The 144179-nt window shown below is 44.8% G+C and overlaps 1 protein-coding gene across 1 annotated transcript; it reads right to left on the bottom strand.

The window, feature by feature from the left end:
- Positions 1-48352: 48352 nt before the first annotated feature.
- On the bottom strand, positions 48353-130160 carry gpr139 (G protein-coupled receptor 139). Its single transcript, XM_070901749.1, has 2 exons — positions 130034-130160; positions 48353-49952 (listed from the first exon to the last, which is right to left on the bottom strand). Exons 1-2 carry the CDS (start codon positions 130158-130160, stop codon positions 49018-49020), a joined length of 1062 nt encoding a protein of 353 aa, XP_070757850.1. The 3' UTR covers positions 48353-49017.
- Positions 130161-144179: the final 14019 nt, after the last annotated feature.

The following is a 144179-nucleotide window of genomic DNA, read 5'->3' as shown; positions in this document are numbered from 1 at the left end:
AGAGATAATCGAATTACCCAATCAAGCACAATGGAAATCATGGTCAGAAAAACTGGACAATCCTAAAACAATGCAAAACCAGTGATAGCACATTCTCACACCCTAATCGAGTTACTGCTGAGAAAGGAGACATTTGAAAATCAATGGACAGAACAGTTTAAACAGAGCCCAAGAGATTTGATGGGAGATAACGGAGCCTTTTTTTGGGGATATATCTATCCCCCAGTTTTACAAGGAAAGACTAGCAGAACACAGACTCGAACAAGGACACTGACGGGAACACAGACACAGACACAAGCAGCCTGCTTCCTCGACAGTGAAGAAATGGAATAGTGAAGGAAACTACCAGAACTCATCAAGAACTGACCGAGCACGAGGCCCAAGAAACAGAAGGTTGTCAGCAACTGAATTGACAACCACTCTACAATCTACTTCTGAATGACCCAACGGGGGAGAAATTACCAAAAGGGACTAACTAAAACTATTCCTAACCAAAGAAAGTGGGTACTTACCCCATACATCCAAAACGCAACTTAGCGCATCAACGGACGCACCCCAACCGAAGACTACGCAGTCCGAAGTCCTCTCCTCCATCGGGGTGCGGCTCGCCTAGAAGGCCAAGTGCAGCGAACCCCGAAACCATGATTCACCGGCAACTGTCGAAAGGGATTGGTGAGCATAGCCCCTGAACCCCCAGAGCTATAACTTAGTTCGTTCGGGGAATTGGAAGGGGGGAGGCTGGGATAACTTGTGTAAATGTATCTGCATTCTCCTCTTTACCCCATTTAGAGTTTAAGCTGTATTCTTTTCCCCACAGGCTGTAATTTGACATTTTATTCAATGTGTTGTACCCTTCAGTGTGTATTGGTCTGTGTGTGTTATTAAAGGTGTGCCTTTTACTTCTTTTTAAACACAATAAAGCCATACCTGCTTCCTACCTTGAAACCGATTGTCTGTCCAAGTCTGTCACAGTCCCTTCATAATTCCAGTGTCTAGAACCAAGTGTGTGGGAGCGATTCGGAACCGCTCATATAAGGTCAGAAGGGAAAGCTGACCCCCTGCAAACCACCCCTTATAATTCAGCCTATGCATGCTGCTTCAAAGGGTATGTTTGCAACAGCTGTGGAACAATGGGGCACCTCCAACGAGCTTGCAGATGAGCTACAAGCTCTGCAAAATCTGCTAACCACCACGTGGCAGAGGAAGAGCGGTCCATGGTGGATCAAAGCAATTGGAGCCTCAGAGAGAGGAGGCAGATGCTGAAGTACATGGGGTGCACACATTTTCGATGACATGTCCACCTATAATGCTAAAAGTAAAATTGAATGGCTTACCCGTAGCCAAGGAACTGAACACTGGCGCTAGCCAATCCATCATGAGTAAAACGATGTTTGAGAGACTGTGGTGCAAAAAGGCACTCAGACCAGCCCTGAGCCCCATCCACATGAAACTGAGAACATACACCAAAGAGCTCATCACTGTCTTGGGCAGCACCATGGTCAAGGTCACCTACGAGGGCACAGTGCACGAACTGCCACTCTGGATTGTCCCGGGCGATGGCCCCACACTGCTTGGAGGGAGTTGGCTGGGCAAAAACCGCTGGAACTGGGAGGACATCTGAGCGCTATCACATGTTGATGAGGCCTCATGTACCAGGTTCTTAACAAAATTCTTTCTCTTTTTGAGCCAGGCATTGGAAACTTTTCCGGGGCGAAAGTGCGGATCCATTCATCACAAGGCGTGAGCGACACCTCACATGATGAGGGAGAGAGTGGAAATCGAGCTGGACAGGCCGCAACATGAGGGCATCATCTCCCCAGTGGAATTCAGCGAGTGGGCCAGCCCGATTGTTCCAGTACTCAAAAGTGGTGGCACGGTCAGGATTTTCGGCGATTATAAAGTAACTATTAATCGTTTCTCGCTACAGGACCAATACCCGCTACCTAAGGCAGGCGACCTATTTGCGACGCTGGCAGGAGGTAAGACGTTCACCAAACTCGACTTGACTTTGTCCTACATGATGCAAGAGCTGGAGGAGTCTTCGAAGGGCCTCACCTGCATCAACATGCACAAGGGACTGTTCATCTACAACAGATGCCCGTTTGGAATTCGGTCGGCTGCAGCGATCTTCCAGAGAAACATGGAGAGCCTACTCAAGTCAGTACCACGCACGGTGGTTTTTCAGGACGACATATATTGGTCACGGGTCGGGACACCGTCGAGCACCTACAAAACCTGGACGAGGTCCTCCAGCGACTGGATCACGTAGGGCTGCAGCTGAAGAGGTTGAAATGCGTCTTCATGGCAACAGAAGTGGAGTTTTTGGGGCGAAAGATCGTGGCGGACGGCATTCGGCCCACAGATGCCAAGACAGAGGCTATCAGGAATGCACCCAGGCCACAGAATGTCACGAAGCTGTGGTCGTTCCTGGGACTCCTCAACTATTTTGGTAACTTCCTACTGGGGTAAGTCCCCTCTTAGAGCCCCGACTTGAGTTATTGTGTAAAGGTGAGAACTGGGTATGGGGAAAAAAACCAAGTAATTGCTTTTGAGAAAGCCAGAAACATTTTATGCTCCAACATGCTGCTTGTATTGTATAACCCACGTAAAAGACTTGTGCTAGCATGTGATGCGTCGTCGTACGGAGTCGGGTGTGTATTACAACAAGCTAGCATTGCAGGGAAGTTGCAAGCTGTCGCCTATGCCTCCACGAGCTTGTCTAAGGCCGAGAGGGCCGACAGCATGATTGAGAAAGAGGCATTAGCGCGTGTGTTTGGGGTAAAGAAAATGCATCAGTACCTGTTTGGCCTCAAATTTGAGCTGGAAACCGATCACAAGCCCCTCATATCCCTGTTCGCTAAAAACAAGGGGATAAATACTAATGCCTCAGCCCGCATACAAAGGTGGGCGCTCGTGCTATCAGCGTATAACTATACCATCCGCCACAGGCCAGGCACCGAGAACTGTGCGGATGCTCTCAGTCGGCTACCATTGCCGACCACGGGGGTGGAAATGGCGCAGCCTGCAAACTTGTTGATGGTGGCGCAGCCCGCAGACTTGTTGATGGTCATGGAAGCGTTTGAAAATGATAAATCACCTGTCACGGCCCACCAGATTAGAACTTGGACTAGCCAAGATCCTCTGCTGTCTCTAGTAAAAAACTGTGTATTGCATGGGAGCTGGGCCAGCATCCCCGTTGAAATGCAAGAGCCAATCAAGCCGTTCCAGCGGTGAAAGGACGAGCTATCCATTCAGGCAGACTGCCTGTTGTGGGGTAACCGCGTAGTGCTACCCAAAAAGGGCAGGGAGACGTTCATCTTGGATCGCCACAGCACACACCCGGGTATAGTAATGATGAAAGCGATAGCCAGATCTCACGTGTGGTGGCCCGGTATCGACTCTGACTTCGAGTCCTGTGTACGGCAATGCAGCGTGTGTGCTCAGTTGAGCAACACACCCAGAGAGGCACCACTAAGTTTGTGGTCCTGGCCCTCCAGACCATGGTCAAGGATCCATGACGACTATGCGGGCCCGTTTCTCGGTAAAATATTCCTGGTGGTGGTGGATGCTTTTTCAAAATGGATTGAATGTGAAATAATGTCGGGAAGCACCGCCACCACCACCATTGAAAGCCTGAGGGCCATGTTTGCCACCCATGGCCCGCCTGACATACTGGTCAGTGACAACGGGCCATGTTTCACCAGTGCCGAATTTAAAGAATTCATGACCCGCAATGGGATCAAACATGTCACCTTGGCCCCGTTTAAACCAGCCTCCAATGGGCAGGCAGAGCGGGCAGTACAAACAATCAAACAGAGCCTAAAATGAGTCACAGAAGGCTCACTTCAAACCCAGCTGTCCCAAGTACTGCTCAGCTACCGCACGAGACCCCACTTGCTCACAAGGGTGCCCCCGGCTGAGCTACTCATGAAAAGGACACTTAAAACCAGACTCTCGCTGGTTCACCCCAACCTGCAAGATCAGGTAGAGAGCAGGCGGCAGCAACAAAATGTAAATGATGGTCGCGCCACTGTGTCACGGGAAGTTGATCTGAATGACCCTGTTTATGTGCTAAACTATGGACATGGTCCCAAATGGATCGCGGGCACGGTGATAGCTAAAGAAAGGAGTAGGGTGTTTTTAGTCAAACTAGACAATGGACAAATTTGCAGAAAGCACCTGGACCAAACGAGGCTGCAGTTCACAGACTGCCCTGAACAACCCACAGCAGACACCACCTTTTTCGAGCCCACAACACACACTCAAAGGATCAATGACACCACCCCGGACCAGGAAATTGAGCCCATCACGCCCAACAGCCCAGCAAGGCCAGGCTCACCCAGCAGCCCTGCAGGGCCAACAACACGCCAGCCCAGCGAGGGCACAGCGAATGCACCAGAACAGACATTTGTACCGAGGCGGTCCACCAGGGAAAGAAATGCCCCCGACCGCCTCACCTTGTAAATAGTTTTCACTTTGACTTTGGGGGGAGTAATATTGTGTATCTGTAAAGCATGCACTCCCATGTTCCGCCACCAGGGAGCGCATCCCCTGCAGTCCCAAGGGATCCCAGCATCCCTTGGGAGCACTGTATATAAGCTGGCCCCTAAGTCCTGGTTCCTCATTCTGGAGTGTCTTAATAAAGACTGAGGTCACTGTTACTTTAACCTCCTTGTGTGCCGTCTCATCTGTGTTAAGAACACAATCGTTGTGAGGGACACTGGAAGCTTCCCTGACTTCCCACATAGCACAGGAGGAGCATGACACGGGTCTGGGCTCTCTTGCCATGACTTAACCCTTAAATTAACTTAATTGGTAACAATGCCAAAGATTTCTTACTGATAAGAAAAGAAAAAGAAAAAGATTAAATACTCACGAATCCACCAGCCAATCATTTACCCGTTTGGCTGGGACGTCGCACTTCGATTTTTTTTTTTGCTTCTTTGTTTACTTTCTGCCCCTGCACCAGTTGGCTTCTCCCACCTTCTGGGCCCCTTTTGTGGGCCTCGCTGATCCCGACCTGCTCCGCTGCGACCTCCGCTGCTTCTCCCGCCTTCTGGGCCCCTTTTATGGGCCCCTACGATGACATAGTCGAGCAGGTGCCAATGTTTGGAGTGAGGATATTGCCATGATGCCTTGTATTTGTCCCTCTAAAAGAACAGGGTGTTGGTGATGAGGAGTTCCTTTTCTAGACATTTTGTCAGGAGTAGGGTACCACTGGAGTTGGCTTTCCCTACCTCCCCTCTGCCAATCACGCCTCCCCAGAGGGCTGTGTCTTTGCGGGCCCTGGCATTAAAGTCACCTAGGAGGATCAATTTGTTGCCCGTGGGGACGCGGGACAGGGATGTCTCGGGATTAGAATAAAAACCCTCTTTAGCCTCTTCTGTTGCATCGAGTGTTGGGGCAAACGCACTGATGACTGTGGCACATTGGTTCCGGGATAGGGTAAGGCGAAGAGTCATGAGGCGTTTGTTAACCCCACAGGGGGAATCTTTGAGGCGGTCGACCGGTTCATTTTTGACGGCGAAGCCGACTCTATGAAGGCGATGTTCTTCCTCTGGTTTTCCTTGCCAGAAAAAGATATAACCTCCACCATGTTCCTTGAGCTGGCCTTATCCTGCACGCCAGGTCTCGCTTAGGGCGGCGATGTCACTGTCAAAACGTCTAAGTTCCTGGGCAACTATGGTGGTGCGGCATTCCGGCCTATTGCTGTTGGAATTGTCCACGAGGGTCCTGACGTTCCAGGTTCCGAACTTCATATTAGCGAAGTGGAAGATGCCTGTGCATGAGTTCTTTTAACTTGGGGTGGCCGCTGCACACTAGCAACCACACGGGCTTAGCTGAGCAAGGTCTTGGTCCAGTGGCAAGGGGGTCCAAGGTAACTGGAGACCAGGCACTGCTGTATCAGCCTAATTGCCTACGGCGAGATGTTGGCCGCAGGCTCGGCGCCGAGTAGCGCCATTGATGGTAGATGGCCCGAGGCTTGGTTGGGGGCAGGCATTGGGAAGGTCAGCTGCCCGCTGGGGTTCCCAGCGATGTTTTGGGAATTTCCTTCCAAGGTTAAAACATTTCTCCAGAGGTTTCCAAGTTGTTTTAAAAGTTTAAGAGTTTAAAAGTATTTCCAAATTATTTTTTTTTAAAGTTACGCAGGTTGATTAAAGGTTTAATAAATAGATTAAGAGTTGATTAAAAGTTGTAGAAAAAAAGTTCTCCAAGTTGATTAAAAATTGAAAGTTTTCCTGTTATACATTTTGTCCGTTATACACCCGCCTGTTATACTCCCCACCCGTTAAACACACCACCCGTTATACACCTTGTCCGTTATACACCTGCCCTTTATATACCCTGCCAGGTTTCCTTATTCACTGAAGGGAGAGCAACGTTTAGATGGGGGAACGGAAGAAACGTGTGTTAAAATGATTGATTTTATGTAACATTGTACTTTGATTAGTTCCGTTGTTTAGGGCTAATATTGCAGTAATAATGTGCTAATAATGTTTGAGTAACGTAATAATAATACTTTTTGAATGTTAGTGTGTGAACAGCAATTGTTTTAAATGTCCATCACACGGAGGCTGGTATTTCCCTGATCCTGTCATTGGCTTTCGGGTTAACCTCCATTTTGGAATGAGCATTTGAAAATATAGGGGTTTCATAATAAACTGTCAAACATTAAAATCTTACTATATTATTCTAATCTAAAGCAGAGTTCCCCCTGTGACAAGCACACATAACTTGTGGAACCAAAGGCACATCTGATACAGAATTCAATAGAGCAACATAGAGCCTGCAGCACAGAAACAGGCCATTCACCTAACTAGTCTATGCCGACATTTATGCTCCATTTGAGCCTCCTCTCATCCATCTTCATATAACCCTATCAGCTTATCCTTCTATTCCTTTCTCCCTCATGTGCTTATCTAGCTTCACCTTAAATGCACCTATGCAATTCACCTCAACTACTCCTTGTGGGGGCGAGTTCCCCATTCTTACCACACTCTGGGTAAAGAAGTTTCTCTTGAATTACCTATTTATTGGTGACAATCTTACATTTTTGGCCCCTAGTTTTAGTCTCACCCACAAGTGGGAACATCTTCTCTGCATCCACCTTAACAAACCCTTTCATAATTTTAAAGACCTTTATTAGGTCATCCCTCAATCTTCTCTATTTTAGAGAAAAAGCCCCGCCCTGTTCAGCCTTTCCTGATAAGTAGATCCTCTGGACCCTTATCTGCCCAGTTGTGGTCAGCGCCTTCAATATATCTGTAATGTAAGAAGAATCTTGCTGATTATTACACCAAAATCTGACCTTCCTTCTCCCACGCACACCTAGTTTTCCAAAAATACACCAACAGCTTCTTGAAGGACTGCAAGAAGTCAGTCCTCATTCCATCTCCAGAATGTTGATCCACAGGTCAATCACCTTCTGGGAAACAGAAAACATCCATACATCCAATTTCACTGCCTGTTTTCTCAATTTGAATGGTGGACCCCTAGTTCTACCTTGTCCTCAAGCAATCTATCCACTTGTATTGTATCGATACTCTTAATAATTTTAAAGTATTGAATCAGCCTCAGCATTTCCAGTGAATCCAAACCCAAGGCATGGGGCTAGATTTTCGGGTTTGCCGTTTTCGGGCGAAAATAGAGGCGGGGCGAGAAAGTTACCGCCCGAGTAACGTTTGCACTTTGTGGAGAAATTTTTGCTATCTGGGCCCTCAGCACAAAGGGAGGTCTTGTACGACTTTGGCGGCACAAAAACGGGAACCTCGCCAACTAAAGTGTAGGGCCGGGAGTGCTCCGTGAGAGACCTTGGGAGAGGAAACCCCCTCCCCCCAAAAAATCACAAAAAGATTGCCTACATCACCACAACACAAATCACTACAAAAAAAATAAAGGAATAAATTTGGGAACTTACCTTTTTTGCAGTTTATCCACCTCACCACTGCCGGAAGGGCTGGACCGCTCTCTTTTCCCTGGCGGGGTGCGCTTCGGGGCGTACGGGTCGGTTGTGAGTCGATACTACTTGTTATGTTCATACTCTGTTTGTTACAGGACACTAGGCAGGCATTAGGACCCTGCGGGAGCTATTCAAACACTGCTGTAAACATTCTGGTTCATGCTGGTTTTGGGACACCATTTTGAGGACTGCTATAAAGGACACAGTTAGTTACACTTCTCCTGTTTCAATTAGTCTGTTATTTACGTACACAACATAATTTGGCAAGGAGGATGAATCAAATTAAACTCCCTAACCCCCACCCTGCCTTTCCTCTCCACACCCTGGGACCCTCTAATTCTGTGGCCAAGATGGATAAACAGCTTTTCTATGTACACCACAGCGAGTGGGTTAGACGGTGACAACGTAACACCAGTTCGCCGCCATGCAATACTGACCCACTGCCTCGGCACTGAAGGCTAACACATCTTTGGCCAAATCAAAGACGCGGAATCCTACGACAAAGCGGTAAGTGCCCCAGAGAAATATTTTGGGCCAAAGAAATGTATCGTGATGGAGAGATACAAATTTCATCAAAGGGGGCAAGGGAACGGTGAACCAATCAAACAGTACATCGTTTCATTAACTGAACTGGCCGCTACACGTAACTTTGGAACGCTCACAGAGGAAATGATCAGGGATCAAATTATTGAGAAAACATTGATCCCCCGCATTCGGGAACCCTTGCTAATGGAGGATGACAAATTGACTTTGGATAAAGCAACTAATTTGGCTATCCAAATCGAATCAGCGCTTTCCGATTCAGAAGCGATCCCCTGCTCCCGCTGTGCAGCAGACTTCAGCTACAGCCCATGTGCAAGGCATTGGTCCAAAGCGGAAATCACAGCAGAGACCCTGGGCTAGTAATAAGCCAGCCACTATGGATCATGGGCCTAACTTCCACTGCTTTAACTGTGGGGACAAATCACACTCAGTAAAGAGTCCTAACTGCCCTGCACGTGGGAAGAAATGCTCTGCATGTGGTAAAATGGACCATTTTGTTAGTGTCTGTCGCTCATCACAGCATATTCGACATGTGGACAACTCCGATAGTGATGAACCCAGTATGGTTGACTTCATTAGTGAAATTTCACACATCGGTTCAGGCAAATTCAATGACTGTGATGTAAACATTGACGGCACGCCCTGCTGCCTCCTCATTGACCTTGGAGCCAAAGTCTCTATATTGAGCGAGGCTGTGTACAAAACCCACTTCACGCACTGTCAACTGCAGCCTGCAGCTTGCACTCTACGTGCCTACTCCAACTCCAAAATTGAGGTACTTGGGGTCATATCTGTCCCAAGTATATACTACAAGGACATAACATTGCAGAACTTTTCCTTTTATGTCGCGAAGGGACGAAGTCTCATGGGGGTTGACCTTTTTGACAAGCTTGGGTTCAAAGTTTATGACCCAACTGGCACACCTGTGTACACAGTGGACTTTGACAAGCAGTATCCCTCAATCTTCACAGGTTTTGGAGTGACAGCAAAATTCTGCCATCGTCCCCGCATTGACCCTTCCGTCAAACTGGGTACACAGAGACTTCACCGTCTCCCAAGTATCCACAAAATTAATGCGACTTGAATCTCAGGGAATCATTGAGAGCATCGACTCCTCACCCTGGATCTGGAACTTAGTCATTGCTCGGCGTAAAAATGGGGAGATCCGCCTATGCATCGACCTGAAAGAGGTCAACAAGGCCATCATCCCCGACAAGTACCCTTTTCCTACCATTGATGAACTGTCTTCAGAATTCCATGGCTCAATGGTCTTGATGAAACTCGACATGTGCTGCAGTTACCTGCAAATACCCCTAGCAGAGGACAGCAAACCGCTCACGGCATTCATGACGCATGATAGTCTGTATCAATATCGACGCATGCCCGACGGACTATCTTCTGCACCAAGTGCATTTCAGAAGATTGCCACTACTATGCTAGCAGGCATAGAGTCCTCAATCTGCTTGCTGATATCGTCATCCATGGACAGACAATGGAAGAACATGACCAGCAACTTCACGCAGTTATGGCTAGAATTGCTACACATAATATTATACTTAATGCTGATAAGTGTACATTCGCTGCTGGAGAAATAAACTTTCTGGGCTACAGAGTCACAGCACAAGGATGTTTGACAACATTGACTTGATCCACGAACGCAGGAGATTATCAATGTCAAAGAACTTTCATCATTCCTCGGCACTTGCAACTTGTATCTGAAGTTCGTCCTGCACTACGTGCACATTGCCGAACCACTTCACAAGATGCTGCGCAAGGACGTCCCTTGGGACTGGACCGGTTCCCAGGCTCAGGCTTTCACCACGCAAAAGGAGAACCTCACATCCTCTCCTATACTCGCGCACTTTGATCTGAATTATACTACGTACGTCACCACGGATGCATCAGGCACCGCCATGGGTGCTGTGCTCTTGCAATGGATTGACAGCCTGGAACGCCCAGTCGCCTTCGCCTCTCGCACACTCTCGTCTGCAGAACGTAAATACTCTACAGGGGAACGTGAAGCATTCGCTTGCATCTACGCATGTGAATGCTGGCACATCTACGTTTATGGCAGAAAATTTACCCTCCGTACGGATCACTAAGCGTTAACTACACTACTCACTACAACTGGATCTGGGCACAGACCTCTACGAATCAGCCGATGGTCAGATCACCTTCATCAGTATAACTTTGATGTACAGTACATCGCTGGCAGTCGCAACCACGTAGCTGACATGCTCAGCCACTCGACACCTGCTTCAGACTCTGGTGCTGACTTATTTACAAATGACAACACATATGTCATGTCGATCATCATTCAGTCCATCAGAAATCGTGACTCCTGTGACAAACTCAAAACTGAATCATAGAGTGATGCTACGTTCCAGTATGTATGCCACTTCCTCCAGACTGAGAGGCCCAAGCAAATTCCGGAAGAGCTGAAAACCTTGCACAGACTTCGTGATGAATTTTCCGTTTGGAACGATGACTGCCTAGCAGTAATTCCCAAGTCTGTTCAACGGTGCGTTCTCTCATTGGCACATGATGGACACTCTGGCATTGTCCGCATGAAGCAGAGATGTTGCGATTCAGTATGGTGGCCTGGGATTGACACTCGCATCGAGGAGTTTGTCTCACAATGTGAAGCATGCAGTCTGAGCGAAAAGGCCACAAACATTCGACCAGCGCCAATGAAGCCCATTCCATGGCCACAAACACCATGGCAACATCTTCAGTTGGATATCTTCAGTCCAGTTGAAGCAGCCCCACAGCACCAGCGGTTCCTTGTTGTAGTACATGACCTGCATTCCAAATGGCCAGAAATCGCTACAACAAATTCAGTGACCTCATCAACAATCGTCACTATTCTGGAGCATATATTTATGAAGTGAGGCCTCCCAGAGGTCATAATCACTGACAATGGACCACAGTTTGTATCCGACCAGTTCGCGGATTTCCTCACTCTTCATGCTATTGAGCATCGGCTTACTGCTCAGTACAATCCTCAAAGCAATGGAGGTGTTGAGCGATTTAACTGTGTCATCAAAGAGGGTTTGAAAGCCAACCTCACAGCGGGCCAAACACTCGACGAAGCGGTTCAAACCATTCTCCGCACATACCGTTAAACAAAGCACTCGCAAACGGGAAGATACCCGCTGAGCTCATGCTTGCACGGAATCGTCGCTGGCTACTGGACATTCCCAAACCCCCAGCAAAAGCTAGCTTGAAGATAACCATACTTGCATCCCAGATTTCAGAACGCCAACAAAAAGTGAAGTCGTACACTGACACAAAACGACGGCTCAAAAGCTCCAACTGAAGAATGGAGGTTGGGTCAGAGTTAAGCGCCCAAACCATAGTCGTAAGCTCGCATCTTCGCTTTCGCCTCCAAAACAGATCGGGTGAAAGTTCAACCCTCACACCTACGACCTCAATGATGGAACTTGATGGACCGCTTGTAGACTGATCCCAACTCACAGGCCAACAGATCAGCAGGATGGAACAGAGGCACCGTTCTGTTTCCCAACCAAAAACCTCGATCAAACACCGCAAGCTCTACGCCGGACTCAGCATATCAGAACATGGCCTGGCTATCTCAAGGACTTTGTCTGTTCATAGACTGTGTTTTCAGAAGTGGCGAAATATGTTGTGTTCATATTCTATTTGTTTGTTACAGGACACTAGACAGGCATGAGGACCCTGAGGGAGCTATTCACAATTGCTGTAAACATTCTGGTTCATGCTGGTTTTAGGGCACCATTTTTGGGAGCTGCTGTAAAGGACACAGTTAGTTACACTTCTCCTGTTTCAGTTAGTCTGTTATTTACGTACAGAACACTACTGCCGGTGTCGCAACCAGAGATGTTGCACACACACCACTGCTCTGCCTTGCGGTCCTTCTAAGCGCCGTCGCTAAACCCAACCGGAGGATCGCGACTGGACACAAAAGACCTCACCGCTCCATTTCTCGTCATGGAGGGTCGAAACCCGGAGAGCAAAGGACCTGAAAATCCAGCCCATGGAACCTCTCTCCATAGTTCAGTGCATATTGTCATCCTCTGCCGCTGTGTCCTGTGAGGCTTGTGTGTCTGGTACTAAGCCTGGGGGTGGAAGGAAATGCTGTCTGCATGCTGGTCAGCACCATGCCCCTCGTGGCACTGGACTGCCTCAGTAATGGGTGCCGCTTTGATCGGGGTTGGGGGGGGAGGGGTGTGTGGGAGGGGCCACCTCGGCATCATCTGCAGATCAGTCATACTTGCTGCATAGATGACAACTGCCCATGCAACAACCACGTTCCCACATTCTGCCCAAGGTTTCCCACCATTTGCCCATGTTGTCCAGCTTCTTCCTAAGGTTGTCCAGTTCCTGCCCCACCTTCTGCCTGAGGAGTTTAATCTGCCGCCTCATGGACCCGAGTAATTGCAGGTGCCTGCGATGCTCCTCAATCACCTCCCTTCACATTTCTGCTCCCCTGACATCCTCCCTGTCGTCCTCCCGCTGCACCTGACATCGACCGTGCCCACCTCCCAATGGTCCGTCACCTGCTGATAGGTCAGACCCAGAGGCGAGGGGAGGCGTGTGTGTCTCGTGCAGATCCGGCAGGGCCAGGAGTGGGAGATGGTCATCGGCTCCTGGGCAGGGTGAGTTGAATTTTGTCGCAGTCCAGCAGCCCCTTCACATCACCACCCTCAAGGTGCAGTCGGAAGTGACATTCCAATGCCTACCCTTCCCCCCTTCCCCAGCGCATGCAGCCCCCTCCTCCTACTGCTGATCCCCTCATTCCCCCTCCTCCCGCTGAGTCGCAGCCTCCGTGCTCGCTCCAGCCTCCGCCTGCTCAGGTGGACCTGATGGACGGAAGAAGAAAATGTTACAATGGTGCAGCGTGCTCACTTGCCACATCACGTAAGTGTTATCTTCACATTCAACGCACAACACGGAAAAAGGTAAGTCGCCCCAAGTCAGTGCTGCATGAACATCCTCCGACTCTAATTTCCTTTCACACTCTGCAGCCATGAAAGAGATTTTAAGTCAGCAGCCCATGGAGTAAATGCATTTCACAAACCTCTCACCCTTGGGTGGCTTCGGGCCAAGAGACGAAGCAAGAGAATGTGACATTGACCTTGCCTGAATGCAATGGCTGCTCAGGCCCTGTCCTCATGGCCCACCCGGGGGGCGGGTAAGCTCCCTCAGGAAGGGAGTAGGCCCAACTATCATTGTTCACCCCTGCGTATTATGAGCCATCTTGCGCTAAACAGACAAAAAATATGAAAAAGGAAGAGCATCACGTTAGGTGCTGACTGCTGGTAGGGACTTCCTTTCAGGCATTCTGAGATAAAACGGTGTGAAATTCATTACATTGGGAAGGCTGTCTCCCATGGCAACTGAGTTTTAATCCACTTAACTTTGGATTCTACCTTCCTCAAACAACTTGTAAAAAAACTCACTGGCTTGGAGTTCCTGCTAGGTTGCCCTGGTCAATTTGCCCCAAATCGACCAAGCTAGCGCAAAAGACCAAGGAATTTCAAGCGCAAATTGCGTCCAGCACAAATCGAGTTTCCGCAATCTTTTGCACCAGTTTATAAAGCATCGTGCTAGAAGCAGGCCCCGCCCACAAAACTGGCCACGCCCTCAGATCGATTAATCACCATGGCGAGCTTCTGCTAATTGTGTCCGCTTTGAGGAGGCTCTTAAAATCAAGCTTTTCTTTAGGTGCAAGGGCACTAATAGGCACCTTTTAAAAGCTTTTAAATATTGGCCCGGATTTTACGGGGCCTATAACGGCATGTGCCGTCATGAGAGCTGTGAATGGCCCCACAAGTTCCGATGCGCATGCGTGAAAACCCGCAGCTTGCCATCTGCTTGGACAGATCCACTGCATCTGTTGGAAACCAACCACAGCCGGCACAGAGTTGAGCTATTTACCCAACTACTGCCGAGCAGTTCCATACGAACCAATCTCATGGTCTACAGGGCTGTAGTAATACCCGCCCTCCTGTATGGCTCAGAGACATGGACCATGTACAGTAGACACCTCATGTCGCTGGAGAAATACCACCAACGATGTCTCCGCAAGATCCTACAAATCCCCTGGGAGTACAGACACACCAACGTCATTGTTCTCGACCAGGCCAACATCCCCAGCATTGAAGCACTGACCACACTTGATCAGCTCCACTGGGCATGGCCACATTGTTCTTCACCCAGAGAGTGGTGAACCTGTGGAATTCTCTACCACAGAAAGTAGTTGAGGCCAATTCACTAAATATATTCAAAAGGGAGTTAGATGAAGTCCTTACTACTCGGGGGATCAAGGGTTATGGCGAGAAAGCAGGAAGGGGGTACTGAAGTTTCATGTTCAGCCATGAACTCATTGAATGGCGGTGCAGGCTAGAAGGGCTGAATGGCCTGCTCCTGCACCTATTTTCTATGTTTCTATGTTTCTATGTTTCTATGTTTCTATGTTTCGCATGCCAGATACGAGATTCCCAAAGCAAGCGCTCTACTCGGAACTCCTTCACAGTAAACGAGCCAAAGGTGGGCAGAGGAAACGTTACAAGGACACTCTCAAAGCCTCCCTGATAGTGCAACATTTCCACTGACACCTGGGAGTCCCTGGCCAAAGACCGTCCTAAGTGGAGGAAGTGCATCTGGTAGGGCGCTGAGCACCTCGAGTCTCATCGCCAAGAGCATGCAGAAAGCAATCGCAGGCAGTGGAAAGAGCATGCGGCAAACCAGTCCCACCGACTCTTTCCCTCAACGACTATCTGTCCCACCTGTGACAGGGACTGTGGTTCTTGTATTGGATTGTACAGCCACCAAAGGACTCATTTTAAGAGTGGAAGCAAGTTTTCCTCGATTCCAAGGGACTGCCTATGATGATGATGGTGACGAACCTGCTACGATAGATAAAAGCAGGCATTCAGCCGGCATATTGTATGAGGAACCAGGAAGCTGACCCGGAGGTCCCCGGATGAACTGGGAAATGGGATTGTAAAAGCTGTGGAAGTGAAGACAGTTTTTGGGACTTTTATTAATATTTGTTAAATACTTTAGTGCTTTTACATCTCATAAAATTGGGGTGCTCTGAGGGTTATGGCCATTTTATAGAGGGACTTTTGCTGTGGACAAGGTAAGCATTCCATTCAATTCAATTTAATTTTTTTAAACTTAAAAATAACTGTTTAAAATTGATTTTTTTCACATTTACATAAATTTTTTAATATTTATGCCAGAATTTATGAATGTTTTAAATGTTGTTAACATTTCTATGCCCTTTAAAATTTTCACATCCGTTTGTATGACTTTGTTAAAAATGTAAAAATTCCTAGAAATTCGCCTTGAGCGGTGATATTTATCGGACGTTGCGTATAACGGGCAGCTGATCCGATACCGCCCGCTTTGCGTCACAGCCCGACCTGAATTGCCACCGACTCACGTTATTAATATAACCTTTACAACTCTTTCCATTGTTTACCTGCAAGCACTGCATGTATTTAAAGCAGAAGTTTGTGAGGGAGAAACATGCTGCTTGAGGACTTTGCCCCGATTCATTGTGTGATTTTGGTACAAAGACACAAACACGTCAGCAAACAACAGAGTCAGGAACTATGACCATCGCCTGATCAGGTGCAACTACTACCCAGGGAGACAGTCCAGCAGCTTATGGCTCGCTGACCACTAAACAGGCGGTTTTGAAGTGCCCTAGCACCCCTATCTGCGTCTAACCTCAGAAATTTGGTGGATTATGAGCTTCCACAAGGGAAAACAAAACACTCAAAGACAAGTGGTCCTTGGAACGAAAAAAAACGGGTAAGTCCAATTTATTAACCACGGTAAGTTTCCAACAAGGTCAGACTTCATCAAAACACATATCTGATACACACTTATAAACCATGAAAATCTATGGGAAGAAACAGACACAACGGAAACCTTACACAATTTTATCTTTACAAGACATTTCCAACACCACCCCACCCCCCCTTTTTACCTGACTGACCGAGGCTGACAGTTGGGAAAAGAAACCCCAGGATAATACTTACGATCCCTTTTGACAGTTATTTTTTTAGCCTTAGGATGGTTGGTTTACGGGGTAGCTGGAGTGAATGTTGCCTCTCCCAGTTACTTCGGTCTCCGGTTCTTCAGCTGGTTGGCCTCGGAGCGTTGTTTGGTGTGCGGCTCGGCTTCTTGAGACGATGTTGGGCCTCTCGGTAGTTGGGTTGTATATTCTGCACACAAGTCGAGTCCAGGGCCCGTTCGATGGTAGGTTTCCCAGCCGGTAACAGTCCATCTCCGTTCTCTCTCGGTTTCTTTCTGTCTGTGACTGCTACTGCTCCACGACTCCTTTTCCGACTGCTCCAGCTGCTTCTTTTCCTCTCGGTGGTTCCATAGGTCCTATATTTGTATCCAATTTAGTTTTGGCCTTTTCGCGCCCAAACTCAGTTGGTGGTCAATTGTGTAAGTTTAGGCGGGGAGATAGCTTTGAATATTTAATCAGAGGATGTCACAGGTACAGGTAGGTGTGAGGACAGGGGTATTGTTTCAGTGCACATTGGTGCCTGCTGGTCCATTGTAACAGTCCTGGGAGTCAATTGGTTTGGGCCTTCCCTTTGATGGGCCATCACCGCAGTGATCTCAGGACTATTGTCCACTGTCCATATTAATTAGGTAGATGATGGTCCACATTCATAATTTGATTTAGGGGTGAGTCATATTTTCGAACTGGGCCAGGTAGTCCCCATTGGTTGAAGATTTCCCCACTTCAGGCACGACTCGACCCCTGATTGGCCTGCCAGAATGCACTTTTCCCCCATTGGCCAGTGCCTCTGTCTCGCTTGTGAGCCAGACTCCACAATGTCTGTATCCGCCCACACGTTTCCCAGCCTGTCTGGTCTGAGGATTTTACTTGGCCAAAAATGTTCATTTAAAATGTACAGGACGATATCATGTTAGTTTTCTTGTCCTTAGGGTGTTCCAAAAAATGCGGCCGTGGATTTTTGAACCTTACAATGGTTATTGGGCGACAATGGTTACCCGCTGAAACCATGGCTGATATATATCTGTTTCTCTGTCTGTCTGTGTATATGTGTGCCTCTCTATCGGTCGCTTCCTCCTGTCTGTCTGTCTGTCTCTCTCTCTATCTCTTTCTATCGTTATCCCTCCGCTCCTCCATCATGTGTCTCTTTCTCTCCTTCGTGTCTCCCTCTCACTGTTCCACCTCTCCCTCGCTGTCTCTCTCATGCTGTCTCTCTATTTCTATGTTTATCCCCATCACTGTCTCTCTATCTCTTTCTTCATCTGGCTCTTTCCTTCTGTATCTCTCGCTGTCTTTCACTTTCTGTCTCTCTATGCTCCCTGTGTCTCTCACTCACTCTCTTGGGTTCTCTCTCTGTGTATATCATAAGGCACCATACCGCAGGGCCAATAATGAGGCAGAGGAGAGATACAACCATGCACATGTGTCCACACGGCAAGTGGTCGAGAGGACAATCGGGGTTCTGAAATCATGGTTCCAGTGTCTGGATAGATCAGGGGGGACTTTGCAGTATGCTCCTCTGCAAGAGTCGAGGATTGTGGTGGGCTGTTGCAATTTTGCACCATTTTACCCTGCGGGAAGGACTGACCCTTAACCCTGCAGACAGGATCCCCATTGAATTAGTGGACATGGAGGGTGCCAACAATGAAGCCCCTGTGGCCAGGTCTGATGGGGAGGAGCCAAGTGCTGCCGAGAGCAATGCTGCAAGAGAACAGCTAGTGGCCAACACGGTTACCAGGTGATGATAACGTCGCCTCTTCCCTCCCCCTCCAAAGAACAGACGCAATTTAAAGTGAAACAGTGAACTTTTATTGCAGAAGCAAATAATCTTTGCATGACTTTTGATGTACTTTAAATACAAATAGTTAGCTAGCTATTCTCTACTTTGTAAACATTTGTAATGTTAAATTGGTTGATAAAAAAATGTAAACATTTAAAGTGACTTTTTGGGTTTCTTAATGCAAGAAAGACTTTACATTCAAGATGTAAACTAGCTATTTTCTACTTTTTAAACAGTTGTAAATTGGTTGTTAATAAAAACAGTTAAAAGCTTTAAAATGACTACAGATATATGAAATGAAATGGATAATTATACTATCAGTCACAAATATAAATTTCAGGAAATAAATTAAAGCATTAATAGACACGCCCCCTCGCATCCCCGTGTTCCGATAACTCCCTCAGAGTGACAATTCCACCGCCTGTCATGTCACACTCTCTGGCCTTTTAGCGCCATTTTACTCTCAATTAACAACAGAATTGAAAATGAAACTTCAATTTTTGCTTCAGAGACCAGCTGCCTGCTTTGGAGACCGGCTGCTGCTCATGAATTGAAATTTCAGATATCAACTCTGTGCAGTGTAGATAAGATGTCGACGAGCACAATAGGTATCCCTGACTGGCTCCATTGCCATTGGGGCCGAAATTGCCCTTTTAGTGTTGGCCGCTAGCGACTCCAGCAGGTGCTGACAGGGCGCAAAATAGATTTCACCTGTGCGCGGCGAGAAAATCGTCCGGAGTTGAATTGGCTGGTGGTTTTGTGGAGGAGGCCCCGCTCCCGGCGCGAGCTCCCTGCTAGGCGGCGTGCGGTGCTGATAACGTCATCGTCGTACACATCGCCCCCTTACCGCCCCGGAAGTTAACTTGCCTCGCTCAAGCGATCTCAGCGCCTGGCGATGACCACGACAGCTTGAGCTGTCGAGTTTCAGTCGGAAACCACAAGCACCGGCGCCATTTAAAGGCGTCATCTTGCAATTGTTTTTTTTGTTGGCCATTACCTATTTCTCGTTTGCAACTTTTAGTGAGTGTAGCTGCTGGACCGATTACAACGATTTCTTGCTAGACCATTGTTCTGACTCCTAACTTTCCCCTTCTATTACTCACGGAACTTCCGACGTTGTACCATTCCTGTCCCTTCATGGGGTCTGTGCTGGCTCTCGACCGGCTTCTCCGACTTCACCGTCAGAGTTCATCGAAGACAGTGGCGCCGGCAATTTCAGAGGCAAGGCATCGAGAGAGGGAGAGAGCAAGACTATGACTAAGAGAGGGTGTAGCACAGGGTGAGGCCCATGGAGCGGCCCATGGAGCAGCAAAGGGAGAGGTCCATGGAGCACACCATAGGGAGAGGCACAGGGAGAGGGAAAGGGACAGGCACAGAGAAGCACATCCAGCATCACAGGGAGAAGCCCATGAGGATGTTGCCAGAGAAAGAAGGCACCACAGTGGTGGCAACAGAAGACCTTACTCTCCCAGGGTATTCTGTCAGCAGTTCTCCTACATCAATCTCACTGAGGATCAGTGTGTGTGAAGGCTGCGTTTCAGCAAGGACATGGTCACAGAGCTCTGCCATCTGCTGCAATAGGACTTCAAGTCTCGCACCAGGGTGAGGACGGCTCTCTCAATGGCAGTCAAGGTCAGCATCGCTCTCAATTTCCACGCCTTCCAGGGAGCAACAGGAGACATCTCCAACATCTTCCAGTTTGGCGTCCATTGCTCCATCCGTGGGGTCACAGAAAGCGTCAAAGGTATGAGCTATCTCAAAATCTTACAATGCCCTTACACTCAGCGACTATTTCTTCAAGGGGGAAATGTCACTGTGTGAAGAATATGAATTACACAGCCCTCCTAAATAGAGCATCAGATAAGTCTAAGTAAGATCATCTTCATCTGTAGACTCTAGTGAATGGGAATGTAAGGAAAAGACGCCTTCTGCGAAGCCTCACTATAACAGCCTCCGATCTCCCCTCTTCCTCCTCTTCTTTATAGCATAGGAATAGAGGGGTTCCCATTTGGTAATTTACACCCCAAGTGCAAAACAGTACTTTGAGCAGAGCTGAGTGAAACAAACAGCAATCTCCTGACTGAACCTCCAAAGTGCTAAAGAGATGAATATACAGGCAAAGTAACACCAGCCTTCAGTAATAGTGCACAAAATGGCCTCCTCAATGTAGTAACTGCCTCTGGGATCCCGTCCTGCTCCTCGTACCATGCCTTGTATGGTGATCATAATTATTTGCAGTGGGTATGGGTCAGAGGTTGGAGGAAATGGAATGGAGGGGTTGACCACTCCCTCTTGACTCCATTTACCTCATTAGGCGTCCGACAGGCCTTAAAGGGGATTTGCATTTCTTTGGAAGGATGATTCAGGTACAGATTTTTCATTGTGGAAGCCTCCAAGAATCCGTTTTATTCCATTTACCACCGCAATTCTGCCTAAAAACAGGCGGTAATGTGGAGGAAAATCCAAGCATCTGTCAAGAACACCTCCTTCTGAGCTTCTTTATAGCATACTGGCCTAGAAATTGGATCATGCCTAAAGTAGGACACAATCCAGGTGTAGTGTATGCTGCACGTGCCTAAAAAGGCCAGCAGCAAGACCTCATCAATTTGGGCCACCAGAAGGGGAAGGGTGGGGGGGGGGGGGTGCGGGGGAGAGAGTATCATTTGCTGCTGTCCAGCCTCTCAGTACCCTTCCCACTTTCCACTTGGTCTTTTTCAGAAGCCCTAGAAGAGGGCATTCCAGTGGAGGATAATCACTTGCTACATCTCTCCCAAGCACCCGCACAGAAATTTGCTGGATTGGAGAGCAAGTTAAAGGGGTCTGCATGCGCTGATGCACCCAGAGAGCAGCAGCAGGTACTGGTGGCTGGGAAAGCCCAGGAGACGGGTCGGTGGAGGGCAAAGTTCTCTCTGAGCTCTGCTGAACAGGACAGCAATGATGACTTCGCTGGCCCAGTTATAACCAGAAAGTCGCTTGCTTCACACAAGCAGTTATATCAAGTATTGGAGTTATGCCACTGTGGCTGAAAGTGTGGAACAGTCCCCCTTCCGGTCTGTGCAGTGTCATTTCTCATGGCGGCAGCATTCTGCAGTCTACCTTGGAGAGTGTGGCCATCTCCAGGGACACTGCAGCCGTGCCCTCACAACACGAGTCAATGTTCACTGACTTTGCAGCTTTGGTGGAAGCTCAAATGGCTGCCATGCTGACTCCGGGCTCAAACATGTGCTCTGCCTTGGAGAGACAAACATCCACCTTGGACAGATTGATGGAGCAAATGGTTAGGGGCGTTCAAAGTGTTACTCACCTCCTGCAGTCTGCTCGCCGATAGATCAATGGAATTTCTGATCCCCATCACCATGGAAAAGGCAGGAGTGGCAAATGTTGCCTTCTCTCAGGGTATCAGCACAAGAACATAAGAATTAGGAACAGGAGTAGGCCATCTAGCCCCTCAAGCCTGCTCCACCATTCAACAAGATCATGGCTGATCTGGCCATGAAATCAGCTCCACTTACCCGCCCGCTCCCCATAACCCTTAACTCCCTTATTGGTCAAAAATCTATCTATCTGTGACTTGAATACATTCAATGAGCTAGCCTCAACTGCTTCCTTGGGCAGAGAATTCCACAGATTCACAATCCTCTGGGAGAATAAATTTCTTCTCAACTCGGTTTTAAATTGACTTCCCCATATTTTGAGGCTGTGCCCTCTAGTTCTAGTCTCCCCGACCAGTGGAAACAACCTTTCTGCCTCTATCTTGTCTATCCCTTTCATTATTTTAAATGTTTCTATAAGATCACCCCTCATCCTTCTGAACTCCAACGAGTAAAGACCCAGTCTACTCAATCTATCATCATAAGGTAACCCCCTTATCTCCGGAATCAGCCTAGTGAATCGTCTCTGTACCCACTCCAAAGCTAGTATATCCTTCCTTAAGTAAGGTGACCAAAACTGCACGCAGTACTCCAGGTGCTGCCTCACCAACACCCTATACAGTTGCAGAAGGACCTCCCTGCTTTTGTACTCCACCCCTTTCTCAATGAACCAACATTCCATTCGCCTTCCTGATTACCTGCTGCACCTGCAAACTAACTTTTTGGGATTCATGCACAAGGACCCCCAGGTCCCTCTGCACCGCAGCATGTTGTAATTTCTCCCCATTCAAATAATATTCCCTTTTACTGCTTTTTTTCCCAAGGTGGATGACCTCATACTTTCCGACATTGTATTCCATCTGCCAAACCTTAGCCCATTCGCTTAACCTATCTAAATCTCTTTGCAGCCTCTCTGTGTCCACTACACAACCCGCTTTCCCACTAATCTTTGTGTCATCTGCAAATTTTGTTACACTACACTCTGTCCCCTCTTCCAGGTCATCTATGTATATTGCAAACAGTTGTGGTCCCAGCACTGATCCCTGTGGCACACCACTAACCACCGATTTCCAACCCAAAAAGGACCCATTTATCCCGACTCTCTGCTTTCTGTTAGCCAGCCAATTCTCGATCCATGCTAATACATTTTCTCTGACTCCGCATCCCTTTATCTTCTGCAGTAACCTTTTGTGTGGCACCTTATCGAATGCCTTTTGAAAAGCTAAATACACCACATCTATCGGTACACCTCTATCCACCATGCTCATTATATCCTCAAAGAATTCCAGTAAATTAGTTAAACATGATTTCCCCTTCATGAATCCATGCTGCGTGTGCTTGATTGCACTATTCCTATCTAGATGTCCCGCTATTTCTTCCTTAATGATAGTTTCAAGCATTTTCCCCACTACAGATGTTAAACTAACTGGCCTATAGTTACCTGCCTTTTGTCTGGCCCCTTTTTTTAAACAGAGGCGTTATATTAGCTGCTTTCCAATCCGATGGTACCTCCCTAGAGTCCAGAGAATTTTGGTAGATTATAATGAATGCATCTGCTATAATTTCCACCATCTCTTTTAATACCCTGGGATGCATTTCATCAGGACCAGGGGACTTGTCTACCTTGAGTCCCATTAGCCTGTCCAGCACTATCCCCCTAGTGATAGTGATTGTCTCAAGGTTCTCTCTTCCCACATTCCTGTGACCAGCAATTTCTGGCATGGTTTCTGTGTCCTCCACTGTGAAGACCGAAGCAAAATAATTGTTTGAGGTCTCAGCCATTTTCACATTTCCCATCATTAAATCCCCCTTCTCATCTTCTAAGAGACCAACATTTACTTTAGTTACTCTTTTCCGTTTTATATATCTGTAAAAGCTTTTCCTATCCGTTTTTATGTTTTGCGCAAGTTTACCTTTGTAATCTATCTTTCCTTTCTTTATTGCTTTCTTAGTCATTCTTTGCTGTCGTTTAAAATTTTCCCAATCTTCTATTTTCCCACTAACCTTGGCCACCTTATATGCATTGGTTTTTAATTTGATACTCTCCTTTATTTCCTTGGTTATCCACGGCTGGTTATCCCTTCTCTTACCGCCCTTCTTTTTCACTGGAATATATTTTTGTTGAGCACTATGAAAGAGCTCCTTAAAAGTCCTCCACTGTTCCTCAATTGTGCCACCATTTAGTCTGTGTTTCCAGTCTACTTTAGCCAACTCTGCCCTCATCCCACTGTAGTCCTCTTTGTTTAAGCATAGTACGCTCGTTTGAGACACTACTTCCTCACCCTCAATCTCTATTACAAATTCAACCATACTGTGATCACTCATTCCGAGAGGATCTTTTACTCGGAGATCGTTTATTATTCCTGTCTCATTACACAGGATCAGATCTAAGATAGCTTGCTCCCTTGGTTCTGTAACATACTATTCTAAGACACAATCCCGTATGCATTCTATGAATTCCTCCTCAAGGCTACCCCGTGCGATTTGATTTGACCAATCGATATGTAGGTTAAAATCCCCCATGATTACTGCCATTCCCTTTTCACATGCCTCCATTATTACCTTGATTATTGTCCGCCCCACCGTGAAGTTATTATTTGGGGGCCTATAAACTACGCCCACCAGTGACTTTTTCCCCTTACTATTTCTAATCTCCACCCACAATGATTCAACATTTTGTTCCTTAGAGCCAATATCATCTCTCACAACTGCCCTGATATCATCCTTTATTAACAGAGCTACCCCACCTTCTTTCCCTTCTTGTCTATCTTTCCGAATCATCAGATACCCCTGTATGTTTAATTCCCAGTCTTGGCCACCCTGCAACCATGTTTCTGTAATGGCCACCAAATTATATTTGTAATGATTTGTGCCGTCAACTCATTTACTTTATTACGAATGCTGCGTGCGTTTAGGTAGAGTGTTTTAATACTAGTTTTTAAACCATGATTTTTAGTTTTGACCCCCTCCTGCAGCCCCTTTATATTCAGTGGCCCTTTTTGTGTTTTGCCTTGGGTTTCTCTGCCCTCCACTTTTACTCATCTCCTTTCTGTCTTTTGCTTTTGTCTCCTTTTTGTTTCCCTCTGTCTCCCTGCATTGGTTCCCATCCCCCTGCCATATTAGTTTAACTCCTCCCCGACAGCACTAGCAAACACTCCCCCTCGGACATTGGTTCCAGTCCTGCCCAGGTCTGCTCCCTCACCACCCCCGTAACCGTGGTTCCAGAAAGCCAGCTGGGCCAGACTGCACCAGCAGCAGATGAAGTGCTGCAGGCTACAGCTGGGCCCTCTCCGCTCAAGCTCTGAGTCATCGCTGGCCAGCAGCAACTTAAACATCTTCACATGAACAGTAGCCTTCCATCACCAGGAGCAGCTCGTTAGAGCAGTCGAATTAGAAAATCTTCTTTTAAGAAAATCACGACGGGTTGATCACTTGGATAACAAAATAATTCAGGACAACATTGTGTTTGGATTTCAAATCAACACCTTTCTAACATTTGACACTTTGGTCTACAGTTTCTTCAGATTAGTCTGCAGTGCCAGAATTTCATTGATGTAAATGTTAGTTGAATGTTTTCACTGTTCCTCAATGCAGAATTAGAGGTAGTGAAGGGGTAACAAGGGCTGTTAATGCTGAGGGTTTTTGTCAGATAAGGGGATTGAGGAGGTCACTGAAAGCACTGTTCTATCAACTGCTCCCTGGACTGTCTAACTGCGATGCATTCTGCAACATCTTCTTGTGGTTCCTCCTTGTCTTCATCCTATGTTTTCTCATTTGATGATGACTCTTTTTGTTGCTGTGCCTGCCCTAACTTTCAGTTCGGTTCGCATTTCCAGGTTGTGCAGAATGCAACAAACTACGTTGATGCAGCCCACTTTTTCTGGCCATATTTATAGGGAGCCCCATGAGCGATCACACCTTTAGCTCAAAATACCAATGGTATGCTCTATGATGTTCCTGTTGGAACCATGGCTTTCATTTACCTGTGTTGTTCAGGTGTGGTGGGGTTGTGGAGTAAATTTATTGGCCAGAAGTACAGGGGCGATCCCTTGTCCCCTATCAGTCACCCTCTGACATTCCTGGATGGGCGGTGAAGTGGTGGGATAGATTAGTGTCGCAGAACGAAGGCTTTGTGGCAACTGCACAGACTTACATTATTCTTCTGTGGAGATCACACACCAGTTTCCTAAGGTCACAAAAGGTGCTGCAAATCTTTATTTTTGTTCATTACCAGTTGAAGATTGATGGAGTGAAAGCCCTTCCTGAGTCGCGGCACCATCCCCAACATGCTCACCTGTGCACTCCCCAATACCGACCACCACTCTCTCTTTCCTGGTTGGCCCCCTCTCCCGAGTCTCTTTTAGGGAATTTTCTCGACATGTTTTGTCCTTGTGTACCTTTAATAATAATCATCTAACTCATCTTACCTATACTGGGGCCAATAACAGAAACGATAATGAACCATTAGCAACTATTCCTGAAAGTAATTGATCTATGCAATAGGTGTCAACCTTAGCTCAGAGGTAGCACTCTTCCCTCTGAGTCAGATGGTTGTAGGTTCAAGTTCCACTCCAGGACATAATCTAGGCTGTCACTTCAGTGCAGTACTAAGAAAGTGCTGCACTGTCAGATGTGCTGTCTTCCAGATAAGTCTGTAAGAAATCATGAATTGGAAGAAATTGTGAATTGTGAAAGACATTATGGTTTTGTAAAAGGTCATGGGTTGCCTCGCTTGGCAGCCAGGATAACTTGATGATACAGAACAATTCTAATCCCATGAGACGGGAATGGTGTTCATCTAAAATTTGAGACAAAGAACTCAACATAACTTTGGGCACCTTTAGCACGGACAGTGGAGGGAAGAGCTATTCACGTTTGCCAGCAATCTATCTGATTGGGACCGATACCAGCTGCTTGTCATGGTCATATGTCTACTATGTTGATCCTGATTGCTTGTTGTATTTGATTATATTTGAACTACAACTCCTTAATAAAATGACCAATGACTCCTAAGGCCATTTGGGTAATCTGTGTGTGACTTGTGATCCAAATCTTATAGTGGGATCACAGAGCAGGAGTCATAGGGCCCTTGGTTACTTTGGTTTGTTGACTGTGTGTGATGGGGACTGGATGGGGAACTCTGAGAGAGGGAGTGTGTCAGATAAGTGAAGCCTTAAACAAAATGGTGGGTGCTTATTATCAAGAAAAAGTTACGAATAGTCTAAATGAGCAGGAGACAGAGTTGGAGATAGAGAGGGAAAAATATCTAAGCTGCATGCTAACCCATCTGAGAACTCTGCAAAGGCAGAAAAAAACTGGGAATTAGGGAATAAGTTGCTGAGATGACAGTTTAAAAAATGAAGAAAAAAAAAGAAAATTAGGGTTTAAACTGACACGGAGGTTTTAGCTTCTGTGCCGATAAAAATAAAACACAAGATTTGCTAAGTGAAAGGAACCTTAAAAAATGCTGGAATTTCAGTATGTGTACAAGTGTGTGTTAAAGTGTGGAAGTTTCCCTGACTATGAATGTTTAAGAAGTTACAATATTCCTTTTGTCTAAAATACTGTCCTTAAAAGAAAGTGTTGATTATGCTTATTTTAGCTCCACACACTTTTCTGTCCATAGAGCTGAAAGCCATTTAACCCTTTGTAGTCTTGTCTTGGATTTTGGAAGTTTTAAGAATTTGTGAATATGTTGAGTGTGTTCATTTCAATTCATTAGGATTGTGCACCCAGAATTGGAAAAAAAAAACTTTGAACTACAATTTAAGTTAAGCTGACGTGGAAAAGCTGAAAAAAAAGTTTATTTAACAAAAGTTTCAGTCTAAGATTTAACCTTGGAGTCACGGTTGCTTTAGTACAATTTCCAAAGCAGTTTGATTTGATTTGTTTAAATGTGAAAACTAATTTTTTCTAGTTATATTTAGTATTTTTACAGACATTTGAAAAGGCATCCGAAGAAAGAACAAAGAGAAATATGATGTGATGTACTGGGTTTTTGTAATCTAAAAATGCTGTCTTCCTGATGAGAATGTTTAATTTAAAGTTAATAATGATGGCATAGCAAGACATCCAGCAGTTTTAAGAATTTAAGAACTTATCTGCAGACATCGGCAGACATCAAAGTCACAGCATGGTGACAATATTGGGGTTTTAAAGAATTTTTAAAAATGTTAATAACTTGGACCAAGTGGGAATGTTTGATCTATGTTTTCTATCTTTAATATTGTACTGGACAGTAAAGTTCCTCCAGGGCTCATGAATGAGATATGAATGGTAATTAATAGGATATGTAAAATAGAGAGAGGAAGTGATTGAGAGTGTAAGATACAAACAGGAGAATTACACTACCAAATGGAATTTTCCTAGTTTTCTAGTGAAAGTCAGGAATGTGTAGTTAGAAATAGTAAACTGATAGCTTTCTCTTGGAGACATTTGTGTCCTTGCCTATGAAACTGTTAAGAAAACTGCCTTGATACTCTGGCCACTACCCAAGACATCGGGACTGTTATGTATTATCCATGTACAATAAATGTATAGTTACAATGGTGCACCACAAGGGACACTGTGGTGGGAGCCCCGAAAGTACCTGCGAGACAGAGTATAAAAGGCTGCCCACCACACCTGAGGGGCACTCTGGAGTTACACAATAAAGGACCAAGGTCACAGCAGTTACTACAACACCAGACTGTTTGGAGTCAGTGATTTGAGTGCTACATACATCACAAATTGACGACGAGGACACAGACGAGCTCTTCACGCAACCATGGCTACTTTGGGCACGCTAAAGGATTTCACAGAGGGTAATGACTGGGATGCCTTTATGGAAAGGCTCGAATACTATGTTATAGTAAATGACCTGACAGGGAACACGAACGCACTAATAGAGAAGCGTAAGGCGATATTGCTGTCCAGTTGTGGCGATGGGGTTTACCGTCTCGTCAGGAATTTGCTGGCACCCGTGAGCACCAAGGACAACTCATATGAGCAGCTGATTGAACTCATTCGTAACCAACTGAAACCGAAGGAGAGCATCCTCACGGCCAGGCACAAATTCTACCACGACTGCAGACCCGAGGGCCAGGATGTCACAAAATATGCTGCGGACATCAGGAGACTCGCGGCGCCGTTCGATTTTGGCACACACCTTAACGAGGCATTGCGAGACGCCTTTGTTATGGGGATTGGCCATGAGTGTCTCCTTCACAAGCTGCTATCTACTGAACCTACAATCAGCCTGCAGCAAGTCATCAACATCAGCCGCGCATTTATGACTTCGACGTGCAGCACCAAGCAGATGATCCACAAGGTCCCGAACCCAGCAGGTACTATTCACAGGATAGCGCCCGTCACGGACAAAACTGCAGAACGTGGCTCTGCCCAAGGCAGAGAGCATGGACCTCAGGGTCCTGGAACTCAGAGTCCGCCGAGGGGGCCTAATCAAGCAGCACCATGCTGGCGCTGCGGAGGAAGCCATGGGGCTCACCGGTGCAGGTTTGCGGAGCATACGTGCAATACCTGCCACATGAAAGGCCACCTTCAGCGTATGTGCAAAAGAAACACGACTCACCGTGTGGCTGAGGAGATGGTAGATGATCTGCTATCCAGCGAGGAGCATTGCGGTTTGGCTCAATGGGTATCCCAGCCCCAGGTAGAAGAAGGTGATGTGTTTGGACTGTATATGTGTACTGACGATTCGGCCCCAGTGATTATGGAAGTCAAGATTAACGGAGTCCCAGTGAGTATGGAAGTGGATATGGGGTCGGGTTAGTCACTGATGAGTCAGGAAACTTTTGATAAACTGTGGATCAACCAGCTGCACGACCCAAGCTGGTCCCGGTCACGGCGAAGCTGCGTACCTACACCAAGGAACTGATACCTGTTCTTGGCAGAGCGGATGTGCAGGTATCTCACGGTGGCGAGACACATGGTTTACCTTTGTGGATCATTGCAGGCGATGGGCCGACGCTACTTGGCAGGAGATGGATGAGGAAGGTCCGTGGGAGCTGGGAAGACTTCATTCCTCCACAGACCGCTGTCCCCCGTGTTCACAGGCAGAGCAGGCCTCCACCTTGGGATGGGATGGCAGCGAAGGAAGCGTGTATGGGGTTGGGCAGAGCAGCGGCAGCCGTCAACTCTCCCCTGCAAAGTCTGAGAGTGAGAAAGAGGCGCTGGAACCAGCAGCAGCGCCGACCGAGCTGGAGAAGAGAGAAGGGCTTTGACGGGCTGCTCCAGCAGGCACCGTCAGCCCGCAGGCACCGTCGGCCGTTCGCGGGGCTTGCAGCGGGAGGAGCGGTGAATCGGCAGTTCCGGGAGCAGGACTCGCTCGGCGACGTAGTGAGGGCCGGTGCTCTGAGGAGCGGAGCTCGTCCAGGATCGGCCGCGGCAGTGAGGAGGTTGGCTCTGGAGGACATGTGTATGTGTGGCGGCTCCAGGGCAAAAAGGTCAGCTGCGTGGGATGCTCCGGAGGATGCGGCGGTGCGGGGGCCGGTGCGTTGCGGCTCCCGGGTGCATTCAGAGTGTGGCAGCTCTTGAGAGAGAGGGAGAGAGGGAGAACAGGCAGCAGCACAGCGAGTTCAAGATGGAGGCGAGCCTCGTGGCAGCAGAGTTCTGCAGAGAGAAGCAGGCAGACACCAGCAGAGCACCTACAATGGCGGCATCCAGTAGAAACCTCGTGGGAAAAACAAAATGGCGTCTTAAAAGGGAAATGTACCCGGGAATCTTAAAGGAGCCTTATACCCTTGGCGGTCCCCACAAAGAGACTTTTGTAAGGGCAAGAGTGAGTCAAAATGATTACTGTGATTTGTATGATGACGTGATTTATGACAAGAGTTAATATTTTGATGCTAAAATGATTACTGTGATTAAAGTGATTGAGAAGATTGGTGAAAAGAGTTAATATCACAATGCACAGTTAAAAGGGTTAATGGATCTGTGACTAACATGACTAATGGATTAATGCAATTTCTGATTTTATGTGATTTATGCAATTGTTCAGCGGCTGCAGACAAGCCGCAAAGGCAACTATTTTCTGAGAACAGAGGCAACGCACTAGTTGCCATACCCTGTCTCAAGCTCAGCCCATTACCTCGGGCAAAAAGGGGCTGTGTGCCGCCACCATACCTCACCCAGTGGAGCTGGGATTTAATAACTGTTCAGTGTACCTGCAACCTTTTGATATAACTCTTCAACGCATCTATATGTATCATACAAATGTACCTGCTTTCTACTGGAGATTATATTTGTGTACTTATATTGCCCATGTAAGGACTGAAAATACCACATGCTTGCACCGGATCGCAAGCATAATCTCTACATGGGGGGATAGACGGAAGTGGATGGTCATGGACTCACACTCACAAATCAACCAGGACGAACAAGGCCGAGGTTACCGGCAATTTGCTTTTGGAACTGGGGAGGGGGAGTGAGATGTTATGTATTGTCCATGTACAATAAATGTATAGTTGCAATGGTGCACCACAAGGGGCACTGTGGTGGGAGACCCGAAAATACCTGCGAGACAAAGTATAAAAGGCTGCCCACCACACCTGAGGGGCACTCTGGAGTTACACAATAAAGGACCAAGGTCACAGCAGTTACTCCAACACCAGACTGTGTGGAGTCAGTGATTTGAGTGCTACATACATCACAGGGACCATGCAGTGGGAGATAAGCAAGGATCTCCAGACAACTACAATCTTTTGATAAGATCACCTGAAAGTCGGAGAATGGCTTGTATCAGATGGCATATGTGGCATGATGTTGAGATACCGGTATGAGTGTGCAACTGTGATTTGATTCGTATGCAGCAATTACCATCCGAAAATGCATGGTGAATTGACACTGAAGAACAGGTCGCAGACATGCTCAGTTACTTGACAACAGCAAGACATAACTTGGTTAATGTGGCTTAGGAAAGTGAGACAACTTTTAAAGCATTGACACATACTCCATCGAGAAACTATCTAATTAATGAAACAATCAGGATAGCGTTAAACACACTGGTACCTGTCAGAGGGATTGAAATTGAAGTTGAAATGGAGAGTTACACAGAGTTTGGATTGGAACAATTGAAGGCTAAGGGGAAATTGTATTTGGCAAGAATTATCCACAAGATAGATACGAGTAAAAAAGATCTGGAGAATCTTTTAAGCCCAATGATTGTTGATTAGATGTTAAACTGTAATGTTTGAAATTATTGTAAGACTGATTTTAACTGTAACTGTAATAATTGTGTTTTGTAGGTAACAGAGCGTGGGAAAAGTCAGTATGAATCCAGTATGAGGTGGTTTTGGTGGTGCTGCAACTACCAGACTTTACAGGTCTAACAGGACCTGTCCCAGTTTCTGCTTTACACCACATTTACCCACAATCATTAACCAACACGTTTTACTCAATATCAAAAGTATGCTCAAGTGAAACCGACAGTAAATGAGATACAATTATGTGGCATAATTGGGTACAACATTTGCCTGTTGTCTGAGGGCTTCAGTGAGCCGTGAAGTGACTGAACTCCTCCCTAAAGCATTTTTATATTTTGAAACAAGACAACTCGAGAATAGATATTAAAATTGAGAACATAGGGGATGACTCATACTGGTGGGATATTGGGTTTAATATATCAGCACACCATTAGGTTCATATTATTATTCAAATCCCCTGGGAGGACAGACACGCCAACGTTAGTGTTCTCAATCAGGCCAACAACCCCAGCATCGAAGCACTGACCAGCTCCGTTGAGTGGACCGCATTGTCTGCATGCCGGACACAAGACTCCCAAAGCAAGCGCCTACTTTGAACTCCTACATGGCACGCGAGCCCCAGGTGGGCAGAGGAAATGTTTCAAGGGCACCCGCAAAGCCTCCTTGATAAAGTGCAACATCCCCACCTGGGAGTCTCTGACCAAAGACCGCCCTAAGTGGAGGAAGAGCATCCGGGAGGGCGCTGAGCACCTCGAGTCTCATCACCGAGAATATGCAGAAAGTAAGCGCAGGCAGCGGAAGAAGCTTGTGGCAAACCAGACTCCCCACCCGCCCTTTCCTCCAACGACTGCCTGTCCCACCTGCGACAGAGACAATGGCCCCAAGTTTCGTGCCGCGGCGAAAACGGCGCACCTCTGAGCTGGGCGCCTGTTTTTCGCGCCGAAAACTGCGCCTAAAAAAAAGTCTGATAGTCTCGAGCTCCTTGGAGCTCGATGTCTGCTTGGCGCGGCGCGCTCTTTGCAGCAGGGGGCGGAGCCTAACACTCGCGCCGATTTTCTAAGTAGCAGGGGGAGGGTACAAGTTAAATTAGCCTTCGTGGTGCCGGCAACCCTGCGCGTGCGCGTTGGAGCATGCGCGCACGCGCAGTCTCACACAAACATTGGCACTCGGCCATTTTTAAAAATACTGCAGAAAAAGTGAAGATTTGTTTCTTGGACCCCTGCAAAGGCTTGTAATTTAATTTTTTTTAATATTTCTGTGTGTGAGGGAGTGCTTTTAGCAGCACTGCTGGATAAATCACCTGCTGAAATCAGTGAGTTCAGCTTTTCACTGCTAAACTTGCAGAACCGGTGCTGCATTGGTGCATGCAAATTAAGGACTGTGTGTTTGGAGAAATAAGAGTGCCAATTCAACTTTGCAATAATACGTGGTGTTGACAATGCAGCACCCATTCTGCGTTGATTCATCGGCTGCCGGCCAGCCACTGACGCCGCTGCTATCTCATGGTCGAATGGCCTCACATCAGTCCGCTGATTCTTCGGCTGCCGGCCAGCCACTGACGCCGCTGATATCTCATGGCCGAATGGCCTCAGGTCCGTCCGGTGCTGCTTCTTCGCGGCCAGCCATGAAGAGAATGAAGGCCTGCCTCAAGCACTGCAGCTCAGCTCGAAGCTTGCTGCCGCTGCCATCGAGACACTGACGCCACACCACTGCCTGTCTCCAACATGAAAGGCCTGCCTGAAGCACTTTCACACAGGTAGGAACAAGGTTTATTTAATCTTTTCTTTGCTTATAAATTTTTATTCAGGTTGGATTTATTTGTATAATATTTGTATAAGTATAACTAAGGATTGATTATAGAATTTAATGACTTCCCTTCAAGCCCCTCCCCCCCCACCTCGTTCCCTACGCCTAATTTGTAACCTACGCCTGATTTTCTAAAGTGTAGACAAGGTTTTTTCGAGAGTACAAAAATCTTCACTTACTCCATTCTAAGTTAGTTTGGAGTAAGTTTTCACTCACGAAACTTTGAAATCAGGCGTAAGTGGCTGGACACGCCCCCTTTTGAAAAAAAAATTCTGTTCCAAAGTGAAACTGTTCTAACTGACTGGAACTGGAGCAAACTAAATGTGGAGAATTCCGATTTCTAAGATACTCCGTTCTACACCAGTTGCTCCTAAAAATCAGGAGCAAATCATGTGGAAACTTGGGTCCTATAATTCCCATATTGGACAGTACAGTCACCTGAGAACTCACTTTTGGAATGGAAGCAAGTCTTCCTCGATTTCGAGGGACTGCCTATGATGATGATGATTATTTCACCCAGTCTGGTAGTTCTCCAACTTGTATTGATAGTGTGTTTGATATATGAAACCTGTGTAATAAAACTTTGATGCATCAGCCAATTGTGTACTCATGCCTATGACGAAACAGCACTAACAAATTGAGTGTACCGAAAGAGAAGATCCGAAGCAGCGTAAAGGAGACACTAGGTGGGGTAAAATCAGGAAAGATAGAAGAAACAGAGGATACCCCAGGTGGGGCAGAATGGGAAAAACGGAACTGTAAATTGAATTTGAGTAAGGGGTCGGAGGCTGCTTTTCTCCCTTAAGGAATGGACTGCAAGAAAGGGGTAAATCTTCATTTAAGAGTCTCCCTACTAACTAGCGCCCGAGTTGAAAAAGCCAAGAAGTACATTAGCAGACCACGTGTGGTGGGAAGTAACTTATAATGTCAGTCATCATCCGTGGTTATGAATGGTATCAGCGGGCCGACAACTTAGAAGTAGTTAGATTAGGCAAAGCCGATTGTGGGAAGTCAATAAGGGTATTTCCTTGCCAAGGTGGGCAGTTGTAAGAAATCGTGAATTGGAAGAAATTGTTACATAGGGGATGAAATGGCCCCACGCCCTGATCGGGGGCGATAACCTTCCAGGGCAGGGACCTTTTAGTGCCCGGTGTGTAAGTCCCGACCTGACGCGGAATTGCCCTTACTACGCCTGAAAGGAAGCGGAGTGCAATCTCCCACGTCTGCTTCCTTTAGGGCTGGGCCCCGGAGAGCTACTGGGGCACTGAGGGAAGTGCAACGCAGATGCTATGCGAAACGCTAATGCACTTCAACGCCCCTCCCCTTCGATTAAAGGGAGGCCTCTGCGCTCTCTGCAAGGCCTCTGATGGCCTCCAATAGACCACCAGGGCAGCGTGCGACCGGGCCAGCAGCCCAGCATCCATGACGGACTACTTGATGGTGGCCTGGACCGCACTAGTGCCACCATCGTCAAGCCGACCCGAGAATCGACCAACAAAGAAATCTGCCGGCCAGCTGTGCTGGCGCCCTCCACTTTAATCACCACCCGAGAGCGGATGTCCGCCAGCTTTGCAACCCGCGAAACTGGTGTTGACATCCGCCCGCACCAGCCTTGCGGCCCGCAGGGGTCGGCGCAGGGTGGTGTGGGGGTTGCCGCGCGTGGTGATGAGGTCATCACCAGTTACGCGGTGGTCCGGAGCAATTTCCTGGGAGGTGGTGGCTCTCCCCTGTGCCAGGTGAAAACTGCCTTGCGCACCCCGGATATGCTAACAGGGCTATAAAATGGGTCAATTTTGCCTCCATATTGGTTTTATAAAAGGTCATGGGTCAGATAAGTTGATGACACAGAACAATCCTAATCTCATGAGAAGGTGGAGGGTTTACATCTGAAAGTTGAGACAAAGCAGACGACATACTATTGGGCACCTTGGTTTAGAAAGAGCCCTTCTAGGTTAGATAGTCCTTTCCATAATCTACCCCAGGCCCACCCCTAAAAAGGGAATAAAAGAGATATCTAAAAAGCCTAGAGCACAGAGGGTGGAGGAAAGAGCTGTTTGCGCTTGCCAGCCGTCTGTCTGATTGGGACCGATACCAACTGCTTGTCATGGTCATATGTCTACTATGTCTATCCTGATTGCAAGATTTACAAGTCTGGCACCTCAGCTGGATATAAAAGATCCCTGGTACTATTTGAAGAAGAGCAGGGAAGTTCTCCTAGTGTCCAGGCCAATATTTATCCCTCAGCCAACATAATTCAAACAGATTACCTGGACATTTATCTCTTTGCTGTTTATGGGACTTTGCTGTTTTCAAATTGGCTGCTGTTCTCCCCAAATTGCAACAGTGACTACACTTCAAAAATACTTCATTAGCCATGGAGCACTTTGAAACAATGTGAGGATGTAAAGGTTGCTTTATAAGTGCAAGTTCTTTCTCTTTTTATTTCATTATTTAATAGAAAGAAACTAGAGCGAAATTCTTGTCCAATTTGTTTTCACAATTTCCACACCAATCGTACCTCAAACATTAGCAAAAGCAGTATGAAAATAAAACAAAATAACACGGATGCTGGAAATCAAAAACTAAAGCAGAAAATGTTGGAGACACTCAGCATGTCAGGCAGCATCTGTTGAGAACATAAATTAGTTGATGTTTTGGACATAGATTGTTCCTTAAAACAGCAAAACGTTGATGAACTGGCCATTAATCTCATTACTGTTTGGTGGAATCTTGCTGTGTGCAAATTGGGTGCCTACATACAACAGTGACTACACTTCACAATTGGCCATTAGTTGCTTTGTGATGTCTTGAGGTCATGAAAGGCGCAATACAAATGCAAATTCATTCTTTCTTTCCAACACTTTATTTAAAAAAACAACACGTATATATTCTACACTGTGAAATACAATGCATTAAAATATGTATTTAACAAAAACATTTAGACATATACAACTGTCAAATATATTGTATTCATAACTTAAATCAATTCAGTATTAAATGTTTATACATTTTATTTTAATGCACAAGTCCCATATCTTAAATAGTCAACTAATAAATTTTCATTCAATACATCTTTTGTCGTGTATTTTTTCTTCATAACACCATGTGATACAGTAACTTAATAATTGAATTCAGAGACTAATTTCTATAAAATGCCTGTTTGAAGTATGTAGGAGCAGCAATATTAGGTAATGTTTATGAAGGAAGAAGGTACATTGTAACATAATATTTTTGGATACTTTTTCTATGGTTCTTTCCCTTCCATTTCTATGGCTGATGTTTTATTTACTAATTTACAATGGCAGCACGATAACTAGCAATTTGATATCTATGGTGTTTGTAGCGATGGCAGCGAAGAGGAACATCATCAAGGCCCAGGTCGCTGATTGGAACGTGGGCAGGTACTACAGGAGTGGCGAGGTCGGGGCGAAGGAGCGGCGAGAGATTGTAGAGTGTCGTGACCGGGGCCCAGGAGAGCTGAGGGCCCAGTGGCAGCACGGGCCAGCTCACACTGCGATATGTGTGCGCACTAGGTCCATGCAGCAGAGCAAGTCTCCAGTCGTCCTGGTTAACCCTTGCCACTGGATAAAGGCCTAGCTCTGTCAAGCCCATGTGGTGGCTGGTGTGCAACGGTCACCACACGCTAAAAAAATCTACGCACAGGCATCTCCCTCCCTTTAGGATGTAGTTCGGGACCTGGAATATTAGGTCCTTCATTGAAACATCTATGAACTCAACTTTTTTTGACGTGGAAACGTTTTGTGGGACTGCCTATGATGATATGATGATGACTGGTGTTAATCCAACTCCCTCACACTCGCACTCAGTAAGCCCTCTCCCCCAGCACCCTGTGCCACTGACTGTATCTCTACTGATGTTAATCTAGCTCCCTCACACTGTCACTCAGTAACCTCTCTCCCCCAGCGTCCTGTGTTACAGACTATGGGTTAGACTTTCCACTTTGTTCGCTAGGGCCCAAAAAATGGGTGATATTCCAGCCTTAGCGATGTTATAGCCTTCATGATCGCTGGAACATCGCCCATTTTTTGGATCGTGATTTTCGGCTCGGCGATAGCCCAGCGATGTCACATTGCCCAGCGATAGTCCAGTGATGGCGAAGGCAAAAGCTTCCCGAGCAACGGCCTTTTGCTCATACACAATTTTTTTTTGGGTGGCCATGTTTTCCCGCGTTTCGGGAGGTCAGGGGTCATCCACACATGCGCAGAAGAGGGAGAGAGATCGAGAGAGGAGAGAGAGAGTGAGATAAAGAGAGAAGAGGAAGGCAGAGACAGAGAGGTGAGAGAAAAGACAGAGAGAGAGAAAAAGACAGAGAAATATGTCTGACAGCGATGAAAGTGGGGGAGATGTGGAGATGGGGAGGTAGAGGGTCAAACCCTTTTCCGAGGAGGCCAACGAGGCCCTCGTGGAGGAGGTGCACTCCTGCTGGGCCCAATTGACCAGGGGGGAGCGTGGTGAGAAACCAGCACCACGGGCGTACCGCAGTTTATGGGGCGAGATAGCCGAGGTCGTCTCGTCTGCGTCCCACGAGCCCAGGGGCTCCAACCAGTGCCGCAAAGGCTGGAACAGCCTCGTTGCTTAGGCAAGAGTAAGTACGACTTTGTATTTTAATGATGCACATTCTAAGTATAATAATCATTATAATGGTAATTCTCCTGGATTGAATGTAAACTTTTTATTCTAACTTACATAACATATATCATCCCCGCTAAGAACTGGACAAGGCCATGAACCCGTGCCCGTTTTAAGCCTCTCTGGCTGCTGTCACATACACAGGGACCCAGCATGGACTGGGGGAGAGTTGCCTCTGCTCACTGTCTGGCCTGGGACACTTTTGGACATCAGCTACTGTCATTGAATTGTGGACACAACCCCTATTAGCATAGAACGTTTGAAACTGTTGTGTACAAATGACATAACTTAGTCAAGTAGCTTATGCCATGCTCTATTCACGTTTGCAGAGGAAGATATCTCATAATTGGGCTCAGCAGAGGTGCACCGGGGGAGGCCCTGCTGTAATACAGACCCTCACCGACCTGGAGGAATGTGCTGCAGCACTAGTGGGGGCCCACAGTCGAGCGGTCACCACCCGTGGTGTTGCCGGATCATCCCATGTGTCACGTGAGTAATGTGTCAAGCAGTGTAAGAGCTATGTGACATCATTTCATTTTCATATCATAGACGAATGATGTCATGTTACGCATGCAGCCTCTGTGCGACTCTCTGCCACACTCAGGTCGACAACATAAGAACATAAGAGCAGTCCATCTGGCCATCTGTCCCCTTCTCTGTCCGCACCTCTTAAACCCTCACTCCCTTATCATTCTGTCTATCTGCGACTGATCCAGCCTCCACAGCTCTCTAGCACAGTAAATTCCACATAGATGTACTGCCATAGATACCACCATATGATGCATTAATATGTAACGTTTCTCTGTCACGTTTATGGGATTAGTGCTGCTGCTCCTACGTATGCCAGCGCGGCGCAACAATGCTTTCTGCTCTAATAATCTCAATTGTGTCTTGCAGCTTTACCAGCTCCAGAGGTGCAACAGGAGGACAGACACTCACATGGACCTGACGCACTGCATGTGTCATTCACCACGGGTGGTGAAGAGGAAGAGACCACCGAGCCCGAGGAGCAGGAGGAATACCTGGAGACAGAGGAAGATGCCCCTTGCATCCCCCTGTCTGGGGAACCTACGGCCCCGATGGGGATCCCAACTGAGGAGGTACCAGAACTTAGTGGCATGCAGTTGGTGATGCCAAGGCGCATATTGGTGCTGTTGCAGACCCCACGGAGGCCGGGTCAGCGGCTTGAGCAAAGGCCTACCCTGGACGATCGTGTGGAGCGCCTGGCACGACTGCGCGAGGAGTCTGTCGCGATCCAGTGCGAGCAACTCCAGGTGTTTGTCGGGTTCATGCAGGAATTCTCCCGGGTGTCTGCTAGCCAAGCGAAGACATCGCAGCAGATGATCCTGGAGTTGCGTGAAATCTTGGCCTCCAACCATGTCATGCGGCATGCGTTCTTGGCGGTACACGGCACTGCACCCCGAGCTCCCGTTCCCACAAGAACCACCTCCTGACTCGGAAGGCGATCCCCCTGTTTTGTCTTCCCCGCCAACAGCCCCCCAACAAGCGATTGTCCCAGCATGTCCCCCACCACGGCAGGAAGTCTTGCCATTGCCCACTGCACACCGGCTTCGCAGCAGTATCCGGGGACCAAAACGGATGGGTGAGACAACGGCACGGGGGGTGCAGGATCTGGAGGGAAATGTGGCCGCAGGTAGGGATGGGGGTGCACCCTTTTTAATATTGTTCCTATTCACATTTATTGTTGGTGTTGTCGTTTCAACGTTGGGGTGTGGGAGGGGGGGGGGGTGTTGGGGCGGGGGCCTGGGGGTGGGAGGGTGTTTTGGTGTTTGTAATTGAAAAATTACGTTCAAAAGTTGTCATTTTATTAAAACCATTTTATTTCACTTTTTAATTGTTGTGCAATGTCTTCTAATAATGTAAGTTAAAATAGAACATTAGTGCAACTGTTGTTAAACAATGTCCAGGCCAAACCAAGTAAGTATGAAACATCACTTATTTATATAAATATAAGAAAACGTCTAATTGTGAGTGTATCTATCTTTAAAAGACCCTTAAATAATTCACCAACTATCTAAGCCCCTGTTTAAGAGGCCTTCTATCTTCCTCCGACGTTCAAAATGGCGTCTGTAGTGCCGAGGTCTGTGAGGAAGGCCAGGCAACAGCAACTATTCTCCAGCGATGTTCTCGGCGAGCAATGTGCCGGCGCTGGGCGATGTGTGGGCGATCACCTCAGCGATCACCTCGGCGATGTGAGCCGAAAGTTGTGCCGGGCGATGTGTCCAACTTTCCATTTTTGGGCAATATCAGCCCTCTTGGGCCATATGTGGGCACGAGCCCAGCGATGTGAAGTGGAAAGTCTCGCCACCTCTACTGATGTTAATCCAGCTCCCTCACACTGTCACTCAGTAACCCCTCTCCCCCAGCGCCCTGTGTTACTGACTGTATCTCTACTGATGTTAATCCAGCTCCCTCACACTGTCACTCAGTAACCCCTCTCCCCCAGCGCCCTGTGTTACTGACTGTATCTCTACTGATGTTAATCCAGCTCCCTCACACTGTCACTCAGTAACCCCTCTCCCCCAGCACCCTGTGTTACTGACTGTATCTCTACTGATGTTAATCCAGCTCCCTCACACTGTCACTCAGTAACCCCTCTCCCCCCAGTGCCCTGTGTTACTGACTGTATCTCTACTGATGTTAATCCAGCTCCCTCACACTGTCACTCAGTAACCCCTCTCCCCCAGCGCCCTGTGTTACTGACTGTATCTCTACTGATGTTAATCCAGCTCCCTCACACTGTCACTCAGTAACCCCTCTCCCCCAGCGCCCTGTGTTACTGACTGTATCTCTACTGATGTTAATCCAGCTCCCTCACACTGTCACTCAGTAACCCCTCTCCCCCAGCACCCTGTGTTACTGACTGTATCTCTACTGATGTTAATCCAGCTCCCTCACACTGTCACTCAGTAACCCCTCTCCCCCCAGTGCCCTGTGTTACTGACTGTATCTCTACTGATGTTAATCCAGCTCCCTCACACTGTCACTCAGTAACCCCTCTCCCGCCAGTGCCCTGTGTTACTGACTGTATCTCTACTGATGTTAATCCAGCTCCCTCACACTGTCATTCAGTAACCCCTCTCCCCCAGCGCCCTGTGTTACTGACTGTATCTCTACTGATGTTAATCCAGCTCCCTCACACTGTCACTCAGTAACCCCTCTCCCGCCAGTGCCCTGTGTTACTGACTGTATTTCTACTGATGTTAATCCAGCTCCCTCACACTGTCACTCAGTAACCCCTCTCCCCCCAGTGCCCTGTGTTACTGACTGTATCTCTACTGATGTTAATCCAGCTCGCTCACACTGTCACTCAGTAACCCCTCTCCCCCCAATGCCCTGTGTTACTGACTGTATCTCTACTGATGTTAATCCAGCTCCCTCACACTGTCACTCAGTAACCCCTCTCCCCCCAATGCCCTGTGTTACTGACTGTATCTCTACTGATGTTAATCCAGCTCCCTCACACTGTCACTCAGTAACCCCTCTCCCCCCAGTGCCCTGTGTTACTGACTGTATCTCCACTGATGTTAATCCAACTCCCTCACAGTAACTCAGTAACCCCTATCCCCCCTGATACGTCCTTACTATACAGTATAAGTGCACACGAGGCCCATGCTTGAGAGAAGGTCAGTCTGTGACCTGTCCTTTATTCCTTAGCACTCCAAGTGATGAAGGTGGGTGGAGCTTCCCCTTTTGTACCTGAAGGCCCAGGTTAGGAGTGTCTCCCACCTAGTGGTCATTGTTCTCACAGTGTACAACTTAGGTCAGATTATACATGGGTTACAATGCTGGTTGAATACATGACGTCACCTCCCCCCAAAGTCTTATTGGGATCACAGGTTAAGTCTCTCTGGTGGTTTACACTCTCTTGTAGAGCGCCTGAGTTGGGGCTCCAGTTGTTGGGCGCTGGCTTGAGTGTCTGCTGTTTGCGGTGCCTCAGGCCTATCCAGACTGCCCACAGTGACTGAGCTCTCCTCCCTTTGGTTCCGGTTTCGGTCACCTGTGGTGGAGTGAACTCTACATTGTGTTCTTCCTCTGCTTCTTCTATGGGGTTGCTGAATCTCCTTTTTGTTTGATCCACGTGTTTGCAGCAGATTTGTCCATTGGTAAGTTTAACTACCAGAATCCTATTTCCCTCTTTGGCAACCACAGTGCCTGCGAGCCATTTGGGCCCTGCAGCATAGTTGAGGACAAAAACAGGATCATTTACATCAATACATTGTGCCCTCGCATTCCTGTCATGGTAGTCATATTGTGGCTGGCGCCTGCTCTCGACAATTTCTTTCATGGTGGGGTGTATAAGGGATAACCGGGTTTTGTGCATCCTTTTCATTAGCAGCTCTGCGGGTGGAACCCCTGTGAGCGAGTGTGGTCGGGATCTATAGGCCAACAGGAGGCGTGATAAGCGTCTTTTTAGGGAACCCCCTTGGATTCTGAGCATCCCCTGTTTGATTATCTGCACTGCTCGTTCTGCCTGGCCGTTTGAGGCCGGCTTGAACGGTGCCGTTCTAACATGGTTAATTCCATTGCCTGCCATGAAGTCCTGGAATTCAGTGCTTGTGAAGCACGGGCCATTGTCGCTGACCAAGACGTCTGGTAGACCGTGGGCGCGAACATTGCCCGTAGACTTTCTACCAGAGGATGTGCTTGAATTTAAAATGTCACACTCGATCCATTTGGAGTAGGCGTCTACAACAACCAAAAACATTTTTCCCATGAAAGGACCTGCGTAGTCCACATAGATGCGTGACCAAGGCTTGGCGAGCCATGGCCAGGGGCTAAGGGGGGCTTCCCTGGGCGCATTGCCCAGCTGGGCACACGTGTTGCACCTGCGAACACAAAGTTCCAGATCTGCGTCTATCCCTGGCCACCAAACGTGTGACCTGGCAATTGCCTTCATCATGACAATGCCCGGGTGCTCATTGTGGAGTTCTCTGATGAACACCTCTCTGTCCATCTGGGGCATGACTATGCGGTTTCCCCACAGTAGGCAATCAGCCTGAATCGAGAGTTCATCTCTGCACCTGTGAAATGCTTTAAATTCCTCAGGGCATGCCCTGTACGTGGCTGCCCAATCCCCATTCAGGACACATTTCTTGACTAGAGACAATAGCGGGTCTCTATTTGTCCAGACTTTAATCTGACGGGCTGTCACGGGTGAGCCTTCGCTTCCGAAAGCTTCAACAGCCATGACCATCTCAGCAGCATGCTCGGTAGCCCCCTCAGTGGTGGCTAGTGGGAGCCGGCTGAGTACATCGGCGCAGTTTTCAGTGACCGGTCTGTGCCGAATTGTGTAGTCATAGGCGGCTAACGTGAGTGCCCAACTCTGTATGCGGGCCGATGCATTCGCAATTATGGCCTTGTTGTCAGCCAAAAGGGACATTAGGGGTTTGTGATCTGTCTCCAGCTCAAATTTCCTGCCAAACGGGCACTGGTGCATTTTCTTTACAGTATATACACATGCGAGCGCCTCCTTTTCTACCATCCCGTAGCCCCTTTCTGCCTGGGACAGACTCCTGGAGGCATAAGCTACTGGCTGTAACTGACCCTTGACATTGACATGCTGAAACACGCACCCGACACCATAGGATGACGCATCGCACGTTAACACAAGTTTCTTACATGGGTCGTATAGTGTTAACAGAGTGTTGGAACACAACAAATTGCGTGCTTTATTAAAAGCCCTTTCCTGGCTGTCCCCCCAGACCCATTCGCGACCTTTGCGTAGGAGCACGTGTAGCGGCTCTAGCAGCGTGCTCAATTTGGGAAGAAAGTTACCAAAATAGTTCAGGAGCCGCAGGAACGAACGCAGCTCCGTTGTGTTACGTGGTCTGGGTGCTCTCTGGATCACTTCCGTCTTGGACGCAATAGGGCTGATCCCGTCTGCTGCTACCCTCATCCCCAGGAATTCTACCTCTGGAGCTAGGAAGACGCACTTCGCCTTTTCAGTCGCAGCCCTACCCGGTCCAGTCTGCGTAGTACCTCCTCCAGGTTGTGGAGGTGTTCTTCAGTGTCGTAACCCGTGATGAGTATGTCGTCCTGAAAAACCACCGTCCCTGGAATCGACTTGAGGAGGCTTTCCATATTTCGTTGGAAGATCGCGGCGGCCGAGCAAATCCCGAACGGACATCTGTTGTACTCAAACATCCCCTTGTGTGTCATGATGGTGGTCAGCTTCTTCGACTCACTCGCCAGCTCCTGGGTCATGTAAGCTGAGGTCAGGTACAATTTTGAAAAATGTTTGCCACCGGATAGCGTCGCAAAGAGGTCCTCCGCTCTCGGTAGCGGGTACTGGTCTTGGAGTGATACACGATTGATGGTGGCCTTGTAATCACCACATATCTTGACCGAACCATCCGCCTTGAGCACCGGCACAATCGGGCTCGCCCAGTCACTGAATTCGACTGGCGAGATGATGCCTTCCCTCAGCAGGCGGTCCAATTCGCCTTCTAACTTTTCCCGCATCATGTACGGCACCGCTCTGGCCTTGTGGTGTACTGGCCTGGCATCCGGGTTTATGTGAATCACTACCTTGGCCCCTATGAAAGTGCCGATGCCGGGTTGAAATAGTGAGTTAAATTTGTCCAGGATCTGTGAGCATGATACTCGCTCCACAGAGGAAATTGCATTGACATTGCCCCATTTCCAGTCATGACAGCAAGCCAACTCCTCCCCAGTAGTGCGGGACCGTTACCTGGGACAATCCAGAGTGGCAACCTGTTCTCCGAATCTTTGTGGGTCACGACTACCGTGGCGCTGTCTAGCACCGGAATGATCTGCTTTAACAATGTTGAATCTCTATCCCAACCATTCCTTAACACAGTACCTCTCGTCTGTTCTGCTAGTGGCCATGCTCACGTGGTTTAAATCCCAGTTTCGCATCGCCATTGATAGGTCCTTACTATAGTGTATAAATGCACACGAGGCCCATGCTTGAGAGAAGGTCAGTCTGTGACCTGTCCTTTATTCCTTAGCACTCCAAGTGATGAAAGTGGGTGGAGCTTCCCCTTTTGTACCTGGAGGCCCAGGTTAGGAGTGTCTCCCACCTAGTGGTCATTGTTCTCACAGTGTACAACTTAGGTCAGATTATACATGGGTTACAATGCTGGTTGAATACATGACACCCCCAACACCCTATATCACTGACTATCTCTACTGATGTTTTTAATGTATTTTAATGTATTTAATACATTCGCAGGTTGGGGTCACCACGCTGCCCATGGCCACCGCTTGCTGCTCCAGTGTGAATAAACAGGTGGCCCTGACCTGCGAGGGACCACCAGTGGCAGGTCGGGGCCATAAAAGCAACGGCGAGCGGCAGCTCGGGAGCAGCGTGGCCGTCTGGTGCAGGAGGGTGACGGCAGCGAAGAGGGATGTCATGAAGGCCCAGGTCGCTGATTGGAGCGTGGGCAGGTACTGCAGGAGCGGCGAGAGATTGTAGAGTGACGTGACCGGGGCCCAGGAGAGCCGAGGGCCCAGGGGGCAGCATGGGCCAGCCCACACTGCGATATGTGTGCACTAGATCCGTGCAGCAGAGCAGGTCTCCAGTCATCCTGGTTAACCCTTGCCACTAGATAAAGGCCTAGCTCTGTCAAGCCCTAGTGGTGGCTGGTGTGCAACGGCCACCACACACTCAAAAAATCCACGCACAGGCATCTTCCACCCTTCAGTATGTAGTTCGGGACTTGGAATATTAGGTCCTTCATTGAAATATCTGTGAACTCATCCTTTTTTTGGCATTTCGAGGGACTGGCTATGATGATGATGAATAAAGCCCCAGCTATTGGTACCTTAAGGATGTTGCTATACCTGTCCATCAACGATTAGTAATGCAAATTGCTAATTCTCATAATTTTATGACATATTTTCTTTGATATTCATTTTTTACAATCCATTTTATGATGATTTTGATGTATTATTCATGCAATGTGGGCATTGCTGGTAATGCCAGCATTTATTGCCCATCTCTAATTGCCCTTAACTGAGTGGCTTGCTAGGACATTTCAGAGGGCAGTTAAGAGCCAACCACATTGCTGTGGTCTGGAGTCACATGTAGGCCAGACCGGGTAAGGACGGCAGATTTCCTTCCCTGAAGGACATTAGTGAACCAGATGGGTTTTTCTGACAATCCAATAGTTTCATTGTCATCATTCCTGATATTTGCTTTTTAATTCCAGATTTATTTAATTAACTGAATTAAAATTCCCCCCAGCTGCCGTGGTGGGATTTGAGTTTGCGTCTCCAGATCATTAATCCAGGCTTCTGGATTACTAGTCCAATAACACAGACACTTTGCTGCTGTTCCCTTGTTATACTGTTTTGACAACAACTGGAAAGTATACTGTCTCTCTCTTGTTCACTTTTTCCAATATTGTGATATTATGTAGTATAATACAAGCCATTTTACTTTCCATTCAACACTTCCATAGCATCAAATACGTAAAATGTTAGATCCAAGCATGTTACAGCATTGTATTTACTGTTTAAATGTACAGACTTTAAACAGACTATTTCAGTCATTTAGAAAATAACTCACTATGTGCTTCGACATAGTGATTTGCAATGTAGAGATAAGCAAATGCCAGGTCCTTTTCAAAAATTGAAATATGCATTTGGAAATCATTCCTCATAAATATTGAAAAATCAACAAACAAAGATCTTTCTGTACATAAACAGACATAAAAGATAGATCAGATAGTACATTCGCACAATCCATTTTGAACAACTTTTGGACATCATCTGAAATAAAATAATTATAGAAAAAACCCCACAAACAAAGCACATTTGATTTTGAAATGGATTTAAATTTAGGAAAAGCATTGCTGAAATAAAGGCAACTAAATCTGGTCCAGTATATTCTGTGGAAAGTGTAGGCTTTGGTTGGTTTCTTAACAATAAGAAGTAGCTTATGAGAAGCCCATTCCCAGATAATGTTTTTAATTAAGGCAGTAAAAGCTTTTAAGCTGCTAATATTAGCCTGAAAATTTAACATTGAGTGAATGTATAAAACACATCAGCTAGCATTCTTTTAAATTTATTGTGCAACGTATTATAAGCAAGAATAATAGCGTTCAACAATCACAGCGCATTCACAATACAACCATTATTTACTTTGTTACAAACTTTGTTTATAGTTCTACTTCTGTCAGTTGGATGTTTTGGATAAGGAATACAATGCGGAGCTGTCATCATCTGCAGTACTACAAACCACACCCATTCTGCACAATTTAAAAATACAATTACAGAATGATTATGTAAATGAAATGCAGATAAGCATGTTGTAGCAAAGACTGGAACTACTTTCGAGTTCTTTGGTTGCCTAATTATAAAATGTGCAGTAATATTAATCGTCACAATTTTGTTAACAGCGCACAATTAAAAAACCTGTGTTTCAGCAAATGTCTGAAGTGCTGTTTATAGAATGAACACATCTCAAGACTTCTAAGTGCAATTTGTGTTTGCTGACAAACTGTTTCTTGTTGATTGTTTCTAAAAGTTCAATAAACTCACATAATCTGGATAACCAGTCAGTAACAATCTCTTTGCTTCAGCGTATAAAGTCTGTACAATGATTAGATACATTCGCTGGAATTGAATTGATTTTGTTTCTCTTCGTTAAACAATCAATATGATAAATTGTTGCCCAGGCCCTAAGCTCTGGAACTCCCTGCCTAAACCTCTCCGCCTCTCGAACTCTCTTTCCTCCTTCAAGACATTCCTTAAAACCTACCTCTTTGACTAAGCTTGCCCTAACTTCTCCTTATGTGGCGTGGTGTCAAATTCTTTGCCTCATAATATTCCTGTGAAGCCCCTTTGGGACGTTTCACTTCGTTAAAGGCCCTATATAAATACAAGTTGTTGTTGTACTGCTCTATGAACTGCTGTGGACTGTTACTAATTAGCTTTACCTTTTGCAACAAACATTATAAATGGCTCTATATATGTCTACCATTTTTACAACTATTAACTGTTGGAGCAAATTGCTCTAAATTTGCAGAAAAATTTTTTCTAAAAATTCCAATGAAAACAGACCAGGCAACATAGAATTCACATTTACTCAAATATTTCACCTGAGTACATCCCTAAATGATTGACAAAACATCATAAATTAAATAGGTATATAATACATTTGCAGACAACACTCTCCTATATTTGCGCTGTAGGATCCTACTGAATTGGATACTACAAATCCAAGGGAATCAGTACTGTACTTCCATTCCACAGAATTTGTACCATAAAACCATTAACGATTCTTGAAGAATATTACTGATTAGAGAATACTTGGCATACAATCTTTTGGTATAAGTGATTGTAAATTAAGCACTAAGTCATTTTTTTGCAGTCAGTTATTCTTTTGCACCAGTTTTTGATACCTCTTCCACACATTATTTTTTCGGCCATTATTCAGGCAAAGATCTCACAGTAACTTGCACGTCATTGCTATTTGCTCTTGGGGAAGATGCTATTAATGCCATATGTGCAGAAGTTACTAACACCTCAAAGGTGAGCAAAGCCACCTTAAAATGGTGGAAGAGGCAGAAGTTAACAATAAAATATACAATTATTTGAATATTAAATGATCAGGCATTGTGATCTTCAAATATCAATTTAGCCATCAGAAATGTTTTCCACTTAGGCAATAAGTTTCCAGCTCATGGCGATATCTTCAGAGGTTTGCCATCCTTATCGTATTGATACACAAGCATCTTGATGCAGTGGGAGTTGGCAGGGGAGATCCATGGACTGCTGGTGATTGAGAAGTTGTGGTTTGTATAAAATTGTACTGGTTGTTTCTGGCACTTAATGAAGGCCTTCAGTGTGCCAGCGGCCATTGTGCGGAAACGTTTACTGATAAAGCAATAAAGGAAAAAATTGATGGCTGTGTTCAGCAAAGCGAGCATGTTGGCTATGTCTGACAATATGTGCACTAACCAACCATTGCTTATAGGCGATACGTAGAGGTGGTAGAGAATCATCACCATTCTGGGTGCCCAGAGTATTGCAAATATGGTCGTAATAGTGAGCAAAATAGCTGTTGTCTTCCCCGTGGAGTACCCCCGCATGCGGAAGTTACTTTTCCTTTTAAGTTTATGAATAATAATTGAATTCAGAACAAAGAATATTGAACATGGCACCAAGTATACAGTGAAACAGTGGACCCAGATCAGGATCTGATGCATGGAAGTACTCGTATAGTTTACACTCCAAATGTTGGGCCACCAGTAGTATGGAATGCTGGTCAAGAAACATGTGACATATACACTCACTATGACTTTCCGAGTGCGTGCAGGGTAGGACACTGTATGGTACTTGAGTGGGTGACATACAGCAATGTATCTATCAATGGTTAAAGGAACAGTTATCCAAATAGAAGTGTGATTGGAAGAGAATTCTAGGACTCCAATTATTTTGTCCAGTACTTGAGGCAGCTGTCGGCCCAAGATGAAGTCTTCAAGAAGAAAATCCAGAAAAACAATGAAGAAAAGGACGAGTATGTCTGCAGCAGCTAGTGCCAGGAGATAATTGTAGGAGGACTTCTGTCTCCGAGCCACCAACCGGGAAAGGATGATTACCGTGAGTATGTTGGCTGGGAAAGAAAGAAAAGTTTATTCAGTCATTCATGTACTACAAGGCAATTTGTCATTTTAAACGTTCTGGTGCATTGTGGCTGCTTTATTTACCTAATGAAAAATTAAGTTATTTATCAAATAATTTCAGGCAACACATTTTCCATTTTCCCTTGAGCTATTCCTTCACATAGTTTTTAATAATGTGTTGCTACACCAGAAAATAATGTACACATTGATCTCTTCCTTGAGATAAATAAACTTTGGTGCTTTTGGCATCCTTAAAAGGGCCCTGAAATTGCACAGCCTGCAATTCTGGCAGTGAGGTTAGGATCACAACCAGCTGGATCAGTGGAAGGGCACCTTACTAGAATAGCCCAGGTTGACACATGCACCACATTGAACACACCATAGGTGCTCGCCAGCCCCACGCTGCTGGAAAGCCCAGTGACTGCTCTTATTCTGGGGTGGGGTATGGGAGTTCCTGGTCTCGCCTCCGCCACCCACCCCCCCGAGAAACAATTAGTAAGGGAGTTGATAATTTTAAAACATTTTTCAGAACTTCCCGGGCCTGGACCCTCCCACTGGGGCCCACTTGCATCCTTCTGAAGGTGGGTACACCTCACCTCACTGAGAGTACCAGCCTTCAACCTTCCTTCAGGTGTCTGACAGCCTGGACCGACCCAAGGCAGAGCAGGAACTTCCAGGGCTGGCCAGAACCTGTGCCTTTCTGCCACACTTCCGTCAGGGTTGCATCGGGAATGTTTCGGAAAGGCTAAGCAATTTGAAGCCCGGGCTTGGAATTTCTGCTGGGTTGTGCTGGTTTTTTCGCCGCAATTTGCCCGGAATCGGCGAAACCAGCGCAAAAGCACAACTTAAGTCCAGTGCAACGCGAGTTTCCGAGATCTTTTATGCTGGTTTATAAAATGTTGCGGGCCCCGCCCACAAAACTAGACACACCCCCAGATCGAATTAATCACCATTGGGTTTCCGCTAATTGCATCTGTTTGGGGGGTTTCGGGGAGGCTCTTAAAAGGTAAGTGTTTTTCAGGTGCAAGGGCATTAATAGGCACATTTTAAACAGCTTTTAAATATAATATTTGTAATTTATTAAGAAACTGACTACTGTACACCAATGTGTAGCTTTGAAAAGTAATTTTCAGTTACTTAAAACCAGGTTACTCACAGATGGTGATAGACACAGATTAAAAATGCTTATTTTTTGTTTTTTGTGATGAACCCATTTTCAGCTGTATTAATCCAACTGCACCAAGTTTTCATTCTTAAATATATCAAGAAATTATGTTGGAGTAATTTTTTTTTAAAACCTTCTAAAATGCTGCTCGATTGCACTGGTTCATGGCTGATTTTACGTTCGGCGATATGCAACTGCGTTTTAGCAGAAACTTGAGGAAAATGTTTTTTCTCAAAACTAGCGCCATTGGCAGACGGCCAATAGCTCCCTAAGTGGAACCTCCGCCCTCTTGGAAGGGCTGCTTCACACTGTGATGGCCACCTTGAGCATTGATATGAACTTTAAGCAGGAGCCACAAAAATCTTTCGCTCTCTAAGCTACATTGACAAGACACGAAGAACCTTGTCAAAATCCTCAGAATGTCAGCAGGGAAGTACTTCTGAAAACTGGGAAGCATTAACTGCAACATGGAATTATCGATTAGCTTTTGGCCACTTTTTGAAGTTGTTTGGTCTGACAGGCTGACCTATCAGGACTTGATCACATTTTTAAGCTGCTTGTCCCAAAAAACAATATATTATTTATTACCGATGATTATAGAGGCAGAAATGTGCATCGAGGCATTTACTTCGGGCAACAAACCAAAGGACCTTTTAAAGTAAGTGCCTGTTAGAAATGATGAGTACTTCCATAGGAGAATGGGGTGGGGCGGAGCAGACAACATGTTTGGCTTAAAATAGTCCAAACTATTGTCACGGTCACAATTTTTAACAATTTCATACCCGCTCAAAACTTCAGGGGGAGGGTAACTCTCACCTGAACTGGCCAATATTTATCCCTCAATCAATGTAACAAAAACAGATTATCTGGTCATTATCACATTGCTGTTTGTGGGAGCTTGCTGTGTGCAAATTGGCTGCCACGTTTCCCACATTATAATAGTGACTACACTCCAAAAGTACTTCATTGGCAGTAAAGCGCTTTGAGACGTCCGGTGGTTGCGAAAGGCGCTATATAAATGCAAGTCTTTCTTTCTTTCGGAACTGCCGAGCGGAAAACAATCTAGAATGACCTGGGTGATTTACCTGTCCCCTTTCCACCTGAATCCCAACACTCCTGAACTTATAACCTGTTCTGCTCAGCAGGTGACAAAGGCACCCACCTGAAGCTAGTGGTTTGGTGCGGGTGGGGAGGGTCTTCTTTAAATATGCAGATTCGGGCCCAATGACATCATTGACCCCCGACTCCAATTTTAACTCGGGCCTGATTGGGATTCCTGCCCGACTGAAGCAGACGGAAGAAGATTGGGACATGAACAATAGAACATAAGAACATAAGAATTAGGAGCAGGAGTAGGCCATTTGGCCCCTCGATCCTGCCCCACCATTCAATAAGATCATGGCTGATTTTCTACCTCAACTCCACCTTCCTGCTCTATCCCCATATACCTTGATTCCTTTATATCCAAAAATCCATCGATTTCTGTCTTGTATATACTCAACGACTGAGGTTCCACAGTCTTCTGGGGTAGAGAATTCCGAAGACTCACCACCCTCTGATTGAAGAAATTTCTTCTCATCTCAGTCCTAACTGGCCAAACCATATTTTGAGACTGTGATCCCTGGTTCTAGACTCCCCGGCCAGAGGAAACATGCTCCCAGTATCTACCCTGTCAAGCCCTGTAAGAATTTTGTATGTTTCAATGAGATCACCTTTCATTCTTCTGAAGAGGCCCTATGAGGTAAATTTTCTATTTTCCTGTGTGGGGCCAGAAGGAGTAGGAGTGGACCAATGGCATGATAGGCCAGTAATGAGGCCCAACGATTAAAATTAACGCGGCTTCCTTCTTCCGCCAGGCGAGTCAGAAACAAACTGACTCCTGCGGTTTGCCACTGGCTCCAAGGCCTACCACAGCCAGGCTGCCAGGCAGAGACCCCGTTGTAGGTCGAGGAACTGGCCTGAGACATGCAGGTGACACCTGAACTCAGAAAATGGATTGCCGTCAGGAACTCGTCCTTGCAGTGGGCACAAGTCCCACCCGATGGCGGATCTTCCGCGATCCTACCACGGCACAAAATCCTGGCCGCAGTATCCAAGTGAGCACAATTCCTTTTGTCCTTCTGCTATGGCCCTTCAGTGTATTAAACCAAATACGCTCAATGTGCACATGATCTGCTAGCAATTGCTGGGGCTGTAAACACCACAAGTTGCCAAAAGTATTTAACTGCAAAGTGCCTCAAAATAGTTCCATAAAAGCACCAACTCAGTTGCGGACCAAAATAACTTGCATTACTTGCAGTAAGATATGTCGAATAATGGATGTCTGGCAGGGAACTGAAGGTAGCAATTTGATAGAGTTGTTCTGATGCCCTCATAAACAACTGAGTTGAAGTTCAAGCAGTTTATGAAAGTCAATTCAGTCGCAAGAATGAATGACTGCCCGAGATTGGCTTACAGCGTGCCACTCGATTCCTTTGTAGCTTGTGTTAATCTAGTAACCTCAGAGTGACATAGCTGAGATGATAGTAGCAATGTGGGAATAGTTCCTAGCAGAACATAGCAAAATGTGACACATGCTAATATTTCAAAATGTAACCAGAAGTTCTTAAATAGCTTTCAAGATGCAGTGCTTATCTATATTTTTTACCACTAAACATCTGATGAAAGGTCACCAACCTGAAACGTTAACTCTGTTTCACTCCCCACAGATGCTGCCTGAGTATTTGCAGCATTTTCTGTTTTTATTATTAATATTCACATGTAACTCATAATTTAACATGCCAAAGAAGGTGCAACCAGTTCACTCTACTGCTGCACATGTATGTCCCCGCATCAATATTGCTTCTCCAAGGCTTTCCTTGAGTGAGCTTAGGATGTGTGTCATCTACTTTCTAATTTTGGTACACACCACTACTCCTCGGTGAGGACTGTGTCACTTAACTCTGGTGATTTCCCGGTTTCTGCTGGGCCATAAGACGACCCTGCCACTACTGCCAGCACTTCAGTGTCTGCGCTGGCTGGCTGCTCCTGTCTCCTACCTGTTTGTTCTTTAGTCTGCTGGGAGGGGCAGGGTGGATGCTAGCCTGAGAGGGTATGGCTCTTCCCGTTGTGCTCCATTGCTGGATAACAAGGGACCTGGGTGGGCCCAGACCCCACACACAAAAGCACAAACCCTGCCGTCAAGGTCCTCGCTAGCTGATCCGTTAACCACGAGAGTCCAGTGAGAGCCTCCTTGAATGTTGACGCCCAAGATCTCAATAATGATTGACACAATGTTGATTACCAAAACTCTAGAGGGCTGGATTTTCCGGCGCTTTGCGCTCCGGATTTCGCCATGGAGCGGCATGGAAGGCGACGTTCAGGTCTCCTGCGTCAGGTCACGATCCTCGGGTCGGGTTTCGCAGCGGCAGCAATGCCTCTGGTGGCGACACCATCCGAATTTTGGCTCCTGCTCGACCCGTACGCCTGGAATCGCGCCTCGCAATGGCCGCCTGGGATATTAGCGTGTTCCAACCAAGCTGGCGACGTGTTGAAGGTAAAGTGCTGTACAAGTAAGTGCAAGTGTTTGTTTGTTTTTTATTTATTTATTCGCGATTTGTGTTGTGGTGGCAAGGGTAAAGTTTTGGGAATGTTTCTGTGTTTTTTTTAAAGGTTTCCCCCCCCCCCCCCCAAGGCCTCTCTCGGGGTGCACACGGCCCGGCACTTTAGTCCGCGAGTTTCCCATCCTTGCGCCTTCAAAAGTGTACAACTCCTCCCTTTACCCTGCACATCCTGACGCAGGGCCCGGATGGCAAAAATTCCTTACCAAAGCGCAGACTATTCCCGGCCGGTAACTTTCCCGCCCCGCCTCCATTTTCGCCTCAAAAACAGAAAAGCCTAAAATCCAGCCCTCTGTCAATACTTGGGCTCCGTCCTTGGGAGCTCCCTGATATGGTGTCCTTGGGCTGTCACTTGATCCATGGTGCTCGACAGGTCCTGAATCTCTCTTGCACGCCTACATGAAACTCTTTTTGGAGTTTACCTGCAAAACATAAAAACATTAAACGGTGCCACCCGACCTGGGTGACACTCCAGACATTTTCAAGGCCCCTTTTTTTTTTTTTTTTTTGGTTTTTTTTGGGGGCGCTAAAATCAAATTTTCCAGTGCCCCCTATAAAAGGGAAGGGGGACACTAAAAGCACCGGCAATTAAAACAAATTAAACTTAAAAAAACGTAAAATCAAATTAAAATTTGGTTGCCGGGCGTGATGATGCACTCCAGTCCCTCCGGTGCCCACCTCTCGCGGAAGGCCGCGAGCGTACCGGTGGACACCGCGTGCTCCATCCGCCTACATGAATGCTGGAGCAGCACTGCTGCATTTAAGTAGTTAAAGGAACCATAATGAATTTATCAGAAAGCACACTAGAGTTGTGTGAATGAAAGGAAGCCTAACTCTTTGGCAGCCACCAAATTGGAAGTGTAGCCCCAGAGACGGTATTTTAGCAGGTTTAAGAAGCGAGAGGTGTCGGCTGTGCTTTGAAGGCTATATTGCAGCTGTAGTATATTGTGTGTTGAGTGCTTGGTGCACACAGAGTCCAGGCTTGTTTTGAAGGGGCACCCATTAGTGCTGCCTACCTTGGTACTTTTCCTCTTCCTGGGTGCTATGAATGCTGCACAGAGGAGACAGAATTCACATAATTGGTCACCTCCTACCGTGCTTGCTGTATACTGCTCCAAAATAGACACTTTCTTCAGGGCTATATGTTCCAATAAAACCTCCAGGCGCTCCACCATGAAGGGGCCAGAACTGGAACATTCGAGAAGGGACTGAAATTAAGTTAAAGTAAAATGAGATTTGCTCTCACTGTTATTCTATACTTGCACTTACTGACTGTGAAATAAAGCAGCTGAACAATTTGTATCCAGCTGAAATGCTGTTCTTTGGAAGATTAGAGAAGCGCATATGAAGGCTGGTGTGAAGATCACAAAATCCAGTTCATGTACCAAGGGGGTCACATTGTTACATAACCCAGCTTATGCTATCATACAACTAGATTTTGGGTAGTGACAGTAAAGTCCTGATCGTGAGGGACACTTATGGGAGAGACTGGTGATGTTAACATGAGAGAATATCTAAGGTAGAAGCAACATTTGTAACACAAACTGATTTAAGCTGCAGAGTGAATTGGATCTATGGGATACTCCCTCCTAGATTTTAATAATGTTTTCAAATTCCACTTTAATGGTTACTCATTAAAAAATATATATATTTCTTAAATTCCACAAATATACTTGCAGGAATTTTATTAACAATCAGGTTGTAAAAACATTCACTAAAATACAGGTAATCCTTAATAATTTTTATCTTCCTGTCGAGGAGATCAGTGTGCTGGTTCATGTATTTGATTTTTGAAGACTAGGGTGGTGTCCCACTGGCCTTTCTGCAGATGCACTGGTAGAATTAAGATGCAACTCTTGGCATTGTCAGGATTGACAATGGACAGATTGATCTTTGACCCTGATCGTAGAATCAGCCCTATAATCATGTAGTGCTAGACAAATCACTGCATATTGGTTTTCACAGAAAGACATACAAACTCACAGAATGTGATCTCCAAAGCACTGGTAAAAATCACAGAATCAACTGCTACCTTAAAGACAGACTCCATTCTGCTTTGAATTTTCAGTTCCAATAACATCTGGTGATTCGGCTGTAGCCTAGAGATACTTTAGCTCCAATAGTTACTGGGGCAGGATTTCCAAGCATGGGGGAGCAGCCCTGGTCTAGAAACCCGCTTCCTTGACCGGCTTGGCTCCCTGTCGGATGGAGAATGCTCCAAAAGAGGCCACAGCCCAGGAATAGGTAGGTTTCCTGCATATCAGGGTAGAGATCATGATGGGGATTGGGTACAGAGTGGTTTGGAGGGTCAGGGGTTGATTGCAGGAAGTCAGAGAGAGATTAGGAGCAAAGATGTGGCGGGGTCGGGGTGTTCGGTTATCACTGTTGGGGGGGGATATCGGTAATCGTTGGGAAGATCCGATCACAGGGTTGGAGAGGGGGTCCGATCATGTGGAGGGGGAAACAGGTTTGCTTGGTGGTCTGGGGGGGAAGCACTACTGTTCCTCCTGGCCTGTAAGCAGTGCTGAAAAATCACTTAACTCTTTCATGCGGCAGTCATCGCCTCCTTCGAGCTGCCGGGTTTCCAGAGACCCGGAAACCACGGCCGGCCAGCATTAAAGCTGGTAAAAGGATACGATATGAGATGTAGAGCCTCATTTAAATATTTAAATAAGCGACCCCCTCCTGGGAGTGGGTTGGTTGCCCATCCCACCTCCGTTAATACCGGTAGTGGGCAGGTTCGAGGCGGGTTGGGTTCAGGTTTGAGATTTTTTTTTACATTTTAACATCATATCTGACCCAAACCCACCCATTTGTGTGAGTTAAAATTAACCCCCTTGTGTTGGGAATAAACATTCTGTGCTGCAATTCTAGGCAAGAAGAAATTATAACCTGTGTTTTTTTTATAATAGCTTTGTGATTTGCAGGGATAACAGTTTAGTGACTGGTTAAATCAAATTCCATTCTTATTACATGGCATTCTGGGCCTATTTAATGAATCTGTTTACTTGTCTGTGAAAGCAGTAAATTATCAACCTAAAATATACAAAACAATTGCAAACCCTTACAATTAGACCACTAGTTTGCGGTGACTGAATAAAATGATGTTTTCATTACATGGCATTCTAGAATATTTACCAATCTTTAGGCGATCAAATTCCATGGGGGAAATGTTAATCCTCCCCACCCAGCAAGAACAGGGCAGGCGAGGAGTTAAAATAGCTGTTCAAAGACTTACCGCCCTGTTGGTGCTTGACTACTGTACACATCTATTTTAACTTCTTAATATCTGTGCTTTTCACATATCTAGGGAGTTTGCAAGGTTTCTTTAATTAAGTAACTTCCATTAGAAAACACCAAGAAAAGTGTCATGATTAGGAATTATTGGTTATTAGATCTGGGATTTGTGTTTTAAGCTACAATCTGATTTTGATATGAATTTATGTTCAGCATCGTTACGGCTAAAAATGAGATCTAGCCTCATTTGGGGGCAGTAAAACTGAGGAGGTGTGAGCCTTTGCACCAGGTGCACAAGTCTCACCTCTCGCGAGAAATTGGGGTTACCGCCCCTGAAAGGCACTGGGCCATGTAGCGTTGCCACGTAGGTGGCGCTCTTCCCTGAATTAAAGGCAAGGGTCCATATTGCATACTTTGCCTTAATGAAAGGATCCTACCTGGCCCACCAGGGAGCAGGGGTGCCGTGCGATCAACTCTGGAACTCAAACACAGTGCCAGGCTGACTGATCATGGCACGGACCCCGCGTCCAAAGTAACGGGGCGTACAAGAAAACCGGCCTTTTTTTTACAAACAGCAGCCCACCTGCCCTTTAACTCCCGCTCCACTAGTGGCCAGACGCCCGGTACGTGTCTCCTGAGGGTGCCACTGTCATCGCCCGGCACAACGTCAGGGGGCGATACTCAATTTAGGGTCCAGGGCGTTGTTGGGGCACTGCGCATGGTGATGATATCAGCATCGCCGGCACAGCAGAGTGGGGCACTGTGTTGCTGCCATGCTAGCGGGAGGCGCAAATGACCCGAATTTCTCTCCCTAATTCTCAAGGGTCCAGCATATTTCATGTTACCTTGACAGAGAGAGGCAGAGTGGATTCAGACCTTAATGGGCTCACCTGAGTTCATAATCTAGGCTGACACTCCAGTGCAGTTTGAAGCGAGTGCTGTATTGTCAGAGGTGCAGTCTTTTGGCTGCGACGTTAAACCAAGTTTCTGTCTGCTCTCTCAGGTGGACGTAAAAGATCCCATGACATTATTTTGAAGAAGAGCATGGGTGTCCTTGATGTCCCGGCCAATATTTATCCCTTAACCAACATCACTAAAACTGATTATCTGGTCATTATCACATTGTTGTTTGTGGGACCTTGCTCTGTGCAAATTTGCTGCCGCATTTTCTACGTTACAACAGTGACGACACTTCAGAAGTACTTCATTGGCTGTAAAGCACTTTGGGACATCCTGAGGTCATGAAAGGTGCTATATAAATGCAAATCTTTCATTTGTTCTCATCGAACAGTTGATAATTCAGCTATAAAAACTATTGGGCCAGAATTTGTAGTGGAAGCCCTTGACTGCAAAAATGTCAACGAAAGTACCTGTTTTTCCCAGAGTTTCGGAGACTTCTGGTCCTGGGCCTCTATACGAAGGCCTGCATAGGGGCCCACGTATGTCAGCAGCGTATGCGGTTTGTAAGCGTAACTAGGATCACATGGCCCAGCCCAACCTATCAGAGTAGGGGTATTCCATTCATACTTGTAGTGATTCCATGGAATCACCATAAGCATGAATGGGATTACCCCCGAAAACACACAAACACTTACGGTGAATAATAAAAAAAAAATCACATATTTAAAATTAATCAACATGGATTTTCATTAATTATTTAAAACAAAAATTTAATTTTTTGAAAAATAAATGTACATATTTTGAAAGGTCTATAAATAAACTTAACTTATTTAATAGGATTTTGAAACATAAATGTATTTTGAAAGGTCTATATATAAACTTAACTTATTTAATAGGATTTTAAATGTTTAAATTATTGAAAAAAATGTATTATTCTGTGCTTTAAAAGTCTGCTTTTATCAGTCGTAACCATTTCAAGGGAATTCGCTGGGCAGAATTTGGGCAAATAGCTGAACTCTGCCCGCGGAGGCTCTTTACTTCCGGGTGCGTGTGATCTGTCATGAGGATACTTGACAGATCACAAGTTCTGGCTCTAGGTGCATGCGCTTCGCATACCTAAACCCGGAACTTGTGGGGCCCCTACGAGCGTGCCTTTACATGCCTGTAGGGGCCGCGAACTCAGAGAGAGAAATGACTAAGTTGGTAATATATTTAATCTCCTGCAGTAAAAATTCACACATTAAGATTGGAATACCTTATCCTTTTGAACTCTGTAAGGATTAGTTTCAAGCAGCCCACACCTGAGAATACAACACAGAAGGAGGCATTGAAGCCCATCATGCTTGCACTGGCTCTTTGAAAGATGTATCCAATTTGTCACACTCCCATAATCTTTGCTCATAACCCTGCAACGTTTTCCTTTTTGCAAGGTAACACAGAAACATAGAAAATAGGTGCAGGAGTAGGCCATTCGGCCCTTCGAGCCTGCACCACCATTCAATATGATCATGGCTGATCATTCACCTCAGTACCCCTTTCCTGCTTTCTCTCCATACCCCTTGATCCCTTTAGCCGTAAGGGCCACATCTATCTCTCTTTAGAATATATCTAACGAACTGGCCTCAACAACTCTCTGCGATAGAATTGTGAACCTGTGGAATTCCCTGAGTGAAGAAGTTTCTCATCATCTCGGTCTTAAATGGCCTACCCCTTATCCTTAGACTGTGTCCCCTGCACTACCATTTCAGGCATTGCATTTCAAATCAGAACAACTCTAAAGCAGCTCTAGTGGCCAACCCCTGGTCAAGGAAGGACTCAAACAAGCAAATTTCCTATTGAAAGGAGCCACAAAAAGAAACAAAGATCCACATTTCTGGGGTCTGTTGGGAAGGTCTGTTGCTTTAGACAGCTAAAGCCAAGACCAGTCTACTTAAAAAAGCCAAAAAGGCCATGGGTTGGTTTTTCCGGTCTTCTGCGCTCCGGGTTTCACCCCGGAGTGGCGGCATTGGGGGCGGTAATGGTGGCGGTCAGCCTCCAGTGCCCCGCAGCGATCCTCGGGTTCGGGTTTGTGGCGGCGTGGAGCAGCATCACCTGGAAGAGCTGCGTCGGGTATGCAATGCCCCTGGTTATGACATCGGCGCGAGTTTGAGCTCCTGCCCGACCCGTCCGCCCGGGAGTGCACCCGGATTGACCGCCTGGGAAATCAGGGCAGTCCTACTATCCCATCGGCGAAGAGGTGCGTAATGAACTCCTAAGGTAAGTGCGATTGTTTTTTCTTTTAATTTCTTCAGCAATTTGTGTTGCGGTGGCGTGGGCAATGTTTTGGGAATGTTTTTATGTTTTTTTTAAAGTTCCCCACCCCCCCCCCCCCCCCCCAGACGTCTCTCGGAGCGCTCCCGGCTCTTTAGCTCGGGAGTTTCCCATCCTTGTACAACGGGGGTGTACAAAGCCTCCCTTAGTACTGCGCCCCCTGACATAAGGTCCAGATGCCCAAACTTATATACTAAAGCGCAAACTATTCCCGGCCACGAACTTTCCCGTCCCGCCGCCATTATCCCCCCGAAAGCATAAAAGCCTAAAATCCATCCCCGAGAGTCTTATTCAGTAATAAGGATGACCAAAATAAAACGTTATCTAAACAGCTAACTGGGACAGTATTTTAATTTCTTTATTGTGAGGCGGGACTGAAATTAAGTTGAAGTAAAGTGAGAGTTGCTGTACCTGTCACACTATACTGACTGTGAAATAAAGCAGTTTAACAATTTGTATCCAGCCTAGTTTCACTGCAGTGCTAATCAGTCTGTCCTTTGGAAGATGAGAGAAGTGTATATGAAGGCAGGTGTAAAGATCACAAAATCCAGTTCATATACAAAGAGGGTCACATTGTTAAATAACCCAGGTTACGTATCATACAATTACATTTTGGGTAGTGAAAGTAAAGTCCCGATTGTGAGGGACACTTATGGGAGAGACTGGTGATGTTAACCTGAGAGAATATCTAAGGTAGAACCAAAATTTTGTAACGCAAACTAATTTAAGCTGCAGAATTATTTGGATCCATGGAATACTCCCTCCTAGATTTTAATAATGTTTTCAAATTCTACTTTGATGGTTATTCGTTTTTTAATTAAAAAGTTCTTCAATTCCACAAATCTAATTATAGGAATTTGAGTAATAATCAGGGTGTTAAAAACATTCACCAAAATACAGATCACATTCTGTAATATTTGTCTTCCTGTCTAGGAAATCAGTGTGCTGGCTCATGTATTTGATTTTTGAAGACTAGGGTGGTGTCCCACTGGCCTTTCTACAAATGCACTGGTAGAATTAACCTAAGCCTTTGACACAGTTGACCACTCCATCCTCCTCCAACGCCTCTCCACCAACGTCCAGCTGGGTGGGACTGCACTTGCATGGTTCCATTCTTATTTATCTAATCGTAGTCAGAAAATCTCCTGCAATGGCTTCTCTTCACACTTCCGTATAGTTACTGTAAGGGGGTGGTCCCTATGAGGGGGTCAGGCTCCCTTCTGACAAACTTGAGCGGTTCGAATTGCTCCCACTCCCTTGGGTTCTGTACTCTGGATTTATTTGGGGTGTGTGACAAAAGTGCAAAGGACACTGGTTTGATGCAAAAGAACTTTGTTTTTATTACAGTCAAAGTAATACAGGCTTATTACTCTAGTAAGAAAATACAAGGCCAAACTTACAATCACTCTAATGAAGGACAATACAAGGAAAGGTACAAGGTCAAACTTAAAATCACACTGATAAAGAACAATACACTACACATTCACAGTAAAATTATACCTCCCACCTCCCAATACCTAATTCTAGCTAGGTTGAACTCCAGGGCAGGCAGGGACTATGCTTACCAATCCTTTTGATAGTTAACAATAGATCGCGGTTGTTTTTCCCTTGATACCACGTTGACTGTGGTCGGTCGCTGCTACGATGGTGCTGTTCTTCCTTCCTTCAGTACTTCAGGACTTCGAGGCTGGAGAAGTTAGTTTACAACTGTCATGTTGGTTTCTCTCTGTCGTGATGACATACTCGCAGTATAGCACCTGGTGTAGTATGGCATACCCTCTGTTGAAACAGGGGGCCAGTTATACGATTTCAGTGTTCTAATCTTGGAGCCAAATCTCTTCAAAATCCTTTGTATAATTTTGGCGGGCTTGGTTCTTCTTTGTAATATTTTGGTAGGCTCGTTAAAAGTTGAGATGTTTTGGGTGAGTTGATGTTCGAAAACTGTTTCCTGCTGGAAATATTAGTTTGGTAATTGCAATGTCCTTTTGTGCTTAGTCTTTCGCATACAGGCTGGATTGGGCCTCTTTGTGATGTATATGCTGAAATGGTTGTCCAGACCCATGTTGATGGATAGCTACCTCTGGGTGATTTTGTGATGTTAATGTCTCTTGTGGGGGAAGAATTTTCGAATACTCATCCCTCCAGACAAGTTAACTTAGTCCTCATACCCAGGTAGCTTCACTTAATTAGATTGTCTCCTGCTAGTTCTGTATGTCCGCCCACAGCCTTGAGTTTGTTTTTTAAAATACAAAATTCTATTAAGCACTTTAGAGTTCCAAACTTTTCAGTAGATAGTCCCAAATTAAATTTCCTTTCGAATGAGCCCAAACACAGGGGGGGTTTCTTGTGAATTTTGCATCCCTTCATTACCTCTGGTGCTCCCAAGGATCATAGAATCATAGAAATTTATAGCACGGAAGGAGGCCATTTCGGCCCATCGTGTCGACCAAAAGCTATCCAGCCTACTCCCACTTTCCAGCTCTTGGTCAGTAGCCCTGTGGGTTATGGCACTTTAAGTGCACATCCAAGTATTTTTTAAATGTGGTGAGGCTTTCTGCCTCTACCACCCTTTCAGGCAGTGAGTTCCAGATCCCCACCACCCTCGGGTGAAGAAATTGCCCCTCATATCTCCTCTAAACCTCCCCCCAATTACTTTAAATCCATGCCCCCTGGTTGTTGACCCCTCCGCCCAGGGAAACAGGTCCTTCCTATCAACTCTATCCAGGCCCCTCATAATTTTATACACCTGAATCAGGTCTCCCCTCAGCCTCCTCTGTTCCAAAGAAAACAAATTCAGCCTATCCAATCTTTCCTTATAGCCAAACTTCTCCAGTCCAGGCAACATTCTTGTAAATCTCCATTGCACCCTTTCCAGTGCAATGGTGACCAGAACTGCACACAGTACTCCAGCTGCGGCCTAACCAGTGTTTTATACAGTTCAAGCATAACGAGGTTGCTGTTGGATTCCATGCCTCAACTAATAAGGGCAAGTATTCCATATGCCTTCTTAACCACCTTATCTACCTGGCCTGCTACATTCAGGAATCTGTGGACCTGCACTCCAAGGTCCCTCTGTTCCTCTACACTTTTCAGTGTCGTACCATTTAATGTGTATTCCCTTGCCTTGTTAGACCTTCCCAAATGCATAACCTCACACTTATCCGGATTGAATTCTATTATGAACTGTTCTTGTCACCTGACCAGTACTTTGGTATCATCTTGCAATCCGTAACTTTCTTCTTCATTATCAACCACACAGCCTATTTTAGTGTCATCTGCAAACTTCTTAATCATACCCCCAACATTCAAGTTGAAGTCATTGATATGTACCACAAAAAGCAAGGGACCCAGCACTGAGCCCTGCAGAACCCCACTGGATACAGCCATCCAGTCACAAAAACACCCATCAACCCTTACCCTTTGCTTCCTGCCTGTGAGCCAATTTTGGATCCAACTTGCCACTTTGCCCTGGATCCCATTGGCTTTTACTTTCATGACCAGCCTGTCATATGGGTCCTTATCAAAAGCTTTGCTAAAATCCATATACACTACATCATCCGCTTGCCCTCATCGACCCTCCTGGTTACCTCCTCGAAAAATTCAATCACGTTCTGTCCTTGGCCCCCTCTTATTTCTCATCTATATGCTGCCCCTTGGCGATATCATCTGAAAACACAGTTTCCACATGTACGCTGATGAGAACCAGCTCTACCACTTCTCTCGACCCCTGCTTGGTATCTAAATTATCAGATTGCTTGCCCGACATCCAGTACTGGATGAGCAGAAATTTTCTTCAATTAAATATTGGGAAGGCTGAAGTCATTATCTTTAGTCCCCGCCATAAACTGTTTTTCCCTTCCCACTGACTCCATCCCTCTCCCTAGCATCAATCTGAGGGTGTTCGCAACCTTGGTATCATATTTGACCCTGAAATGAGTTTTCAGCCACACCTCCGTAACATTGCCCGCCTCCGCCCCTGCCTCAGCTATTCTGCTGCTGAAACCCTCATTCATGCCTTTGTTGCCTCTAGACTTGAATGCTCCAACTCACCCCTGGCCGGCCTCCCACATTCTACAAGACTTGAGGTCATCCAAAACTCAGCAGCCTGTGTACTAACTCGCACCAAGTCATGTTTACCCATCACCCATCACCTCTCTGCTTTCTGACCTACATTGGCTCCCGGTTGAACAACGCCTCGATTTCAAAATTCTCATCCTTGTTTACAAGTCACTCCATGGCCATGCCCCTCCCTATCTCTGTAATCTTTTTCAGCCTCACAACCCCACAAGATTTGTGAATTTGCTCCACAAATTCTGGCCTTTTGAACATCCTTCATTATAACTGCTCAACCATCGGTGGCCGTGCCTTCAGCTGCCTGGACCCTAAGCTCTGGAACTCCCTCCCTAAACCTCTCCCCCTCTCTACCTGTCTTTCCTCCTTTAAGATGCTCCTTAATATCTACCTCTTTAAACAAGCTTTTGGTCATCTGCCTTAAGTTCTTCTTTTGTTGCTCGGTGTCAAATTTATCTTGTAACACTGTTGTGAAGCAGCTTGGGAAGTTTTGCTGCGTTAAAAGCGCTATATTAATAAAAGTCATTATTATTATTAAGGTGTAACCATTGACCTCTTTTTGTATTTTTGTTGTCGTGTTTGAGGAGGCGGGAGGCCAGCGGCCTACAAGAGGCCCTTTCAGCGAGCAATCTGGGGAGTTCGAGGAGGCGGGAGTTCGGGAGGCGAGTGGCCGACAAGAGGCCCGTCAGCGAGCAGTCCGGGGAGTTCGAGGAGGCGGGAGTTCGGAGAGGCCCAGCCGGTGCAGCTGCAGCAGGGAGGCAAAAAAGAAGTAGAAAGAAATCGAAAGCTGACGTCACAGCCAAGGGGGTAAGTGATTGGCTGGTGATTAGTAAGTAGTTTTTCTTTTTCTTTTATTTATCAGTAAGTAACATTTAGCAATGTTGTTGCCAAATTAAGTTTATCTAGGGGTTAAGTCATGGCAGAAGAGCTCAGACACATGTTATGCTCCTCCTGTACTATGTGGGAAGTCAGGGACGCTTCCGGTGTCCCTGACGACTACGTGTGTGGGAGGTGCATCTGCCTGCAGCTCCTGACGAACCGCATTGCGGCATTGGAGCTGCGGGTGGATTTCCTCTGGAGCATCCACGATGCTGAGAATGACTTGAATAGCACATTTAATGAGTTGGTCTTACCGCGGGTAAAGGCTACACAGCCAGATAGGGAATGGGTGACCAACAAGAAGAGCAATGCAAGGAAGGTCCCCTGCGGTCATCCCCCTGCAATACTGTTGGGGGGGATGACTCATCAGGGGAGGGCAGCAGCAGCCAAGTTCATGGCACCATGGCTGGCTCTGCTGCACAGGAGGGTAGGAAAAAGAGTAGGAGAGTTATCGTGATAGGGGATTCTATTGTAAGGGGAATAGATAGGCATTTCTGCGGCCGCAACCGAGACTCCAGGATGGTATGTTGCCTCCCTGGTGCAAGGGTCAAGGATGTCTCTGTGCGGGTGCAGGGCATTCTGAAAAGGGAGGGTGAACAGCCAGTTGTCGTGGTGCATATAGGCACCAACGATATAGGTAAAAAACGGGACGAGGTCTTACAAGATGAATTTAGGGAGCTAGGAGCTAAATTAAAAAGTAGGACCTCAAAAGTAGTAATCTCAGGATTGCTACCAGTGCCACGTGCTAGTCAGAGTAGGAATCGCAGGATAGCTCAGATGAATATGTGGCTTGAGGAGTGGTGCAGAAGGGAGGGATTCAAATTCCTGGGACATTGGAACGGTTCTGGGGGTGGTGGGACCAGTACAAACCGGACGGTCTGCACCTGGGCAGGACCGGAACCAATGTCCTAGGTGAGTGTTTGCTAGTGCTGTTGGGGAGTGGTTGAACTAATATGGCAGGGGGATGGGAACCTATGCAGGGAGACAGAGGGAAGTAGAATGGGAGCAGAAGCAAAAGATAGAAAGAAGAAAAGTAAAAGTATAGGGCAGAGAAACCTAAGGCAACAAGCAAAAAGGGCCAAATTACAGCAAAATTCTAAAGGGGCAAAGTGTGTTAGAAAGACAAGCCTGAAGGCTCTGTGCCTCAATGCAAGGAGTATTCGGAATAAGGTGGATGAATTAACTGCGCAGATAGCAGTTAATGGGTATGATGTAATTGGCATCACGGAGACATGGCTCCAGGGTGACCAAGGCTGGGAACTCAACATCCAGGGGTATTCAATATTTAGGAAGGTTAAACAGAAAGGAAAAGAAGGTGGGGTGGCATTGCTGGTTCAAGAGGAAATTAATGCAATAGTAAGAAAGGACATTAGCTTGGATGATGTGGAATCAGTATTGATGGAGCCACGGAGTACCAAAGGGCAGAAAACGCTAGTGGGAGTTGTGTACAGACCACCAAACAGTAGTAGTGAGGTTGGGGACAGCATCAAACAAGAAATTAGGGATGTGTGCAATAAAGGTACAGCAGTTATCATGGGTGACTTTAATATTGATTGGGCTAACCAAACTGGTAGCAATGTGGTGGAGGAAGATTTCCTGGAGTATATTAGGGATGGTTTTGTAGACCAATATGTTAAGGAACCAACTAGAGGGCTGGCCATCCTAGGCTGGGTGATGTGTAATGATAAAGGACTAATTAGCAATCTTGTTGTGTGAGGTCCCTTGGGGAAGAGTGACCATAACATGGCAGAATTCTTTATTAAGATGGAGAGTGACACAGTTAATTCAGAAACTAGGGTCCTGAACTTAAGGAATGGTAACTTCGACGGTATGAGATGTGAATTGGCTAGAATAGACTGGCAAATGATACTAAAAGGGTTGACGGTGTATAGGCAATGGCAAACATTTAAAGATCACATGGATGAACTTCAACAATTGTACATCCCTGACTGGAGTAAAAATAAAACGGGGAAAGTGGCTCAACCGTGGCTAACAAGGGAAATTAAGGATATTGTTAAATCCAAGGAAGGGGCAAATAAATTGGCCAGAAAAAGCAGTAAACCTGAGGACTGGGAGAAATTTTGTAATACGGCAGAGAAGGACAAATGGTTTAATTAGTAAGGGGAAAATAGAGTATGAGAGGAAGCTTGCTGGGAACATAAAAACTGACTGCACAAGCTTCTATAGATATGTGAAGAGAAAAAGATTAGTGAAGACAAACATAGGTCCCTTGCAGTCGGATTCAGGTGAATTTATAATGGGGAACAACGAAATGGCGGACCAGTTAAAAAATACTTTGGTTCTGTTTTCACGAAAGAAGACATAAATAACCTTCTGGAAGTACTAGGGGACCGAGGGTCTAGTGAGAAGGAGGAACTGAAGGATATCCTTATTGGGTGGGAAATTGTGTTGGGGAAATTGATGGGATTGAGGGCCAATAAATCCCCGGGGCCTGATAGTCTGCATCCCAGAGTACTTAAGGAAGTGGCCGTAGAAATAATGGATGCATTGGTGATCATTTTTCAACCGTCTATTGACTCTGGATCAGTTCCGATGGACTGGAGGGTAGCTAATGTAACACCACTTTTTAAAAGGGAGGGAGAGAGAAAGCGGGTAATTATAGACCGGTTAGTCTGACATCAGTAGTGGGGAAAATGTTGGAATCAATTATTAAGGATGAAATAGGAGCGCATTTGAAAAGCAGTGACAGGTTCAGCATGGATTTATGAAGGGGAAATCATGCTTGACAAATCTTCTGGAATTTTTTGAGGATGTAACTAGTAGCGTGGACAAGGGAGAACCAGTGGATTGGTGTGCAAAATCAAAGCACATGGTATTGGGGGTAATATACTGATATGGATAGAGAACTGATTGGCAGACAGAAAGCAGAGAGTCGGGATAAATGGGTCCTTTTCAGAATGACAGGCAGTGACTAGTGGAATGCTGCAGGGCTCAGTGCTCAGACCCCAGCTCTTTACAATATACATCAATGATTTAGATGAAGGAATTGAGTGTAATATCTCCAAGTTTGCAGATGGCACTAAACTGGGTGGCGGTGTGAGCTGTGAGGAGGGCGCTAAGAGGCTGCAGGATGACTTGGACAGGTTAGGTGAGTGGGCAAATGCATGGCAGAGGCAGTATAATGTGGATAAATGTGTGGTTATCCACTTTGGGGGCAAAACGCAAAGACAAAATATTATCTGAATGGCGGTCGATTAGGAAAAGGGGAGATGCAACGAGACCTGGGAGTCATGGTTCATCAGTCATTGAAAGTTGGCATACAGGTACAGCAGGCGGTGAAGAAGGCAAATGGTATGTTGGCCTTCATAGCTAGGGAATTTGAGTATAGGAGCAGAGAGGTCTTACTGCAGTTGTACAGGGCCTTGGTGAGGCCTCACCTGGAATATTGCGTTCAGTTTTGGTCTCCTAATCTGAGGAAGGATGTTCTTGCTATTGAGGGAGTGCAGCGAAGGTTCACCAGACTGATTCCCGGGATGGCTGGACTGACGTATGAGGAGAGACTGGATCAACTGGACCTTTATACATTGGAGTTTAGAAGGATGAGAGGGGATCTCATAGAAACATATAAAATTCTGACGGGACGGGACAGGTTGGATGCGGGTAGAATGTTGCCGATGTTGGGGAAGTCCAGAAACAGGGGACACAGTCTTAGGATAAGGGGTAGGCCATTTAGGACTGAACTGAGGAGAAACGTCTTCACTCAGAGAGTTGTTAACCTGTGGAATTCTCTGCCGCAGAGAGTTGTTGATGCCAGTTCATTGGATATATTCAAGAGGGAGTTAGATATGGCCCTTACGATTAAGGGGATCAAGGGGTATGGAGAGAAAGCAAGAAAGGGGTACTGAGGGTATGATCAGCCATGATCTTATTGAATGGTGGTGCAGGCTCAAAGGGCCGAATGGCCTACTCCTGCACCTATTTTCTATGTTTCTATGTGAGCGACAACAGACAGGCAGAGCTTATGACCAGTGACTCACTCACTGCTGTTCTGGTAACTTGGCCTCGATCCACAATGAGGCATGTGGTTGTGAGCCTAGTGGATGAACTGGTAATGCGATTGTTAAACCTTTGTTAATAAACCAGCTAGTTCTTAATAGCAATGTGTTGCTATGAATTCTTGAGCAGAGAACCCATGAAGCAAATACATTACAGATATCAATTTGGCTGGCTGCTGGGTGAGAAACGAACACAAACACCTGTTAATGATATCCTGTTGTTAAATTCGACAGAACCTCCGCGTCCCCAGCCTTGCCGAGTCCCTCAGCAGTTTCTTGCCTCCCCCGCACACTCCCCATAAATATCGGGGCCTTTGCTTCTTCTCCTCCTATGTACAAATCTGCCAGCATCTATTTATGTAATTAGTTGGTTATGATGGCTTTTTGCAAAAAATCATCAAAATTCTAACTCAGTTGCTATTGAGAACTGGTATGAGTCATCAATAGATTTTAGTAAGAAACACTGTTTTGTTTGCAGTAGTATTTACTAAAAATTATATTCTAAGTTATTTAAGATAATTTCTGAACATACTACAGCATTACTTACAAGATTTTCAAAAATGCCTACTGGTTAATAAAATTGCTAAAAGCACTTACATTACTGCAGCATGAGCTGTTCAATCAGGGTAGAGACTTGAAATAAGTTTATTAATGTAGTATATAAAAAAACTGGTGTTCTAAAACTATGCTGTTTTAAACAATCAACATGCATTTGATCAATAAAAAGTCTTACATCTGTAAACAACAAGTTCAAAATTTTCTTTGCATAATTTATTGTATAAATGTTCAAAGTGCGATCATTGTTCCCAATAAAACTCCATTTAAGGTACACCCCCAAAGGCTCATTGGGCTTGTGCAGCACATGGTGTAGTACTGAGCTATACAGAGCTGGGCCAATCCCAGGTTAGATTGCTAGTCTATGCTGAATGAACTGAATTCAGGAGCAGCAATAGATGTGGCAAAATTGATCTCGGTGTCAATGGGGCACAGATGGGAAAAATTTGGGTTCTTATTTCTGATCACTACCCATTGACCCCAGATAAAAAGTACACCTTTGAGGAAGTCAAATGAAGAGAGCATTCAGCTTGATTGTGTTACCTTCTATTATTGAATAGCCTGCTCTCGCCAACTGTGTAGACAGACATGTGGACAATGATCATGTCCTGGAGGACTACTGGTCCCTGTGGAACTTAACTCCTTTCACGGCAAACAGGAAAAAACTGGGGTGAATCAAATCTCCATTTAAGCCTCTTGTTTCCTATTGAATCTTTAATTTATCGTTGTTGTAATCTATCTTCTAATTATCAAGGAAGCTATCTGCTGGTGTCTACTTCCAAATTCTGGAACTTGCTCCACAACAGCACCTTCACCACATGGATTGCAGCTTACCACCCCTTTCTCAAGGGCAATTAGGGATGTAAACTTTGGTAGTGCCCCGCCCCTGCCTTACTGCCTCGCACCGACAGTGCCAGGAAGCGGAGGCGTGAACCAGTCAGCTGGCGGCTGGTGGGGCGCTACTTATAGAGATGTGCCCCAGCTGTCAAGGAACTTCCGTTCCAAAGGTCAGTTATGAGTGGCAGAGAGTGCAGGATGTATCTGCAGCCAAATAAAGGCTGCTTCGTCCCTGGAGTGTTGCGGGCCGTCACAGGACTTTGCATTTCATCCCACAGCATATCGCCGTCCTGCGCTCCCTGAACCTCCCCTTTAATGGTTGGAAGGCATCTTCGCCAATGCTCATTCCCGATTACACAATACCTCATATTCGTTATCGCTTGGAGCCTAACACCATTCAGCTATGCCATTAGCGCCTGCTCTAGCACTCCACTGCATTTTTTTAGTGCTGAGGCTGAATTTAGCAGGCAGCGAGATTGATTAGCGCCTGGTGCTAAACTTCCAACTTCTCAAAAGTTAACGCCCCAACCGGGGCGATACCAAATTTCTAGCCCTATTGCCACTGGCTCATTCAAGGTTGAAATGGGGGATATCTGTATCATCACACATGGTGTCTCTAGTCTTCTATTCACCAGAATACCGATGCCATCTTTAGGAGACCCAGGGAACTTAATCATTTTGTGATGACTCCAAGGCAGCAACAAGAAAAGACCATTCAGTTCTATCACAACACTGGTTTCCCCAAAGCTTTATGGACAATAGATATCAGCACCAAAGTTGTACTGTGAGCCTCTACCTATGAACCCATTGAATTCCACTCCCTCAACGTTCAAGTTGTTTATAACTAGAAGCAAAGAATTCTCGATGTCAATGATAAATTTGTGGGAAATTGTCATGAAGCTTTTGTCAAGAGGAAATTCAGTTTCCTAGTTCTATTTAGTGTCAAGATAGCTTGTGGAATATAAGGTGTACCCCTTGTTTCCATGGCTTGTGATGCCACTCTGAGTGCCAACCACACCAGCTGAACATCGGTACAATGAAACCCATGCATCATCTGGAGTGGTCATTCCGAGCATTACTGGGGTCCTGAAGGAATGGTTTTGCTGTCTTGACAGATGTGGAGTGGCACTGTAATTCTCTTCCGTAGTAGGACCTCATGTTGGGAATGGAAGTGGAATCCCTGGAGGAGCTGGGTCCAACTGCTGAGGTGGCTGAAGAACCTGGAACCCAGCATTATGATGATCCTGGCTCGGAGTACACTACTGCCTTGTCTGCCAGAGAAGTTAGTAGGCAGATTATTTGTGATGCATTCTCCTCAGATTAACGCGCTCTCATTTGCAAATTTGCATTACTATATCTCCCCAGTCTTCATGCCAACTCCATTCTTCTATGACAAAACATATGTTTTGTGTTTTACCAAGCAAACGTGTTCCTGCACCCCAACCAGACTTCAATTCCAATAATATGTGACTTCATATTTTTATACACAGTTGGCCTTCAATACAAGGGCTGACTTTTTCTCACTTTGTGTCTCCTTGGTGCCTAGATGTGCCCTCTTTGACCTATTCTGTTGCTTCTTCTAGCTGCTACCTGAAGGCCACTGTCATTAGAGGTAATTAGCCACTGAATTTGAACAAAATTCTCTCAGGATTGAGGTGGTCCTTATCTCTTGACACATGAATCCTGGGAAGGATCTTTTGTATGACTATCCGGGCAGCCCGACTCTGCCTCCTATGTTCTTTGAGTAGGTCGCTGAAGAGCTAGGGCAAAGGCCTGGGATGTCTAAAGGCCATAACGTAGGTCTCTCAAGCCAATCTTTTGGATCTCAAGGCCTGCAGTCTGTGCTGTAAGAAGGAGACATGGGCTTGTTGTGGGACACGTCTGTGCAGCTAGACAGTTGCAGAAGTTGCCACATGCTCAATCGATCTCTGCAACAAGGAAAATGGTTCCCTGATGTTGCATATGAAGGCAATAGACTCCACTGTCAACCCTGCCATCTGCCACACCTTCTGGGAGAACAACCTCAGTTCCTCTGCCTAAGTGTGAACATCTTTACTTTCACAGGAGGACCCATAGGATCTGAGCCCACTGGGTGCTCAGGCAAGGGACGCCATCTCCACTATCTCCACTGGGAGCGATTAAGTCCTCAGTAACTCATCACCACTCTGGCTTACTCATGCTTTATAAATCACCCAGTGGCAAATGTCTCATTTTGATTCCCTCCTCTCTCTGGGTGGCAGTCTCTGAGGTGATGAGTAGAACAGAGAAGTGACTCAGGGGGTAAAATCAACCTGGGATGTCCAACGGCAGATGGGCCACACTCTTCATCATCATCATCAGCACAAGCAACCAAGGTGCAATTAATTTCAGGCTCCTCTTCCTCTTCTTCCTCATGTGCCTTTGGTTGTTGTGTTTGATCTGCAGAAGAAGAGGAAATGAGCGATGAATGGGTGTGCAGCACCCAGAGAGAGTGAGATAAGACAGCTGGGGAATTTTCTACATCTGGTTTCTATAAAGTGTTGTAGCAGGTGCAGGTTCTGCTTTGCATTTAATCCACTATCAGAGCTCTGATGTCTGAGATCCCACCACCATGCCCTGCCATTCCTGATCATTACCATAGAAATCATTGAAATTTACAGCACGGAAGGAGGCCATTTCGGCTCATTGTGTTCGCGCCGGCCGACTAAGAGCTATGCAGCCTAATCCCACTTTCCAACGCTTGGTGCGTAGCCCTGTAGGTTACGGCACTTCAAGTGATTATGACCAAGATCTTTCCTGGAAAAAGATGAAGAGTATCAGGTGAGGGCAAGTGTCTGAAGGACATCTGCCAGGGTGAAGAAACCAGCTGATGTAATAGAGAGGAGAATGACCCTGTCACAGGAGAGATGGAGTTGTAAGGGGCTTGCATGCAAGGAAGTGGAATTCCAAACACAAGATGAACTGTGCATGATGACTTGAACTGATGTTGTTTAGTGTGACGGATACTATGGTGCCAAAGTGAAAAAGGAACATGTTCTCTTACCTTGTCTATCCTCATCAGGTTATTGAGCTTCTTGCAGCACTAGTCACGTGTCCTTCCCTCTACATAGCTTGGGCAACACCTTTCTTCCCCGATGGTCCAGCAATCAGTCTGTTCTCATCTCCATTTCATTCATCAGGTCTTGGGGGTCTGCGACAAAAAAGTTCTGGGCTTGCTGCTTCAATCTCTGGGTTGCCTGGGAATGGGCTGGAGATGCTCTGCCACTCTGGGAAGTGCATCCCATCCTGGTACCCAGGTGCCTCTATGAAAGTTGTCTTTAAAAAGCACAGAGAGCCCTGGGTAAGAATTCAATGAGGTTCTACATGCTGAGAAAAGCTAGAGGAAAAATCACTCCTCACCCGTTGGTCCTCCAGGAAACTGATTGGAAATCATGCAGCAACATGTTTCGTCTACCACTTGTGCTTCACCGCCTCTTTACACATGATTTGCATCTGTGACCTGCCATATAACATGCTAACATGCGGAACCCGCAAATTCCAGCCGGGTCAGCAACAGATGGCCCGAAGGGATTGCAGGGCCTTGGTAGTATTTTATTATCAGTAATCTCAAATGGGAATAACATCCTTCCTATGGTTTGGTGACCAGTACTTCAGGCAGCATTTGACTTGAGCCTTCTGTCGCAAAAGTATCACCTTTTTCATTTGTATTCTATCCCAGCTTTCTGGGGTCAAATGTAATCTGTTGTAACACCACTGCATTCCACTGAAATAAGATCTTTAAGTGCCAACAACTTAATACAGAATCCTTAATGTAGACAAACGTCCCAAGACACTTCACAGAGGCATAAAGAAAAAGGGTGTTGAGTCAAAGAAGGAGTTTTCCTCGAAATTGGCCTCTGTAGCACCTCCCGTTATCGCCTCCAGGGGGTGATAATGGGGCGCTATGCACCGACTGACCGGGCGCAGCGAGAAGATCGACTCCTGCCATATTCGGCACAGACAAATTTGTGCACAGCAAGCTCCCACAAACAGCATTGTGATAATGACTGGATAATCAGTTTTTGTTATGTTGATTGAGCGATAAATATTGGCCAGGACACTGGAGATAACTCCTCTGCTCTTCTTCGAAATAGTGCCATGAGATCTTTTACGTCCACCTGAGAGGGCAGAAGGGGCCTCGGTTTAATGTCTTATCTGAAAGATGGCACCTCCAACAGTGCAGCACTCCCTCAGCATTGCACTGGAGTGTCAGCCTCGATTTATGTGCTCAAGTCCCAGCTTCTGATTTGGAGGCGAGAGTGCTACCCACTGAGCCACAGCTGACAAATGGGGAGAATTCCCCATGGATTTCAGGATCAATCTTTTCTGTGAATTAATGTTGCCTTCTAGCAAACCACCTATGGAATAGTTTTACAACTGAGTTGGAATCAGAGACAGAGCAGGGTAAACATTCAGCAGATCACTCATCATCTGTCCTCCCCAGTACATCTCTCCATTATTGTCTGCTACACCAAGAACTCACTATTTACAATCCATTTTTGCCCCCCTTTTTAAATAAAGCTTTCAGAAAGAACTTGCATGAGTGGCGGATACAATTACAGCTGAACAGCTCACCCACTGGAAGCCAGCACCATAAAGAGGCAGCCTCACCCAATCTTCCTGAGGAGAATCACATACTCAACCTGGATTATGGACTCTGAATAAAGATATGCATGTCCATATACATTGGAACATAAGAACATATATATATTTGCAGATTTAATATACAAATACTTTCATACAAACCATACAGGATTGCTGTGTGAGCCTTTCTGCATTTGAAAGAATATTTGACCTGAGATCATTGGTTTGTTCATTCGAATCTAACATTCAGAGACAAAAGAGCCGCTTTTAATGGTCTGCCAGGTGGGAGCGAACGGTAGCCGCCCTCAAATTGAAGAACGACACTTACCGCCCCGTTTCCGCTCTGAATCTATGCGCCGCCATTTTGTCCAGGGTCTTTACAAGGGAAGCCCAAGTGCCCACCTGAATCAGGCGGGGCTCTCCTTAAACTATGCAAATCAGGGTCCTGTGATGTACATAGGCTCCCAATACAATTTCAAGGTTAAAGCGCTCGAGTCTCTGAGCCTTCTCGGAGGAGTCCACCAATTAAAAATGGCCATTAAAAGCTAGTAAGGTTATCATCTGTCAGGGCTGGAACTCCAAGAGGTACATGGTCAATTTTTTCACTGCAAGATACAGGGTTTGCTTTCAAAGTGCCTCTGTCACAGTATTTCATGCTTGAGAAAATCAGAAAATTCATGTCATGGAGATCAGATGGTATCGCTATCATGCTGTCCCTAGCCGCCATTATGTCTCCAGCTAGATCTGCAGGCCCTGGCACACCTATCTTGCAGTGACAAAGGAAAACTGCTGCCTATCAAAGTATCAAACTAATGACTGGTTCATGTTCTGTAGGACTGCCTTCGTCATAACCTTTCTCTGAATAGCAACAGTTGACCAATTGTACTGCAATGCTGCATTTCATAAAGGACAGGGAGGGGTCATTAATCACATCCAGTTATCCATCCTGCAACCTATCCTGTCTGCCTCATCCAACTGGGGCGGGTTGAAAGGATTTGCTGTGTGAAGCATCGCTAGGATTTCAATTCAACAACAGTTTTCACATGTAAATTGCATCCTGTGCCGCGCTGTGTGGGCATGCTCACTAAGCATTCAAAAGGGCTGTGAAGTTGCATGAACGTTGTGAACAGTATAAAAGTAACAGGTTCTGAGGGCGCACTTTACATCACACTATTTGATGGGTGTTTGCTTTATGAATCTGCTGGGTGACATTAATGTGGCACCTTTCCACCGGCCTGCTAACTTCTGTCACTGTCAGCTAGTTCCCACGAGGCATTTCAGACTACCTCTCTGGGGAGGGTGCCTTCATGATCTTTCAAGTGATTAAGGATTGTTCATTGCCTTTCCCATGTGTAGAAGGGGAAATCCTTTGCTATCCAAGAAGATTTTTTTAATGCAATATGAACAGAAATGGTTTCTGTGGGACAATCTGAATTCTGAGTTCTATAAATAATATTTAACTAGTAATAATCTCTAAGTGTTACCTCGACCTGTCTGCCCTTTCTGATCTTATGTACTATAAAAGGCATCATAGACTTTAACAACTCCCCGAGTATCTTGGTCAATATCTTATACTTCTGAGGATGGAGATAGGTCTGCATGTACCACAGAGATATCAATCTACCCTCTTTTTCAACAGGAATAAAATCAATATGGTAGTTGTGCAGTTTGAAACACTCATTCTGTGTCAGAATAGGCCATTTAATTTTGTTTTTCAGAATTCATCCACATTTTCATCTCTGTCATGGAGAGGACAGGCAGATGCCTTGCTCACAGTCTGTTGCTGCTCTGTATTGACGGCCATGCACGCTGTTATAGCTCGCTGAGAACTGTCTTACTGATCTTTATCTGTTTCCCGTGCAGCAGGGCTCAGATCATCAATTGAGCAGAAGAGGAGAGGTTCTTCAATGCTCCCACATTCATTGTCATTTACCTTATCAGATCCCTTTGTGTATGTCAAATGTCATTTTCGATGCGGATGAAACAATGATTGAATTTAGAATCTTTGCAACTTTTGCTCCCTTCTACTGTGAGATGAATTGTTTTGATGAAATAGTAAATGAAACAAAGGAACACAGGGAATTTATATGTCTCTAAATGTCATTCAATAAGAAAAGTACTCATGTCTAAGATTGTAAATAGAAATTCATTGAAAGATGAGCCTGCGCGAATGATGAGAATCCCCAATATGAGGATTATTTTACATTGAAAGGACAAGCCAATATACTTACACAAGAGTCTTAAACGATGGCCTGAGTCAACACATAAATTTGTGTTTGAGAGTGAAAGGCCTTTAGGTACCCAAATCAGAGTTAGTTGTGTTTAATGGTATAAGTACTTAAAGACAATCCAGTTTAATAAACAACACACTCTTCCCTGATCAGCCGTTGAACTAACCTGCTTGTCTGGGGAAACTGCCAATGTATTATTATAATAATCACATGAACCATAAGTCAGTAATTAAAAGAAAGAAAAGTAGGCTTGTAACTATTTAGCACATTATCACCGTTCTTAGAAATGTCAAAAAGTGCTTCACATGTAATGAGGTACTTTGAAATGTATGAACTAATTTGTTATTTTGGTGAATTCAGCAGTCACTTTGCACAATAGTTCCATGGGATCTGTAATGTTCACCTAAACTACTGGGACATGAAGATAGCAGCTCAGTTGAAAATCTCATTTGAAGAACAGAACCTCTTAGTTCAGCATTGGAGTGCTCACTAGCTTATCTGCTCACCGGGAAATGAAATACATTCACAGTTACGGTGTATATGGTGGATAAAGGTTGATGTCATAGGATTGGCTAACTTACAAAAAACAGAGAGTCGGGATAAATGGGTCAAACTGTAACTAGTGGAGTGCCACAGGGATCAGTGCTGGGGCCTGAACTATTTACAATCTATATTAATGACATAGATGAAGGGACCGAGTGTAATATAGCCAAATTTGCTGATGATACAAAGATAGGTGGGAAAGCAGGTTGTGAGGATGAGGCAAAGAATCTACAAAGGGATATAAACAGGCTAAGTGAGTGGGCAAAAATTTGGCAGATGGACTATAATGTGGGAAAATGTGAGGTTTTACACTTTGGTAGAAAAAATAAAAAGCAAATTATTATTTAAGTAGGGATCGATTACAAAATGCTCTGATATAAAGGGATCTGGCGTTTCTTGTGCATGAAACGCAAAAAGATAGCATGCAGGTACAGCAATTAATCAGGAAGACAAATAGAATTTTGGCCTTTATTGCAAAGGGGATGAAGTATAAAAGTAGGGAAGTCCTGCTACAACTGTACAGGGTATTGGTGAGGCCACACCTGGAGTAATGCGTACAGTTTTGGTCTCTTTATTTAAGGAAGGATATACTTACATTGGAGGCAGTTCAGAGAAGATTCACGAGGTTGGTTCTTGAGATGAAGGGGTTGTAATATGAAGTAAGGTTGAGCAGGTTGGGCCTATATTCCTTGGAGTTTAGAAGAATAAGAGGTGATCTTATTGAAACATATAAAATTCTGAGGGGGCTTGACAGGGTAGCTGCAGAGAGGATGTTTCTCCTCATGGGGAAATCTAGAACTCGGGGGCATAGTTTCAGAATAAGAGGTCGCCCATTTAAAACAGAAATGAGGAATTTCTTCTTGTGAATCTTGGAATTCTCTACCCCTGAGAGCTGTGGAGGCTGGGTCTTTGAATATATTTAAGGTGGAGGTAGACAGATTTTTGAATGATAAGGGAGTCAAGGTTTATGGGGAGCGGGCAGGGAAGTGGAGTTGCAGCCAGGATCAGATCAGCCATGATCTTATTGAATGGCGGAGCAGGCTCGAGGGCCTACTCCTGCTCCTAATTCTTATGTTCTTATGTTCTTATGTATTCAGGCTCAGAATAATAAATTCTTAAAAGCTGATCCATTGTAAGAGCATAGGCAACCACAGAACAAAGCAACAGATCTGAATATCAAACCTGTTCCCTTCACAAACTCCAATCAACTTGCCCTACAATGGATTCTGTCTAACTTACTTTTTCAACTGAAGAAAAGTTCTCTGCAAGAACACAAGTCCAGAGCACAAAAATGTTATTTAGCCTATCAAGGTCATTCCATCGAGAATGCACCTCAATTCATCAGGTGTTTAACCAAAATCTAGGGGAAGAAATTGGGGTCATTTGCTGCTCCTGTTAGCGCCCCGGGGGTGCAAATGACTTTGTGAGTGGGCACGGCGCCACTAATGACTCACGTTAAATTCGGCGGGAGTTTAGCAGTGGCGCTTAGCCCCTGCGGCCCGATCTCTTGCGCCAGGAGATCGTGACATCATTGCCGTGCGCGTCGCCCCGTTAATGCCTCGGCACCTAAATTGGGTTTTGTCCCCTGAAGCTGTGCCGGGCGATAACAGAGACAGCTTCAGTGGACACGTAGCGGGTGGCTGGCCGCTACCAGGGCAAAATTTAAAGGGCAGGTGGCCAGCTGCTGCTGAAAAAAACTCTTGTTTCACTTCCCACTCCGGTGCCGCTTTGGTTGCAGGGTCGATGCTGTGGTCACTCAGCCCGGCACTCTGCTTGAGCACCAGGCTGATAACGTGCACCCCCCTCCCCGCTACCCGGTGGTCCAGCTAGATGGGTTCCCATTATGCTGAGTATGCAGCTTAGGCTCTTCCCTTTAATTCAGGGAAAAGCCCCTTGTATGCGACAGTACTATGCGGCCCGGTGTGTGCACCCCGATCCTGAGCTGTATTGCCCCGCTCCCGAGCCGTGCGCCCCACTCTCGAGCCCTGTGCCCCACCCCCCCTCCCCCGCCAGGAAGGAAGTGAAGCACTTGATTTAACGCTCCACTTCCTTTCGGGGGCGGTAACCCCAATTTATCGTGTGGGGTGTGACTTTTGTACCTGATGCAAAGTCCCACGCCTCGCGAGTATTACCGGGGGCGGTTCCCAATGTATCAGTCAAACATTTTAAGTGTTCTATCAAAGTACGCACTACAATGAATTGCTATCAATACATAACAAAATTGGAAGCAAGTTCTTATAGCCTCATAATACAATTGGGGACCAATTTTTTGTGTCACTACTGCCACATTTGTGCTTAAGAACGCGGTGGTACCAGGACCAATGTGACGCCCCTGGCGGAAGTGTTGATGTGTCATTGAGTCACTGTCCATCCCGATATTCGTGCGGACCTCCGGTCACTTCTCGGTTTTGAGCATTAAACCATTTCACAAATTGAATGTAATTGCCGCTGTCGGTTCTGTGCATGCTTCCCGCTGCTCTAAAATGTTGCTTCTTTGCATTCTGACACCAGTGCCCTTCCCCTTTAAGTTGCTGTTACAGGCCTTTCGCATGGAGCAGCACTGTACCATTTCTAGTCTCCAGCTCAGTGAGCTACCTATTGGGGTGTGTGCTTTGCGCTGGCTGTTCTTCAAGTGCATTATAATTAGGACCCCATAACAAAATCAATAGATCACACACTGACACCTCCGGTACGCCCAGGTTAACTCGCAATATCAAAATCACCACTATAATTAAGAACTTTATAATGAGAAGTGCGAATAACTTATCTCACCCAAAATAAATCTGAATTCCTAATGGAAAAAAATAAAAGACTAAACCATGCTAAAGGGCAACCTAGTTTCAGAAATACTGCATTTTTTTCTATTGATATAAAATTCAAGTAAATGTAAAAGCTCGTTTAATAACAATTAATTTAACGCCTGCAACCTAAAAGGATTTTAGCAGAGCAGTGTTTAGTGCCAAGATAATCAGTGTTGTGCTAAAAGCCAAGATAAATATACAAATTATCACACACAACAGGTGAATGAACGCGAGTGCTAATCTAACCCTTTGGGAATTGTCGCTGGATTTCTCTGCCAAAGCAAAACCTGACAGCATCCAAATAGTGTGAGCATACTGAAAATTAAAAATGTTCCAGATCACAATTTTTCTTAACTTTGCAATGGTGCCTTGGTATTTTGGTACAGGCTGTTCACAACAATGATTTGCAAGGACTTACATTGTGTGTTGCACTGAGTTAATGCGCAGTTAAAGGATATTACATCATTAGCGATGGCACCTCAACCATCGAATGAACAGCAATGCCTGGTCATGAAGTAGCAGCACCAAGGAAGGCTGACAGGATCTTGGGGGAATAGAAAGCAAACATCCTTGCCTGGGTTTTCCAGGAGTAAAATGGGCTTGATGATGCGACTGCCTGTGGCTGATCTGCACTTGCGTTCGGTTGACCGCTAAATTTGTCAGGGTCTTTTTTTAGAGGCAGCCTTGGCAGCCGAGGATTATCAGTTGGAATAATGCATCACAGCCACAGTCAGAGCGGATTCCACTTGTGACTTCAGGTTAGGACGGTTACCATGCAGTGGTAGGGATGGAAACCTGATTGGAGAGATTCAAACTTGGACTTGTGGGAGAGATAGGCATGGATTGGGAGGCAACAACATGTTCAAGGATTTTGGAGAGTCCAGAGTCAGAATACAGTCAGAAAATAAAGTATTTAATTGCACTTTCTTACCAGTAGTATTACTCTTTGGACATACTTGTGCAGAAATTGGACCACATTGCGTCCATAATTGGGTCAGGCTATTTTTCAGGCTTCTCTGGTAGTCACCTTTAAGAGGCATTAGTTTCCTTATGTAATGTATGTACCTGCGAGTATGCTCACAGGTTTGTTGCAATAAAAGGGTTGTAGAGCTGTTGCTTTGTGAGTGACTTAGCCAGTCATGTGATGGTCACAAGGCTGATTGGCCCTGAAATCCCAGCCTCCGTACAGACCCGGCGCAGCCTCGTGAAAGCCGGTTTTCTTCGCGCAATGCGCCTGTGCCGAAAACCGGCTTTTGAAATCTGTCGTCAATGGTGCCTCCCACAATGTTGATGGTTGGCGACTCAGTGATGGCAGTGTTGAAGGTCAGGGGGCGATGGCTAGGCTTCCTCTCATTTGAGATGGTCGTTACCCGGCACTTATGTCATGTGAATATTACCTGCCACAGGTTGGCATGGGTTGCTTCTTTATTGAAGGAGTTGTAAATAGAGCTGAGCACTGGAATCATCAGTGAACATTCCTACTCCTGCCCTGATAATGGAGGGAAGTTCATTCATGAAGCATGGTTGAGCCAAGGATGCTCCTCTTAGGATTGTGATCAACTACTACAACCAGGTGTTTTTCCTGGTGGGTCACAAAATAGGACCCTTGCATGCTATAAACATACCTGGTGTTTCCTAATCCCACTTACCTAACACCACACGTCCACGTGAAATGACATCAGCCACACATCAGTCTATTCACCCAAATGATTTAAATTGACTTGCGTCAAATTGCTTTGTTCTGAATTACTAATATTTTTATTTGAGAATACTTCAGTTTAACCCCCCTACCAGATAATTAATGCAAATCATGAAAGACAGATCCAGTGTATTTAGTTGTCTATAATTAACTTTTATTAAGTTTCAGAGACTTCAGGTTGTGAAGCCCTTGCTTGATTCCAAAAGGTAAAGTTATAGCACGAATCTTGCACACCACACCACATCATAAATGCATTCTTCCCCCCCACCTTCACCCCATGCTCATACTAAGATCACTAAGGAATATAGACGCCTCCATGTCTTTCAGATATTTGGGAGTATGAGTATATTTCTCCCTATCCAATAGATAGAGATGAGTGCACACTTACAACGTGACTACCAGGAAATAGGATACATGCCCATCACAAGCCTATTGCTCCTGCAGGATGCATTACTAGGCTACAGCTAGCTCAGATGTTGCTTCAAGTACAAAACTATCTAATGTACAAATTAAGCCATTATCCAGACCTATATATGTTTGAAAATGTTCATCCTTGTTTTCAAATCCCCTCCCTATCTCTGTAATCTCCTCCAGCCCAACAACTCTCCGAGATCTCTGCTCTCCTCCAATTCTGGCCTCTTGAGCATTCCCGATTTTAATCGCTCCACCAGTGGCAGCCGTGCCTTCAGCTGCTTGGGCCCTAAGCTCTGTAATTCCCTCCCCAAATCTCACGAGCTTTCTACCTCTCTTTCCTCCTCTAAGATGCTCCTTAAAACATACCCTTTTGACCAAGCATTTGGTTATCTGCCCTTATGTGGCTCGGTGTCAAATTTTGTTTGATAATGCTCCTATGAAGCGCTTTGGGACGTTTTACGATGTTAAAGGCACTATATAAATACAAGTTGTTGTTGTAGCTGTTTATAAAATTAGCCATGCTAAGAATTGGGGAGCAGTGAGTTGGTGAGCAAGAATGATTAGGCTAACAAATAAAGCTTGACATCTCAGAGTATTTCTGGATTCAATCAGGAATTTGATGTATATTAGAGCTTCAGAGATCACTAGAAAGATTAGGGGATTGGGTCATGGATTTCTCTACAAATACCATCAACGTTGCTTCATAATTGGCCAGCAAGGACATGATTCAAACGGCGATTAGCTGATCACATTCATTTTATCTGAACCTCTGATATGGAAGGATTTGCCTCGACCTGAAACCCATTAGTGAACTAGATGAGATTTGACACACTTCAGCTAATGAAGGCAAGGGACATAGCATTAGCAGCAGTCGTGGAAAGCAAGTACTTGTTATACGTGAGGCATGAAAAGATTGGCTGGCTGACACATTGCACCTCATCATAAAAGCATGGTGACATAAATTACATAATAAAATGTAAAAATCCTAATAATGTGGTCTCTGTCTGTGTAGTTTTAGTTCTTCTACAATCTAGTGCATCTTGTAAGATTTTGTTCATGTCCTGTTATTAACCAAGGAGATGTGCCAAGGAAAGTTGCCAAGCTTTAGGAAATTTTTGAATGATCTCAACATTGGTGTATCTGGGTGCAGCTACACAACAAATTCAGAACAAAATTTAAATCTGTATGTCTCATATAAGAATTACATTACAATCATAAAAAGAAAGAAAGACTTGCATGTATATATATAGCGCCTTTCATGACGCTGAACGTCCCAAAGCACTTTACAGCCAATGAAGCACTTTTTGAATACACTAGATAGATCTCATCTGATAATAATTACTCCCGAGCAAACTTCAGTCATTTTTGTTTCAGAGTCTACTGCTTCAAAAACAAGGCTCATTACCCATGAAAGAAAAGAAAGACTTGCATTTATATAGCACCTTTCTTGACCGCATGACGTCCTAAAGCGCTTTACAGCCAATGAAGCCACTTTTTGAAGTGTTGTCACTGTTGTAATGTGGGCAACGCGGCAGTCAATTTGCGCACAGCAAGCTCCTACAAATAGCAATGTGATAATGACCAGATAATCTACTTTTTGTTGATGTTTATGTTGATTGAGGTTGATTTGCTATGTTCAAATGCATTAATAGATCAATGAGGGATAACGCATTATCTTCGCTGAGGGGCTAAATGTTTCAAAACCAGCAGTTGTAGTTGGAAAAGCTTGTCTTTAATTCGGGCATTGTAAATCAGTGACCTACATCGTACTAATTGAATTTAAAGTATGTTGCAGGTAACTAGCATACCACTGGAACTCACTACAATAACAATTGTTTTCTGCAGTACACATTGGTGACAAGACCGAGTTTGATAAATGGCTGAGTGAGCTTTAATTATTCCGCATCCATCTGTGAAGCCTGCTTGTTGACAGTGACAGTGGCAACTGCTGTCATTTTAAAGATGGGGGTCAGAAATTCCAATGGTGTCATTGGCGCCATCAGAGGTGAGGCAGGGTGGGACATCTGACCTCATGACGCTGACTCCGCCATCCATTTCGGGCTCAGATAAATATGGAGAGCCATGCAGGCTGTGTAAATCTGGTTGTGGGGTGGGGGAAGCAGTTGAATGGGAAGAGCCGGAGATGAGGGGGATGACTTATGAGGAAAGGTTGAGGAGGTTGGGCCTCTACTGATTGGAATTCAGAAGAATGGGAGGTGATTTTATCGAAATGTATAAAATTATGAGGGGGCTTGACAAGGTCGATGCAGAGAGGATGTTTCCACTGACAGGGGAGACTAGAACTAGGGGACATAATCTTAGAATAAGGGGCTGCCCATTTAAAACTGAGATGAGGAGGAATTTCTTCTTGCAGAGGATTGTAAATCTATGGAATTTGCTTCCACAGAGAGCTATGGAAGCTGGGACATTGAATAAATTTAAGACAGAGATATAGACAGTTTCTTAACCGATAAGGGAATAAGGGGTTATGGGAAGCGGGCAGGGAAGTGGACCTGAGTCCATGATTGGATAGCCATGATCGTATTAAATGGCGGAACAGGCTCGAGGGGCCATATGGCCTACTCCTGCTCCTATTTCTTATGTTCTTATCTTCTTATGTTCAGGCCCCGAGTACATTCATGGTTAGTGGTGGGCAGAGAATAGCTGGAGGAGAGGTGGGGGTGTGGTGCAGCAGAAGCAAATAACACCTGATTCTGCTGTTTGCCAGTATAATGGTTTGGGAATGCAAATATAATGGCAAGAAACATAGTTGGGCAACTTCAGAAGTTAGAATCATGGAATCATACAGCATAGAAGGAGGCCATTCGGCCCATCGTGCCTGTGCAGGCACTTTGAAAGAGCAACCAATTATTCTTATCTCCTGCTGTTTCCCCACAGCCCTGCAAATGTTTCCTTTTTAAGTCGAGCTCCAATTCCCTTTTGAAAGTTACTATTGAATCTGCTTCCACCACCCTTTCAGGAAATACATTCCAGATCCTAACAAGTCGCTGAATAAAAAAAAATCTCCTTTTCTCCCCCTGGCTATTTTGCCAATTATTTTACATCTATGTCCTCTGGTTACCAACCTTCCCACCTTCTCCCTATCTACTCTACCAAAACCCCTCATAATTTTGAACATCTCTATTAAATCTCCCCTAACCTTCTCTGCTCTCCCAGCTTCTCTAGTCTCTCCACATAACTGAAACCACCCATTTTGGTTAATCTCCTCTGCACCCTCTCCAACCCCTTGAAGTTGTTTGTAAAGTATGATGCCCAGAATTAGACACGATACTCTAACTGAGGCCTAGCCCAGTGATTTATCAAGGTTTAGCATAACTTCCTTGCTTTTGTACTCAATGCCTCTATTTATAAATCCCAGGATCCCGTATACTTTTTCAACAGCTCTTTTAACTTGCTCTGCCACCTTCAGAGATTTGTGTTTTTGAACGCCCAGGTCATTCTGTTCCTGCACCCTCTTTAAAACTGCACCATTTAGTTTGTACTGCATCGCTACATTTTTCCTTCCAAAATGCATCACTGCACAGTTCTCTGCATTAAATTTCATTTGTCATCTGTCTGTCCATTTTAGCTTGTGATGCCTGCTACTATCCACCTCACTGTTTACTAGAACCTAGAACATAGAAATTTACAGCACAGAAGGAGACCATTTTGGCCCATCGTGTCCATGCCAGCCTACATTTCCAAGCTTTGTTTCTGTACTGTTACAATAGCTGCATAATATTATACACCTCTTTTTCTTTTCCTCTAGATAATCTGAAGCAAAATGGCACGAGGGAGGAAGTGGAATGAAGAGGCTTTCTACCTCTGTGCAGCTAGCCACATGCTCACCCATGCTGCCATTCACCCTTTCTCCCTCACTGGTCACCCACAAAATTCAACTGGGAAGCAGGTGGAAATGTAGATGATTCGGATAAGGATTTTTTTAGCTGGATGAGACAAAACACACAAAGGCGCTAGAGGACCAACTTGGAATACCTGAGACAGATGGCAGGAGTCACAGTGGCGTCTAATGTCTTCCTCAGTGCAAATATCCAGAAATTATTTGACACAATGCAGCATTTCCTGGGCTGAATGGTGGTACCAGGAACCTCTGCATCTGTGTCCTTTGTCTTCATCAGGCCTTCAGATCAGTCAGCACATAGATGCTCGGGCCATTGACAGTTCAGGTCTCAAGGGACTGGAGAGAATGATGGCAACTAACTTTCATCAGCTAATGGGCCATTCCCCAAGATACATAGCGAGCCCCTCAGTTGCCTGCGCATTTTGGTGGTGATATATTGGACCTGGTTGTGCCATATTCCGCTGAAGAATTCTTCACAGAAGCTCTGAGAAAAGGCCCCACGGCCGTCACAAGACACTTATGCCACAATACAGTCCAGCAGAACAGGCATCTCTGCCCCTGAGGTGGCACCTCAGCGAGACACCAGGATAGGTTAAAGAACAGTACAGAGAGACAGCAGAGGGAGACACAATAGTACCAAGAAGGGTCTATTGTAAATATATATGTGGACAGTCAAACCAGTTTGGATATGAAGCCCAGTTTGAATTCGTTATTTGTGTATGAGAGAATGTTTGGAAGTCTGTTTGCAATGGGGTGAACAGTTCCTTCTGTGCCTCCTTAGTGATCTATTGACTCCTTAAGCAGATTTATGATATGCTCTTGAATAGAAGCATGGTCTCTAGGCTCTCATAGAAGAGAAACTCTTCATTGCTTGTCTTCTTCTCTGATGTTGCCTTATCCCGTGTACCTCTAACTCATTTCTCCTTCCTTTTGGTTCCTACTCTTCCTCCTTCATAATGATGTATATGGGAATGGCCCCAGTGAACCCCATGCTCAGGGCTCTGTGACAGAGGGTAATAACCAAAAGATTTCCCTGCCTGAAACTGTTGAAAGGCAGTTTGTAGAATCCTTTCTTCGTGGGACAGCTGAGAAAACATTCTGCTAATCCCTCCAGGCCCGATCTTGACTGGGGTGGGTTTTCTAAGCAGTGGCGGGGCTGTGGGAGAGCGGGGGGGGGTTATAAGCAGGGGCGGGGGGGGGGGGGTTCTGCATGCTGTGGAGTTTTAACATCACAGCCGGTTCCCCACCCAGAAGCAGTTTGATTGACAGGCTTGGTTCCCTGTTGGGTGGGGAACGCTCCAGAGGAGGTCGCAGGCCAGGAGCCTGCAGCTTTATTAGTGGGAATGTGGGGGGGGGGGCGGGGGGATGGGGGTCCGGATCTTGGGGGGGAGGGGTGATGTTTATGGGGCGGGTGCATGGGCTGATCGAGGGGGTGGGTCTGATCATGGGGGGTGGGGACGATGTTTGTGGGGGAGGTGGTAGGCTGATTGTTCCTGGGAGGGGGTGGGAGAGGGGGGACTTTGGATCCTGGAGGGATCTGATCGCGAGCAGGAAAGCAGGTAAGCTTGTTGGGCTGGGTGGAAGCACTCGTGATCCTCCTGGCCCACAAGCAGTGCTGTTACAGTCCTCACCTCCTTTTAGCTGCCTAGTTTCTGGAGGAACAGGAAACCTGGCTGGCCAGGGTTAAACATGGAAGACAGATAAAGATGAGGCACACACCTTCTGCGAGTGGATTGGTTGCCTGCCCCCATCTCCGTCCCATCTTTGTGAAAACCGGAAGTGGGTGGGTTGGAGACAGGTTGGCTTTGGGTTTGAGATTTTAGAAATGTTCACATCTCACCTGACCCAAATCCACCCATTGTTGGGAATTAAAATTCCCACCAAAGAATGTGTGGCCAATCAAAGCCTATGAACTGAATCACTTCATGGGGTAATAAATCCTGCAGGTCATTTATCCCTCTTTTACAGGTTCAAGCTAAACCTGTGCAATTCCTTCCCAATTGGTAGAATTTCTGGGCCAGCAAGTGTCACCCTCATTATCCTGTCATATATGCAGCACTTTTGGGGCGGGCCACATTCTGCCAGCAGCCAATTCTACTGGAATTTAGCGTGTATTTAGAACGGGTATAACTGCGGTGTATAGAGAAAGAATTTGCCTTTCTACAACGCCCTGTCTTGATATCACGCCACCCCAAAACGTTTCACGGCCAATTCAATACTTTTTAAAGTGTAGTCATTATTGTTATGTAGGTAAAAATGGCAGTAGTTTGCATATCTGCCGTACGGTCCAAATTCCTGCCCAGTACACACTTCTTGCCCCCAAAATTGTTATGCTAAATAATTTGTATTTACAACAGATGCAGATCTCATGATATTTATATTGGTTAATTATGTTGCAAGCAGAAATGAGAAAGATATTATTAATCTCATAAGGACGCTACTGAAATGACTAAAATTATATTTTATTGTATCCCGAACTATGTGTCAAATCTAATTTCTGTTGAGTCTTCCGGGTCTTGTTTTTTTTCTCTCTGTGGGTGGCAAATCCACATGCCTGTTCTGTCATCCATTTTATTTCACAACCAACAGCAACTGATTCATTTCACTTTGACTTCACTGCTTGGGCCAGATTCACAGGCACCACAAATGCTATGGGGAACTGAGATCTGGACTGTTCTTTCCTCCATGTGGAAGATCAGGAGGCTGGGGAGTAATTATTCTTTCTACCGTACTTCTCGCCTCCCAGCTTTAGCACCAGCTGGAAATGTGTGGTGCCCGGTAAGGTTTATTACTAGCAAGGATAATAATTGAAAAAAAAGGTATCCTTACTGTCCTAAGATAAATCTATTTTGGGGGCAGCCGAAACGGAGGAGGACGTTCTACTCGGAACTCCTATACGGCAAGCGAGCCCCAGGTGGGCAGAGGAAACATTTCAAGGACACCCACAAAGCATCCTTGATAAAGTGCAACATCCCTACCGACACCTGGGAGTCCCTGGCCAAAGACCGCCCTAAGTGGAGGAAGAGCATCCGGGAGGGCGCTGAGCACATCGAGTCTTGTCGCCGAGAGCATGCAGAAAACAAGCACAGGCAGCGGAAGGAGCGTGCGGCAAACCAGACTCCCCACCCACCCCTTCCCTCAACCACTATCTGTCCCACCAGTGACAGAGGCTGTAATTCCTGTTGGGCTGTTCAGTCACCTAAGAACTCACGATAAGAGTGGAAGCAAGTCTTCCTCGATTTCGATGGACTACGTATGATGATGAAGATAAATCTCGCCTTATGTCCTGAATTTGTTTTTGTACTATATAAAAAAGTCAAATATTGCATTTGTTTTGGGTTATGTTGTTCAGTTTAGTTTAGATTTAACTATCACTTGCTGAAGCTGGGTTGCATGCCTTATTCTTTAGAAACTTAAGGGGCCAAAATTACCCCCCCACCCGAAACGGGGCGCATACGCCCCATTTCAATGGCTTTTACTGCAAGTGTGCTTGAGGTTGCCTCTTGAGTGAAATTCCGCTCTATGTTATTTTTTAAAATTTGGATCCGGAAGTCGCTCTTAATGGGAATGATGACTACACAAAAGGGGCGGATACGCACTGGTGCGGAGTGACCGCCGCGATGATGTCATCACTGCAGCACGTCACTTAAAGGGGAGAGCCGCCGCGATTTTTAAAACTTCGGCCCACTGGGCCACCAGGGATGGTTTCGGCTGGGCCAGTAGACTGGCACACAAGAAGGGGTGCCAGGCTGCCTGTTGGCGGCCCGGCCAAACCCCGGGACATAATTGTCGGGCTGACCTGGCAGTCGACCGACAAAAGAAAACATGGCAGCAGCGGCAGTGCATCCTTCCCCTTTAAAGGAAGCTGCACCGTCGCTGCAGAAGGCCACAGCCTCACTGGACCACCGGGAAAAAACAGAGGGGAATGTCGCCATCGGGAGGGTAGATCGGCAGTGCGCACGGTGATGCCGCACTTATCACGGATTGGCAACAGCGGAGTGTTGGGGGGGGGGGGGGGGGTGGCAGTGGGATCGGGGCACCGCCGGGAAACCTCGGAAGAGCAATTGGGCTATCAGCGGCCATTTCACCAAAAGTCATCGGCTACTCCACTCTGCAGCATGGCTGTCGATTTGCGGTGGTAACAAGCCTTAAGAAGAGGGGCAATTTCGGCCCTCAATATTGCTGTAGAATATCTCCAAATTTTTTCATAGCTTCCTACAAATTGCAGGGCTAAATTAGTGAAATATATGTCAGTGGCACAGTTGTCTCTAGTCGCCCATTTGTTGTTATGTTGCCTAAGAATAATTTTGCAGAATATCATGTCTACAAAGCTGGGGAGATAAAGCCATATAAGATAAATGATAAATTCAAAGCATTCCAATCGTACTGACATTTTGCATCAGAGCGATTTGAAGAAGTGAACCTGGAAGAGGAATGTGGCTCCAATACTCCACAGAGGAAATGGCTTATCTGCCGTGTCTATCTACTGTAAGTTGTTGTTATATCCTAACGGTGGTCTTTTGTGCCATTAATAATTAAAATGTGGTGAAAACATATTAATAAAGCAAGCTTTTATTTCAACTCGACGCTGAAGTCCAGGCATGGACTTGCGATCTGAAATTGCCCACGTCCTTTATGAATGTCGTGATGCTTTGAGGGTGATCCCAGGAGCAGTGCGATGTCTCTATTCACAGCAAGCCATTAGGCAACCATTTGCAAACTGAATAATCAAACAGAAAGGCATGGCTAAGCTTCATGTTAACTTTGTAATCAACAAATTAGTATGGGCAAGGCTCACAGAAATACTTCTGTGTCTATTCTCTTTAGTAATTGTTAAAATAAGCTTAGTCTCCAGAACAATGATGCTGGGAAGTGCACGCAACAGGGTTAATGCAACTTAAAAAAAAATTCAACAGTAAGAATGATGTAGTTGGTTTGTATCTTGGAATGTCCAATGAATGGGTCACCTAGGATGCCCTTATGGCTCTAAACAAACATGCAGGCTTATGTAATACAAAAGATTTCTGGGTATACTGGAAACGACGCAGCATTTTAGCAGGTTTTTTCTGATACTGGATTTATTAATTTGCAAGTTATTCCGATGAACAGTGAACATCAGGAGATTAGTGCAACCCTAATACTGTACCAACAAATGTATTTGCTTTTATCCTGGAGAAATATGAATACCAGTTAACATAGAATCCTTATCCTTTTCAGCTGCCTTACAGCAGTTAGTCAGTATTTCCACTACTGCTGCCACCACTACTACAGAGTAGCTGGGAGCTAATATTTTCTTTCAATGTTTTAATTAATTTAGATTGATCACTGGTGGCAGAAAGATGAAATTAAGTTTTAGCATTAAAAATAACGTTACACCATTTCACGCATGTAAAATTACATTTTTGATTCCTTACAAGTTGTCCCTATTGATCCCATTAGTGCTATTTTGAAATAGGTCAATCTGAATGTAGAACCAGCAAACCTAGAGCCATAGGTACACAGCCATAGGTACACAGCCGAGTGCCTCCCCTTAAGGGAGCAAAACTACCACAAAAAAATTGAACCAAAATTAAATTAGATTTTTAACCCAAATGAACTAAAATAACAAATTACTGCAAAATGATAAAGTCAGGGGAAATCCAGAAACACTATCGGAAAAAGATCATGATTCAGCTGTAATTATTGATCATTCACTGGAGGTTTCCAGACAATATGAAACTACTACAAATAAACTTAATCAAATACTGGGCGATTTCTCAAGGGAGCTTGATGTAAATGGAAATCATTTATTCCAACATAGTAAGTCAAAACATGGAATGTTGTGTGTACTGTTTATCATCCTGCCTTAACAAATATTGACATCGAGTCCTGGATGAGTAGCAATTTCCTTCACAAAACATTGATAAGAATGAAGCCATCATCCTTGGCCCTCACTACAAACTCCATGGGCTAGAACTCCACTTTTGTGCTTATCGCCCAAAAATGGGGGTTATTTCCGGCATGGGCGTTAAAAAAGGGTTTTCAGATCGTCGGCTTCTCGCCCATTCTCAAAACACATAATTTCCATTTTTGAAAATGGGCGTTACTGCGAGCAATATCAAATGGGCGGTTAAATGTTTTTGACCTGCTGTAAAGTGTGGCCGTCCTTAGCAATGGCATGGCAATGTTCGATTGCCGTGCTTCAGGAGGTCAAGGGTCATCATGACATATGCAGAAGAGGAGGCAGAGAGAGAGGGAGCTCAGAAGGACTGAAAGCGTGTGTGGCTGTGGTGTGTGCTTGTCTGGCTGTTGTGGAGACACGACAGAGATTCACTAGTAGTTAAAAAGCCTACTAAGCACCAAGAACATAGGTGGCACCGAGTTTTTGTCCAACAAATAAGATATAACATGGAAGGGATGGAGGAGGCCCTGGAGCCAGCAACACTGGTGGCAGAGGGCTCCCAGTGGTCCCGGAGTGCCGCACTACAGCCGAAGGTGATGCACCCCATTGCCAACCACACATGAAAGCCAGCAGCAACATCTTGCTTCTGGCTCGGAGCATGTTCCCACCTTGAGACCGTCCTCTCCTGTATCCATCCAAACAGCGCTTTGTCTGTCACCCCCCTCCAATGAAGCATCGCCTAAGGACTTCCTCAGCCAGGTGGCTTGGAGTCAGGAGGGTAAGGGGAAGGGGTAGAGCTGGGGAGGAGAAGGGGGTGGGGGGGGGGGGTGGAAGGATAGTTTTGTACAGAAATACCGATGATTTCAGACTAATGTTCGGTTTAAATGTTTTTTATTTATCAAAACCTGGTAGCACATTGGCTGCACCATTACACGCTGGTGATTCCTTAACATCAAAGGGTATAATCACACTTAACTTCAATCAACTTAAACTTTAACTGTCACCACCATTGATGTATGACCTGCCCACTCAGTAGTGTGTCAGCCTTGTAAATTGCACCAACGTTCTTTCAGGCAAAGCGATCATTGATGAGCTCCTGACGTAAGGCTCCTGCAGCTATCATGCCACCATGGGCCCTTTCATGTAGTCTGCAGGGAGGCGGGGGCATGGCTTCAGCATCAGCCTGATTGTCTGGGCTGATGTCAGCGTCCGCCTACTCATCCTCCTCTTCCTCTCTCTGGTGAGGTGGACTGTCAGACACAGCAGGCAATGCTTGTCCCCTCCTGATAGCCAAGTTGTGCAGCATGGAGCACACCACCATGAATTGAGCTACCTGCTCAGGGTGGTATTGGAGCTCGCCTCCTGAGTGGTCCAGGCATCTAAAGCACTGCTTCAGCACTCCAATGGTTTTCTCCACAATATTGTGAGTTTCTCTGTGGCTCTCGTTGTATCGCCTCTTGGCCTCGGTGTGGGTGTCATGCAGGGGTGTCATCAGCCAGGTGGCAAGGCCATATCCTTTGTCCCCAAGCATCCAGCATTGACCTTGTGGCTCATTGTTAAACAAGTCGGATACAGTGTTCTCAGGATGTGAGCATCATGGATGCTGCCTGGAAATTGAGCATTCACTGCCAGTATCATTTCCTGTTGGTCGACATCCAGTTGGACATTCAGGGAGTGGAATCCCTTGCAGTTCCTGAAAACCTCAGCATCCTGAAAAGGTGCCCGCATCGCGATGTGCGTACAGTCTATTGCTCCCTGCACCTTGGGGAAGTTTGCAATTCTGGAGAATCCTAGAGCCCTCTCACTCTGTGTCTCCCTGGTCATAGAGAAGCTAATCAAGTCCCTCCTGCGTACGGACAGGGCTTCAGTGACCTGTCTAATGCAGTGATGTGTGGCACACTGAGAAAGTCCGCAAATGTTGCCAGCTGTGGCCTGAAAAGAACCCGAGGCGTAGAATGACAGTGCCGCGGTGACTTTGAGCTCAATGGACAGTGCAGTTCTGATGTTGCTGGCAGGCTGCAGATCTGCCCTTATCAACTGGCATACCTCAGTGATAATCTCTTTGTGGCAGTGCAGTCTCCGAAGGCAGGTGGTGTCAGGCAAGTCGAGGTAAGAATGCTTCTCCTTGTACTTGCGGTGGGTGTAGCGTCTGGTCCTCCTCATCTGTCTGTCACATCTTACATTGGGCACTTAATGCAGAGGAGTGTTCCCTTGGCGATGCCGAGTTTGCTGCATGTATTTGGTCACCAAGAGAGGGTGAGAAAGGACAGGCCCCATTGCAGTAGCTCTCTGTTTTCCACTGACTGGTCATAAACAAGAAATGTCCCGATGAAGACACCTCTTCAATTCCAATCGGTCACAGTATGGTCAAGATGTTTTTACAGATGTTCACATCAACTCCAATGACCTGCGGAGTACATCCGAACTCCGCTGAGGTTGAAGCACAGCAGCCTTTTAAAGGACGCGACATGTGATCTAGAACATGGCGTCCATAACGCTGTGATTGGTTCAGGTTAATTCCACTTTTTGGGCGCGTTTTTTTGAGCGAGCGATATTGTGGGCGATATGTGTGTGAGGTGGTGAAATTGATGCTGGGCGATCTCATGGCTGCTAGTTTGGGTAAATATGCTCTTTACAACAAAAAAAAGTGGGCGGGTGTTAATATTGAATCTCAGCGTTAAATCCGTGTGGAAAGTAACGCTTGGCGATATTATGGCCGTTGAATTCGCCCATTCTGCTGATTCTGCCCCAAAAAGTAGGCGGGCGTTAATATTTTTTCTCGCCGTTAAGCACACGGGGAAAGTAACACTCGGCAATAACTATCCGAAAAATGCCCGTCAGTTTCCAGTTTGTGCCAAAATGGGCGATATATGGGCGTTATATGTCATTTCAGCGGTAAAATGGGTGTTAAGTGGGTGTTAAGTATGCAAAAAAAGTGGAGGTTCTAGCTCTATATCCTTACCCTCCAATTACATTTCACTCCCCGGCCACTGTCTCAGGCTGAACCAGACTGTTCATAAACCCTGAGCTGAGTTTCCAATCCCATATCCTTTCCATCATAAAACACCATCTACTTCCACCTCTGTATAACATAGAATAACATAGAAAATAGGAGCAGTAGTAGGCCATTTGGCCCTTCGAGTCTGCACTGCCATTCAATATGATCATGGCTGATCCTTTATCACAATACCATATTCGTGCTTTTTCCCCATACCCCTTGATGCCTTTTGTTTCTAGAAATCTAACTATCTTTCTCTTAAATAAATTCAGTGACTTGGCCTCCACAGCCTTCTGTGGTAGAGAATTCCACAGGTTCACCACCCTCTGAGTGAAAACATTTCTTCTCATCTCGGTCGTAAATTTCCTACCTCGTATCCTGAGACTGTGACCCCTTGTTCTAGACTTCCCAGCCAGGGAAAACATCCTCCCCGCATCCAGTCTCTCCAACCCAGTCAGAATTTTAAACGTTTCAGTGAGATCCCCTCTCATTCTTCTAAACTCCAATGAATACAGGCCTAGTCGACCCAATCTCTCCTCATACGACAGTCCTGCCATCCCAGGAATCAGTCTGGTGAACCTCCGCTGCACTCTCTCTATGGCAAGTATATCCTTTCTTCGGTAAGGAGACCAAAACTGCACACAATACTCCAGGTGCGGTCTCACCAAGGCCCTATATAATTGTAGTAAGACATTCTTGTTCCTGTACTCAAATCCTCTTGCAATGAAGGCCAACATACCATTTGCCTTCCTAACTGCTTGCTGCACCTGCATGTTTACTTTCAATGACTGGTGTACAAGGACACCCAGGTCCCTCTGTACATCGACACTTCCCAAGCCATCACCATTTAAATAATACTTTGTCCTTATGTTTTTCCTACCAAAGTGGATAACTTCACATTTATTCACATTATACTGCATCTGCCATGTGTTTGCCCACTCATTCAACCTATCTAAATCACCTTGCAGTGTGTTTGCATCCTCCTCACAACTCACAATCCCACCTAGTTTTGTATTGTCAGCAAACTTGGAAATATTACATTTGGTTCCCTCATCCAAATCATTTATATATATTGTGAATAGCTGGGGCCCGAGCACTGATCCCTGTGCTACCCCACTAGTTACTGCCCGCCACCCCGAAAAAGACCCATTTATTCCTACTCTCTGTTTCCTGTCAGTTAACCAATTTTCAATCCATGCCAATACATTACCCCCAATTCTGTGTGCTTTAATTTTGCACACTAACCTCTTATGTGGGACTTTATCAAAGGCCTTCTGAAAATCCAAATACACGACATCCACTGGTTCTCCCTTATCTGTACTATTAGTTACATCCTCAAAAAACTCCAGTAGGATTATCAAACATGATTTTCCTTTCATAAATCCATGTTGACTTTGTTTAATCCCGTTGATATTATCTAAGTGTGCCGTTATCACATCCTTTATAATCGACTCCAGCATTTTCCCTACTACTGATAATTCTGTAGCATTGTTTACCTCCATCACTGTCTCAACCCATCTTCTGCTGAAACCCTTGTCTATGTCTTTGTCTACCTTCAGGCTCCAATATTTCAATGCTCTCCCATCCTCCATGCTTTGTAAATTTTAGCTTATACAAAACTCTGCTGCATGTATCTAATCCTGCATCAAATCCCATTCACCCATTACCCCTGACTTCCCTCACTGACATTGGCTCTTCAAATGTAAAATCTCATTCTTGCATTTAAATCTCTTCATGGGCTTGCCCCTTCCTATCTCTGTAACCTCCTTGAGTCCTATAAACACTTCCAAACTCTGCACTTCTGACTCTTGGCCTTTTTTGCATCGCTCCTTCCCTTGTCTCCATCATTGGTGGCCATGCTTTTAGCTGCCTCAGCCCTATGCTCTGGAATTCCCTTTCTAAACCCTTTTGTCTTCAACTTTCTCGCTTCCTTTAAGACCCTCCTGAAAACCCACCTCTTTGACCAAACTTTTGGTCATTCCTCCTAATATGCCTTCTTTGGTTTGACATTCAGTTTTTTACACCTCTGTGAAGCACCTGGTACATTTTTTTCTACATTAAAAGTGCTATATAAATGCAAGTGGTTGTTGTTAATACATTACAGAAAGTTCAGAGAAAGAACTTGCATTCATCATGTTTTCAGGATGTTCATTGATACTTCACAAACAACGAATTGTTGTAGTGCAGTCACTGTTATGCTATAGACAACAACCTAACTTTAAACTGTGTTCTCCAGCCCCTGAATCCAATGCCTGACAAAAGAACATTCTTAGATCCAATTTTTACATACCCATGAGAATTTTATAGACTTCTATCAAGTCCTCACTCATTCATCTCTTCTCCAGAGACTAAAGTTCCTCATAACTCAGCACTTTAACTTCAGGAGTCAACCTCATAGTCCTCTCGAATTCCTTCCAACAATACTACATCTTTGCTGTATGGAGACAAAGCTGAACACATTACTCCAGATGAAGGACAGATACAATTGCAACATCACAGCCTTAGACTTCTAAATCATATCCTTAGCTACACATCCCAACATTTTATTTGCTTTCTTCATTACAAACCTAACAACTAGATCTCTTTCCGACTGTTACTCCAAACCTGTTACCTTTTAGTACGTAATTTACATTCTTGCTTCGCTACTTAATTTTTAGACATCCATGGCATCTCTCTAACCATTGACCTAGCCTACCAGATCTGTTTGCATTATAACACATTGGTCAGAATCATCAATAATTAAATCCAATTTAGTGTCATCCACAAATGTAGCCACCTTGGACAATACTCCATCTCTGCTCCATACTTCTAATATTAAAGGCCCAATTTTCCATTTATTTGCCGTTTATTTGGCCCGCGTAATTTTTTCTGGCTGTAAATATTTAATTCAAAGTGTCCCCCTGGAATCTGCGCCGGTGTAACTGCTTTAGTTCCGATTTTTCTAAGTTAGGTTTTTTTGACATCATGGGGCACAGTTTTCAGCATTTTTCACAGTTTGCCCCAAATTTTTTTATCCTAGGTCGGTGTATCTGGCCACTCCCGAAAAACCTTCTGGTGAGTTAACAGAAAGCAGTGCACATTGAGAAATCGGCGCTGAAAGACGCTATTGTTTTTCGTCAAAGTGTTTGGAGGGAGTCTCTAACACTTGAAATATCCAGAATAAAGTTCAATTTGTTTTACCTTTCAACGGAGTACATGGAAGTTTCCTGGATTTCTGAAGTTTTCTTTTTTTTTTACTCACACGCCACCACCGAACGTCTTCAAGCAGGGCTGGAGGGGCGGTCAGAATCGGCCCCACGCCCGGACACAGGGGCTCGGGGCTTGGCTGGAAAACAAGCCCTGGGGGGGGTGGGGGGTGGGTGGTGGTAGGGGGGGGAGGTGGGTGTGGGGGGGGGCCGAGGTGGCGATCAGAAGACTTCTGTACTGAGTCCGGGGAAGGAGGTGCCAATCAGAAGGCTGCCGCTCCAGGCACAAGACTGCAATGAGTTTGGAGGAGTGGGGGGGGGAGAAGGGGAGAAGTCATAAGACTGCATGCAATTAGTTGGGGGGGGGGTATGGAGGGAGGAGAAGTCACAAGATCTGGATGTGGTCCATCCATACATACCTTGGGGAAAGAGAACAAAGAACTTATCCTGCCTGCCTTCCTGCCACTTTGAGCTCCTTGCAAAAGTAAAATACAACTACGGGGGCACTACGGGAGGAATATTGACAATGCCATACCTTGTGCGAGCCTTCTGCATGATGGTGCTATGTAGGAGACAATTGATTTGACGTCATTGTATGAAGCACCTCAGAGCCCATAAGGTGCTGGGCAGGAGGCCTTACCCACGTCAGGTATGTCGAGACAGGCGTTCGTACCTGCACCTGGGTAATGCAGACTGTGTCAGAAGGCTGCATTTCCGCAAAGAAGTTGTAACCGAGATCTGTGAGTTGGTGAAAGCAGACCTGCAACCTAGAAGCATCGGTAAGACTGCTTTGTCAGTTGAAGTGAAGGTTACAGCTGCACTTCCATTTTAGGCCTCCGGATCATTTCAAGCTACAACTGGGGATGTGTGTGCCTTCTCTCAACATGCAACACATATCTACATTCGGCAGGTGACAGCTGCAGTATATGCTCGGAGGAATAACGGCATAAAGTTCCCCATGACCGCCCAAGCAATATGTGACAGGGCTGTGGGCTTCTCCAGGATTGCTGGCTTCCCAAAGATACAGGGCTGCATTGATTGTACCCACATCGCCTTGCGAGCATCTTTGGAGGATTCCGAGATGTACAGGAACAGAAAAGGCTTCCACTCCATTAATGTACAGCTCGTGTGTGACGACATGCATCGCATCATGTCAGTCGATGCAAGATATCCTGGGAGCACCTATGATGCATTTATCCTATGCGAGAGCGTTATATCTGTCATGTTTCACCAGCAACCAGAAGGGCAGAGCTGGCTACTGGGAGACAAGGGTATGGACTCGCCACCTGGCTCATGACTCCACTACAAGAATAATTCTTGTAGGGGAGTCATGTAACAGTATCCTTGTAACCTGGACGGAAGCTGACTGGATTACAATATGTTGTGCATTGCGACGCGCAGCATCATGGAGAGGACCATTGGCATCTTGAAACAGCGTTTATGATGCCGAGACCATTCCGGAGGCTACTTGCTATACTCCCCTGAGATTGTCGGTCAGTTTACTGTTGTGTGCTGCATGCTGCATAACTTAGCCATCATGAGGCAGCAGCAGCTGGTAGGAGAAGACCCACCTGCGGTGAGAGTGGCTGATGATAAGGAGGAGGACTATGCAGATGATGAGTAGGAGGACGAGGATGAGGAAGCCATGTAAGCACCTGAACCCGAAGTATGACGGCGGAGGAGGGCGGGCCATCATGCCCCTTTAACGATTGCTCGAGCCTGGCACCAGCAGCTCACCCATGAACACTTTGTTGCCTGAGGGCTCAGCAGCAACTATTCCACATGGACCATGTTTACTGTTTGGACCTGTTCCGTAATGTTGTGTTGTGTTAATGGAACAACTGATGGAAATTATTCTTGTTTACTTCAAAAGTTGTGTTAATAATCAAACAAATAATGGAAATGATTCTTCTTGAGTTCCAAAAGTTGTGTTAATAATAGAACAAATATTGTAAATGATTCAGATTTAATGTAAAATATATTTTATTCAAAAGTTTAACAAACAGTTCTTTGTACTTAACTTAACTTTAATAAAATTATTCTTGTATCAAACTTTAAAAGTTTTCCGTTACGATCACTTACAAACTTTAAGATCACTTACACACTCTAAGATCACTTAAAAACTTTAAGATCACTTACTAACTTTTAAACTTGTAAATTTACATAACTTGCAAAAATCTTTTAATTTGAGAACAACAGTTACAACAGTAACAACAACAACAGCAGCAGCAGCAGCAAAGAAAGGCTGCACCCATCTCTCCTCCACCTTATTCTAAGACCGCCCGCCGCACTTGTTCTTGGTGACTCCACTCCTGCCCGCAGGCGGTGGTGCAGTGTTTCTGGGGTTGCTTATTTTTTCTAAGACCTTGGGTAGTGCACACCTGCTGATGGGGGGGGGGGGCGGGCAGGCGGCAAAGTGGAGGGCCCAGGGCCCAGGCGGCAATGTGGAGGGCCCGGCCTTGGGACTCTTCAGAGACTGGTGTGGGGATTGGAATGGGTGTTGCAATTGATTCTGTCAATGGGGCATGTTCCCTTATTGTAGCAGCTAACTCCAACAAGCCGTCCTTCAGGCGCCCTGACAGTGTCTCAACGACCTGCAGCATTCGCTCCCTCATGTTGAGCATAACTGTCTCAACTACGTGTGACATTCCTCCCTCATGGCCACTCACATGGTTTCAGCTGACTGAGATATTTCCTCACTCATGGTCACGCACATCGATCCCATTTCTCGTGCGTTTGCTGTTACTTCTCCCGACAATCCCGCTGCCTCATCACCCACCCCACTGATGGTGTCCAGGAGTGATCACATAAGGTCAATGCTCTCCGCACTCATTACCATCATCTGAACCATATCTGTTTGATCCTGCACCTCAGGAGAGCGTGGTCGAGCTCTCCTTCCCCTCCTCCCCATGGGTGTGGCTCGCACCCCACCACTGGGACCCGCAGCCTCGGAAGGTGGGGCCCTAGGTGTGCCTTGCTGCACCACACCACTGGGACTCGCAGCCTCGGAAAGTGGGGCCCTGGGTGTGCCTCGCTGCACCACACCACTGGGACTCACAGCCTCGGACGTTAGGAAACCATGGACTGTCCCACCAGCACTCAAACTGCTAGTCACGGAAGGGGCTGGCACCTCAATATGTGGCACCTGCACCTCCTCCAAAGTCAGTAAAACAGTCGAGGCTTCATCCATCTCCATCCCCTCCCCCTCACCCTCACCCCCATGCTCTTAGTCTGGAGGGTGTGATTGGAAGATGTTCTCCTCTTCAGGCTCGTCCTCGTCTGAATCATCAGGGTTGGCCTCAAGTTCTGCAAACTATAACAGAACACAGACAAATGGTTAGCAGCAGAGAAGAGGGCAGGGTGGGTATGAGTAGGCTCACACAGCGCAGGCAGCAGGCTGATTTGAAGGACCTTGATGAATGATAGCACAGTGCATTAACCAAAGCGTAGTTGACGGAGACAACCCCAGTAACCAAAGCATGGCTAAGCTCATGCAGTACTTAACATTTAGCAAAGCCAGACTGTGAAATTTGTAGAACTTACCTTCTCCCTCAAGTGTGGACCCAGTTTGTGCAGTGGTGGTTGCTTTTCTCCAAGCAGGATCCATCAAAGCATCCACCTTCTCTTCCAAGGGTGGCAGTGGCTGCAGATTTGCCGGGCCTCCTCCTGTTCGAGTTCTTTCCCTTTTGTTATGTGCCACCTTCCTCTGCAAAGATGAAAATGCAACTTTTTACAGAGAGTGTCGATCTGCTGGGTGGGACATATATAGCTGGTCACATTTACAATTGCAATTTCATTGCATAAATGAAAATATTACTTACACTAACTACTTGACCAAAGTCCTGCTACTTCTTTTTACACTGGCCTCCAGATCTCGTGGTGTTCACCATTGCGCAGTAATCTTCTGCAACTTGATTCCAGCGTTTCTTCATTTCTTTGGGTGGAACTTTTATGTGACCTCTGCTGGTGTCCAGCTGCTGCCATTTGTTCTCAATCACAGTAACTAATGCCTCCACTTCTTCCTGTAAGAAATTCTTGCACCCTGTTGCATCTTGTATTGCTGCAGATCCGATTTTTCCAATGCTCTCACACAGCTCTCCTTCTCACACACACAACTGGCTCTTTAAAAATGGCCGCATGACAACCCCGAGCTGTACTGCGCATGTGTGTTCATTGATATAAAGTCAAAACTGTATTTTGTTTTTGTCGTGCATGCGCAGAAGGAGCGGCATCATTTTTCCGGCGCAGGCTCCACCCCCCAAGGTGACTGGACACGTTGCGGGGCGCCAAATTTGAATTATACATTGGGGAAACTTTGGCAAAATATTTCTGCCGCATTTCTGGCCTATAAAAATGGACGTAACTCTGGCAATATGCCAGAAAACAGACTTGGGGAAAATTGAGCCCATAGTTTTGGGTAAAAATAAGCAGAGTGTCTCAGGAAGGGACAGAGAGAGTAACAAAGGTAATAGGGCATCACTGACTAAGATGACATCAGGGAAAAATAGAAAAAAAATCAAAGCTAAAGGTTCTATATCCGAACGCATGAAGCATTCACAACAAAATAGATGAATTAATGGCACAGATAGAAGTTAATAGGTTTGATCTAATAGCCATTACAGAGTTGTGGTTACAAAGTGATCAAGGTTGAGAACTAAATATTCCAGGATACTTAACTTTTAGAAGAGATAAGCAAAATGGAAAAGGAGGAGGGGTAGCCCTAATAATAAAGGATGGGATAAAGGCTGTAGAGCGAAAGGATCTTAGCTCGGAAAACCAACAAGTATAATCAGTTTGTGTGGAGCTCAGAAACAACAAGGGGCAGAAAACATTGGTGGGAGTTGTTTATAGGCCCCCAAACAATAGTAGTAATGTAGGGCACAGTATCAATCAGGAAATTAGAGCTGCATGTAACAAAGATAATACAATAATCATGGGGGACTTTAATCTACATATCGACTGGGCAAACCAAATGTGCAGTAATAGTGTGCAGGATGAATTCATGGAATGTATACAAGATGGTTTTCAGATCAGTATGTTGAGGAACCAATTAGGGAACATGCTATTTTAGATCTAGTATTGTGCAATGAAAAAGGGTTATTTAATAACCTTATAGTAAAGGAGCCTTTAGGGAAGAGTGACCATAATATGATAGAATTTTATATTGAGTTTGAAAGTAATTTAGTTAAATCCAAAACTAGGGTCTTAAATCTAAACAAAGGAAACTACGTAGGTATGAGGGGCGAGTTGGCTAATGTAGATTTGGAAACTACATTAAAAGATATGGCGGTAGGCAAGCAATGGCTTACAGTTAGAGAATTAATACATAATTTACAACAAACATACATTCCTTTAAGGCGCAAAACCTCACAGGAAAAGTGGTCAAACCATGGCTAAGAAGAGAAGTTAAAGATAGTGTTAGATCAAAGGAAGAGGCTTATAATGTTGCCAAAAAGAGAAGTAAGGCTGAGGATTGGGGGCATTTTAGAATTCAGCATTGGAGGACCAAGAAATTGATAAAGAAAGGGAAAATAGAATATGAGAGTAAACTAGCGAGAGACATAAAAACAGAACGTAAAAGCTTCTATAGGTATGAAAAATGGAAAAGATTAGTGAAAGTAAATGTGGGTCCCTTACAGGCTGAGATAGGAGAAATTATAATGGGGAATAAAGAAATGGCAGAGAAATTAAACAAATACTTTGTGTCTGTCTTCATGGAAGAAGACACAAAAAACCTCCCAGAAACCAACGAAAAGGAGGAACTGAAAAAAATTAGTATTAGTAAAAAAGTAGTACTGGAGAAATTAATGGGACTGAAAGCTAATAAATCCCCGTAACCTGATGATCTACATCCTAGGATTTTGAAAGAGGTGGGGGTTATAGAGATAGTGGATGCATTGATTCTCATCTTCCAAAATTCCATAGATTTTAGAACGGTTCCCACAGATTGGAAGGTAGCTAATGTAACCCCACTATTTAAGAAAGGAGGGAGAGGGAAAATGGGGAACTACAGACCAATTAGCCTGACATCAGTCATAGGGAAAATGCTCAAATCTATTATTAAGGGCATGGTAACAGGGCACTGAATATTAATAATAGGATTGGGCAGCGTCAACATGGATGTATGAAAGGGAAATCATGTTTGACAAATCTATTAGAGTTTATTGAGGTTATAACTAGTAGAATAGATAAGAGGGAACCAGTGGATGTGGTGTATTTGGATTTTCAGAAAGCATTCGATAAGGTGCCACACAAGAGGTTATTAAACAAAATTAGAGCTCATGGGATTGGGGGTAATATACTAGCATGGATTGAGGATTGGTTAATGGATAGAAAACAGAGAGTAGGAATAACTGGGTCATTTTCAGGTTGGCAGGTTGTAACTAGTGGGGTGACGCTTGGGCCCCAGCTATTCACAATCCATATCAATGATTTGGATGTGGGACCAAATGTAATATATCCAAGTTTGCTGATGATACAAAGCTAGGTGAGAATGTAAGTTGTGAGGTGGATGCAAAGAGGCTTCAAGCGGATTATAGACAGCCTAAGTGAATGGACAAGAACAGTCAAATATAATATAATGTGGAGAAATGAGAAGTTATCCACTTTGGTAGGAAAAATAGAATAGCAGAGTATTTTTTAAATGGTGAGTGATTGGAAAATGTTGGTGTTCAGAGGGACCTGGGTGTCCTTGTACAGGTTGAACCTCCCTTACCCGGGACTCCCTTAACCGGCACCACCCCTCGTCCGGCACCATTCCCAGCTGCTCCGACTTGAACAAATTGAACAAATTGAAGTCCTTCCTCGCTGCCGACTCCCGCAATCGCTGGCCTGACCCCGCAATCCACCGCCAAACCCCCTCACGATTTCTCTGCCACACTCCAAGCCCAAGCCAGCCAGCCTCGATATCCCCTTGCTCAGTACCTGTACCATCCAATTTAATGTGACCTCCCCTCTTCCGGCAAAATCCCTTATCCGGCACAGGCCACGCCCCGGGGTTGCCGGATAAGAGAGGTTCAACCGTACACAAATCACTGAAAGTTAGCATATATGTACAGCAAGCAATTAAGCAAGCAAATGGTATGTTGGCCTTTATTACAAAAGGATTTGAGTGTAAGAGTAAAGACATCTTATTGTAATTATATAGGGCCCTGAAGAGACCGCACCTGGACTATTGTGTACAGTTTTGATCTCCTTACCTAAGGAAGGATATACTTGTCACAGAGGGAGTGCAACAAAGGTTCACCAGATTGATTCCTGGGATGGGGGGATTGTCCTTTGAGGAGAGATTGAGTGGACTAAGCTATATTCTCTGGAGTTTAGGTGATCTCATTGAAACAAACAAAATTCTTACAGGGTTTGGTAGGGTAGATGCAGGTGGATGCAGATGTTTCCTCTGACTGGGGAGTCTAGAACCAGGGGTCACAGTCTCAGGATAAGGGATCAGCCATTTAGGACTGAGATGAGGAGAAACTTCTTCACTCAGAGGGTGGTGAATCTTTGGAATGCTCTACCTCAGAGGGCTGTGGAGGCTCAGTCATTGAGTATATTCAAGGCAGAGATTGTTAGATTTTTGAATATTAAGGGGATGATGGGATATGTGGACAGTGCAGGAAAGTGGAGTTGAGGTAGAAGATCAGCCATGATCCTGTTGAATGACAGAGCAAGCTCGAGGGGCCGAATGGCCTACTTCTGCTTCTAATTTTTATGTTCTTATAAAAATTATAAACAGCAGCAGTCCCAACACTGACATTTAACAAGCTAGTTTCTGTTTTGGCAATTCCCTTTGGCATGAAATTATGGCTGGCATAGTACAAAGAAAAACATTAGTCAAAGAGCCCCAAATTATATTTGACTAATATTTAGAAAGCAAGATGTTTTTAAAGTGAAATATGTTCATCGCTATTTATCTGTACTGAGTTTTATATAAGCAATTACAACAAGCAAATCTTTTCTTTGTGAAACTAGACATTGCAGTTTTGTAGAGTTTCAAAGACTTTATGAAAAATATCAAAACAGGAATATCTTGCTTTGAAAGGAAGTTGTTTGATAATCTTTAGTTCCAAAGAGAACAATGGATAACTTTGAGTAAATTTTAAGTGGTTTATAACTATCACCTAAAACCTGAAATGCAATTACTGCACTGAAATGATTTCCATAGATAAGTGTTAACCATGGAGTTAGCAAATAGTTTTACTTCATTTTAATTCCATTTGTTTGCAGGTGGTGAATGTCCTGCAGACACTAACAGCCATGATATTCCAGGGACACAATACACAATGATATCCAGAATGAGGGATTAATGGTCAAACACAGTCAGTCACATTTACATTGACAAAACTAACACCCTTATCCTGATGTCATGAAAATGTGGGTCAATTTATACTATTGTCAGATAAGGAGTCAGCTTTAGCAATGCAAACAGGGCTGCAACAATGTTGCTCCCTTCTGATCCAAACTAAACAAGCACCATTGTAAAAGCTCTTCGAGAGTGAGCTCTGTATCTCCGTATCTGCCACATGTACCTCCTGGTGTTTGAACTGAGGAGAACATGGACTGCACTTTACTTGTACTAAATCAGCAAATTTAAATTCATATGTGCCTCAAAATTGAGCATAAATGCTCTGAATGGGTTATGAGAACATCATGAAAAGATCTTAATTCTAGAAAGAATGTTTGTCAATATGCTATAAGCTAAATGTTATGGTACAGCTTGTTTGACTTGATAAAGTGTGAGTCAGCTGTGGCTCAGTGGGTAGCACTCTTGCCTCTGAGTTAGAAGATTGTGGTTTCAAGTCCCATTCTGGGGACTTAAACATAAAAAAAATTCTAGGCTGACACTGCAGTGCTGAGGGAGTGTTGCACTGTCGGAGGTGCCATCTTTTGGATCAGAAGGAGGCCTCGTCTGCTCTCTTAAGTGATGAGAAAGATTCCATGGCACTATTTCGAAGGAGAGCAGGGGAGTTATCCTCAATCAATGTAACAAAAAAAAATCCAGATTATCACATTGCTGTTTGTGGGAGCTTGCTGTGTACAAATTGGTTGCTGGATTTCCAACATTACAACTGTAACTACACTCTAAAAGTACTTCATTGGCTGTAAAGCACTTTGAGATGTCTGGTGGTTGTAAAAGGTGCTACATAAATCCAAGTCTTTCTTTTTATTTTAAATTACTAATAACTGGGAATCAGATTTATCTGATTATCTTAACTGGTACAGCATTTGTAAATTACACTTGTATATAATAGCTTCAAAAAATATAAAAATTGTGAGAAGTAGAGCAATTAAAATTGGCAGAGAGGTGTGAAGGTTAATCTCTGGGAAAGGAAACAAATATCCTTCTCATCAAAGAAATCCCAGAGACTGAGATATTAAATAACCCGTTAGCAGGACACACAGTTAAAACCAAGGCTTTGCAGTTGGCAGTGAAGTTAAAAAGCCATCTTTAGGAAAAATAAAAATCTGCAGGGATATGGGGAAACAGCAGAGCTGTGGGACTATTTGGACAGCTCTTTCCAAGAGTTGGCACAGGCTGATGGGCTGGATCTCCTCCTTCTGTGCTGTACATTTCTATGATTCTAAGAGCTGGTGCTAGTGACTTTGCAATATCTGAAAACTGTAGGTTGGCGACCTTTTCCTCTGCATTGTCAAGAAAGAAGGTGTTTGCAATGATATCGACTCTTTCATGGCCTCAAGATGTCCCAAAGCACATTATGACCAATTAATGTACTTTTGAAGTGTAGTCACTATTGTTATGTAGGCAAACATGGCAGTCAATGTCCACACAGCAAGGTCTCACAAACAGCAAATTAATAAATGACTAGATAATCTGTTGGTTGAGACAGAGTACTGTCTAGGATAACAAAAGAGTTCCCTGCGCTTATTCAAATAGTGCCATGAAGTCGTTTACATCCACCTAAATCTGTAGATGTTGGTTCAACATCTCATCTGAAATATGGCCTCCACATTTGCAGTGCTCCTTCAGTCATGCACTGGAGTGTCCACCTAGATTATGTGCTGAGGTGCTGCAGTGCAGCGATGGGGAGAACTGTGGTTAGCGTAGCCTTGCAGAAAGGTTTAATTGACAACTTGCAAAACAACGATGAAATATAACTGGGTTAGAATTGGAAAAAATGGCCCTGCAAATCCATGGACTGCAACCCTGGAAGCCTTGCTGTGATTGTACCCACCACCGCTGACCCTGCTGGAGTTTGTAGGGTCAGTAAAAGGGCATGTCATACACATGGGCCAGGCAGGTTGTCTGTGTCAATACAGGTGCACCTCAGACACCTGTGTACCCCATGTTTCTGGAGACACCCGGGAGAGTGCCCTGTATAAGGAGCGCAAACCCAAAATTTTTCAAAAATATTTTTGCCTCACTTTTGGAGGCTTAGGCACTTTCCTGACCTGGCTGCTGGACTTAACCAGTCTTATCTAGCTATATATAGAGTAACACTTGCTGAAATAGGTCTAATTATGAGTATTGTTGAATTTGATCTGCTGATTGATCAATAATCTACTTTTCTATAATCCAACGGTTATGGTTGTGCTGCGTCACGCTGGTGTCTCATAACGTTCCTCCCCTTCTCTCATCGCTGGGCATGTGTGGGCCCGGGACGCTAATCACTCCAGCTCTCTATTTGAACGTGTTAAAAAAGGGGACATGAAACATGGGGGACAAAATTGCCCCTTTTTATAGCCCTGTTAACACCTCTGGGAGGCGTTAACGGCATGCAATGCACTTATCGCCTGGGTGAGGGGGTGATAGTACCTCCCGGGAAATTGCCCCGGAGGTTTTGGGGTGGGGGGGGGCACTTTCCCGGTAGCAGCGTGCCCAGTGATTAGCGTCCCGGGCCCACGCATGCCCAGCGATGAGAGAAGGGGAGGAACGTTGTGAGGCACCAGCGTGACGCAGCACATCCCCGCCGCACTGACATCATCGGCATGACCGTGCCACGCAAACACCGGGGGAATGCTCCGTTACCGCAGGCAACATTTTTTTTTAAAACAAAGATCCAAAATTTCCCTGACGGCGCAAAAAAAAAAAATCACGTTTAGCTAAATGGCCGCGCCAAACCCAGCGCGGGCAATTTCGGCCCCTCAGACTGTGTGAAGCCCCAAACATCCTTATTACATAAAAGCAGTGCATAAGACAGTCTGAAAGGGGAAAAAGCCATCTGCTTCATCAAGCCTATTCTGTTCAATCGGTATAATTTGCATTCTTACCCTAATTTAGTTAATTTCCTGAGAGAGATGTTCATACAAAATTGGAAGACCATTCTCAAAATCTTCCCTGAGCCCCCCTGAACATGAAGCCATGACAATCTTCATTATTCAAACCTTCAAACCTGACCCGTTCCATTCTGCAGGTAACATTTCCATCACCCCTGCCATGTTGGCCATGGTGTTCCATAGTTTATGATCATCCATGTGTATGGTTATCCTCATAAACTTCAATCGCTTTCTTAATCAGATATTCATCAAAGTCTTTTTTAAACAAAATCATTAATCAACAGGCATTGCTTTTAATGTGGCTCAGTTCTACATATCTTTTACTATGCGGAAAAAACAAATGCCTTCTGTCTGCGGTCTCTTTTAAGGTTTGCCAATTTTGCATTCACTCTCTTCATCAATGCGATCAAAGTTTAACTTAAATAACCTGCTTACATCGGCATTATCTAAACCTTTTAGCATTTAAAGACTTCAATCATACCTTTTAAGCTTTGACCTTTTGTTCCCATCCTCGGCCCTCCCGTTGCTTTCTCTGAGTGTATCTGATCATTTATTCATGTCCTGGTGTTGCTTCGTGAAGACTTTATTGCAGTGTATTTGTAATTATGTTTTTGCGGATGTGATATGTTATGTATGTATAATAACTTCTTTAAAACGCACCTGAATCGTGCCTTCCCTCAATCTTTCTTTCAACAATGTAAATTAATTCAATTCTGTGAGCTTATTGTGCTAGTTTAGGCATAGAAATTATGTTGTGGGATATGAACATAGGAACACTTAACATGTCTATATATAACTACTTCCTTTGTTATTTTAACATAGGTGTCAACTGGTTAATGCCTCCACTAAAGAAGTGGAGAAAGGAATTTCATTCAAACACATTTCTATCGTAGTGCCTTGTGAGGTAATTCAAGGCCAATGGCTCGAATTTGAGGAAGGCCTCCGCCTGCCCAAGGGCCACCCAAAGGACTGCTGATGGTCGCCGAGGTACCTGACGGTACTTTGGGTGGGATATTCATGAAGAAGGTCCCTCAAAGGTCGGCGGGCGACTTACACTGCCAATCGGGGCAGCAGCCGACGGGAGCTCCCAATCTCGGCGGCAAAGGTGTTACCGCCCAAGTGCCGCCAAGGATGGAGTCGGGCCCATGGAGAGTCGTAGAGCTGGAAAGAAAAAGCATCAACAAAAAAAAAACATCTGAAGACCTTCAGGACACCCTATCCAGGTAAGTCCCTGTAAATAAATAAATTACAAAAAGTTCACTAACCTTTTTTCAGCATCTACCGTCAGGGACAGACCAGCCTCCAGCCAGCAATCCACCCCCCATTCAGCCGCCGAGTCCCGCTGACTCCTGCCTGCATGAGTATTGCATCTAGGTGGGCGGGAGCTCAGTTGTGCAACTTGGCCGTCCGCTGACGTCTGTGGGTGCTTCCTGGTGGCTCTCCCCTCCCGCCCGCTCCAGGCCAAGCCGAAAGTGGCACTAGGCGGTTCGACCAGAGGAATGTCGGCGGCAGTCGGCGGCAGTGGACGGTAAGTTCATCAATCACTAAAGCAGGTTATCTGGCCATGATCACCTTGCTGTTTGTGGGAGATTGCTGTTTGCAAATTGTCTGCCGCGTTTCCTACACTTCAAAAAGTACTTCATTGGCTGTAAAGCTCTTTGGAACATCCGGTGGTCATGAAACGCGCTATATAAATGCAAATCTTTCTTTAGTCTTCTTCATAAAAAGCTCATTCCAAATTAATCATTGATAACCAAGCCAATTTTTGTTTCCATTTACTAATAGATCTTTCTTCATTATGCACATGCTTTTCATGTTTCCAGCACCAATGTGCATAACCTGCTTTTATATCTACATTAAAATCCATCTGCCGTTTCTTAGCCTAGTCAATTCATTTTTCTTAAGGTCCTTTGAATGCTTTCAGTATTCCTTACACTCGTTACCTGGCCCTGCTGCATATTATCACTGGGAGGGGTCATAGTGAGTGTGTACGTACCAGAAGTACTTTCCCTACGTTACTCATGATTAGTGTACATTGCAGGAAACTGCAGAACTATATCAATCAGTTTCTCCCAGACATAGCAAACCAATTTAACATTACCACTAGATGTCTAATAGTATGCCAACCTTCAAGTTAGTTAACCAATTTACTACTAATTGCACATGCTTTTATCTTCTTTAAAACTCTCAAATGTGGAGATTTATAAAGCACCTTTTGAAAGTTAATTTAAGTTATACACTGGATAGGTCTCATCTGCTAATAATTGCTCCCGAACAAACTTCAGTAATTTTTGTTTTAGAGCCTACTGCTTCAAAAACAAGGCTGACTACCCATGAACGAAAAGAAAGACTTGCATTTATATAGCACCATTTTTGACTCTATGGTATCCCAAAGCGCTTCACAGCCAATGAAGTAGTTTTGAAGTGTAATCACTGTTGTAATGTAGGAAACGCGGCAGTCGATTTGCGCTCCCCCCTCCCCCCACATGCCCCACCCGCTCCTTACCCACCTCCAAATTAAAATTCCGGACAATAAACTGAGGCATTACAGCACCCTCAGGGGTGGTAAGGTGCAATTACAGCAAAGCAAGTTCTCATAAGCAGTTTCCATTATAAATGTGGAATTTATAATGGAAAGAGTTGACATTACACTTAATAACAGGAAGTAAGGCTTTAGAGACAGGAAGTGCATGCAGAAGTAAGAATTTTCAATATATTATAGCTATACTGCTAATGTGGTACCTTTGTTTAAGAAGGGAAAAAGGGATAGGCTGAGTAATTACAGGCCAAATCAGCCTAACCTCAGTGGTGGGAAAATTATTGGAAAAAATCCTGAAAGACAGGATAAATCTACATTTGGAAAGGCAAGGATTAATTAGAGACAGTCAGCACGGATTTGTTAAGGGAAGATCGTGTTTGACTAACCTGATTGAATTTTTTGAGGAGGTAACCAAGAGGGTCGGTGAGGGTAGTGCATTTGATGTAGTATATATGGACTTTAGCAAGGCTTTTGCTAAGGTCCCACATGGTAGAGTGGTCATGAAGGTTAAAGCCCATGGGATACAGGGCAAAGTGGCATGTTGGATCCAAAATTGGCTTGGAGGTAGGAAGCAAAGGCTAATGATTGATGGATGTTTTTGTGACTGGAAGGATATTTCCAGTGGGGTTCCGCAGGGTCCCTTGCTTTTTGGGGTATATATCAATGATATAGATTTGAATATAGGGAATATGATTAAAAAGTTTGCAGACGACACTAAAATTGGCTGTGTGGTTGATAATGAAGAGGAAAGTCATGACCTGCAAGAGGATATCAATCTACTGGTCAGGTGGGCAGAGCAATGGCAAATGGAATTTAATTCAGAAAAATATGAGGTGATGCACTTTGGGAGGGCTAATAAGGAAAGGGTATACACGTTAGGCGGTAGGCCACTTAATAGTGTAGATGAACAAAGGGGTTTGGAGTGCTTGTCCACAGAACTCTTTTTGGTTGGATAACGAAATAAACATTAAATCAAATGCCCCCCAATCTGGGGGACACTCCAAACATTTTTCAAACTGCCCTTTTTTTGTTTTTTTGTTTGTTTTTTTTTTACTTTTTTTTTTTACTTTTTAAAATAAAAATTTTTTGGGCCATAAAATCATTAATTCTACAAGTGCCCCATATAAAAGGGGAGGGGGACACTAAAACTGGCAATGCTTGTCCACAGAACTCTTTTGGGAGGAAACTAAAACATTAATCCTTAAATCGTGTACCCCCCAATCTGGAGGAAACACCAAACATTTACAAGGCCCTTTGTTTTGTGTTTTTTTTTTGTGTTTTTGTTTTTTTAAAGTTTTTTTTGGGCACTAAAATCATATATATTTTTTCTCCAAGTGCCCCCTATAAAAGGGGAGGCAGACACTAAAAACACCGGCAATTAAAACAAATTAAACTTTAAAACATAAAATCAAATTAAAATTTGGTTGCCGGGCGTGATGATGCACTCCAGTCCCTCCGGTGCCCACCTCTCGCGGAAGGCCGCGAGCGTACCAGTAGACACCGCGTACTTCATCTCCAAGGACACCCTGGCGCGGATGTACGCTGCTTGTCCACAGAACTCTTTTGGGAGGAAACAAAAACATTAAATTGTGGCCCCCCAATCTGGGGGACGCACCAAACATTTACAAGGCTCTTTTTTTTGGTGTTTTTTTGTATTTTTTTTTGTGTTTTTTTTTAAAGTTTTTTTTGGGCACTAACATCATATTTTTTCTCCAAGTGCCCCCTATAAAAGAGGAGGGGGACACTAAAAACACTGGCAATTAAAACAAATTAAACTTCAAAACATAAAATAAAATTAAAATTTGGTTGCCGGGCATGATGATGCACTCCAGTCCCTCCGGTGCCCACCTCTCGCGGAAGGCTGCGAGCATACTGGTGGACACCGCGTGCTCCATCTCCAAGGACACCCTGGCGCGGATGTACACTGCTTGTCCACAGATCCCTGAAAGTAGCAGACCAGGTGGATAAGGTGATTAAGAAGGCATACGGAATGCTTGCCTTTATTGGCCGAGGCAGAGAATATAAGAGCAGGGAGGTTATACTTAAATTGTATAATACTTTGGTTAGACCACGGCTGGAGTACTGCATGCAATTCTGGTTGCCATATTATAGGAAGGACGTGATTGCACTAGAGAGGGTGCCGAAGAGATTTACTAGGATGCTGCCTGGAATGGAGAATCATAGTAATGAGGACAGATTGGATAGGCTGGGTTTGTTCTCATTGGAACAGAGGAGGTTGAGAGGAGACCTCATGGAGCTGTACAAAATATTGAGGGGCCTGGACATAGTGGATAGTAAGGGCCTATTTCCATTGGTGGAGGAGTCTATAATGAGGGGATATAGTTTTAAGGTGGTTGGTGCAAGATTTAGAGGGGATTTGAGGGGGGGGGCTTCTTTATGCAGAGGCTTGTGGGGATCTGGAATTTGTTGCCTGGAAGAGTGGTGGATGCAGAAACGCTCACCACTTTTAAGAGATGGTTGGATGGGCATTTAAAGTGCAGTAACCTGCAGGGTTACGGACCTAGAGCTGGTAATTGGGATTAGACTGGATGACCTTTTGTTGGATGGTGCAGATATAATGATAAGTACTGCAAGGAATAGAATACAGCCAGCATGATCTCGTGGACTTGTTTCGATCGCCTGGATGGGTCAGAGAGGAATTTTCCCAGATTTTTTCTCCCTAAGTTGGCCTGGGTATTTATCTGGTTTTTGCCTCTCCCAGGAGATCACATGGTTCCGGTTGGAGTGGAGTGCAGAATGTTTCAGTATAATGGGTGTCGCAGTTGTGTGAGGCGGACTGGTTGGGCTGGGTGCACTTTACCTTTCTGTCATTGTTCATAGGTTTAAATGTAACCTTTAGGGCCGCTGATCAAGGGCCGTGCAGCTCTTTGTCAGCTGGCGCGGGCGCAGTGGGCTGAAATGGCTTGCTTCTGCGCTGTAAATTTCTATGTTTCCATGGGCTATAGCCTCCACTTTTCTTGCCTGCTTAATGCTGACTTTACACCCATTTTATCAAGGAAATGACGTATAACGCCATATAGAGCCCATTTTGGCATAAAATTGAAACTGGCGGGCATTTTTAGGAAACTTATCGCCGAGCATTACTTTCCCCATGTGCTTAATGCTGAGAAAAGATATTACCACCCGCCCACTTTTTTTGTGCGGAATCAGCAGAATGGGCAAATTCAACGCCCATAATATCGCCCAGCGTTACTTTCCTCACGGAATTAACGCCGAGATTCAATATTAACGCCCGCCCACTGTTTTTTGTTGTAAAGAGCATATTTACCCAAACTAGCAGCCATGGAGATCGCCCATCGTCAATTTCACCACCTCGCACACATTTCTCCCACAATATCGCTCGCCCAAAAAACCGCCCACAAAAAGTGGAACTAACCGGAACTAATCACAGCGTTATGGACACCATGTTCTAGATCACATGTCGTGTCCTTTAAAAGGCTGCTGTGCTTCAACCTCGACAGAGTTCGGATATACTCTACAGGTCGTTGGAGTTGATGTGAACATCTCTAAAAACATCTTGACCACACTGTGACCGATTGGAATTGAAGAGGTGTGTTCGTCGGGACATTCCTTGTTTGTATGCAATCGGTGGAAAACAGAGAGCTACTGCAATGGGGCCTGTCCTTTCTGACCCTCTCTTGGTGACCAAATTCATGCAGCAGACTCGACATCGCCGAAGGAATGCTGCACTGCATTATGTGCCCAATGTACGAAGTAACAGACAGATGAGGAGGACCAGACATTACACCCCCCCGCAAATACAAGGAGAAGCATTCTTACTTCAACTTGCTCGACAGCACCTGCCTTCGGAGACTGCGTTTCCACAAAGAGGTTATCACTGAGGTATGCCAGCTGATAAGGGCAGATCCACAGCCTACCAGCACCATCGGTCCTGCACTGTCCATCGAGGTCAAAGTCACCGCGACACTGTCGTTCTACGCCTCGGGTTCTTTTCAGGCCACAGCTGTCGACATTTGCAGACTTTCTCAGCATGCCACACATTGCTGCATTAGACAGGTCACTGAAGACCTATACGCATGCAGGAGGGACTTGATCAGCTTCCCTATGACCAGGGAGGCACAGAATGAGAGGGCTCTAGGATTCTCCAGAATTGCAAACTTCCCCAAGGTGCAGGGAACAATAGACTGTATGCACATCACGATGCGGGCACCTTTTCAGGATGCTGAGGTTTTCAGGAATTGCAAGGGATTCCACTCCCTGAATGTCCAGCTGTTTGTCAACCACCAGCAAATTATACTGGCAGTGAATGCTCAATTTCCGGGCAGCATCCATGATGCGCACATCTTGCGTGAGAGCACTGTATCTGACTTGTTTAACAATGAGCCACAAGGTCAGTACTGGATGCTTGGGGACAAAGGATATGGCCTCGCCACCTGGCTGATGACTCCCCTGCATGACACCCACACCGAGGCCGAGAGGCGATACAACGAGAACCACAGAGCAACTCGCAATATCGTGGAGAAAACCATTGGAGTGCTGAAGCAGCGCTTTAGATGCCTGGACCACTCAGGAGGCGAGCTCCAATACCACCCTGAGCAGGTAGCTCAATTCATGGTAGTCTGCTCCATGCTACACAACTTGGCTATCAGGAGGGGACAAGAATTGCCTGCTGAGTCTGACAGTCCACCTCACCAGAGAGAGGAAGAGGAGGACGAAGAGGCGGACGCTGACATCGGGCCAGACAATCAGGCTGATGCTGAAGCCATGCCCCCGCCCCGCTGTAGACCGCATGAAAGGGGCCATAATGGCATGATAGCTGCAAGAGCCTTAGGTCAGGAGCTCATCAATGAGCACTTTTCCTAAAAGAACGTTGGTGTTATTTGCAAAGCTGACACATTGCTGGGTGTGCAGGTTATACATCAATGGTGGGCATCACCTTGGTGACAGTTAAAGTTTAAGCTGATTGAAGTTAAGTGTGATTATACTCTTTGATGTTAAGGAATCGCCATCATGTCATGGTGCAGCTATCTGAGCCAATGTGCTGCAAGGTTTTGTTAAATAAAAAACATTTAAACCAAACATTAGTCAGAAATCATCAGTATTTCTATTCAAACCAACCCTCCCACCACCCACCCCCCCTCGGTTTCTCCTCCCCACCTCTACCCCTTACCCTTACCCTCCTGACTCCAAGCCACCTGGCTGAGGAGATCCTCAGGCGATGCTTCATTGGGGGTGGGGGGTGTCTGCCGAAGTGCTGCTTGGACAGATACGGAAGAGGACAGTCCTGAGATGGGAGCGTGCTCCGTGCCACAAGCAAGATGTTGCTGCTGGCTCTCATGTGTGGTTGGCAATGGGGGTGCGGCACCTTGGGGTGCAGTGCCGTGCTCTTGGACCACTGGGAGCCCTCTGCGGTCAGTGTTCCTGGCTACCAGCTCCAGGACCTCCTCCATCCCTTCCATTTTATATGTTATTTGTTGGACAAAAACTCAGTGTCAACTATGTTCTTGGTGCTTAGTGGTCTTTTTGCTGCTAGTGAATCTTCGTCGTTCCTCCCACAACAGCCAAACAAGCACACACCACAGCCACACACGCTTTCAGTGCCTCTGAGCTCCCTGTCTCTGTCTCCTCTTCTGCAATGTCATGATGACCCATGACCTCCAGAATCGCGGGAATTGAGCGTTGCCATGCCATTGCTAAGGACGGCCACACTTTACAGCAGAAGGTCAGAAAATTTAACGCCCATTTGATATCGCTCGCGGTAACGCCCATTTTCAAAAATGTAAACTAGGTGTTTTGAGAATGGGCGAGAAACCGGCGATCTGAAAATCCTTTTTTAACGCCCACGCCAGAAATAACGCCCATTTTTGGGCGATAAGCTCAAAAGTGGAGGTTCTAGCCCCATGTTTCTATATTGCTATACGGCTGTATGGTGCATTGTTCCCAAATTACTCTATCTGAGTTCGATTAATTATCAAAAGTGAAACATTTGAGAAAATAAATAGTGAAATTCTTTTGTGAAACTGTTGAAATATTTTGGTCCAAAATTATATGACAAGGTCGGCTTTTGGTCAAGTGACCATGTGGGAGAGTAGTTGACATCTATTTTGAAACCAGAACTTTCCAGTGGTTTAACATCTCCAAACAACATTTGGATGCTCGCGCATTGTTGACATGAGGAATGAGAGTCAGTCAAACTTGTAGCTCAAACAGATTACCATGACAACAGTCTGAGATTGTCACATTTTCCCTGTGGTCATTCAATCTGGTGAAAACAATGAAGGAATCCTGATAAAATACCAAGCTTTGGTGCTTTTCGGTCATTTGAATATGAGGAATCAGCTTTTCAGTTAAATACGGACAGAGATTCTCATACATACAGGAATGCTACAATCACCATTTGCATGAGAATTATTCGAGTTTAGACCAAGGAGTGATTTTTCTGTGACAAACTTTCAGGATATGAATTGAATAACTAGAAAACTTTTCTCTAGATATTGAGAAATAACTGGACTAGATTCTTGGTTTACAGAATACATTCAAAACCCAACAGGGAATTCTGTTGGATGAGTTTCTTGCCCTTAGGACTTGCTTACATTGTGAAGCTTCTGTTCCAGTGACAACCTACTTGAAGTTGCCACTAGAGGTTTATCCTAGTCTAATGGTTCTGTGGCTGCACTTTTTCCTTTTCTGTCTGTTTATGCAAAAATGGCCATGATGCCGCCGAAATTCCTGGAGGTGATGGGGGATGTGTACTCTGCCAGTGTTAGTGTAGCCGAGTGAAATCCCTGCCCATCTTAGACCCAAGCTGGAGACCCTGTCCCCAAGCCCCGGGACACAGTTATATACATGGCTGAGGCAGGCACTTCAAGCCTGCAAGGGTGTATCAGCAGCGTCCATTCTGAACTGTCAGCTAGAAGGTCAGAGAGGCACTATGCTGCTCCGACAGTAGGCCCAGCAAAGCCCCAAAGAAACTTCTGTCTTCACTCTTCTGCTCCCAATGAACTAAGCAGGCCTCTTTTAGAAGGTAACTGTGTTTACGTTTCTCCAGTGAAGGTTTGGAGCTTTTGTTACAGGCTGTAATGAAGGCCAATGGAACACATAAAGGGCAGAATTCCCACGGTAGCCCCGGAGTTCTCCCAGATATGGCCCCTTGACAGAGAGTAAGCTGAGAATCTGTCCACTGCCTCCTTTACTGGAATTTCAAGGGCCACAGAAAATGGGGCAGAATTCCAGAGTAACTAGGTTCTGCCCCAAATTTATGGCATGTAGGTGGAAATTGGACTTTCAACCCTCTCCAGCCCCAGTAATTTCAGGGCCAATGTTTCTGATAAAGGAGAGAACCTGTTCCTGAGATTTCAAATTTAATTGGTACATTACTATCTTTTAATATTTCTCTTTTTGAAACAACTATCTAATTTCCTTTTGAAGAATTTACGGACTCTGCCTCAACAACGGCTGGCATCCTAGAACTAGTCCCAGTGCTTCAGGAACTTGAACCCTTCCCTCCGACAACAGACAATCTAGCCATGCATTTACCTTCATAATCTGTGGCACTTTTTAAGCAAGTTGTTCCCACTTACGTACATCTATTTTGCACAGTTCCACAGTCACTTTTAAGCAGTCTTTATATCTCTTTATCTGCCTACCATGAGATCAATGCACCATAAAAGATCTTCTTCGGGATTCATTCATCAGACATTCGTACCACTTGACCTGACCAGCATGACCATGCCTGCATGATCAGAGCATCTATGTTCGGCATGTCAGCTTTGTTAAGAACTTCAAGTGTCAGGAATCTTGTCTTGCCATCCGATCTTCATCCATCCATGAAGGCACTGCCTACTACGAGGCCCATCAAATTGTCAATACTGAATGTAAACACCAGTTGAGGAAGTCTCGCCTGAAAAATCAGGATCCCAACCTGGTGTTTCTGGGATCCACTGTTCAATCTGTGGACACTCATTTCCGGCAAAAATAAGTGTCATCAGTCAACAACAGAAAACTCACTGCAGAAAATGAGATGATATTTTGGCTATCTTCTTTGATGTCAAAGGATTGAACAAACAAACACCCGGTAGTACTCCTGCGATTACTATCTTTGAGGTCCTGATTGTTAAATCTAATTCCTAGCTCCTGAAACTCTCTTTGCAGAAATCAGAATCATATTCAAACTCTAACACATGCCATGACTTCTGGCTGATCCTCTCCTTTTCTAAGAGCTGCTAAACCTGCTCCATTATGTCTCTTACCCTGGTACCTGGAAGGCAACACACCATTTGTAACTCATGTCTACAGTTACGGGAACAAATGCCTTTACTCCTCTCACTATTGAATCTGCCTCTACCATTGTGTTCTAACTCTATGCTCTCCTCCTTGCTTAACCAGTTGCTCCATGAGGTGTTGCTCGTGGCCTTCTTCCTGAGTCGCTATCCTTGTCTGCACCAGCAGTATCCTGTACTGTAAATCCACCAGACAGCTTCAGACCCCCAGGCATTTCCTGGACTGCCTTTACCTGAGTCCTTCCACCCCTGTGGATGGTTTCCCTTCCTCTGCCTCCCTATTCCTCTCCAGCTCTGTATGTTTCTTAAGCTCAGTAACTTGGAGCTCGAATCGGTCCAGCTGGAGACATTTCTCTTATCTGTGGCTGTCCTGAACACACAGCTTCCAGAAATTCTCACATTCTACACACTCCACACAGCAACGCTTTCCATTTTCCTGCCATAATAAATAGACTCAAAGGATTGGAGCTCAAACAAGATAAAGTAGTTGTGAGCCAAGTACACTTCAGTACCTAACGCCATTTCAGGTGAAACAGCGTGTACTCACTCAGCTGCCTTCTTACTTCCCAGGCCTGTAACAATTGCCTCTTGCTTGTAAAGACTACTTCAATCCTTTCAAACCAGCACAGTCAACTTACACACACTTACTTGTGATGTCTTGCTGATGTAGACCCACTCTTTTTCAGTGGTGAACTCTTGTTCAGGCCGAACTCATAGCCCTACCTTGTCTCAGCAATAACCGACTGTCAGTTACAGTGCATCAGCCTCTTGCAAGCAAAGTCGTATTATATGTCTACAAAAATCTAATTGATGACTTACTCAGGAATTAATTCTGCTCTCTTTATGCACACGTTAAACTGAAGGAATGACAATCATATAATGGAATTAACTTGATAGTTAAATTATTTAATTTTAAAACCAGTCCACACATTGCACAGCCTCAGTGACATCAGCATATGTACAACACTCCTGTTTCAGGCCAAATCTATTCCTTAACCTCGCTCAGCAAAAGCTCCCTTGGTCAGCACCTCAGTCAGTCAGCCTCTCACAGCTCTTGACTGGATACTTTTCGGAGAACTTTTCTAATCAGAAAAATGTGTGCATTGCTTGTACATAGTCCAGGCATATCCGGATTTTGTTTGCTAACCAGTTTTTGGCCTAAGAACAAAAATTATTCACTAAAGAAGTGAAGAAAAATATATTTTTTAATTAAGACAATGCAAAAGTCAATTAAATGTGCTCCTATTTTTACATAGCAACAACAACTTAGTTGCATTACTGCCTGGGTTGTTTCGGTAACTTTAAACTGATTATAGTGGAGTTTTTGGTGGCATCGGCGGTACTGGAAACTGCCAGAGAGCCCGAGTGAGGTCACCTCAACAGAACCATCTTGTTAGCTGTTGACATCCTCATGGGTCAGATAGCAGGTGGTAGATCTGCGCCAGCAGGTTGAATGAAGCACCATGCTGTTCAGATGGAAAAAGTCTGCCTACATACTTGTATGCAGAGTAGCAAAGTTATTGTGCAAAAGGGGGTTATTCTGCATAACCTGTGTTATGCTTTGGATACCCAGAATTAGCAGGATAAGTTACACAATTGTCTCCGGGCGATATGGGCACCTGAGGGTGTTAAATGTGACTTGAGTAGTTGACATGACCCTCTTGTGGTTGGATCTGTGGGGGAGGGGGTTGGGGGGTGGGGTGGGAGGTCCTCTTTCTTTGACGATGGCTCTTTGGAGATTGCTGAAAGCAAACAGTCATCTTTTAGACTGTGTCTTCAGTTGTATTGGTTCTATCAGATGACAGACTGGAAACCAAAGTGTCTTCAACATCTTCTTCTTGTTCAACTCTATGATGCTGGCTTGCTAGATGTCTCCTAATATAGATTCTTCTGTGTGGGTATAATATAACAGCTGTAATATATTTCATTTTAAGTTCAGACAATTAAATAGAATCATTACCAGTTATGCCTGCTAGCAGGGCAATGGACTAGATAAAATGTCTGGATAATTTGGCATAAGTTAATGGAGACACATTTCTATATGAATGTATTTTTTCATGTTATTACAATACTAATTTAATCTTATTGTGCATATACATCTTTTTTTTTGAATTACCTTAGTTAGATTTCTATCTCCTTCACAATGAATAGCTGTGCAATTTCCGCTCGGCTGATGACAACATTTATCTTTTGACCAGATGCTCTCTTTTGTTAACATGTCTTTAGCTATATCTTCATGTGATCTTCTCCCTTGTAGCATGCTCCATGTCATTGTGAAGCTTTTTCTTACTCTCCTGCTTTCCGCTTTAGGACAGAAATATTATTAATGTTTTTGCCTAAGCAATTCCCTCACAAGTAGGTCAAGACCCGTCACATTGTACCACAACTTCCTTGTGGCTGGTATTTTATTTACAATTGTCCCATCTTAAGAACATAAGAAATAGGAGCAGGAGTAGGCCATGCAGCCCCTTGAGCCCGTTCCACCATTTAATATGATCATGGCTGATCATCGAGCTCAACTCTACTTTCCCGCCTGATCTCCATATCTCTTTGATTCCCCTAGACTCCAAAAATCTATCTATCTCAGCTTGAATATATTCAGAGACTCAGCATCCACAGCCCTCTGGGGTGGAGAATTCCAAAGATTCACAACCCTCTCAGTGAAGAAACGCCTCCTCATCTCTGTCTTAAATGCCTATCCCTTATCCTGAGACTGTGCTCCCTAGTTCTAGACAGTCCAGCCAGGGGAAACAACCTCTCAGCATCTACCCTGTCAATCTCCTTCAGAATCTTGTATATTTCAATGAGATCATCTCTCATTTTTCTAAACTCCAGAGAGTATAGGCCCATTCTTCACAATCTGTCATCATAAGACAGCCCTCTCATCCCAGGAATTAATCTAGTGAACCTCCGTTGTACCGGATCCAGCAGAATCAAGTCATTGCTAAGGGCCAAGTAGGTCATTTAATTTGTTAAGCTGATTAATTTATAGGATTAGAGTTTGCATTTGGTTGGGGAATTTAAGTTATCAACAACACTAATAAAACACTTGCAAAAATTAGAAAATTGCAGATCAGCAGCTGCCTTATTTTTCACTCAGATACCCCGATGTCTGCCCATTGGGGACCAGAAGTGTGTAGTGGGAATATTCCCAAAACCCATGCTAAGTAATTGATACTATAATAAAAGGGTATTCCTTTCAAGATTGATGCAAATTACTATTCCTTGCCCCATCACTTGTGCCCATTCTACGATTATTTAGTTAATTATAGAAAAAAAATCTAAGATTTTCTAATTAAATTCCTTGAGTTGGATTAGGCTTCCTTAACAGAACCATTAAAATACCGAGTTTAATAATTAAATTTAAATCAACAAACTTTCAGTGAGGAATCTGGCTAGAAAATGTGCTTTGTTTGTGAACCACTTCTTTAAGTAGTTGTAAAAATATTCAGCCATCATGAGCCATAAATGTTTTGCTATTTTGAAAGCAATTTTATTTTAATTAAAAGCTGATGTGAAAAATTAAAAATAGAGTAATGTTTTATCTTTGAACAATAGTTGCAGGTTCCTGTGGTGAGTCACCAATGTGGGTCAGTCATCAGATACAGTTGTGAGCAGAGGCAAGGTGTGTAGCTAATTAAAATAAAAGAAAATCAGTTTGAGAGCACACTCGAGTGCTCATTACTGGCTGGGGACAGAGTGGCATTTGCAGATGCTTCGGAGGTGCGTGCAGTCTGTCCTTTGGACTGGAATCCAAGCTGCCTGATCTGGGAGACTACAAAAACTGGAGAAAATGAGGAATAAAATAAACTGAATTAAAATCATTTTGTATTCGATTTTCAAATATTATTCTTGTCACAAGAAAGAGTGAACACAAAAAATGTGGAACCTCGATAAGGATAAACTTTCATCAATCTGTGGTGGAAAACTACCCAATTAATTTAATTGTGATGTATGCTTTATGATGCCAGCAGTTTAGGGGAAGGGGCAAATGTTCACTTTGGAGGATTAGAAAGCCATCGATACTTTGTATTTGATGTCAAGGCGACAAGGCAAGTTGAACCTTCTCATTCTTTCCCCAGTGGCTGTGGACTGTTACAGCACAATTTCAATAACCTTATAAGCTGCCTCTTCTCAGTAACAAATAACGAGTAAACAAACATAAAATACTGTGGAAATCTGAAATAAAAATAGAAAATGCTGGAAACTCTCAGCAACTCAGGCAGCACCTGTGGCAAGGGAACCAGAGCTAATGTTTCAGGTCGATAACCTTTGGCCAGAACTGCAAGATGTTAGAGATGAACAGCATTTATACAAGTGCAGAGCCAGGGGAAAGGTGGGTTAGGTGGGGAGGGGTAGGGTTAAGAAAAGAACAAAAGGGAGAGGTCTGTGGCAGGGTAGATTTCTGGCCTTAACATTGAGTTTAACAACTTTAGATGTTAACCGCTGCTCCCATTTCCTCTCAGACAGCAGGTGTGGCAATGGAGGACGGCTGCAGCAGAACCACTGGGAGTGGCGGAGGTGTGGGCTTGTCATTGTACTGGGGATCCCCTATCGGTACATGGCTGGCAGGATGGTCCGCACCCCTTGGGGCTACCCATCTTCCTCCGTCACATGGGAGCCTTCTCCTCTTTGCCAGATTTTCCATGTTTCCCTTCTCCTTCTGCTATTCTGCTAGAACCATGTACACCTCCTCTGGACCCATCTTATGTTTCCATACTGGTTCCATTATCACCTCATTTTGCCTTGTGCTATCATCACTGTTGTTATTTAATCACACCAGCCCTCCACCCGATCACAGACCTCTTCCTTTTGTTTTTCTGCTGCTGCCTTTCCCCTGGTTCAACACTTGCACAAAAGCTGCTCATCTCTAACATCGTCCAGTTCTGATGAAAGGTCATTGACCTGAAACATTAACAACTAAAACAGTTTATTTCTCATTGATGGAACAATGATTCTGACCCAGTCAAATGGCAGAAAGTGAATGATACTTTCAGTTTTCAAAAACTGATTGCTGCATTATCCAGGAAGAAATTATTTTTTGTCAGTCAGTGGCTCAATTGGTAGCACCTTTGCCTTCAAGTTCCACTCCAGGGACTTGAGCATAGAAATCTAGGCTGACACTCCTGTGCGGTGCTGAGGGAGTGCTGCACTGTCGGAGGTGTCATCTTTTGGATGCGACGTTAAACCAAGGCCCAGTCTGCTCTCTCAGGTGGACCTAAAATATCCCATGGCACTACTTCAAAGAAGAGCAGGGGAGTTATCCCTAGTGTTCTGGCCAATATTTATCTCTCAATCAACATTACCAAAACAGATTATCTGGTCATTATCACATTGCTGTTTGATGGGAGCTTGCTGTGCACAAATTGACTCTGCATTTCCCACATTACAGCAGTAAGCTACAAAAAGTAGTTCATTGGTTGTAATGTCCAGTGATCGTGAATGGCACTATATAAATGCAGTATATCTTTTCTTTTTTATTTAAATCCTGACCAATCTGTATACATAATTCAATTTTAAACCCTTTTTTATGTATATCAAAATAAAGCAGCTATACACATTTAAAAACAGTTGCGTGCAATATGCCTTTTTGGCCTTGGAAAAGCTTTGAAAAGTAACTTTTGCTTGTATTTTGATGAGGGCACTGAAATGTATCTCATTGCTTGTGGTGGGACACACATCCTTGTTTGTTCAAAATATGACTGAAAATAAGTAGATTCTTATGGAAAAACACAACATAATTTTCAATTTCCCACATGCTGTCTTAGGACATTTATATATCAATGTGTTGACCCATCTCAACGACATATTTTACACAATCAAAAAGCTTTTTTAAAAATAATTTCATTTAAATAATAATTTAATTTTACCTAATGGGTTTGTCCAGCAAAAATGAAGATCTTTTCATTGTAATTAAAAATAAGCTCAGTTAAATAATCTGACAGAAACTCCAATCTGTTAGCATTCCTGAAACTGCATGTACCAAACTGCAGTTAAGGTTGATTTTAACTTCCACCGCCTGGTGGAAATGGGACAGTATCAGTTCAAATCGGTGGTGCCTTCGTTCCTGTTCACTTACCACCCACCATCATATTGCCTGTAGAGCTTTCATGGGCGGCTGAGATGGAGCCTCAGGAATCCATGTAAATCAGGGTCCTATGATGTACACAGGACATCCAGTACGATTTTAACAACCGACCGAGCGGAACATGTGCCTTGCTACAATCTGCTGTAAAACTTGGTGGTCAGGAGGGGGAGGTAAATGCTGAGTTTATTTTTGTGGGGCCACTTTTGGCTGCTACAAGAATAATGTGGACCATTACCGCTCTGGACTCCCGTTGCCACTCTCGTGATTGCACCTCCCCTCTTTTTGAATTTTGCCAGTTGGGAGCAAGACACTTTGACGCATGCATGTTAATGATGCCAGGCACTCAGAATGGATCTCGCCTCCCACTGTAGGTAGAGAATCATAGAATAGTACAACACAGAAGGAGGCATTCAGCTATCGCATCTGCGCTGCCTCTTTCGAAGAGCAATCCAGTTTGTTTCACTTGCCCGCTCTTTCCCCATATCCCTGCAAATTTTTCACCTTCATGTACTTACCCAATACTTTTTGAATGCAACTATTGAATCTGCATCCACCACTCTTTCAGGCAGTGCATTCCAAATCCTAACCACTTGTTACGTAAGAGGGTTTCCCTCATGTTACCTCTGGTTCTTTTGCCAATCACCTTAAATCTGTGCCCTCAGGTTATCAACCCTTCAGCCATTGAGAACACTCTCTCTACATTGCAACAGTGACTGCATTCCAAATGTACTTCATTGGCTGTAAAGCGCTTTGAGACGTCTAGTGGTTGTGAAAGACGCTATATAAATGCAAGTCTTTCTTTTTTTAGTTATTCTATCTAAACCCTTCATGATTGTAGACACCTCTATCAAATCTTCTCTTAGCCTTCTCTGCTTTAAGGAGGACAACCCCAAATTCTCCAGTCTATCATATTCTGCCCCCGATTTATCATTTTTAAGTATGAACAATCTTTATTTTCTGAAAAATCAATGAATTACAACACTGTTTTAATTTAATGAATTGCTTTCATTTTTACACTGAACCTCTGAAAATATGCAGTTTTACGTTCAATAAAGCCAGAAAAGTTTTCCTATTATGACATTCTATGTGATGAAATAAACATTTGAATGAATAAAATGACTTGAAGAATTTAAATAATACTAATTTAACATTTTAACTTTGCTATTTACTAATGAAAAGGTTAGATGAATTGATTATATCACACTCAAATTGCTGCGATCAGCGATATGTGTCAGTTCCCTGCCTGATGGATACTGGAATTATTAAAACCTTTCTCTGCTCTGCCCTGATTGCCACCTATACCATAAATTACTTTTATATCTGCTATTATTCATGCACAAAGACAGGGACTTGTATTCCTTAAAAACAAGTCTAACATTGATATATATATAGATTTTTTTATTAACAACTAGTGGCATATTCTGTAACTATATTAAATAAATTGTAGATACATGATTATTATTCTACCTGTGTCTACCATTTCAAAATAGTTGTAAGTACCTATGTACTATCTTCAATATGTCAAATGTCCATTCTGATATTAGAAATAAAAAATGCATCAGAACAAAATCAGCAACAGAAATTTAAATCATGCTATCCGCCCGGATCATTATATATAAATAAAAGAGGAAAATTGCTATGCCTTCTTTCAGTTAAAGATATTATTTAACTTTACAGATTGGAGAGCTCACATTTGGAAATGATGCACCGATGACGGACTTTTGATTTTGGGAGCCCCACAAGGAAAACATAGTGACCTTATAATGCTTCTTCTCCTACTTCATTTTCTTTTAAATTAACCATTCATTAATCAGATTAGCATTAAGTAAAAATAAGGTGATTATTTTTTCCGAACATTTTGTAAATATATTGTGTCTCAAATGAATCATGTCTAATTCAAATACACGGTGTTTGTACATTGGAAAAAATATTTTAGATAGCAATTGACAAAACATGTTTCAGACACATCTTTTAGATGTACAGACCATTAGATAAACAAATGCAAGTTTCTTATTATAAGATAATGAGTTTATCATTTCTTTTACTATTTCATTAACTATATCTAACAAAACTATAATTCAAATAAATGGCAAAACAGCATTACAGTTTGAAGTACGAAGCTTCTTTTGCAGAGCTGCTCTTATGCAGATAAAAATGTGCACTCACCTGGCAAACCTAAGCACAGAAGGAGACTGTAGTAGATAACACGTACATATCCTAAACCACATCCGTACTGCTTTCCATCATGGGAGAGTAGAGTACTGTTGGTGGTGAAAATGTGATTGTGCTCCATGGACTTTTCTTGTCAGCTGGCTCAGTCTAAAGAAGAGTATAGACAATGAATGCCGGCACTTTCACTGAGGTTCTGTATCCAGTCTCAACCTCGATCTTTCAGCACATGTTTATCGCTGGATTCTTCCACCTGCTGCTTGCTGCTAAGCTGGCATAATTAGGAGAAAGTGCAACGCTTTATCTGCCTCGCTCTTAAGGGAACTGCACTGAAGTGTCATTAAAGTAGGTAAATTAATACATTAAAATTTGATGATGTATGGTCACCTCTATTGGTTGCATCTCTGAAGAGTATAATTCAAGCAGTGCAAAAGCAGTACCTCATATGAACTGGATTGCTGCTTACTGAGCTACACAGTACAGTAATTGGAATACAGCGTGTGGTTTAAAAACAGTTCATTCTTTTCCTTTGCTGCTACGGCTGCTTTTATCTAAAGCACTTACCTTAAGGCAGAGCAGTCAGTACTAAATGCTGCTTTATAAGAAAATAACCATTTTGCCTTAAAACAAGGGAAATGGGATCAATCTTTCGAAGATAGTAAGGGCTATTATACGTTGCCTACAGACAACAGTAGAGTTCTGTCAAGTGTCATTCTCAGTGTATCTTGCCTAACCACGTGATAAATGGTTTGAGAATGGTGAGCATGAAAGATTAGAATGACGTACCACAGAGGCACGTTGCAGCTGCGGATAATAAACTATATGCTTGTTCCTCTCAAATTCTGAAGCCTGAAAATTTTGCATCCCTAGGAGTATTTACAATATTTTTCTAGTCCGATATTGCATGCAGTACAGGGATAAGTGGCAGAATCAAAGTGGATTGATTTGGATCAAAATACTATTATTTCAAAAAATAATAATTTATGGTCCTGTTCCTATACAATTATGCTGCCATGTGTCGATTTGTGTCCCTCAGTAGTTGCCACCTCAATGTTTGACAGTAAATGTTAAATGGAAAGAAAAGTGATTTTTAAAATATTGTTCCCTCTCATTTAAATCTTGGATTAATGGCCAGTTCCCAATGGTGGTGGGTCTGTATCTGATTTGTAATATGTTCTTTTAATGTAAGTCATCAATCTGTTTATGGATGTTACTCAACCTTTGTAATGTTACTAATGTGGGGAGTTAGATTTTTGGGGGCAATATGGATGTTTTTTACTGTAATTTCTGACCTGCTAGCAACATTACTGGAATGCAAGCTTCCGAGATGTACGCTTCTTGAGGCTACAATTTTGTTAGCGGTAGTTGAAGGCCGTCATGGAGTCCTTACACCTGCAGCAATGATGCTTCAACATTTCTCAAGTAGCTAATGAACCACTGAACCAACATAAAGTTTATTGATCCATCAACTGTATTGCCAGCATTTTCTGTTTTTATTTCAGATTCCAGCATCTGCAGTATTTTGCTTTTGTATAAAGTTTATTAATTCAGATGTGGAGTGTACAAATTATTGTTGACAACGGTTCAATGACAATTGAGAAAAGTCTGATTTACCCAGGAGTCCCTGCATGTGCTGGTAACCTCTGTAATGGAGTATCATAATCACATTTATGCCGGAGAATGGTCATCTTAAATATGCTAAGAAGGCAACAATGGTGCCAATGTACCACTCAAATTTTGAACTCCATGTCAGCTACTTAATGGACCTGGCTGGAGATCAGGAGGAAGGTGCATGAATTAAAGAAAAGCACCAAGGTACGATTTGAACATTAATTCGTCTGTACATGTGTTCTGTGCTGCTCCTTTATGTGTAAAGTAGTAGCTCTTAAAACGTATCTGCATAAAATGCTATACTGAGAAATGTCAGTAAGAATCTGGTCATGTAGTAGAAGTGAAAATAGTAAGATTATGTAAATTTCATTGTGAATGCCATGACGGGAAAGAAAATGTACTGCAGATTAGAATTTAGAACGATCAATGCAAGATGACGCGCACAGAGTAATGCAGATTGGTACGAATGCCTGCCATCATGTAGCCTTGCACAAGTGACAGTAGGCACTACTTCCAAGATACAGCAATGATCTCACAGCGAATACAGTAAAAACATTTCTGTAAGTACATTGGGTTGGTCACAGATGCAAATCTCTGCTGTCACTTGTCCTTAGTAGTCCAGCATCTGCACAACCAACATGGAGACATTCATGACAAATAAGAGTCAAAGAAGATAGCAAAACACAAACATGTATAGCATTAAAACTCCAGGACTTATTAAATTACATTTACACAATCCTACACTCTATTATTTTATTTAAAAAAGAAATCAGTTGTTTAAAATTAAATCTAACAGCTAAATCAAATGGCAGTTCTGTATTTGCAGATATCTTCAATAGAAAGTTGCAGGGCCCAACTGCAGAGATCACTGGAAGGACTTGTCAATGAATCCTTGCTCCCGCCTCCCTGCCTGGAATGGGTGGACTGCTGCTGGAGGCTGTTGTTCTCTCCTGCTCTACCAAGGCTTGCGACTGCACCTCATCCTAGTTAAGGCGAGGCATCGTTCTATGACACTATTGTGCAGCAGAGCATGATCAATATCAGCTCAATGAGGATCCTTTTCAACCTTGTGCCTTGTTGTATTCTTTCCTCGATGGGGTATAATGTTTGCATGGAGGTATATTGTTATCAGGAATGATTGTACAGCAACAACTTGCATTTATATAATCCTTCAGTGTAGAAAATTATCCCAAAGCCATTCAGCCCAACCAGTCCATGCCGGCATTTATGCTCCATGTGAGCCTCCTCCCGTCATTCCTCATCTAACTCTATCCCTCTATTCCCTTCTCCCTCATATGCTTATCCAGCTTCCCCTTAAAGGCATCTATACTATTTACCTCAACCACTCCCTGTGGTAGCAAGTTCCACATTCTCACCACTCTGGGTAAAGAATTTTCTTCTGAATTCCCTGTTGGATTTCTTGGTGACTATCTTAAATTGATGGCCTCTAGTTTTTCTCTTCACCAAAAGTGGAAACATTCTCTCCGTATCCACTCCAGCAAAACCTTTCAGAATTTTAAAGACCTCTATTAGGTCACCCCACAGCCTGCATTTTTCAAGAGAAAAGAGACCCAGCCTGTTCATCCTTTCCTGATATGTATTCCCTCGCATTTCTGGTATCATCCTTGTAAATCTTTTTTTTAGTAGGTGTGACCAAAAGCTTGGTCAAAAAAAATGGGTTCAAAGGAGGACAGGGAAGTAGAGAGATGGAGGGGTTTAGGGAGTAAATTCTAGAGTGTAGGGCCTAGGAAGCTGAAGGCATGGCTGATAATGATGAAACAAAGTTAGGAGTGGGGTGGGGAGCACAAGAGGCTGGAGTTGGAGGACTGCAGAGTTCTGAAGGGGGTTGTAGGGCTGGAGGATGTTGCAGACATGGCGGAAGTGGTGTGAGGTCGTGAAGAGAATGAGAATTTTAAATGTGAGGCATTGACCAGCAAGGACGAGGTGCTGTGTGAGTGGGATTTGGTCCGGGACACGAGATGGACAGCAGAGTTTTGGATGAGCTGAAGTTTAGGGAGGGTTGAGGATAAGAGGCCGGTCAGGAGAGCATTGGAATAGTGGAGTCTCAAAAGCATTGGATGAATGTTTCAGCATCAGATGGGCTGAGGCAGGACAGAGGCGGGGGAATTTACAGAAGAAGTCTTTGTCATTGAGAGTATTTGGATTCGGAAGCGCTGCTTAGGGTCAAATAGGATGCCAAGGTTGCAAATAGTTTGGTTCAATCTGAAACAGTGATGGTAGGGGTTTGGAATTGGTGACAAGTTTATGGCGGGGACCAAAGATGATGGCTTTGGTTTTCCCAATGTTTAACTGGAGAAAATTGCGGCTTATCAAACACTGAATATCAGACAAGCAGTCTGACAACACAGAGGTCGTGGAGGGGTCATCAGTGTTACATGTGGAAGCTGACACACTAACCTTCACATAACCATTCAAACCACTGCCCTAATGTATAGGGTGATTCTAGCTGGATGAGTTTGGTAAGCCTTCCAGTACCCTTTGTTGGCAAGTTGTGCTCTTTTAGCTAGTTAAACCTCAGACGTATTTGTATGTTTGCGGGTCCCTAAGCTTTGGTTCTTGCCACCCTGTGACGGACACTCTCTGGACTTCGGTAAGTGGACTGTGTCCCTAACAGTAGAGTGTCCATGCGGCATATCGGACAAACATTGTTGATTAGCTCGGTTTGGAAATGCTTAAGCATAGCAATACATTTCTGCATGTTCAGCTGGCCAATAAAAGACATCTACCTGACTGGCTGCAGAAAGGCACTGTCAAAGGTTGTCATTGAGCAGTTTCCTGTATTGTATCTTTCAGACGCATATGTTTAGTTACAAATCAGTATAGAGACATGTAACAGGTCAAAAAATCTGATTTAAACAGAAAATGCTGGAAATCTCAGCGGGTCAGGTAGCATCTGTGGAGAGAGAGCCGAGTTAACCTTCGGGTCACAGACCTGAACCGTTAACTTTGTTTCTCTCCACAGATGCTGTCTGATCCGTTGAGATTTCCAGCATTTTCTGTTTTTATTCCAGATTCCAGCATCCACAGTATTTTGCTTTTGTAAAAAATCTGATTGATGTTTCGCATTATTTACTAAATATGTCGTGGCCATTTATAGGCATTGAATCACAATTTTTATTTGTGTGACCTTGTGACAGATGTGTGGATTCTCCCTCTTTTGGTGCGGGAATGTTATTAACTGCAATCTGGTGACAGTGCAGCAAGAATCAGAATATTCAGCTCGACCACATCCTTACCACTCTTACTTGTCATACGACACGATGGCTAAGTAATTGCTGTTACGAGAACACAGACCACAGCACGAGTTCTGTTCGCTGTAATTTAACTATCTGGGGTGCCTGAGGCCTGGTATACTTTTCAGCTGTAATTTACAATGTGCATTTGTAATTCAGCACACAAGGCTCACATCACTTTTTGCCCTCATGTGTTTGAGATTAGGTTAGTACAGAGAGTGCATTTGTGCAGGATATGAAATTTAGCAATTCCTCCTAATAACAACCAGATACTAAATTATAGCATATCCTATAATCTAACCTATACATAACATTTCCAATTCTAATCCTAACATAATGTGATTTATATTGTAACATCACAAAAAATGCTCAAAGCTTGCTATGCAAAGCTAAATATTGCATGAGGTAATTTTTTTTATAAGGATTGTTTTACTATACTAAAATCAGAGCCCTTAATACGATGAGTGATCAACATGACGTAGTTCATGAACTAAAGTGATACATATTTGAGATAATGGTGTTCTGACTTCATGCACAACAGTAACAAATGATTGGAGTTCTGCTCTACAAAATAGAAATACCCAAATAAAGGATAATGGTAATCATAGTTAAGTAGATGAAGATTGATTTGGCTGTTCAAAAGCTGCACTCACTTCCCTATTTTAGTTGGAGGGAAATGTCGACTCTGAAAAGGTTTGAGAAAAAGAAATCTGTGTTTACAAAGCTTTTAAATCCTGAAATTAAGAATGTAATTATAACTTGCAGATCCCTGGTGGTGTTGCTGATGGTGACTTGGAGGATGTGCTGTTTTATAAAAATACAGCAGTTTATATGGCCAATCAGCATCTCTGATTTATGTTAACTGAATGTAAAATTCTGTTGTTCTAAGATTTCTAACTAGTACTTTAGGGATTGAATCAGAGGGACGATGACAGACAACAACAACAACTTGTGTTTATATAGCGCCTTTAACATAGTGCAACGTCCCAAGGCACTTCACAGAAGTAGTAAACACAGATGGGTGAGATTGCATCCTAGATGTTCAGTTTGGACACATCCTTATGCTAACACTTCTCTATACAGGGCCTAGCTCTCCTGTCTGAACCAGTCTTAAGAAACCTGCCAGCAAATTAGAAAACTGAAGGAAGCCATCAGCTGAACTCTAGACACTTGAGCAGTTCCAGCACGGGGGGTGGCTCTGTTAGTGACTGTCAAGGTTACAGTCACATTCAACATTTATGTGGCAGGTTGCTGCCAGGAAAGTCTGGGAGATCTTTGTCACATCCACTAACCTTCAGTCTACAACTGCACCAACCAGCTAACAGACACATTGCTTGTCAAGGGCAAGGAATTCACCACATTTAGGCACAGAGGAATGTACAGGACCAGAAAAGACCAATTTGATTCATCTGGCCAACATCAGAGTTTAAAAACTGAACACACAGCTCACTACAATTTCCAGCAGCCAGCAGCACGAGAGAACCCTGCACTTTTACTGCGAGCTGCAATTCTCACTAATGCCGGGTATAATTGACTGGATTCAGGTGGCTATACTTACCCTCCAGCCTGAAAACAGCACCATTCATGCATGGAAAGGAATACAATTACAGTACAGATAGTCTGCACCTACAGGAACAGAATCAGACACATGAATGCATACTTTCCTATTATTTCCTATTATTCATTTATTCTGCAGCTGTCAATGCTACCAGCTTTATCTGAACGGCCAAGAAGACTTGAGAGATTACTCTTCGAGGACCAATGATATGCCCTGCAGCTGTGGCTCATGACACCGGGGTAGCGTCTGAGGACAACTGCTGAGGAGAGGTTCACTGTGACACATATACCCACCAGACATAAAAGCCTCCGATTTTAAACTCGGAATAGGAATCGGGTGGGCAGGGACCGAGATGGGCGGCAAACCCGCCTGACCCCTTAGCTGCATGATGCCCAGGAGGTCCGATCCGGTCTAATCCACATGCTGCTGGTCAGTCTCCTGTCCGAAAGGGCAGGATGTAGCAGCTGGTTGGTTGGGAGTGCAATGAAGGAACGGTCCCCAGCACTCAGGTAAGTCAGGGCTTCACAATCAGTGGGTGTGGGGGGGAAGCCCAGGACAGGGCCAGGCTTTTATTTCGGGGCCTGGAGGAACACCACAAAGAAAGTAAAAAAAGTAAAGGACTTGCCTTTTTGGGCTTTTGCTGACCCCAACACCTCTTCCTGCTAGGTTGACCTCGTGATCTTCTCACCTGCTCCGAGAGGGGGACAATGACATGTGAGTCCCATGGGTGATTTTAACTGCCCGCCCACCCAATTTCTGCTGGGCAGGCAGAATTAAAATCAGCACTTTGTAGTGGAACACGCCTTCAGTGCCTTGAAACAAAGATGCCATTGCTTGGACCAATCATGTGAGTGCTACATTTTAGCCCCATCAAGGCCTGCAAGGTTACTGTTGCCTGCTATGTCCTTCACAACTTTGGTCTGTAAAGGAGCCAATGATTTAGCAGCCAGGAACAGGAAGGGCAGCAAGGAGCAGGAGAAAAAAAGATGGGCCAATCATAAGCAAGAAGTATTGTCTGAACAAGCTGCTCTGACTGTGCACTCATCAGACAGGATCGAATTGACCAAACCGTCCATTATTGGTCTTTCACTGCTTAAAGATTAAGGGCTAGAAATTGTGTAGTTAATCTGTGCGGAAAGGTAAGGAATAAAAAATACTCCTCAATACCTGTACTGGTGCAATTTGACTCGCAATTTGTGTCCGTATTAACAATTGTGCCCAAAGCAAAAACTCTACCCCTTCATTATGTTTTGCCGTGATATTTTCTCTTAGTAAAAGTGTGTTGTGTATGTCTTCTATTTGTTAACTTTGTAATCCTTCTGCAGCGTAGGCCCTGTGGCTCGCTATAGTGATTTGACCATAAATGATCTTATGTCATGAATCTTGTAACATTATAAGTTCTTCTCGTTTTGACATGGTAACATTTTGCTATACTGGAAAATTACAATAGATTGGTGAGATACTGTTCAGCTGGTCAGTATGTTCTACTGCTTGGCATTTTTCCAAGAATACTGAACACATTTTACCAGTAAACCTATTCTTGTTATCAAGGTGAAGTAATAGCTTTGTTAAAGTTACCATGTTGATGCAAGTATTTACTGATTCATCCCTGTTTCCGTTGAGGATGTATGAACAGATAACATGTGGAGTGGGTGGAGAACAATGCCCCTGAGTGAAGAACTGCGACATACGGAATGGATTCCTTATAGAGGACCCCACAGTACAACCTGAAGGATCAAACCTTCCTTGCAAACAGTGGACAACCATCAACCACCTCAGAACCGGTCATGGTAGATGCTGCCACCTTCTCCATAGGTGGAAGGTTAAAGCATCTCCACCATGCGACTGTGGAGCTCCTAATCAGACTCTGGAGCACATCAGTGAGCACTGCCCTCAGAGGGAATTTGCAGGCAGCCCACAAGATATCCACACTGTTACACCAGAAGCTTTGGCCTGGATGTCCGACTGAGATATGGACATTTGATTTGCTTTGCTACTACCATACAAAAGAAGAACTTTGTAGTTCTGGCTAAAGTAAGGCTGGTTGGATATAAATATAAGTAGCATAGCCACTTAGGTCCATGTTAGAATGGAACAGAATCGCTGATTCTAAATCATCTTCATCATCATCATAGGCAGTCCCTCGAAACCGAGGGAGATTTGCTTCCACTCCAAAAGTGAGTTCTCAGATGACTGTACAGTCCAATACAGGAATTACAGTCTCTGTCACAGGTGGGACAGACAGTGGTTAAAGGAAAGGGTGGGTGGAGAGTCTGGTTTGCCGTATGCTCCTTCCGCTGTCTGCGCTGGATTTCTGAATGCTCTCGGCGACGAGACTCAAGGTGCTCAGCGGCCTCCCGGATGCTCTTCCTCCATTTCGGGTGGTCTTGGGCCAGGGATTCCCAGGTGCTGGTGGAGATGTTGCACTTTATTAAGGGGGCTTTGAGGGTGTCCTTGAAATGTTTCCTCTGCCCACCTGGGGCTCGCTTGCCATGTAGAAGTTCTGAGTAGAACGCTTGCTTTGGGAGTCTCGTGTCGGGCATGCGGACTATGTGGCCTGCCCAACGGAGCTGGTTGAGTTTGGTTAGTACTTCGATGCTGGGCATGTTGGCCTGAGCGAGAACACTGACTAGAGAAGATAGTGTGTTGAAACCACTATACTACTGTTCCTGGAAATTGAGGTAACTATTAGCTCTTCCTGTACTTTGAAGTGTTGCTAAATAAAGTTATCAAACCATATTGTTGTGATGAGCTTGATTATGGGGCAGCCATATGCCTTAAAATACATCTCGGGTGGCAGCTCAATGGCAGCAGTGGAGCTGAATATCAGGCACTGCGTGTAACGGGCAGCCAATCCGATACCGCCCGCTTTGCGCCACCGTCCGAGATTAATTTCTCGGCTGTAATGTTTCCTCCAGGGAAGGTGAAGTGATGTGGTTCGGTTTCTGGGTGTTAGTATTTGCCTCTGGGCTAGAATCCCTCATTCTGGTTGGTTCGAAGAGCATCCTTTACAATAGTTGAGGTAAGAAACCCCTTGACCCATACTTTCATATGGCAAGAGCCTGAAATGCTGCAAGGTAGACCATTCTCTGAGGGAATGAGTGAATGAGTAAATAAGAATCTAAGTTAAAAAAAAAGCAAAGCTCTCTGAATTAACCCCCCACCATTACCTCTATTACCTCTATGCCCTCTTCTCTTTAAGAATTAAGGATGATAGTTTTGGTGAACCCCCCCAACCACTACCCCCACCCCCAACCCCCGACCAGCTCCCTTGTGTCTACAAGCACTCCCATCTTTTAGGGAGAACAATGTAAGAAAGAGAATTATGACAGAATATGATTTCTACCAAAGTGCTCAGGATAACAACCACCTTATGTGAGGAGTACCTGCAACTATGAGGAGCCTTATGCTGGTATAATACATCGAGCTTGGTACTTGACTCACTTAATGGCCAACACAAGCAGCATTGTGAAATGGCAACAAGGCACAGTGAATCAGAAAAATACTGCATTTTTACAAAGGCCAGCAGTTGGTAATGTTCCCTGCATTCTCCCTCTGCGATGATGTATAGGTTTACAGTAAGGATCAATAAAGAAACTTGGCAAGGCAACCTAGTAAGGTTGTACATTTTTACCTTGGTAGCCATGTGCAGGCCACAAATTGTCTTTATTAGCTGCTCTCAGGTTCAGCCCAAAGGGGTGATCCATCACATAACCGACCGTGTAAAGTGCAAAGCTTGGGAGGATATCCTGAAATGTGTACAAAAGAACTTTCTTGATCCGTATGGCCTAGAAATCCCGGTCGAGGGCTTCCCACGGGTGAGCGACAGAAAAAGGTAAAAAAGATGCGCACCTTCCTTATCATACTGCGCCCACCAGCGATCCCGGTCCTGAGGCCGCCACTCACTGTACATCGGAACACGTGCACGTCGGGACGTCCGTAAACTGGAGCTGGAGTCACATGGCACTGGGCAGCCAATCCAGGTACAGTATTTTCTCATCCATAATAATGGGAACTCTGTAAGTAGGAGTTCTCATTATTATGATTGAGAAACACTCTCCAAACACCCAAATACAAATAAAAAATAGAAAACATACACCACATATTTAAGATTAATTTAAATTCAAGTTATTCGGGCTAGACTTTCCACTATGATCGCTGGGCGATATTTCCGGCCTTAGTGCTTTTTTTATTTTTCATGATCGCTGGAATATCGCCCATTTTAAAAAGTGCTAGTTTCGCCTTTTAATTTTGGACGATAGTCTTAGCGATGTGAAATGGAACTTATTGATGTATTCAGTCATGCAAGACTGACGTCTATAGCAACAGACGTTCTGCGCATGCACGTTTTTTTTAGCAAAGAAGTTTTCCCGCGATTCGAGAGTTCAGGGGTCATCTGCATATGTTCAGAAGAGTGAAAGAGAGAGAGAGAGAGAGAAGGAGAGAGAAAGCAAGCAGTCTGATACATTTAAAGATGTCTAGTGATACAAATATGCAGCAGGAGGAGTTGTCAGGGAAAAGGAGGGCGAAAGCCTTCTTGGATGAGACGAATGAGGCCCTTGTAAATGATGTGGAGAATAGGTGGGGACAATTAACCTGGAGTGGGTGTGGGAAACCTCCCCCCCAGACCTATCAAAAAATATGGGGCAAAATCGCCGATATTGTTTCCTCAGTGCCGCAAGAGGTGGAACAGCCTGGTTGCTTCAGCAAGAGTAAGTATTAAATTATTACGTTTTAAATTGTAATGATCCACTGAATTAATTAGAATGTAAATCTGCCAGGTTGTAATTAAGCTGGGTAATCTTGGGTAGCTTCCCTGCTAAGATTTAGACTGGGGTCGGAACCTCCACCCTTTAAGTCTAATTTTGCTCAGATGCCTTACATTGAATCAACAGTATTAATTATTCTTATTTAAAGGAATGACTAGAAACAGACAGACCGCAAACATTCAGCATTTCTACACTTCAGTTTAGAAGGAGAATCTTTGTGTGTTGTGAACAGGTCTTTAACTTGGCCTCCGTCTCCTTTTTGATTACGTTAATGGATGGAGCACGACTGAGCACTGAGGGGCCCGGTCACCTTTACCCAGACTGTGTTAGTGTCTCCGACTGCTGTCATTCACAGTGATCCAGCCTGGACTGGGGGAGAGTTGTCTGCCCTGCGACACTTTGGGACATTAGCTCCGGCCACACGGAGGTCTCCGAGCACAGCCCATGGACACGGTGCCCCCTCCCATTACACTCCTGTCATTGCCGAGCTCACCAGCGGTCCTGATTCCCTTCCGAGGGACCTCCATCGATTCAAATAAACCGCCTACTTCCCCTCAGGTGCCAACTGGCACGGCCCGTGAATGGGGCCTTTTCTGGAGATTGTACGCGAGATGTTTGGTGTCAAGCATTAGTTCCTAAACACGATCTGAACGTAGGTGTTATAACCATGCACCCATTGTGGATACAAACCGTATTAACATATAACGTTAAAGTTATGGGATGAATAAAATGTGGGGTGACTAATTGTGGATTACAATATCTGTTGTGTTTCCATAATAGTACCTAGTCAATTAGCTTATGCCATGCTCTTGTCACGTTTGCAGAGGAAGATATCTAAGAATCGGGCAGAGCAGAGGCCACCGGAGGAGGGCCTGCTGAGCTCCACCCACTGACTGATTTGGAAGAATGCGCTGCAGCACGAGTGGGCACCCACAATCGTTCTGCCACCCGTGTTGTTGTTGTTGATCCTGTTGTTGTGCCACGTGAGTAATGGGTAAAGCAGTGGTAATTTAAAGTAATTTAATGGCATTTCATTACAATATATGAATGATGTAATGTTACGCATGCAGCTTCTGTACTCTCAGGTTAATCATATGTAATGTCTCTTGTTCAGACTTATTGCAGTAGTGTTGCTCCTCGTACATATGACAGCGCAGCACAAGCATTCTCACAATATAAGAATATAAGAATTAGGAACAGGAGTAGGCCATCTAGCCCCTCGAGCCTGCTCCGCCACTCAACAAGATCATGGCTGATCTGGCCGTGGACTCAGCTCCACTTACCCGATCGCTCCCCATAACCCTTAATTCCCTTATTGGTTAAAAATCTATCTATCTGTGATTTGAATACATTCAATGAGCTAGCCTCAACTGCTTCCTTGGGCAGAGAATTCCACAGATTCACAACCCTCTGGGAGAAGAAATTCCTTCTCAACTCGGTTTTAAATTGGCTCCCCCGTATTTTGAGGCTGTGCCCCCTAGTTCTAGTCTCCCCGACCAGTGGAAACAACCTCTCTGCCTCTATGTTGTCTATCCCTTTCATTATTTTAAATGTTTCTATAAGATCACCCCTCATCCTTCTGAACTCCAACGAGTAAAGACCCAATCTACTCAATCTATCATCATAAGGTAAACCCCTCATCTCTGGAATCAGTCTAGTGAATCGTTTCTGTACCCCCTCCAAAGCTAATATACCCTTCCTTAAGTAAGGTGACCAAAACTGCATGCAGTACTCCAGGGGAGACCTCACCAATACCCTGTACAGTTGCAGCAGGACCTCCTTGCTTTTGTACTCCATCCCTCTCGCAATGAAGGCCAACATTCCATTTGCCTTCCTGATTACCTGCTGCACCTGCAAACTAACCTTTTGGGATTCATGCACAAGGACCCCCAGATCCCTCTGCACCACAGCATGTTGTAATTTCTCCCCATTCAAATAATATTCCCTTTTACTGTTTTTTTTTCCAAGGTTTATGACCTCGCATTTTCCAACATTGTATTCCATCTGCCAAACCTTAGCCCATTCGCTTAACCTATCTAAATCTCTTTGCAGCCTCTCTGTGTCCTCTACACAACCCGCTTTCCCACTAATCTTTGTGTCATCTGCAAATTTTGTTACACTACACTCTGTCCCCTCTTCCAGGTCATCTATGTATATTGTAAACAGTTGTAAACAGTTAGTGGCACACCACTAACCATCGATTTCCAACCCGAAAAGGACCCATTTATCCCGACGCTGCTTTCTGTTAGCCAGCCAATTCTCTATCCATACTAATACATATCCTCTGACTCCGTACATTTATCTTCTGCAGTAATCTTTTGTGTGGCACCTTATAGAATGCCTTTTGGAAATCTAAATACACCACATCCATTGGTACACCTCTGTTAAATCTCTTAATTTCCAATGAAATACGAACTCCGGTTGTAGTTTTAATGTAATTTTATTCTGGCAGCAGCAACAAGCTTCTGGCTTTAAGCCAGGCCTTTGTCCTTCTGAGACCACATGGCCAAAATGGCTGTACTTATACCTGGCTCAGTTTACAGAAAATAATGCGCCTTCTTTGACCTTATTGGCTCAATTGATGATCTGTTAACCTTTAATTGGCTCGCTACCAAAGGTCCTAAAATGTCAAGTTGATTGATGATTTAATGCAATGTGGTCTGTGTTTTCTCAAAACTGCAGCCAGGCTGCAGAGCTTGAATTCTCTATCAACCTCTATCCACCATGCTCGTTATATCCTCAAAGAATTCCAGTAAATTAGTTAAACATGATTTCCTCTTCATGAATCCATGTTGCGTCTGCTTGATTGCACTATTCCTATCTAGATGTACCGCTATTTCTTCCTTAATGATAGCTTCAAGCATTTTCCCACTACAGATGTTAAACTAACCAGCCTATAGTTACGTGTCTTTTGTCTGCCCCCTTTTTTAAACAGAGGCGTTACATTAGCT

Source organism: Pristiophorus japonicus, chromosome 15 (genome assembly GCF_044704955.1).
Source record: "Pristiophorus japonicus isolate sPriJap1 chromosome 15, sPriJap1.hap1, whole genome shotgun sequence".
Classification (NCBI taxonomy): Eukaryota; Metazoa; Chordata; class Chondrichthyes; family Pristiophoridae; genus Pristiophorus; species Pristiophorus japonicus.
This window is presented reverse-complemented; position numbering and strand designations above follow the sequence as displayed.

Excerpts from the sequence above, each read along its gene's own strand:
- gpr139 (XM_070901749.1), bottom strand. The coding sequence starts at position 130,160 with ATGGAGCACAATCACATTTTCACCACCAACAGTACTCTACTCTCCCAT. Across the intron at positions 49,953-130,033 it reads TCTGTGCTTAGGTTTGCCAG|CCAACATACTCACGGTAATC; the intron begins GTGAGTGCACAT and ends TTTCTTTCCCAG.